A 144,179-nucleotide genomic window follows, 5' to 3' on the forward strand; every position below is an offset into this window, starting at 1 on the left:
AAAAGCAAATATATGAAAGATCCATTTGCAAGTTGTTTGAAATACACACAGTGATCGTATTGGCAACGAGTGTATTTCAAGTCAATCATGAAGTGGTCGAAGCGTTTGTACCACTGCCGAGGTGACTGCTTCAACCCATAGAGAGATTTCTTCAGTTTGCAAACCCATTTTTCTTTACCAGCTTCTTTAAAACCTTCTGGTTGGGACATATAAATCTCCTCCTCCAGATCACCATGTAAGAAAGCTGTCTTTACGTCAAGCTGGGCTAACTCAAGATCATGTTGTGCAACCAAAGCTAGCAATATCCGAATGGATGAGTGTTTTACAACAGGAGAGAATACTTCACTATAGTCAATTCCCTCTATCTGAGCGTAGCCCTTGGCTACCAATCTAGCTTTGAATCGCACACCACTTTTAGCAGCTTGATCATCTTTCTGATTAAAAACCCACTTGCAACCAATTGACTTCTTTCCATTTGGAAGCGGCACAAGCTCCCATGTCTGGTTCTTATGAAGAGACTGCATCTCCTCGCTCATTGCACTTTTCCATTCAGCCTGTTCACTAGACTGTATGGATTCTTTGTAAGTGGTTGGGATTTGATCTCCTTCAGCTGGCAGTGCATACGTCACAAAGTCTGCAAAACGTGCTGGTAAACGTGTCTCTCTTCTCGGCCTGTTTGTTGCAATCGATTCAGGTTGGCTTGGAGATATAGTGACTGGGCTATCAACTTCAAGTTGTCCATGCTCTCCATTAGCGACTCCTGATTCTTTTGGCGTAATAAACTTCACCTTCTGCGACTCACAAGATACTTCGCTATCATGGCTGCCTTCATGGGAGTCTTTATGCTCATGTGACTTGAGCATCTCAGACTCGTTGAATGTAACATCTCTACTGATTATTACCTTCTTTGACTCTATGCACCAGAGTCTATACCCTTTTACACCAATACTAAAGCCTAAGAATTTTGCTTTCTTAGCTCTAGGATCAAGCTTACTTTCTTTAGCATGATAGTAAGCTGGGCATCCAAAAATATGTAAAGAGTCATAATCAGTAGCATGTGTACCTTTCCACATTTCAATGGGTGTCTTCCCGCCATTGGCAGCTGTGGGTAATCGGTTGATGAGGTGGCATGCATACGTCACAGCTTCAGCCCAAAATTGTTTACTGAATCCAGCATCCAGTAACATGCACCGTACTTTCTCTAGTAAAGTACGATTCATTCGTTCTGCCACACCGTTTTGTTGCGGTGTTCCTCGTACAGTGAAGTGTCTTACAATTCCCTCTTTTCGGCATACTTCCATGAAGGGGTCTAGAGTGTATTCACCTCCATTATCAGATCTAAGCCTTTTTATCTTCCTCCCGGTTTGAGTCTCGATCATTTTCTTCCAATCAAGGAAGATCTTCAACACTTCATCTTTATGCTTCATCGTGTACACCCATACACGACGAGAATAATCATCAACAAATGTTACAAACCAATGTTTACCTCCCAAAGATGCATTTTTGGTAGGTCCCCAAACATCGGAGTGCACATAGTCAAGTATCCCCTGTGTACTATGAACTGCGGTTCCGAACTTGATCCGCGTCTGCTTCCCTAATACACAGTTTTCACAGAAAGACAATTTTCCAGTCTTGGCACCTTTGAGTAAACCTTGCTTTACAAGTGTTTGCAAAGCTTTTTCTCCGGCGTGTCCCATACGTATGTGCCAAAGTCTGGTGGTGTCATCATCAGTCTCATCTAGCTTCTCACAGACTGTGGAAGCTCTTCCACTAACAGTACTTCCTTGCAAGAAATACAGATTTCCTCGCTTTAAGCCCTTCATAGTCACCTGAATTCCCATTACCACCTTGAGAATTCCATCTTCTATGGTGATTCTGAATCCCTTTGAATCCAGAGTTCCAAGTGAGATAAGATTCTTCCGCAAGTCTGGAACGTATCGAACTTCTGTTAATGTCCTGACAGTTCCATCATGCAGCTTCAGGCGGATGCTACCTATTCCCTGAGTCTTACAAGCATTATTGTTGCCCATAAGTACTGCTCCATCACTCTTTGTGAAGTCAGTAAACCAGTCCCGATTGGGACACATGTGATAGGTACACCCAGAATCCATTATCCATTCATCAGAATGACAAATGAATGATAGACCTGTCAAGGCAAGATCTGCATCTTCATCTCTGTTGGCGACATTGGCTGTGGAGGGTTGGATCTTCTGTTGCCCCTTTAGCTTGGGACAATCCTTCTTCCAATGCCCCTTTTTGTGACAGAAGGCACATTCATCTTTGGCGAGTCCTTTTCCGACTGATGAATCACGTGATGTGGCCCGTGTTCTCGATTGAGAATCCTTCTTCTTTCCTGGATACTTCGACTTTGGTCTCCCTCTTGCTATAAAGGCTTCATTTGATGTATTTAGCTGTACCTCCTTATCTTTTCTACGGTACTCATTATTTATCAAAACACTAGATACATCGTTAAAACTAATCTTTTCCTTCCCATACAAAAGTGTTGTAATCAAATGCTCATATGTATCAGGCAAGGAATTTAATAAAAGTAAAGCCTTGTCTTCATCTTGGATTTCTACATCCAAGTTTTGCAAATCAGCAAGTATATGATTGAAACTATTGAAATGATCTGACATAGACATACCTTCTCGAAATTGGAACCTGAAGAGCTTCTTCTTCAAGTATAAGCGACTCTCAATACTTTTTGTCAAGTATTTTTCTTCCAATTTCCGCCAAAGTTCACTTGCTTTTGTCTCTCTCATGACAAAATACTTTTGATCTTTGGCAAGGCACAAACGGATTGTACCACAAGCTTGTCGGTTAAGCTTGTCCCAATCCCTTTCCGTCATGTCCTCCGATTTATCCTCTAGCGTAATATCCAACTCTTGTTGGATCAAAACGTCCATGACTTCACATTGCCACATACCAAAGTTATTAGTTCCATCGAACTTCTCAACTTCAAATTTGGCATTTGACACCATGGATCTACGTCCAGAGCTACTAGCATTTCCAGAGTTCCTATCACTTGTAATTTCTCCTTCTGATTCCATCTGAAAAATTACTTACTTCTGTAAAATGAATTTCAAAATTTCAACCGTACGGATGAGTCCGGAATGATCCAAATAGTTGGAAACCACTATTGGATCGTTGAAATCGGACTCCGAATGGCCTTAAAACAAGCCAAAAACAGATCTGAAATTTTGAACGGTCCAGATCGAACCGGAACAGCAGGTGGAGCGCGTGGAGCGCGTGGCGAGAGTGGGGGCGCGTGTGGAGCGTGTAACTCACGCGTCGTCTTCCTCTGGAGCGCGTGGGGGCGCGTGAGAGAGTGTAACTCACGCGTCTTCAACCTCTGGTGCGAGTGGAGGCGCGTGGGCGCGTGTGATTCACTCGTCTTCAACCTCTGGCGCGAGTGGGGGCGCGTGGGCGCGTGTGAAGCACTCGTCTTCAACCTCTGGACGAGCGTTGGCGCGTGAATCGCACCTTCCGACCTTCTAGGAGCGCGTGTAAGCTTCTCCGGCCTCCGTTTTTTATTCCGTTTGCGGCAGCGTGTTCGTCTTCTCAAGACAAACCTCCTGGTGTGATCAAAAGTTGATTTGGATCAACTTAAATTTTCTGGATAGCACAAAACCGAAGCTCTGATACCAATTGTTGTACCAAAACCATCCAGAAACACACTCAAACACAAGATAGAGACAATATGTAAGTGGTTCGGCAACTTGCCTACATCCACTGTAACGGAAACAATATATTTCGAAATTTCTTCAAAATATACAAACTCTAACAAAACTATCTCTACACTGCATTCTTTGGATTTCCACACTCTCATTTCGTTTACAACTGATCTCCTTTTATAGGAGAAAGCTCAGGGACAAACTAATCTACAGCCACCACTATTGACAATTTGAGACACTTGTTGGGAGATATTTCTGATATTTTGGAGACACCATAAATGCTTGAGGACAAGCTTAATTTATGGTGCAGCTTTACAAGACAATTTCACATTCATATTCACACATTGGGTTGATATTTAACATTAATAAATGGAGAACAGTAGAACAAACGGATGATAGATATTATGAGATAATTCATGTAGCTTCGAGGGATTACATAGATATTTGTCTTGTGGACATTGGCAAAGGTGTACCCTTCATTTCAGTATTGGAGCTACGGCATTTGGACTCTTCCATTTATCAATTCCAGGGCGGGGGGGCACTGTCACTCTTGGTTGACCGACATGATATTGGCAAAACTGACAGTACTGCTAACTCTGTAATAAGGTATTGATCAATCATTTCATACCATCCTGAGGGATCTTTACAACTAAAATAGAGCTCACCAAGCTTCTCTATATATTAATTCACTGTTTGTTTTTATTTTCTCGGTACCGGGGATTCATACAATTTATACCATTGCGTTTATTCATCTTTGGCTCACGTTCATCAGTTCATATAAAAGCTAGCGCTTGATTGTTCCAGTACCATTTTGTTCTAACACTATCTGGCCGGCGCACAAAAACAATTGATGCCATTTATAGGTATCCAGGTGATGCGTACGATCGGTTATGGTACCCTGTGCCTTCAAGAGTAGAAGCTGATTGGATTCAAATTAGCAACAACTCGACCATTAAAGTCTCCAGCAGTGAATCCAGTGATCAAGCTTATAGATTGCCAGCAAAAGTGATGAATACTGCTGCCAAAACACAGAACGCGAGCATTCCCTTAAAAATTTACCACAACGTGACCGGCCTGCAGCCAGGTTCCCTTTCTAAATATTATTGTTACTTTCACTTTGCTGAGGTTGAGAAACTTGAACCTGACCAGCAGAGGGAATTGACAATTTCTTTGAATGGTAAGCGCTCTCTGGCAGAAACTGTTAAACTTGATTATCTAAATTCACATACCATGGTCCAAGATAATCTAGCAATTAGCGGCGAAGCGTGGTTAAACTTCTCAATAAAGGCAGCTCCGGGAACTCAGCTTCCTCCAATCCTCAACGCCTATGAGTTTTTCGAGTTGAAAGAGCTACCAATAGAACCAACTGACACAGACGACCGTATGCCTTCTCTTTTCTTTATTTCTTGTACGGATTATGTGCAGCATTTCGGTGTTTGGAGATGGTCCTGATCTGGATAAATAAGTAGGAGTCTTTTCTAAACAAAACTAAATATGCTTTTTCTTCTCAAGTTTCGTTGTTAAAGGTCTAATTATTGATTCTAATATTTTAGAAATGTTGGATAATAATTCGGTCAACTTCTTTGATCATAATAACATTCATGACGGTCTATTATCAATATTAATCCTCATGGCGTGGTTTTCGTTCTGATACCAATTGTTAAAAGTCCCATTACTAATCTAAAAATGATTCTAATTTTGTTAAACCTTTAACCTTGAGATCTCGTGTGAGTGGTGATTCCCCAATGAAATTTTGGCAGGACTGAAGCCCCCAGCATGCCCTACCATTGCATCCTCTTTGCAGGGGTGTCCCATACTGGGTGCACTCGTCCAAGATGTGTACCTGTTTAATGGTTCCAACTCCTGAAAGAGTTGCATCAGTTTAGTGTGAGGCTATAGTCCCATGGGAAATCCATCACCATGTGAACCGATAGTCTCATTGGGGTGCGCACTATTATGATGTAATTAACCTCACACATCTTCAGAAGAACAATTTTGCTGTTGTCAATAGTTTTTTATATATCAATGAAATATGGTTTTCTTCCATATGGTCATACGATTAACCACCAAAGCAAACTTTGTTCTTAGAAATGGCATGGTATCATGAGTAACAATTTTACAGTCACCATAGAATCCCCAACCCCCCCCCCCAAACACACACACACACTTTACTTTTCAATGATTGTCTGTTGATTCTAGTTTTGCCATTAAAAATTTTAGTTGAAGCTATCATGGACATCAAGAAATGGTACAAGGTGAGAAGAAACTGGCGAGGCGATCCATGTGTCCCAAGTAATTACTCATGGCGTGGTTTAAACTGCAATAACGACAATCCTCCAAGGATCATCTCATTGTAAGTGCGCTTCCGAAACATAAAACTTCTGTGGAGGCATGCTATGAAATTTCAATCACGCTGGGAAACTTTCCTTTTGACGGAAACTACAAAGATAGTGTGGCTCCCTTGTTCACAGGGGCCAACTACAAGAGAATTTTATTTATTTATTATTAATCGCAGCTTAACATTAAACAATGGCAATAACTTCCTTGTTTCATAATTTCAAGCAGGAACTTGAGCTCAAGCAATCTGATAGGGGATATCGCTACTTCATTCTCCAAGCTCGAACTACTGCAGTCCTTGTGAGTCTTAATTTGAAATGTGATAAACATTTAAGTATTCAGTTTCTAAACACCAGTGTTAGCAAGACACAACAACACTGTCAACATAGCCTGCCAGCTTGAGATTACCAATTGGTAGATGGACCTCTGATTGCTGAGATGTTAATAATTAGAGTGCATTTGTGGGATTTAGTATATAAGTCCTGTTATTTAGTATTGGTTTTCAAGCACGGAAAACAATTTTTTAGCTTAATTTGCTAATATTTTTATGCAAGATTTTTCTTTCTTTTTCAGGGATTTGTCATTTAACAACTTAACAGGGCCACTGCCACAAGTTTTGGAACAGCTACCTAATTTAAACACTCTGTAAGACGTGGAACTCTGATCTAGGTGTTGCGAACAATACCTTCAGGGAAGGAAATTGAAGTGATCTACTAACACTATCTTTGCAGGGATTTACGAGGGAACAAGTTCACAGGTTCAATTCCTGAGGCTCTTCTGGAACAGTTTAGGAATGGAAAATTAGACCTAAGGTTAGATTATCTTCCTACCTCCAATATTTCTTTTTCTCGATTTACTTATTAATGTTATAACCACTCTATCCTTCTTTTTTTTTTGCATGACGGATGGCAACATCTAATATATAATAACTAACCCTTACATCTTTACTTGATGCCTCGATGCACTTTATAAAAGGGTTGATGCACATCCAGATCTTTGTCTGTACACTCCATGCAAGGGAAAGAAGAAAAATGAGTTTTTCATTCCAGTTCTTGCATCGTCTATAACAGCAGTCTTAATCCTTCTCTTCATCGTTAGTGCTCTTGCTATATATAGAAGGAAAAGAGGATCAGGTAGTTCGTTCTTTATTTTCTGCTCTTGCTTACAAAGATATAGCACTCAATGGAAATTAACCTTATTTTCTTATGATACACTGAAGTCCTTCATAATTAAGTCCGAACAAATTTATAGAAATATATAAAAAAGAACACGATCACGGAAGGAAACTGCAAATGATCGATAAATGAATTGCATTAGTGGAACACCATGGTAGGCCAAAGTGATGAATGCGCTCATTCTACTCACCTGGTGCTTGGGTTCAATTCTCACCACTCATGTTTACACCTAGTGAGAAAAATGTATTCTTCTTTAGATTGGCTTCTTGATGCCCTTTCTTGCTCAAACATTAAGATAATATTAAAAATAAAGAGTCTCGTCCTCCCATTCATTATCCATTCATGGTTGTACTGTCTATACCATACAACCATGGCATCTCAATCCCCTGCTATTTAGTAAAATCAAGTATCCCCAAAATCTTCAATAAGTGGGACACCACTTCGTACCATCTTGAGGCTGACCTTGAAAAAGGATCTAACACATCCTAACATAGACAAGCATGAAATCCAGGACTTCTTCTAGCATTACTCATTGTCAAACTATAATGCAGAAACCTAAGCTCAGAACACTACAACATCACTGCATATAGGATTTGGTTGTACAAGCCCGAGGGTTAATGTGCATTCCCCTTTAGGATAAGGGGACTCGGGATTTAATTATAGTAACAAGCATGAGAGATTTAAAACATAAACTAATCACATGACAATGCCAGCTGCAAACTTATTTTTAGCAGAGGTGAATGTTTCAATTTTGATAATCTTTCTTGCTGTAGACATGGTTACCAAATCTAGCATCAAATCAAAGAATCGACAGTATAGCTATTCTGAGGTTGTCAAGATAACCAATAACTTCAAAAACATAATTGGCAAAGGGGGATTTGGAAACGTGTACCTCGGCAAATTAAAAGATGAAATTCAAGTTGCTATTAAGCTTCTCTCTTCTTCATCAAACCAAGGGTACAAGGAATTTAGAGCAGAGGTTAGATGGAATAGGCGCCAGTGTTTGCAATTACTTGAAAGTTTCAAAGACTACAATTTCACGCAACTAAACAATGGAACTCCATTTCGAAATGCAGGCACAGCTGTTAATGGTAGTTCATCATAGAAACTTGGTTACTCTTGTTGGATACTGTGATGACGGTGAAAACAAGGCCCTCATATACGAGTACATGGCTAACGGAAATCTGCAGCAGCATTTGTCAGGTAGTTGCAATCTCGTTTTTAAAGGCTCCTGTCATCCTATGAGTCGATAGCTGTAGGTTACATTCATCAAATCAAAAGTACATCATAAGTTGGCCTCTAGTTAGAGCAAGCAACCTGACACAGTGCAGATCATCCCGAATCCTTGTCAAATCATTTCCTATAGGTAGTCCCATAAGTTTATACAATGAGGATAATGAATCTGCATGTTTCACAGAAATCCGACGGAGATTATTATTTTCTTGCATGATTGTAATAACCTGGTCTATTTGTTTATGACAACCAAACTAAAATGAGACAAAATTGGAATGTTTTTGCTGCAGTGACAAACCCAAATGTCTTAACATGGAATGAGCGACTTTGTATGGCGGTGGACACAGCACACGGTTTGCAAACAAATTAACCACATAATTATTCATCTTCAGCATCTTTGATTTTTTTTTTTTTTTGTTTGCTGGTGGAGTTACAGGGTTGGAGTATCTACATAATGGTTGCAAGCCACCTATCATCCACAGAGATTTAAAACCATCCAACATCCTACTAAACGAAAACATGCAAGCCAAGATAGCTGATTTTGGGCTTTCTAGAGCCTTTGCCACCGAAAGTGATTCCCATGTGTCAACTTGCCCAGCTGGCACTTTGGGATATGTCGATCCGGAGTAAGTGTTTAGACCTACTGACTTCTGCATAGCTCTTTTTTTAGTTATACTGTAATCAATTATCATGTCCAAAGTTCTAGTGAAATTTGAAACACACTAAACTTTTTGTCCTAAATTTTCTACTACCAAAATATGTTTTCCCTTGAGCATCCAAAATCTCCAAAATGTATGGCCTGCCCTGTTATGTAAATTGGACACCCTCACTTTATTCACCAGTGCGAGTTGTCTAGATCATTATTATAGGTAATAATTTGAAGCTTTAAATCAGTATTTGGGTTTCTTATACTGTTCTAATGACCCTCGTCTGTGTTTTAATTGCAGAATTCCAACATCTGGGAACTTCAATAAGAAAAGTGACGTCTATAGCTTTGGGATTATTTTGTTTGAGCTTATAACCGGTCGCCCTGCAATAATAAGAGGTCCTACGCGAAACAATCACATACTTGATTGGGTTTATCCTTTGATTGAAAGGGCAGATATTCAAAACATTGTTGATCCAAGACTAGAAGGAGAATTCAACACCACTTCTGCATGGAAAGTTGTGGAAATAGCCATGTCGTGCGCACTGCCGGTTGCAATCCAAAGACCAGACATGAGTCAGGTATTGGTAGAACTAAATGAATGTTTGGCTCTGGTATTGACTCGTGGAGGAAATCAAAGGATGACAACCGAGTGTAGAACTTCAAGCATGCCACACAACATGTTCCATTTGGTGCTAGAATCAGAAATTGCTCCCACCGCTAGATAGTTTCTGAAGAAAACTATGCTCAAAAGTTCCGTCAATACAATATGACAAGTGATCTGTTTGAAGACCTTATTATATCCTTGTGTCATGTGTGTATCTTTTTTCAATCGAGTATGAGACCGATTACTATTATGCATTTCAACAGCTTTCTAGGTTCTGTTGGACTTATAAAGTACAATGATTACTATTATGATAATCTACATGATGCAGAGGAAGCTGAATAGATTTTATGCAACAATATTAAGGGACCAATTAATCAATATCAATTCAAGTCACTTTCAGAAATAAGATCCTCTTCTTTTAGTTTATCATCATCGCATTGAGAATCGAGTAAGAAGAGGAGAATGTGCCAACAATGTATGTGGGATGTAAGCTATCTGCCTAGTTGGATGAAGCAGCAGAAGCAAGCAAGGCATTTCAGGCCTCCAATAGTCGGAAGAAGAAAACAATGCTGGTTGTAGATGGAAGAAAATGTGACTCTGTGAAATCCTTTAACAAAAAACCTTCCTAAAAGAAAACACTCTTAGAAATGTTTACTTAGAATAGATCATTTAACTATTTTTTTATTACAAAAATATTTTCAATCACCCTTTTCTGCAAAACCTTTGTTGAGGCTATAATCCCACTAATTATATGCAGGATACTAACTTGTTTGCACCCACTGTAATATTAGTCAAAAGACTCAAAACTTTGACAATCTTCAAACTTGATTTTATTTATTAGAATTCCAGTAGCTGAACTCTCTTTAGATCATACGAAAACTCAAATTGTTTTCTTGTGGTTTACATACTCCAAAATAGATCATTTTGATCTTTTGTGGAGGTATGGAAAAAAAATTCCCTCTTTTAATTTTTGGATTTTGTTTTTACTTTTATACATTAAGGGAGCATTAGGGATGCTGTGATGTGATGTCTCTAACAGTTTATTAATGGAGTTTTTACAAAGAGATCAACATAATCAATCTAATAATCATGGGGCCTAAAGTTAGATTGAAAAATACAGAGCAATTTCATTTTGAGACAAACCATATGGACTAATCAAATAAAAATGGTAAGAAAAATATAGTACAACACACATATATATATATATATATTGATAATAACCAGACATGAAATTTGTTGAAAATATTTTAAAAATAATTATATATTATATTTATTATTGATATTATTTTTAGATTTATTGAAAAGTTATGAGTTATTTTGAAAATAGAGAAATTATAAAAAAAATTGTTCTGGCCTAGTGGCATTGGTGGCCTTAATTGACCCAAAAAACCGATTTTAGTCCAACGAAAAGTTACAAATAAAAAAAAGAAAAGAAAAATTCTCTCCCCCCTAAAAAGTATTCAAATACGCTCGTAACTACTATATGCATATCATTGCTAGTGAAGATACTATTATCTTTAAAAAAAAAAAAAGGCTTTAAAATATATTCTTTTCTAACAGTATTAACTATTATCTGAAAATTTAATGTCTCAAACACATATTCTGTCAATAAGTTGAATTAGCTGATTCTTTTGATGAATCAGTTGTCCATCACAAGGTAATTCTTTTCGCGAATTTTACGCAATAAGAAACACATGATTGCAATGCATCTAGCTAGTGACCGAGTATTTTTTAAAAATAATGATGTTGGTCAATCAAATTTAATATTAAAATTCCGACCGCAGTATTTCAAGGAAAATCCAGACTACAGCAATCCTGCTTACAACACTAAATATGGAGTTTATGTTGAGGGCTGTGGACTCAACAACGTGATAATGTCATTGGGACACGATGACTACATGTATTTGGTACATCTTTTAAATCCTAAACAAATCATTTAAATTTCTTTAACTGCAACGAGAAAATCTACAACTTTGGAATGTCTTTTTCAGGTGGCAAAGGAGAATCAAACCACTCTACCTTCTGCAGCTCTTTTTATCATCAGATATCACTCCTTCTACGGTGAGTAAGAAAACAGAGAAATGCCATAACTTGTATCCAAGCATGCCCCTTTCGTTTTGATGGACATACTTGGTATTGCAGCATGTAAGAAAGGGGCACCCATAGTGGGCACCCCTTCACCTTCTCTTGACGGTTATGAAGTGGTTTAAGAACCACTTCATGAGACTTGATGACTGGCCATTAAGGGCTAGCCGGGGGTTACACTTAGAGGGGCTATTTACATAGCCCCTCTCCCCTTTGGAGAATACATGCATCACAGACAAGAAATCTCTCTCTCAAATGGTTCTTTCTAGTCCCGGCATTTAGGCTATGGAATATGTGGGTGTTGCTCTGGTGTTGCTCTGGTATTGCTACGTAGCACACTCCACCATCAATACGGGAGATTCCGGATGAACGACGATGACGACGAAGAATCTGTGGAACAACCGCACTAGATCCTAGATATTTCCTGTGTGGTAATATCGCTTCCGCTGTATATTTTGATCTATTATTTCTAACATTGGTATCAGAGCCTAATCGGTTGTTCCCGATTTGTGTTTTTTTACGTGCGTATTATAATTTCATTTACTGAAATATTTCTGCACGATGAGTTTTTTTACCAATGAGTTGGCTGCCGTTACGGTGGTAGCGCCATTGTGGAATGGCTGCAACCACCCTCTTGAATCAACAAGAACCCGTGCACGTGGAGTTCAGATGATCAAGACGTTGGGCTGTGTAATCCAGGTGCTGCTAGCACCGCAGGAGGCAGCGACGCGCATCGAATGGGTGCTGCGTCGTGTTCAATGCTTCGGTGGGCGCGCTTCGACGGAGGCGCTGTCCTCTGCTGTGCACAGAGCAACGTGCACCATGGTGGTGCTGCAATAGCCCGCGCACAGAGCACGGAACCTCCATTGTTTTTGGTGCTGCACGACTAGCACCGGTTGGGTGCTGCGTTTCCCATAATGCTGCGCGGACAGGCAGCGCAAGTGCAACGGTCAACCATGCACTGAGCTGAGCAGGAGCGCTCCGGGCCCTGCAGCAAGTAACACTGCTGCAGGCTGCAGTGCCTTGGGCACTTAAGGGCGGTGGCGGCGAGCACCAGGTGCTGTGCGCACCAGGAGCCTCGCGCACCAGGTGCGGCGAGCACCAGGTGCCGCGCGCACCACTCAGCAGCGGAGGAAGTCAAGAGCCCCGCGGAGTGTCTGCCATGGAGGGCAGAGCCCCGTGCGCTGGCTGATAGGGTGGCGACGAGCACTGCAGCTTCGGGACGTCGCCCATGGCGCAGCCTGCACAGCGCATCGCACGCAGTTGTGTGACGCTGCCATGGTGCAGCATTGTACACAATGCAACCCACTGAATGGGGGCGGCGCTGCCATGGCTCGGAGGACCTTCGGTGTCTCGGTTAGATGCCAGCCACACAGCAACCGGCGGCAGTTACAAGTGCAGTTTTATTTTTTCATTAGTTACAAGCATTGTAACCGTCGGCTGAAGGAGGAAGATGAACAGTGATGTTCATGAGTTTGTGATGAAGTTTGGGCTGGTTTTAAAAAGGAGTTGGGCCTATTTTTTTTTTTAAATCAAGTTCTGGGTCCGGCCCATGTTTTTGTTTTAGCAAAACCCATCTGTTTTAAGTAAAGGAAAACAGTTTTGGTTTAAATTATTTATGGGCTGTGGGCTGCAAAAACTATTTGTTTTATTTCGGTTGAAAAAGAAAAGCCCAACTAGTTTTTTAAAATGCAGTCTAGGTCATTCAAAATAAATGATTGAGTGGTGTTTTGAACCCAAGACCTCACACGCAAAGACTTAACTCAACCATTTGGGCTAGAGCCTATTATTGGTAAGTTTGCTGATTTTAGTTATTTATTCAGTATTTTATTGTGGCATAAATATTTTTTTTGAAATATTTTTTGCATGTGATTATGGTTATTAAATACATGCTTGCCATGATATTTTTTTTTTGTCACATTTGTTTGGCATTTTATTTTACGTTATAAATTGTCAAGATTATTATTTTTTCTGAATAATAATTATTTGGATCAAATGTGATGTGATCATTTTTGTACATGTATTGTGATTACATGTAAATGTATGAGCTTATTTTATCACTTGTATTAGACTATTTTTTTAGAACTGTCTTCAATTTTTTTTTGGATGTGATAAACTAGAGGATTAAGTAGCCCGAGTTTGATTTGTCCATGCTTATGATTGGCTTAAATTGATTTCTTCGATCTAAGAAGAAATTATTTTTTCATGAGACTAACTCGGTAGATTACTTATCCTAGTGGGAGTATGGTTGAGATTGATTTGGAATTAATCTCCTATACAATATAAATTTGCGCGAAAATTAAGTTAGAAATTAATAATTAGACATTGAGGCGCAAGAGATGATTAGGAAGCTTAGCGATTTTTCGATCTTGCGACGTGTATTAATTATTTTTCTTCTAACTTAGATTAACGTGGCAAATTTCATAGATGTGTGTGATGCGCATAGTTTAGTAACTTTGAGATAACTAAGAATAAAGCCAAGAGATTATTTATACGACTTAATCGTCGCATTAATCTCCTCCATGAGCAGTAGTTGGAAACAAATAAAGATTATTTTGAGAGTCAGATAGTCTTAGATCATCATTGAAAAACCTCTAAAATGTCTAGAATAAAATTGGAAGTGCGCGTGGGACGCATGCACTACAATTTTTATAGAAGTTGATGGGATCAACTATCATATAGAGCTAAATCACTATTTTGCCTTTAAGAATCTTGTGGGTAATAGAAGAAATTGCGCGTTGTTTTTGTAACGTAAAGATTAATTGCTCCTACATTTTGAGATTGAGTATTATAATCTTAAAGCAATTTAGATTACTCACAGATAAGAACATACTCTCTAAAACTTGCTAGTATGTCTGGCGAGTAAGGATATTAAAATCTGAGTGTGCAAGCGTGTTGAGGACATTCTTGATTGGCACATTCATTTTTTTAAAGATTTTATCAGTGCACCTTTATGTGGTATTAGCATTGGTAATCTTGCTCAAGTTTTATTTCTCTTAGCGAGAACAGATAGGTTCTTGCAGATATATAAACTTTGGAGCACCCCTTGAGAGTAATACCAAGCACCTTGGAGGTTTGCATGGCAACTGTGGCAAAAGTCTGAATAATTAGGTATGACTTATCTAAACCTAAACTAAAAATTTTGCTCGTGATGGCATTGATGCAAGATAGGTTTTAGGTTAAGATAATTTCTCGCAATTTTTTTTTTCTTTTTCTCTCCTATAGTGGATTGAAGAAAATGAAAAATATTAAGTATGCAAGAAATAAAGATATATCGCTAGTTAGCAGCTAAAACGTCGCATACTGCATTTGTTGCACAAAACGATATTTTTATTAGTGCTTTTAATGCGATATTTGTGAAGTCTATACCTAATTTGATTTAAGACTTATTGAAAGTAGTGGTGTTAGTGAGAATTCCTAGATGTTTGGAAGTTGGATGGTCACTCATTGACTCGGTGGTATTATTTCTCGGGTGGGAAAATGATATACTAAAATATGCCATAGAGGCATAGGATGATGGGTGTGAAGCTTGAGAAATTAAAAATTTTCTCGCTAATGAGATCCCTCTCCTTGGTTTAGTAGAGTCAAAGAGAAAATGCAATATGAATATTTTTCTATGTGAAAGTTCCTAAACATGCACACTAAGGACTTTGATAATAAATATGTTGTTTCATCATATAAATACGATCCAAATTTTTTTTTGAAAATATATATTTTTCAGTTAAAATTTTTTCGAAATCGCAATCGTATGAGTTATATGATGAAAACAATTATCTCGCAATTTATTGACTTGCTGAGAATGGTGTTATGAATGAATTATGGCGCAAAGCAGTTGTTACATCACACTTGGGTTGATGTAATATGGGTTGCAGCCTTAATTCTGATTTGTTGTCCTTAGATCGAGTTCATTCGCTTTTGAGAAAGGCTGAGTGACTATTTTGTGCAAACGTGAATTCTATTAAAAATCGAGAGGATCTAAACTTGATCATTTTTTTTGGTTGAGTTAAGAAAATTACTCGTATTTTCGGCGAGGGTGGGGAATTGTGGATTTTTGTAACACTTATTTTTGGAAAGAACGTTTTCATCACATTTCATTCCACATTACCTTAACCTTATTTTTTCAAAATTCTATATTTATAAGATCGCCGAAAATAGTGGGAGTAATTCAACAACTAGTGGGAGTATACCTTTGAGTTTGACTTAAGGTGTACCATTAGTGATAGTGACTCCCAAAAGTTATAGACTATAAGGATCCTCATAAATAGCGTGGTAACTTTATATCAATATTCTTTCGTCGTTTAGAGACTAGAAGAGAATATTTATAATATGGCTCCGCTAAAGATATTGAATTCACATAGTAGGAATCCCAACATAGAATCTTAGATTCGCTTCACTTATATGATCCAACCTGGGGTTGTTGATCTAATTGACAAAGGAAAAATGGAGTTAATAGATGTATAGATCCATCTCTTGGCACTAATTAAGTTGCATTTAGATAGCTATTGATCGCATATTTATTGAAACTTTTCTTGAAGGTGTTAAATAGCTGATTCTCATAGGAGAATTATATGGTTGGCCTTTGTGATGTTTAGGCATGAAGTACCTTGAGCGCATGATTGTTGCTAGTACTATTTTGGTACAGAAAGCGAATGAATGCTGCTGGTGTTTTTTACATGTGGCCTCGAAAAACCATCTATTCAAAGATATCCAATGTACCTAGTCGTTTTTTTGTTATTAAACGATTTTTTGAATAAAATGGGATTCTTTGAACGCTGTTGACAATATTAGAAAAGTGTCATCATAAGAGATATTGCGAACTGGTTGTCTTAGATAATTAATTGTCGCTTAATAAGAGTTTTTCCATACTATGAGGTGATGGACATGGGTTTGTGAAAAGAAGCTCAGATTTTATGTCTTGTGAGACTGTTTTTTAGGAAAACAGTTTCTAGGAGCTCTTGTTCAAAATCCATAGACAATTAATGAGATGGAAAATACTAAAGAATCTAGTTTTGCCTATATTGTTTGATGTTTCCATTATGGTTTGCTCATGGGAGTTAGAGGTTAAGTTTTTTGTTAGTGGGTAAATATGGCTTACTTGACTAAGTGAGTTTGTGATGCGATTGTCGTTAATAGTAACGACTAGACTATTATGATTGTCTTTGGGGGCAAAGGCCCTAATCGCTTTACCCTTAATGAAAAATAAATAATGGTTATCTCACATGCTTTTGTTGAGTACAAGAGATTTAAATGAAACATTGAAGTCGCAAATTAAGTTTGCTGAATAACATTTGTGGTCAATTTGTAGATTCTTAAAAATCGCAGTTAGACTCGCTAACTAGAACCTACGGCTTATATTGAGAGTTTGACCTAAATGAGATTCGCGATGAGTCATCGCTGACTTCATGATTGTGCAAAGGACTTTTATATTTAAAAATTGAGTCTCTTGGTAGGAGCATGTTTAGGAAAGTTACTACATATTAGAATGCGCATGGAGAGAAATGGTCATTAAACACCACTTGAGAGTTGTGGTTTAATAATTTGTTGTTGACCATGTGATTTCTCTGTACCTCACGGTATTGCTCGTCATGCACATGATATTGATGTGTTCTATGATCATGTGGCGTGATTGGAAGCATTCTTTGGTATGCACACACATTCACCATAAATTTAGGAGTTATGGTGAAAAATGTATATTGACAGGCTTAGATCGGCTCACTCACACGAGCGATCACCTTTGGCGCTACAAAGAGGTAGCAAGCAAAGCTGAGACAATGTGTCACTCAGTACTTGTCTAGAGAGAGATAAGTTGTAAGACACAAAAAGATATGTCGCCTTAGTGGGAGCTAAGATGAGGTCTAATGACCGTGCATGGTTACCCACAATCCATGTAGCCTGTGTTTTAGCCAGATGCGAGAGCCTCTTTGGCGCTTTGGATAGCGAGCAAATGGAGGAATTCGGGTTAGGCGCTGAGATAGCGACTAGACCAAGATTTGTACGGTGAATTGAGATTAGATATACACTCTTTTTTTGGAAAGAGAACTCCACCGTAACATGTATTTCATACTACATGTGCTTTTGCGACCAACAGTAGAGGTGAGTGAATGGTTCCCTGCTTCCTCACCGTGTGAGTCTTGTAGGTTATAATTGATGACCTTAATTTATTTATGCCCTTAGGAGACCTTTGACTATGTCACGAGGTTGATGTTTTAGTGTCTGCTACTTTGGCATGTTATCTATGGCCATGAATGATGCGGTCTAAAGAGGCATTGCTGGGAAAGCGACTGGACTGAAACTAAATGACATGAGCGCGAAGGGAAGACTATTTGGTAACACATCGATAATGGTGTATACTCATTGCCGGCAAGTTATGTTGCTTCTTGGGAGTTGCAATATAGCTGTGAGTACATAATGTTTTATGGAGATTGAGCATTGCTCTGAGTCATTTGGACTCGAGAGGGATTAGGGATGCTTAGTCTGATGTGACCAAATGAGTCGGGGCATAACGAGACACTTTTAGGGATATTACTATGCTGGTCTTCTTTAGGAGAGATTTGGTATAGTGCTCCCATTTTTCTTTTACAGCTGTGCTTGATGGTCGCACAGCCTATTTGCCAGTATGAACAAGATTGAGAACATATTGAGAGATGCAGACCTGGGGTCTTGCCCACTATGTGTGAGTGGGAGATGTAAGAAAGGGGCACCCATAGTGGGCACCCCTTCACCTTCTCTTGACGGTTATGAAGTGGTTTAAGAACCACTTCATGAGACTTGATGACTGGCCATTAAGGGCTAGCCGGGGGTTACACTTAGAGGGGCTATTTACATAGCCCCTCTCCCCTTTGGAGAATACATGCATCACAGACAAGAAATCTCTCTCTCAAATGGTTCTTTCTAGTCCCGGCATTTAGGCTGTGGAATATGTGGGTGTTGCTCTGGTGTTGCTCTGGTATTGCTACGTAGCACACTCCACCATCAATACGGGAGATTCCGGATGAACGATGATGACGACGAAGAATCTGTGGAACAACCGCACTAGATCCTAGATATTTCCTGTGTGGTAATATCGCTTCTGCTGTATATTTTGATCTATTATTTCTAACACAGCATTACATAGATCAGAGGCATACAAGCACTTAATGAATGAGGAGGATGTTGAGAATCTAAAATGGCTCCAGATATTCAAGTAAGAAAATATGGCTGATATGTTCATTTCAAATCGAGGGTGCACACTAAATGTCATTTTATGGGTGCGTTTTTCATGCAGCAAATATGACCTTTATAGCAAGAGCAAGGTTCGGATCGATGTTGAAAAGGTTAAGCCATACTATCTTTCCCTCATTGAAAAGGTGAGCACCGTGGCGGCATCATCAAGCTAATTGTTCTTCCCTTTATCACCTGCATTATTATTTATTGGTTGGAATTTACTCTTGACACAAACATTTTTATGCTGTTACAGTACTTCCCCTCGAAGCTAAAATGGTGAAAACTCAATAGATTTGAAGTTTGACGAATCATCGAGATATTCATGAAAGTGCTTGCCTGTTTTATAGCTAGTTGTGGAAAACAGTAAATCAGATGTCTTTCCTAGTTTTAGTTTAAGCATCGTCAAGCTTAAACTTATGTTTTGCGTGAAATTTCAATTCTCCCTCATTTAAATAAAAGGTTCTCTTGTATTTCAAAGCAATTCTAAAAGTTAATAAGCAATGAAAATTGTATTTTGGATATTCATCTCTTCCAAATCTAAAACAAGTCGGCAGGAATTACGGTGAATTTGTATGGCTTATGTTGGGATTGGTTTATCATTTTTTTTTTGGAAGTAAACCGACCCGAACTCCAATCACACCCGGGATGTATAAAATAAATATGAATGTAGAGAGAATGTTAAAGACTATTCTTCATCTTGAATTTTATCGTTTTCATTCGTATTGTTTGATGTATCCATTTTTAATGAAATAGCCTTTCTTGTTAACAGAATTGGGCATTGCCATGAATTGAAAAAAGATCATAGTTAGGTAGGTTCATTCCAGGTCATAAATCACATAAATGGAACTTCCTATTTGTTTTCTCTTCCCTTCAATTAGTAAGCCATTGATTTGTATCCTGTCCGCAATGAAAATGACAGTGCACGGCTCATTCTAATCCTTCATGTGGCGCCCCCGACCTCCATGTAAGGAAACACGGAAATCGAGACGCTGGGATGATGACAACACGGTCATTCATCACAACGAAAGTGCCAAGTGTGTGTATATGCAACAGTGTACAATAACAACGCAGCGGATAATTAAGTCTACTAAGTACCAGAATTTAAATACAAGTAAACATCAGTAAAGTTTAAAAAGTAGTTATACAGTCATCCAAAATAAAGTTTAACACATGTCCCAAAATACAAATAAGTAAAATAAAATAACAAAACCAGTGATCCCAGATCACTCCTCGGGCGAAGCCGTCTCCTCAAGCTCGCCCTCCTCCTTCTCATCTGCATCAAAGTCTGCGTTACCACAGAATGGTACCGCAGGTAAGTATAACCCAAATAATTCTCAGGAATTATTTGCATTTAATGCAACCAACATGCATGCATATGATGAAATATGCATTTTCCTCAAAACATCATTTTTCCCGAAAATGATAATTTTTCAACACACGCCAAAATCCCATTTGGCCCAAAAATAATCCGTAAAACATTTTTCCAGAAAATGATTTACACAAAATCCAACTCACACTATTTTCCCAGAAAATAGCCAATTAATCCGTTATTACCCTATGCACCATGGCCTCCCCTAAGGATCATCCGCATGTCCTGGCTTCGTAGCGATGCCCAGTTCCGCGCCCAGCGCGTTCATGGCCAAGCACCCACTACGCAACGAGCGATGCCCAGTTTCGCGCCCAGCGCGTACATGGCCAGACATCCTCTAGTCCCCGCCAGCAGAAGGACCACGGAGTCGGCACGAATCTCTCGTCCGATCCCATTGTCGCCCAGCGACAATCCAGGGGACATTACTCAGTATATTCCGCTCCCAAGTAACCAGAGGAGCTCCACCGAGATAATGCCCCATCTCGGCTTGGGGTCGTGATACACACGCACCCGAATTCCATTCTCACATGAAAACTCAGTTTTCATAAACACATGAATATAAATGCAATACACGAAAACTCAGTTTTCCTTTACAAACATGATCATGCATGATATCATGAAATGTACATGTACCGACACTAATCAACAACCATCAATAACCAACCTAATCAAATCCAACCAAACAACTCCAATCATCAATCCTTCCAACCCCCGTACTCCTCGGACTCAGTCCGGCAAAACCAATCAACAGTTCAAATACAGTAAAATGTGTTAGTGCAAAAATACATTAAATTCACAAGAATTCTTTGGAAAATACTTACAGTGCTATATAACAATTTCTGAAGGATCACGAAACTGCCAGAAGTGGAAAAACAGCTGCAGGACAGTGTAAAATACACTGTGGCCGTGGGTCACAGATACCCACTTTTCAACGAAGACAAACGAAGACCCAAAATGATAGGGTAGGGCTTAGGGAGGTCGGTGAAGCTAGTGGTGGTGGTGGTTAGCCGTGGGTGGCGGCGCAATGGGCGGTAGAAGACCAAAATACCCAAATCGGAAATGTGGATGGTGGAGCTTCACCGGTGACGGATCGGAGGTGGGGTTGGGTCCAATAGGTTGCCAAGAGGTCGAGGATGAAGTGGTGTGAAGATGGTGGCCAATGGTGGTGCGACGGCGGCGCTGGAGCGAAAGTGACGCCATGGCTTTGAAGGGCTACTGGTGGTTAATGGTGGCGCGAATGGAGGTGAGGTTGGTGGGGTAAGGTCGCTGGCGGCTGGGGAATCAAATGGGGTGGGCAGTGACGGTCACGGCGGCGTGACGGCGGCGGGTTGGGTATGGGCGACGGACGCACGAGAGAGAAAGAGGGAGGGGGGCTGGGCTTCGCGCGCGGGAGATGGCCGAAGGAGAAATAAGGGGGAAAAAGAAAAGAAAGAGAAAAGAAAAGGAGGAAAAGAAAAATAGAGGGAAAAGAAATGAGGTCCAATCCTTATAACTTGGGTCACAAAAATAATCCAACGGAAACGATTTCAAAATCTCAAGTTAAATAAAATAATTTAAACGTAATGGTAAAGTCAAATTAAAATAATTAAATCCCACAGTAATTAATTAAATATGAAAAACCATTAAAATGCACAAAAATAAATAAATATTAAGAAAGCACATAAAAATTAATTTTCACCAAATTAAAAATCCTAAAAATAATCCAATTAAAATCCAGTAATTTTAAAACAATAGAATAATTTTTGAATAAAATAAAAATAATTCTTTAATAAAAATATATTAAAATACGGGATGTTACACTACAGTTGATTTTGAATGACCGGCCGCCGGACGACATCAGGGAGCTGCGGGAACCTTTGGTTCAGATCTTAGACCAGTCAAGTCAAAACTCCTGGGGCTCAAATAGTTAGATTACGATCAAAACTAGACCATTGACTTTGCTTTGTTTAATCGCCATCAGCACAATCATGTCCATTTGTACAAGCTAGCATGTATCAAAGTCGAAGATTGTAACCTTATCTAATTGTTAGATAGTGGGAAATTAATATTTTCCTATTCAAACAAAGCTGCAGATATCTAACCAAATGCCGTGCCGAAACCTGATGCAAGTCCAGAGAAACTGTATAAATATATATACCTCCCCATATAATCCCATTTGTGTTCATCTTAGCAAATCTATTACATCATAAAAAAGAAAATGGCTGGAAACTCTTTGAGGTCTGCTTTCGTGACCCTCTTCGTATTTGCAATCATCTTATCTCCAATGGTAACATGCGATGCAGCTCGGTTCATTCAAGAAGGTAAAAACCCCATTATATCATAAATATTACTTATATCAATCATGACTACAAGATTTTTAAATTTAATTGAACAAATCTCTTTTTGCTTTGGGTTTCAATTACAGGACCCATATGTCCTGCTTGTGTATGCTGCACACCTGCACCACCGGGGTCTTGTTGCCAGTGTTGCGCTACTCCCATCGAGACATCGTCCGAGAATGGGTCTCCCTGAGCTTAGTACTGATATCCATCTTTCAGATACTGCCGAGACTTGTGCGGGCAGCAAAATATACATTATATCATGAATAAAAGGAATTTCTGCAAGAGAATGGCCAATTCTCCTCCGAACCCTCGATTTGCAGTCTTTACACCACTTTGATTTCTGAGAATAAATTAGTATGTTTGTTTGTTGTAATCAAATGAAATTATTCATGAATAAAAGAACTTCCTCATGGATCCATCTTCTCTCTAAAAGAATTTATGCAGTTTGTGATATTATATATATAATAATTAGAAATTATATTTGTTTCGTACATTCTATTTAAAAAAATAGATAAATATGAAATTCACATAAAATTTTTTTTTTAAGAAAAATATTTTAGCCACAACAGGATTACACAAAAGTAAATGACAAATTGATATAACTTGATTTGATGCGTTATAATGTAAAATCATTTTTTTATAAAATAAATCTAACAGATTTCAGGAAACTACATCAATTTATTTTATTTTTATATAATCTTTTATGTTTATAACAATTTTTCTTTTTTAATAGTGAATTCTAATTTTTCATTTGGAGTCCGATCTCATACAACCAAGACTGTATTTAACGTATTTCAAAATATTTTAAAAAGAGTGGTGGTACTCTCACCAAAAATAGTTGTGCTATGCATCAGCTGGAAGCCGCAGCATACCATGTATGTATATTTTTTTTTTCTCACTCAATGCATTGAATGTGCGGCGACTGCTGTGTACAATAGGCTGATATTTATATTTTCTGCACCAAAAAATGGGTACGATGAGTGCAAAACTTTTTTTTCTTTTTCTTTCTCTTTTCTTCAAACATTTTTTAAATCACTTTAAATATTTTTAAAAATAAAATAAAATTTAAAAACTTATTTAAAAATAATTACTTAACTATTAAATAATAATAAAAAAAAAAACACAATTCAGTAGAAAAATTCGGTATATATTTTTCGGTGGGCGTAGTGTTTCTCTTTTAAAAAACAGACCAAAAGAAAAAGGTCAGGACTCAGGAAGATAACGGACTTATGCATTTAGTCTGTGACGTACGTTGGGCTATAAATGGCCGGCCCATCCATGGAGATGAGAGTCAAGTGGTTGGGGTCCTACTCCTAGCATATATATATATATTATGATTGACCCAGCTCTTCTCTCACCTCCAGAAACTCAACATTTTTCTTACAATTTTTATCTTCTTTTCATTTTAACCCTTTATATCACTTTCGCACAAGTCCCGCTCTCTTGTCTCTCGTTCACTCTCCAACACTTCGTTTATATGTCTGTCTTTTATGCATCCAGAAGTTTGAAGAATGTTTGGAAATAATTTTTCTCATATCTTATGTCATCTCATTTCATTTCATTATATCTTATTTTCTTTCTAAACATAACTTAAAAATAAATATTTTTAAATTAATCATTATAACTTTTTTAAACTTTCAAATAAAAAACAAACCAGGTTTATTCGGTTCAAAAAACAAACTCTAGCCAAAGTTGTTAGAAAAGGTTATATATATATATATATATAACTTTACTCTCAATTTTTTTTGTCTATTTTTTAAGTAATTTAAAATATCGAGGAGATATTACAAATATAAAAAAATATGAGATGATCATTGGTAATTAGAGAAAATATTTAAAATGAATTAACAAATTTAAAAAAAGAATTAAATGATATAGAGAAAAAATAAATAAATAAACTTATGATGTATTGTTCAAGTTAATATGTAAAATAAAAGAATTGATTTTGATGATATATTAAAGAAAGAAATACTTTGTGTACTTAAAGGAAACGTAAGTAAAACGTACAACTTAAAATCACATGTGACGAGATCCAACTAAAAGTTAAAAGAGTACTATTAGATGTATTTATAATTTTATTTATAATATTCATTTTATTAGTTTTTTTTTTAAATTTAAATTTTATAATTTTCAATATATTAATAACTGACATATAAAAAAGTAATTTTTTTTTATAAAATTATTTTAAGTACATTTACATTTTCCAAAGTTAAAATAAAATAAAATAGTAAGATAAAAAAGCGAATGGAAAAGAGACCAATGGTCTTCAACCCAGCACGCCTCTTCAAATCCAAATTGATGTCGACTAATGATCTGAAATTTGGAATTTTTTTCATTTGGGATTTCAAATTTTCAATCTCTCTACTCAGAAACTGATGGTAATTTTTTTTTCTCTCATATTCTAGACATTTATTTAAATTAATTTGTTAAACCGGACAAGTTTTAAAGAGAGTTTTTGTTTGTAGGATTTATCTCAACTGCTTTAGACAATGTTATTGGTGTTCTTGTTGGTGTTGGTGTTCTTGTTGGTTGTTGTTAATTTTTAATAACAAATATGAAGCTTTCATTGTATTTCATTTTTTATAGACTAATATAATCTATTTGATTTATAACTTTGTGTGCCTATACAACCTAAACCGAAGCCCGTTGAGGAAGCAAATCTTTATGCACTTTCAATGCAACATGCAATGTGTTAAACACAATATCACCTAAGTCTTTTCAGAGTATGTTTTAAAATCACTATTTTTGATTTTAGGATCATTGTGATTTAGTTTTAGGATGACTAATAAGATGTCACTTGTTGTTTGTTTCTGAGATTACTATATTTAGAATCAATTGAGTATACATCTTGGTGCATCTTCCGCTATACAAGATGATGAGCGACACAAATGTGGTGAAGACTTTAATCTTAATATTGGTGAACACCTTAGCAAAATGTGAAGATGTAGATTTTTTTCGTTAATAACACAAGAGTGATATTAATATTTTTAAGTATCTTATTTTTAGGTGGACCACTCATTTTGATAACAATAGTGGTAATATTTAATTTATCTTATATGTTTTGTAATATTTGCATGTTAGCTTCATAAGCAATCGGAATGATGCCCCTATTATATTGTGGAAAATATTGTATATGATGCCCTTTACTTTTGGATGACTTTGTGTGTTGATGATTTAGGTTTTGTTATTATCAGGATGTCATGTACTCAACAATTGAATTTATTTTTGGGTGACTTTGTTTGTTGATGATTCATGTTATTGATATTATTAGTGTGTCATGTATTGATTTTAAAGGACTTTAATTATACCGTTGACTATTCTTTTTAGAGTATAAACTCAAATCTGGCTCAACTGTAATTTCCTTTTATCGTTATTGAATATAATAGATTCTTAAAATTTACTTAATTTCCTACATATAATTTTTTCTGATAAGGATATGACCAAACCTAATCATTATATTTAAGCATCATTTAGAAAATTAGGAAAATATGAAATTTCACTTTGTTGGAATTTTTTCTTCATTTTCATCATGTTTTCGGTGAAATATGAAATTTCACTTCGCTGATTTTTTTTTTTCATTTTCTTCATGAGGCGTTGCTAGGTTGGGGTAGGGTTGTAAAAATAAACTGGAGAATCGAAGAACCGGCCCGAACCGGTTCCTCCATTTTAAAAACCGGTCAAAATTGGTCTGGTTCAGTTTTGAGGTTTTTCGGCATAGGATTGGACTGGACCGGTTTGTATATAGACATCAATTAATTTTTAATATTATATATAATTTTATATAAGTATATATGAAATAATATTATATTATAATTTATAACATAAAATTTAAATCTTAAACATGAATATTTGTTTGATCATATGTTTTAAATATAAAGTATATATATTAATTACATTTTATGACCTAATAAATTATCATCGACATATTCTTTTTAATAAATGCATTAATAAAATTGAAAGTAGCTATTTAATAAAATAATTGATACGGTATCAGTTTTTAAAAATTCAAAACCAGTATATATTAATTCGTTCTTAAAATTTATCTAAAATTGTACCAGTTACACCCTAGGTTGGTAGCGTTTTCTGTTGGTTACTTTTATTTTTCTCAAAGAAATGGATTTCCGTTCGTAAATTCTTGTTTGTTTTGGCCTTTTCCGTTTCTCTTATTTTTCCGTTACTTTTTCTTTTCCGTTTACTTCGTTCACTTTGACTTTGTCAATTGTTGTCACATGTGATTTTAACTTGTATACGTTTTTCTTACGTTTTCTTTAAGTACGCGTAGCAAAGCCCGGCCGATGACGGATGCAGACAGCGGTTCAAAAGTCATAGTCAACATTGCGATACTATGCGTAAATTATTTTTAATTCAATTAAATCCAATTTTTAATTTGAACTTTTTGCTAGGTGATCTTCTCAGACTCTTCAAACCTTTTTTATATCATATATTTATTTATTTATTTTTATTTCTTTTTGCAATGCGAAATGTTTTAAATATAAATTTGTTTTATTAAAAAAAATTTATAAATTATCGTAATTTGATGTAATACGTTAATAATATTTGTCTCAAATTATCATAAGGAAAAAAAATAAAAAATAATAAAAGTAATTTTTCTTCCCCATCCATCTGGGTCTTTAATTATTAATTGTTATTGCGGTGTCGATTGAGCATGAGAGAATTATGAGTGTGTACGTACGTACGTACGTAGTTCGGTGCTCAGCGACACGAATAGTAACCTTCGTTTTCTGCAGCATGCAGTAGTAGTATTGGTTCTGATTTTGGAATTGAGAAATTATGTTAGCAATCATTTTCATACCATATATAATATATATGATTTATTATTTTTATTATTTTATTTAAATATATATGTTTACATATATTTAAATAAAGGAACAAAAATGATAAATTACATAATAATGGCTCTTTAAAATTATGGCTATTTTCTGTTTCAGCGAGTGCTGTTCTCAGCAACTCATGAAAACTCGCTAGCTGTAGGAAATGATGATAGTGGTGGAAGAAAACTTGCTCAGGAAATTCCAGGTAATATTTAACCTTAAATATTACCGGTTTCTATACATGATGTTCTTCGTAGAGCCTTTTATTCTATTTTTTTTGCTCGGTTAATTTGATAGAAAGTACGAACTCCTAGATCTTAAATATTTATGTATTTTTTTCATAAATACTTTTTAAAACTATTTAAACAATTTTTAAAAGTACCTCTAAAGCAAATTATCCTAACAACTCTTAGAATAGACACGTCAACAAGAATTCATCAACACGTTAATACTTGTTTATATATATATATATAATCAGTCAATAACTGAAAGAGATATAACAACGAAAATTCAAGATAGTCGAAGTCGAAGTTTATTCTTTCACATTGGTGAAAGGCAGAGAAAGAGAGAGAAAACTAGAAAAAGAAGATACAAAGAAATTATTGGGGCGACTCGAGTCGAGTCGAGTCGTAGGCCGGAGAGACGCGTAATACCAAACTAGTTCCCATTATTTATTGCATGCTGGAATACCCACGTCTTCCTCGGCAGGGCACTAAAATTTAATTTAGTGAGAAAGACAGAGATGGATACTGGTCCAATTACAGAAATGCTTTTGGTTTTGAAAGTGAGCCTGTTTTTTGTTATAGCGACTGCTGTTCTTGGAGTTGGCAACTCAGAACACCCTGCTTCAGGGAACATTATTCGTCATGGTGGAAGAAAACTTGCTGAAACTCCTAGTCCAGGTAATTAAGTACATATATACATTATTATTCTTGTGGAAACCTACTGTATATACATGATCTTTCTTTATATATGCATGTCTTAACTTGCTCCATCCTAAGACGTTATTTATATATAAACTGTATGTAAGTGACTATATATAATTCACGGAGACTGAGAAGCTTGCATGCTTGCAGTAATCCAGAGCACACTTCTGCTCTAGCACACAGCTTGTTTCCTCAAAGCACACTTCTGCTCTTGACAAAATTAGCTGATTACTTTCATACAAAGGACGCATATTGATACGTAGTACTGCATGCGTACGTATATTAATATAAATACAATTATTCGTCTTATATTAAAGAGTTTAATAATTATTAAGTTTATATTATGACATCTTCCCTGACGCGAACTCAACGAATAAGATTTGAATACTAATTCTTTAATTCACGAATACTAATTTCTTCAATTCGATTTGCTTAATTTGATAATTACTTAAAAACCAAAGAAAGTCCAACACTGTTGATAAACGATGTACGTACGTACTAACCCCTGCATGTTTTATTATAATCATGTGTATTAATTATTTAGACTAAATTATAATCCAGGAACTGATTTTTTTTTTCCTATTTTTTATGTTTTACTTCAAAACCAAAATGTTTGTCCTTCAAAGACAAGATCGAACTTTTGTGAAGCTTTTAACTATTTTTTATCTAAACAAATCTCCCAGCTTACGTGCAGAGTCTGAATTCAAACAAAGAAATCTCTAGTATGTAATCATATGAAATCATCAATTATCTCAAAAATTTAAAATGTTGAGAAGAGATTTAATCATTTATATTTATTTTAATAAATAAGTCAACGGTTTGGCTTTCACGGTTTTTGCCGGCATGCTAGTTCTTTGACAAAAAGGTGTGCTAAATGATAATTCAAAAACATGATTGGCTTAAGTCTTAACGTAGAAAGTGTTTGGACATTGAGCTGTTCGAAATGAATCTTGAACTTGTTACAAGGATTTCTTTTGTGTGCGAGCGCAATAGAAACAACAAATTAAGAAGTCGATCGATAATTATGATCTGGATGAACTTATTTGAATAGTAGACGTGCATATATATATATATATATATCGATTGCTAATTTGTTCTAACTCTCTTTTTGGTGTCAGGACTTCAAGGTTTCATCAGCATTGATTGTGGTAGCAATATTGAAGATTACATTCACCCGACAACGCATATTCCTTACACGTCAGATGAAGGATTTATAGATACTGGAATAGCTGCAACGGTGTCTCGAAATTATGGTGATCGGGTGAAACAGACATTGAGAAGTTTTCCTCAAGGAAAAAGGAATTGTTACACACTTCGACCTAATCAAGGCAAAAACAACAAGTACTTAATTAGAGCTAGATTCACGTATGGAAATTATGATGGCAAAGACAAGGGCCCAGTGTTTGACCTATATCTTGGGGTTAATAAATGGAGAACGGTAGACAATACGAATGAAACCTACCACGAGATAATTCACGTAGCTTCGACGGATTACATAGATGTTTGTCTTGTTGACATTGGTCAAGGTGTACCCTTCATTTCAGCGTTGGAGCTACGGCATTTGGACTCTTCCATGTATCGCATCGAGAGCGGGGCACTGTCAATCTTGTCTGGTCGACGTGATATTGGCAGAACTGGCAATTCTATAATCAGGTGAATCATTTCATACACAATGCTAATAGATTTGGGACTTGTCTATAACATTACTCTATCTCGATTACATGTCATGTCAGTTTATATGATTACTTTTTATGTGATTTCATGATTAAATCTTCTCTTGCATGCGTTTAATCATCTTTGGCTCACGTTCATCAATTCATATAAAAGCTAGCGCTTCTATTAATTCCAGTATCATTTTGTTCTGACACTATCTGGGGGGAAAAAAATATTGCTGCCATTTAGGTATCCAGACGATGCGTATGATCGGTACTGGCACCCTTCACAAGAAGATGATTGGATTAAAATTGCCTCCAATTCGACCATTTACGCCTCTAGCAGTGATGCAGCTTATGGATTGCCAGCTGAAGTGATGAAGACTGCTGCCAAAACACAGAACGCGAGCATTCCCTTAAAAGTTGACTTCACGCTAGATCCACTTTCAAAATATTGTTGCTACTTTCACTTTGCAGAGGTTGAGAAACTTGAATCTGGTCAGCAGCGGGAATTGACAATTTCTTTGGATGATCAACGCTATCTGACAGAATCTGTTATACTTGATTATCTAAATCCACGTACAATAGTCCAAGATAATCCGCCAATTACCGGAGCGCCGCGGTTATCCTTGTCAATAAATGCGGCTCAGGGAACTCATCTTCCTCCAATCCTTAACGCCTATGAGATTTTCATGTTGATAGAGCTACCAAATGAACCAACTGCCACAGAGGACGGTATGCCTTCTTCTCTTTTCTATTTTTCTTGTACAGATTAAGTGCAATATTTCGGTGTTCGGTGATGGTCCTCGGACCTCTATACATATAAGCAGAAGTGTTTTCTCAACAAAAACAAAACACAATTTATGTTCTCAATGTTCTTATTAAAGGTCGAACTACTGATTCAAAAGTCTTAGAACTATTATACTAATTTAATCAACTTTTTGACCCTCAGAGCATGACATTCCACTACACTTCTAAATCGAACTTCCAAGAAGGTTTTACTCTATTGACATTGACCTATGTAATGTGGACCTACTATGATACCAATTATATTTAAATATCCAACCAATGATCTAAAAACTCTTAAGACTGTGATATTAATTTGATTAAACCTGAACCTCAAGATCATACCACTCGTGTGAGTGTTGACAGTCCTATATATGAAGTCTTGGGAGGACTAAAGCCCCCAACATACCCTAACATTGCATCCTTTTGCAGAGGTGTCCCATACTGGGTGCAACTCGTCCAAGATGTGTACCAGTTTAATGGTTGCAACTCCTCAAAGAGTTGTATCAGTTTAGTGTGAACCCGATCCTCTCATGGGAAATCTATCACTATAGGAGAATTAAATGCTTGGGGTGCACAATATTATGATGTATTAATTAACACCACACATCTTCAGAAGAACAATTTTGTTGTTGTCAACACTCAACAGTTATTTATTTATATATCAGTGAAATCTGGGTATCTTCCCCATGGTCATACGATTAATAGCCAAAGCAAACTTTTGAGTTCTTAGAAATGGCATAGTATCATGGATATCAATTTTACCCGTCACCATAGAATCCACAAACGTACGGTTGGTAGTTCTAATTCGCTTTGAGTATCATACATGCTACTACATTCAGGCAAATTCAGCCTCATGGCAAAGGCACATGATCTGTACGTGCATCTTCTACAAATTTTGGATCAAAGTGTCACAATTCATATTTCTTTCTTATATTTGTATCTCAACTTCTCCCTCCCCCTCTCTCCCACATTACTTTTCAATGATTGTCTGTTGATTCTAGTTTTGCCATTAATAATTTTAGTTAAAGCTATCATGGAAATCAAGACACGATACAACGTGACTAGAAACTGGCAAGGCGATCCATGTGTACCAAGTGAATACTCATGGGATGGTTTAAACTGCACTAACGACAATCCTCCAAGGATCATCTCATTGTAAGTGCGCTTCCAAAACATAAAACTTCTGTGGAGGCTTGCATGCTGTGAAACTTTCATTTTGACGGAAAAGATAGTGGCTCCCTTGTTCACAGGGGCCAACTACGAGAGATATTTTTTTTTAAGTTTTTGTAATTAATTAATTATTATTAATTTTTTTTATTGCAACTTAACATTAAACAATGGCAATAACGTTTCAAGCAGGAACTTGAGCTCAGGTAATCTGACAGGGGATATCGCTACTTCATTCTCCAAGCTCGAACTACTGCAGTCCTTGTGAGTCTTAATTTGAAATGTGATAAATATTTAAGCATTCAGTTTCTAAACACCAGCATGTTTAACAACACTGTCAACACAGCCTGCCAACTTGAGATTACCAATTGGTAGATGGACCTCTAATTGCTGAGATGTTAATCATTAGAGTGTATTTGTGGGATTTAGTAATTAAGTCCTGTTATTTAGTATTGGTTTTCAAGCACGGAAAACTATTTTTTAGCTTAATTTGCTAATATTTTTATGCAAGATTTTTCTTTCTTTTTCAGGGATTTGTCATTTAACAACTTAACTGGGCCACTGCCACAAGTTTTGGAACAGCTACCTAATTTAAACACTCTGTAAGACGTGGAACTCTGATCTAGGTGTTGCGATCAATACCTTCAGGGAAGGAAATTGAAGTGATCTACTAACACTATCTTTGCAGGGATTTACGAGGGAACAAGTTCACAGGTTCAATTCCTGAGGCTCTTCTGGAACAGTTTAGGAATGGAAAATTAGACCTAAGGTTAGGTTATATTCCTACCTCCAATATTTCTTTTTCTCGATTTCCTTATTAATGTTATAACCACTCTATCCTTCTTTTTTTTTTTTTTTTTTTTTTTTGCATGACGGATGGCATCATCTAATATATAATAACTGACCCTTACATCTTTACTTGATGCACTTTATAAAAGGGTTGATGCACATCCAGATCTTTGTCTGTACACTCCATGCAAGGGAAAGAAGAAAAATAAGTTTTTCATTCCAGTTCTTGCATCGTCTATAACAGCAGTCTTAATCCTTCTCTTCATCGTTAGTGCTCTTGCTATATATAGAAGGAAAAGAGGATCAGGTAGTTCATTCTTTATTTTCTGCTCTTGCTTACAAAGATATAGCACTCAGTGGAAATTAACCTTATTTTCTTATGATACACTGAAGTCTTTCATAATTAAGTCCGAACAAATTTATAGAAATATATAAAAAAGAACACGATCACGGAAGGAAACTGCAAATGATCGATAAAGGAATTACATTAGTGGAACACCATGGTAGGTGATAGTGATGAATGCGCTCATTCTACTCACCTGGTGCTCGGGTGAATGTTTCAATTTTGATAATCTTTCTTGCTGTAGACATGGTTACCAAATCAAGCATCAAATCAAAGAATCAACAGTATAGCTACTCTGAGATTGTCAAGATAACCAATAACCTCAAAAATATCATTGGCAAAGGAGGATTTGGAAACGTGTACCTCGGCAAATTGAAAGATGAAATTCAAGTTGCTGTTAAGCTTCTGTCTCCTTCATCAAACCAAGGGTACAAGGAATTTAGAGCGGAGGTTAGATGGAACAGAAGCCAGTGTTTGCAATTACTTGAAAGTTTCAAAGACTACAATTTCACGCAACTAAACAATGGAACTCCTTTTCGAAACGCAGGCACAGCTCTTAATGGTAGTTCATCATAGAAACTTGGTTACTCTTGTTGGATACTGTGATGACGGTGAACACAAGGCGCTCTTATATGAGTACATGGCTAACGGAAATCTACAGCAGCATTTGTCAGGTATTTGCAATCTCGTTTTTAAAGGCTCCTCTCATCCTATGAGTCGCTAGCTATACGTTACCTTCATCAAATCAAAAGTACATCGTAGGTTGGCTTCTAGTTAGAGCAAGCAACCTGACACAGTGCAGATCATCCCGAATCCTTGTCAAGTCATTTCCTCAAGGCAATCCCATAAGTTTATACAATGAGGATAATGAATTTGCATGTTTCACAGAAATCCGACGGAGATTATTATTTTCTTGCATGATTGTAAAAACCTGGGCTATTTTTTTATGACAACCAAACTGAATGAGACAAAATTGGAATGTTTTTGCTGCAGTGACAAACCCAAATGTCTTAACATGGAATGAGCGACTTTGTATTGCAGTGGACGCAGCACACGGTTTGCAAACAAATTAACCACATAATTATTCATCTTCAGCATCTTTAAATTTCTTTTTTCGTTTGCTTGAATAAGTCCACGTTGTTTACTTGTGGAGTTACAGGTTTGGAGTATCTGCATAATGGTTGCAAGCCACCTATCATCCACAGAGATTTAAAGCCATCCAACATCCTACTAAACGAAAACATGCAAGCCAAGATAGCTGATTTTGGGCTTTCTAGAGCCTTTGCCACCGAAAATGATTCCCATGTGTCAACTTGCCCAGCTGGCACTTTGGGATACGTCGATCCGGAGTAAGTGTTTAGACCTACTGACTTCTGCATAGCTCTTTTTTTAGTTATATTGTAATTTGAAACATACTAAACTTTTTGTCCTAAATTTTCTACTACCAAATATATGTTTTAGAGCATCCAAAATCTCCAAAATGTATGGACACCCTCTCTTTATTCACCAGTGCGAGTTGTCTGTGTTGTAATTGCAGAATTCCAACATCTAGGAACTTCACTAAGAAAAGTGACGTCTATAGCTTTGGGATTATTTTGTTTGAGCTTATAACCGGTCGCCCAGCAATAATAAGAGGTCCTATGCGAAACAATCACATACTTGATTGGGTTTATCCTTTGATTGAAAGGGCAGATATTCAAAACATTGTTGATCCAAGACTGGAAGGAGAATTCAACACCACTTCTGCATGGAAAGTTGTGGAAATAGCCATGTCGTGCGCACTGCCGGTTGCAATCCAAAGGCCAGACATGAGTCAGGTATTGGCAGAACTAAATGAATGTTTGGCTCTGGTATTCATTCGTGGAAGAAATCCAAGGATGACAACTGAGTGCAGAACTTCAAGCATGCCACACAACACGTTCCATTTGGAGCTAGAATCAGAAATTGCTCCCAGCGCTAGATAGTTTCTGAAGAAAAATATGCTCAAAAGTTCCTTTAATACAATATGACAAGTGATCTGTTTGAAGACCTTATTATATCTTTGTTTCATGAGTGTATCTTTTTTTCAATCGTATTGAAGACTGATGCAGTTTTCTATACAAACTATATTTAATTTTCTGCTATTATCAAGGAGAAGTAATTCTATCTGATTTATTACTGTGCTTTGGAACAATATGTTATTAATTGTTGTTTTTCTCAATATGGCATATAAGATGTATTTTGGTTATTTGTATCGGCAGAACAATAGAATCAATCAAAATATAGTTGGTTGAAGTTCTCCCCTGTTTTTCTCCTCTGGTTTTACTATTTTTCTGCAATCTGATTTCTAAAATCAATAAGTATGAGACCGAATGCTATTATGCGTTTCAACAGCTTTCTAGGTTTTATAGGACATATAAAGTACAATGATTACTTGTTTGTATTCTGGATGTGCCTGAAACACTGTTTGAAAATCCATATATGCTAATCTACATGATGCAAAGGAAGCTGAATAGATTTTATGCAACAATATTAAGGGACCAATTAATCAATATCAATTCAAGTCACTTTCAGAAATAAGATCCTCTTCTTTTAGTTTATCATCATCCCATGGAGAATCGAGTAAGAAGAAGAGAACGTGCCATCACTGTATATGGGATGTAAGCTAGCTGCCTAGTAGAATGATGTAGCATAAGCAAGCAAAGCGTTCCAGGCCTCCAAAAGTCGGAAGAAGAAAACAATGCTTGTTGTGGATGGAAGAAAATGTGACTGTGAAATCCTTTAAAAAAAAAACATTCTTAAAAGAAAACACTCTTAGAAATGTTTACTCAGAATAGATCAATTAACTATGGGCTGTGCTGCGCATCAGCCGGAAGCCGCAGCACACCCTTCATAATTTTTTTTTTTTTTTCACCCCAGCACGTTAGGTGTGCTGGGGCTTCTTCACACAGTAGTGTGTAAAGAAGATTTATTCATTAACTATTTTTTTATTTCAAAAATATTTACAATCACCCTTTTCTACAAAACCTTTGTTGAGTCTATAATCCCACTTATATGGATAGTAACTTGTTTAGAAACAAGTTTAGAGAGAGAAGCTTCAACCTCTCTCTAACAACTTCTCACTTTCGAAAATAGCCTGAGGGCGTTAGGGGGAAGGAACCAACGCTCCCACCCCCCTCACCCCCTCCCTGTTTGCTTTTCTTTAATTTTGCTTTCAGTTTTGTGTTTTATTAGATCTAATCAAAGTGGAGCACGTTCCGGTTTCCCCAATCCAAACCCTTTCTTTTGGATCTCTGTTTCTTTTCGTTTTTAGATATGTTTTCTCTCTCAACACCATCTGTCTCTTTTTTTTGGGTATCCTCACTTGGTGCTGCCACTAGGGTTGAGGAGCCACACGGACCAGGAAACCCGCATGAGATGGTACCAAGATGGTGCTCGTGCAATGGTGTCGTGCGTTGCTATATGCTGGTCCAGGTGTGGTGCGAGGGTGAGATTTGTGCCGTGTGTGAGGATGCCGTGCGCTCAGGCTCGTGAGATGGGTGTTTTGTTCTGTCTGATGGGTGCTTGTGTGATGGTTGTTTTCGTGCGATGGGTGGTTGAAGCCTGGGCTGGGTGAGAGGGACGGTGGATGAAGCTATTTTTCGAAGTCCAGGTGGAGGCTGCCGAAGCTCGTGCTGAGGATGGGCGGTGGAAGAAGATCAGGCTAAGGAGGAAGCATTTCGGGCGATAGAGGAAGAAGAAAATAAAAGAGAAGGAAGAAAAAAGAAAAGAAGAAGAAAAGAAGAAAAAAGAAAAAGAGAGAAAAAAGAAATTTGAAGAAGGGTGGCGGCCATGAGTGTAGAGATGAAACCCTAGGGTTGTCCTTTTTCAGGTTGGGCTTTGTGTTTTGTTTATTCGTGCAGTCTATCTTCTCTTTGCAGGGTTTATATAGTGTTTGTATTTTGTTTATCTCTTTTTTTTATTAAAACAAATGGGCTATTGGACTTATGTCCATAGCTAGTTGGTTGGATACCCCTCCCCTTAGGGCTTTACAAGAAATTGAAGGATCGACCGGATTCGACTTAGACTGGCCGACCGATCTCAGAACTGGCAGGGAACCGGTCAACGGACGGTGGAATTTTATTAAAACCGACGTCGGCCGGTTCGGTCTCGATTTGAACCAGTAGAAAACTGCTGAACCGGCCGACGTCTTAAACCAATTTTTTTAAATATAAAATCCATTCTAAAACGACGTCGTTTTGCTTGTGCAGTTAAAAAAGAAAAAAAAAAGAAAAAAAAAAAGAACAGTGCCATTTGGCATAAAAACGACGCCGTTTCTGCCTAGGGTTTAAACAACCATTCTCTCAGTCTCCTCATTTCATCATTTCCAATCCTCAGCACTCAGTCCTCTCACTGCTCTCAGTCTCCAGCGCACATCAACTCATCCCTTCCAGCGTCCGCAGCTGCGCAGCCCTCCACGTCCGTCCATTTCAAGCCCTTGCCCTCCACTCCACTCTCCGGCGGCATCAGCAGCTTCCTCAACCGTCCCCCTCATTTCGTCCACTCTCCAGATAGAAAATTTTTTGTCTATTGTTATTTCTATTTTCTTGATTGATGATTCTGTGGTTTTGTATTTTCTTAAATTCTTAGATGATTCTATTGTTTACGATTTCTTGGATTGTTAGATGATTTTATTGTTTACGATTTCTATTTTCTGGATTTTTGAATTTTGTGGTTGTCTGGTTGCTACTTTGGGTAATTTTTTTTTTTTTTTGAAGAGACGCAACTGATTTCCAACAAACCACCAAACCAACCGTGAATCGGCCGACAACCGTACCAGCCGATTTTACCCCTTACACGGCTGATTTTCGACCAATTTTCTTCCCCAAAATATCAGTATCGGTCGGTTTCGGTTTGTGCACAAAACCAAACCGAGGGGTCGGTTTTTCACCCCTACCTCCCTTTATGGAGGATGTGTGGTTGGTTGAGATACCTCTCCTCTTTTGGAGGATGAGGGAGGTTGGAATACCCTTTCCTCCTTTAGAGGTAGGGCTGTGTTTTATCTCTGTTTTATACAGAGAGTGTTACTCTCTTATGAGAGTTTTTAGAAATTTAAACAATGTTCGTCGCAAAGTAATTTGTGTGTGGGGAGGCGTACAACAAATGTGTAGTTTGGCTTGTATTTATAAAAGAATTATATATTATATTTATTGTTGATATTATTTTTTAGATTTATTGGTAAGTTTTGGATTATTTTGAAAATAGAGAAATTATAAATAAATTGTTCTGGCCTAGTTAGGCCTGTGCATAAATGGGCTTAGCCGGACCAAACCGAAAGCCTGACATGGGCCCACCCGACTAAAGTCGGGTTCAACAGGTCAAAACCTATAACGGGTTCATTTCAACATCTCTCAGTCGAAACCGATCACCCGAAAGAACCTAGGGTGTTATCAGTTTCACCGATATCTCTGAGAATTTTCTTCGAAGGAATATTGAGAGAAATGGGTGGGTGTGTGGCTAAGCAGAAGGTCTTGAGGAGGCGCGGCTCCGAGGCCTGAGAAGGAGGATAAATCCGGTGCTGCCGACGTGCTTGCTAAGACTAAGAAGGATCAGCCGCCTCATGTCGTTGTTTTTAGCGTTACCAATCAAGACCGAGAATATTGATAAGAAGAAGGAATTAGATGGTCATGATAAGATCAGGGAGATTGTTGATGATGACAGGGTCGACGAGCACGAGAGAAAGCGTTGTTCCCTCAGCCACTTGTTTAAGGAGGTAATCATTGTTTTGCCTTTTCCTTTACTTATTCTCCTTTCACTCAAAGTTCAATAAATAAAGGAAGTTCTGATCCGGTTTACGTTTTTGGTAATGTTTTTGTTGCTTCCCAGTTAGTTTCATTTCTTTTGCTTCAATCCCGTATAGTATGAAGGCCAATTTGGTTTGGTATTTTCTTTTGGGGCTTCTTTCCTGGAATGTAGTGCTTTGGATCAGTTTTTACTTGTTTGGTTTCCAAGAAAATGTAAAAGGAGTAGGAAGCGATCTGTATGTTGGAAATTGTAGATAAGATTTGGAAGTTGAAGCTTTGATCAGAATGGGTAAAGAAAGATACCTCTGCCGATGATGAAGAAAGAGGGGATTTTTTTATTTTTTATTTTTATTTATTTTTTCCAGTCGGGTCATACGGGTTCGACTCGATTTTGTTTTGAAGGGCAACACTGGGTTGGGTTGCTGCCTTGGAGTTGTTCGGTTCGGGTCGGGCACATACCCTGTATTTTGAGCTCGGGTTGCAGGCCTAGGCCTAGTGGCAATGGTGGCCTTAATTGACCCAAAAAATCGATTTTAGTCCAACGAAAAGTTACAAATAAAAAAAAGAAAAAATTCTCTCTCCTAAAAAGTATTCAAACACGCTCGTAACTACTATATGCATATCATTGCTAGTGAAGATGCTATTATCTTGAAAAAAAAAACGCTTGAAAATATATTCTTTTGTATCAATATTAACCATTATTTGAAAATTTAATGTATCAAACACATATATGGGAATGTTGTGAACTTCTCAATGAAGTTGTTGATGAGAATGATTCGGACTTGGACGAGCCCCAAATCGAGCACTTGTTGCAAACGGCTGAAGCAATTAGAAAGGACTATCCCAATGAAGAAGGTTGCCCATTTCATGATTAGACACTTGCATTTGTGTTACTCATAAAGGCATCATGATTCTTAGCAAGTATTGTAAATTTGATATGACCATTTTTAGGAGTTTTAGCTGATATGGTTTCTATGATTTGTTTTAGACCTTGGGAAGGTGCTTCTTCTTCCTAGCTTTGGGGAACTTCCTCAATGGGTTGTTGTAGGTGAGTTTGAGAAAATAAACAGTAGCATCTCCTTTTGCCTTTCGCAGTAGTACAATTTCAAATTGCTGAATCATGAACCTTAATGCAGGTGACACATTCCCAGTTGGTTGTTCTTTTGATGAATCAGTCCATCACAAGGTAATTCTTTCCGCGAATTTTACGCAATAAGAAACACATGATTGCAATGCATCTAGCTTGTGACCGAGTATTTTTAAAAAATAATGATGTTGGTCAATCAAATCTAATCTAATATTAAAATTCCGACCACAGTATTTCAAGGAAAATCCAGACTGCAGCAATCCTGCTTACAACACTAAATATGGAGTTTATGTTGAGGGCTGTGGGCTCAACAACGTGATGATGTCATTGGGACACGATGACTACATGTATTTGGTACATCTTTTAAACCCAAAACAAATCATTTAAATTTCTTTAGCTGCAATGAGAAAATCTACAACTTTGGAATGTCTTTTTCAGGTGGCAAAGGAGAATCAAACCACTCTACCTTCTGCAGCTCTTTTTATCATCAGATATCACTCCTTCTACGGTGAGTAAGAAAACAGAGAAATGCCATAACTTGTATCCTAGCATGCCCCTTTCGTTTTGATGGACATATTTGGTATTGCAGCATTACATAGATCAGAGGCATACAAGCACTTAATGAATGAGGAGGATGTTGAGAATCTGAAATGGCTCCAGATATTCAAGTAAGAAAATATGCTTCTCTTTGGTTGGTGATATGTTGCATTTCAAGTTGTGTGCGCACGCTAAATGTCATTTTATGGGTGCGTTTTTCATGCAGCAAATATGACCTTTATAGCAAGAGCAAGGTTCGGATCAATGTTGAAAAGGTTAAGCCATACTATCTTTCCCTCATTGAAAAGGTGAGCACCATGGGGGCATCATCAAGCTAATTGTTCTTCCCTTTATCACCTGCATTATTGGTTGGAATTTAGTCTTGACACAAACATTTTTATGCTGTTACAGTACTTCCCCTCGAAGCTAAAATGGTGAAAACTCAGTAGATTTGAAGTTTGACGAATCATCGAGATATTCATGAGAGTGCTTGCCTGTTTTATAGCTAGTTGTGGAAAACAGTAAATCAGATGTCTTTCCTAGTTTTAATTTAAGCATCATCAAGCTTAAACTAGCTAGTTTCTACCAGCACAAACCACAAAAACAAATTCCAGTTTCTAGCAACACAGTTCTACCATATAATTGCAGTTTCTACCATCACTGCATCCAAAAAATAATCTCAGATTGATCCCAGCCACAACACAAACATTTGACCCCTTTAGTTGATACCCAGTCACAAAAATTTAAAAAAAAAAAAAATCTACCAAAACAGCAGTTCGACACCTTATGCGACACCTCCATAAGGTGTCAATAGAGATGTAGATGTACCTTCGAAATGGGACTTCGATGCCTCAAAAATTGCTTGCTGAATATTGAGCAAATATTCTTACTGCATGGCATTCATGCTAGCAAGATCTAGTCTCATCATCTTTGCCTCGAACTTCTTTTTCTTTAGTTCAAATTCTGCACATCTATCACAATCTGCCTTCAACACAGCTTTTCTCCGCTCTGCCATGCACGTGGCTTCATCCTTGGTCATTTTCTAAGGTAATGTTGATCTCAGTATCATGGCATTCGATTGATTTTCGCTCCCTCTCCCTTTCTTTATCAACTTTTTTGCCTCAAGATCTCTCACCAAGAACCTCCATGTTCTTGGGAGGGAGATCAGGGTGTGCGATTCGGCAGGGGTGCAAAGAGAAGACAAAAATGGGAGGGAGAAATGAGAGAGTGTGATTCGACATGAGAGAAAAGGAAAAGAAAAAGAAAGAAATGGAAATGGAGGAGATAAAAAAAAGTGAGAAGAAAGAGACATTGGGAGCCAATTTTACTCAATAAAATAATGTTTGGAAGAGTAACAGTGACTGTTCAAATTTGAAAAAATAGACTGAAATATTGTAGCTCAAAGCTCAAGCCATTGAACTTTGACTAGTTCAATGTAGACCAATTTTGACATAATTGGCTATAATTTGACGAGTCAGCATTTGATTAGGCTAATACCAATGCTCTAAGTGAGGCTTATAAGTGACATCGTATATGGGAGTTGAATTCTATGGTCTGTGATGGCCGATGGGTTACTATATACCAACGGATACAAACAAAGGTTCAAAATTAGTCATAGTCAACTCACTACTACTTTGTGTAGATTATTTATTGAAATTTTTTATTCTGTTGAATGTTTATTGATTTTGTTTCTTTCTGTTTGGGGCTTCTCTTAGGTGGCAGCTCATGCAGTTGCTACCTTTGAACCAGCCGGCCTTCTAATTATTTGATATTAAGCATAAAAAAATGTAGAAGACAATCGATTTTTCTTTACCATCCGAAGAGAGAGGCCGGAGAGAGAAAGGGAAGGGAGGGTACTACGTACTCATAGTTCTCTCCTGCTCAATCGATAGCGCTAAGCGCAATAGCATTTAGTAATTAGAAAGAGTGGGATGGATGGTGCAGCAGTAGCATTGGTTCTGGTTTTGAAAGTAGGGCTCTTTTTTGTTTTAGCGAGTGCTGTTCTGATCAGCAACTCAAAACTCACTGCAGCAAATGATCATGGTGGAAGAAAACTTGCTCAAGAAATTCCAGGTATTTAATCTTAAATTTGTGGGAAATCACATTTCTATACATGTACCGGTTGCTTTGTAGATCCTTTTGTTCTTTTTCCTTTTGTTTTGTTTTGTTTTTTGGTTTAGAAGCTGGATAGAAAAGTACGTATCACGAACGTTGTTTCTCTTAGATTTCTCTCCAAGACAAGCATGCCATAAAGGTGTACAGTACAGAACGCGACCTCACTGAACTAGATTTCATGAGTAGAATATCTTTGATGAAGCACAACAATTTCTTCAACCAGAAATCCAAAGCAAATCCATATATAGAAGTCAGACCCAGTGACTAGACTGTCATGATGACCGAGGGGTATAGCCCGAGTATCTTCCGAGAAGGCTTTTTTTTCCTTTCTTTTTTTTTTTGGTTTTCATTTTGGTATTCTTAAATATTTTTTTTTTAAATTCACAACATTATTAAAAAATAATTTTTTAATCACTAAATAAAAAAAAATACCATCATAAAAAATGCTCGGACCCATTATCAGGATCCCAAGCATTTCTCTATTATAACTTGAAATATGCTATTTGGCATCTCATGTCACATATTTTATACTTTTATATTTTTTATTGTTTTAATTTAAGTTAAATTTATTAAATTATTTTACTCATCATCTATACATTATATTTTTATTGCGAAAAAAAAATATATATATTAAAAGAGATGTGTGTGGTGTGTGACATCCTCAGTGGAATTATTGTTATAATTTTTAAGGGATCCCATACATTTACGAGTTTTGTTACTCACCATGCATTAAAACACACCACATATTATATTTATTTTTATTTTTCTTATTTTTAAACTAATTGAATTTTTTTACTTATCATATATATATATATATATCACATATTTGATAAGAGAAAAAAAAAATAAAAAAATTATGTTTAATATATAACGTGAAGATGATGAATATAACTTTTTTTTTTTTACATGTATTATAGCGTCCATATGACATGTTATTTGTCTTTTTTATCTTGTCACATGAACGCGTTGGAAGATGGGTAATGATAACCTTGCAGCGGGTTCACTATTCTTTTACTACTTATACTATATTTGAAATTTCTTATTTTTTTATAATTTTCTTTTAAGTATTTTTAAACATCCTTAATTATTAAAAAAAAATTAAAAAAATACATAATTTTATTAATAGTCATTTCCTTAACCATTAAGTAAAATAAAAAAATATAAAAAGAATAACAAATGAGTAGTAAAAGAGTTATAATTCTATCATTTTCTTTAGAGGATAAAAAAATAGTGTATTTGTTACCTGTGCACGTGTATTATTTGCTTCATTTTTCTAATGCTACAAAATTTATATTAGAGTAAATTTATAGATTGATAGATCAATTTTATATAATATATTATATCTATTTTATAATCTAATGTATTATAATCTTATGAAATTATATTTAATTTGTGACTAAAGTATTTTTAAAGAAAAAAGAAATCAAAATAAAGAACTTTTTCGTTGACTCTAAGATAGCTTATTTCCATGTTTGATCTTTTACTTTGAAACCTAGCTAATATATTTTTGAATGATTTTAATTACAAGTTGACATGAAGGATACATCACTAACACATTGAAATTTATATTAGCCACTTTAATCTGGCTGAATTTTCCATATATATAACAATTCTCGCTTAATTTGATTGCCAAAATTTCAAGGTTTCATCAGCATTGATTGTGGCAGCAACGAAGATTACATTGAAGAGGCAACGGGTATTTCGTATGTGACAGACAAAGGATTAATAGATACTCGAGTAACTGAGATTGCATCCCCTAATTTAGCTGCAGGCAACATACAGCCGCTAAGGAACTTGAGAAGTTTTCCTCAAGGAAAAAGGAATTGTTATAGCCTGAGACCGGATCAAGGCAAAAACAATAAGTTCCTCATCAGGGCTAGATTCCTGTATGGAAATTACGATGGCAAAAACCAAGATCCGGAGTTCGACCTATATCTTGGGGTCAATAAATGGACAACAGTGAAAAACACGGATGGAAAAAATTATGAGATTATTCACCTACTATCAACGGATTACATCGATGTGTGTCTTGTGAACACTGGCCAAGGTGTACCCTTCATTTCAGCGTTGGAACTACGACGTTTGAACAATTCCATATATCCGATCACTGCGGGCGGCAGTGCGTGTCCGAAGGGATTTTGGTAGCACTGAACCGGTCGTCTTGAGGTGAATCAGTACCAGCTCTCATGTGCTAGAAAATATATATAGAGTGATGCTAAATATAATTATTAAAATATAGATTTGGGCAACACAGCTTAATTATATAAATAAGATTTTAGGTATAATATTGTCCCATGCATCTTTTTACCCATTCTATAATTATATAAATAATTTTCCATAATTAATTTATATACAATATATATGTTTGAATTAAGTCATATTGTCAATTATCTTATTATATATATTATTATTGTTAAATAAAAACTAATGCCTTAAAGCAGACAAGAAGTCAAATTAATTACCATTATAAATCGTGAATACTCTTGATCAATAAATAGTTAATTAACTAATGCTAGTAGCTCTTCACTTTGTTACGTTGTAATACGTACTATATCTCTCTATATATATAAAGAGCCTATGAAACGAAATTTTCTTGTTTTAACAGATTTTCTTGTTTTAACGGAATATGCTAGTTTTCATTAACTTTCCATCCGTTTGTAATAATTACAGAACACAGGGATACAATTGTATTTTCATTTACATTCTATTTATGGCTACTTTTATGATTTCTGTTAGTTTCTATTCTACTATTAATATATTTAAATATGCTAATAAAACAGATTTATTATAATAATAATCATGGATTCAATTTCTAATTTGAAAATACGTTATAATAGGAAAACAAATTTATGTAGATTTATCTTTTCGTATTCATTATAATAGGAAAGCATTATAATAATTTATAAATAGCCTATCTTTCAATAATTTTTAAGGTATATATTAGTAATAAAATAATAAGATATATGTACTTTATTTTTATTTTAATAAATATATTAGTACTTTGAACTACGCATACGTGCCTCAGGCACGTAACATCTTACTAGTATATATATATATATGTATATCAATAAGTCAAATATTTCTAATTTTATTGAAATTATATACTATAATTTTGAAGATAGACTATTTATATGCTCCCATGAAGCCACCTACCTGATCATTGTTAATTATCCCATTATTAATAAAAAATTAATATATCTCAGTAGTTTTCTAATTTTATTTAAAAGTAAGTTGTTATCTTTAATTAAGTAACTAATTTTGTTTAAGTAACTAATTTCCGTTCATGAATTCCTACTGTAGCTGTAGTTGTTCAAGTTATCATTTTGTTCTGACAGTGTAAAACCATTTGTGCGAATTTAGGTATCCAAACGATGTATATGATCGCTACTGGTATGCTGATCAACAAATTTGGATCCCTGTTTCCTCCAACTCCACCGTAAACACCCACAGCAATGATAACGCTTATGAATTACCAGCTCTAGTGTTAAAGACGGCTTCCAAAACACTGAACGCGAGCATTCCATTGCAACTTGCCTGGACCGCTCTAGACACAATTTCCAAGTATTATGTTTACCTTCACTTTGTTGAGATAGAGAAACTTAAACCTGGCCAGCAGAGGGAATTGACAATTTACTGGAACGGTGAGCGCAATTTCTCAGATTCTTTTAAACTTGATTATCTAAAACCACTCACAATAGCCCAAGATGATCCGCCAATTAGCGGCGGTGGGAGACTTTACGTCTCAATAAATGCGGCTCAAGGAACTACTATTCCTCCAATCCTCAATGCCTATGAGATTTATCGGTTAGTAGAGCTACCAAATAAACCGACTGCCCCAGAAGATGGTATGCTTTCTTTCTTCACTTTTTATTTTCCTTGTCTGGATTATATATGTGCTGTGCGTACCAGCGTATGTGAGGGAGTTGATCACATGGGCCGGAGAATTGGTTTAAAAAGTACACGAAATGCACCGCCGCTGCATCCATTTGGTGTCCCTTCATGATGGGTGCGGTGCAACTCTTCTAAGATCATGGCCTTTAATTTAGGGTTTGCAACTAAAATAGTTGCAACTCCTCCCATGGAAAACTTATAGCCATGGGAGAATCACATGCATGATTTGTACACTATTACGCTTTTTTGGTACTCCTTTATGGTTTTTTTTTCATCTCAAGTTTCCTCTGTCTTTCCCACTTTATGTTTCAGTCATTTTCTATTAATTCTTGTTTTTCCATTAAAAACTTTTAAGTTACTGCAATGCTGGAGATCAAGACCCAGTACAGCGTGACTAGAAACTGGCAAGGCGATCCGTGTGTCCCAAGTGATTACTCATGGGAAGGTTTAAACTGCAATAATGACAATCCACCAAGGATCATCTCGTTGTGAGTGTACTTCTGTCAATGCATGCTGTGAAATTTTAATCACGCTGTGAAACTTTCATTTCGACCGAAACTTCAGACAGATGATGACTTCCGGTTTCTTGCATGAGAGTATTTTTTTTTCCTGGATTGCAACTTATCTTTAAACATTGGCAATAACTTTTCCTTGTTTCATAATTACAAGCAGGAACTTGAGCTCAAGCAACTTGACAGGGGAAATTGCAACTTCATTCTCTAAGCTCGAACTAATCCAGTCCTTGTGAGTCTTATTTGAACTGCGATAGACATTTAATTAGCATTCAGTTTCTTAACACCAGTGCTTGCCAGACACCAGCAGGTTGAGCAACAGAGTCTGCCAGCTTGAGATTGCCAATTGGCAGATGGACCCCTGATTGTTGTAGATATTAATAATTGGAGAGTGTATTTTCTGAGATTTGATACCAGGAACTTTTACTTGGAAGGAAATATACTCATATGCAAGTCCTGTTATTTAATATTGATTTTCAAGGACAGAAAACAATTGTTTAGCTTAACTCACTAATATTCTTATACAAAATTATTCTTTCCTTTTCAGGGATTTGTCATTTAATGACTTAACTGGGCCACTGCCAGAAGTTTTGGAACAACTACCTAATTCGAAAACCCTGTAGGTTGTGGAGCTCTGATCTTGATGTTGCAAACATGATATTCAGGGAAGGAAATTGAAATGATATACTTAGAACTATCTTTGCAGGGATTTAAGGGGAAACAAGCTCACAGGTTCAGTTCCTGAGGCTCTTCTGGAACAGTCTAGGAAGGGAAAATTGGACCTGAGGTTAGTCTATCTTCCTACCTCCAATACTCTCTCTCTCTATCTGCTAATTAATGCTAATTTCACTTTTGTTTTTGTTTTTGTAAATAGTAAATGCTAGAAAAAGTACATCTTCATTTCTTCACTGTAAGGAAAAATTATATTTCCAACTGTAATTGTTTTTTTCTTTTCTTTTTTGCATGACGGACGGCATCATCTAATCATGTATATAACTAACTGACCCTGTCATTTTACCTTGATGCACTTTATACAAGGGTTGATGCAAATCCGGATCTTTGTCCGTACACTCCATGTAAGGGAAAGAAGAAAAAGGAGTTTTTCATTCCAGTTCTTGCAGTGTCTATAACAGCAGTCTTGATCCTTCTCTTCATCGTTAGTGCTCTTGCTATATATAGAAGGAAAAGAGGATCAGGTAGTTCGTTCTTTATTTTCTTCTTTTGTAGTTGTTATCACAGTTTATTAGGTGAGGTTACTTACAAAGATATAGCACTCAATGGAAAATAACCTTATTTTCTTGTGATACACCGAGGTCTGTGATAATTAAGTCGTGAAAAAAAATTATATAAAGAAATAAAAAAGAACACGATTATGGAAGGAAACTGCAAATGATCGATGAATGAATTACATTAGTGGAACACCATGGTAGGTGAAAGTGATGAACGAGCTCATTCTACTCACCTAGTGCTTGGGTTCAATTCTCTCCACACTCATGTTTACACCAAGTCAAAAAAATGTATCCTTCTTTCAATTGGCTTCCTGATGCCCTTTCTTGCTCAAACATTAAGATAATATTAAATATACGAAGTTTAATCCTCCCATTAATTATCCATTCACCCTGGAGTTCGACATAGTTGAGAATCTCATTACTGTTTATACTGCACAACCATGGCATCTCAATCCCCTGCTATTTTGAAAAATCAAGTAGCCCCAAACTCTTCAAGTGGGACACCACTTTGTAACCTCTTGAGGCTGACCTTGAAAAAGGAGATAACACATCCTAACATGGACAAGTATGCATGAAATCCAAGACTTCTTCTAGTATTACTCACTGTCAAACTATAATGCAGAAACCTAAGCTCAGCACGGCTATAACATCACTGCATATGGGATTTGGTTGTACAAGCCTGAGGGTTAATCTGCATTCCCCTGTAGGATAAGTGGACTCTGGATTTTTAATTATAGTAACAAGCATGAGAGATTTAAAACATATACTATGCACATTACAATGCAAGCCGCAAAAATATTTTTAGCAGACATGTGAATGTTTCAATTTTGATAATCTTTCTTGCTGTAGACATGGTTGCCAAATCCAAATCCAGCATCAAATCAAAGAATCGACAGTACAGCTACTCCGAGGTTGTTAAGATAACTAATAACTTCAGAACCATCATTGGCAAATGAGGATTTGGAAACGTTTACCTCGGCAAATTGAAAGATGGCATTCAAGTTGCTGTTAAGCTTCTATCTCCTTCATCAAACCAAGGGTACAAGGAATTTAGAGCAGAGGTTAGATAGAACAGAAGACAGAGTTTGCTATTACTTGAAAGTTTCAAAGACTACAATTTCACTCAACTAAACAATGGAACTCCATTTCAAAACGCAGGCACAGCTCTTAACGGTACTTCATCATGGAAACTTGGTTACTCTCGTTGGATACTGTGATGATGGCGGAAAAAAGGCGCTCATATATGAGTACATGGCTAATGGGAATTTGCAGCAGCATTTATCAGGTATTTGCAGACTCGTTTTCAAAGGCTTCTCTCATCCTATGAGTCACTAGCTATATGTTACCTTCATCAATTCAGAAGTACATCATAGCTTAGATACAGTCCCATCACTGCACCCATTGGCTTCTAGTTTGAGCAACCATCTGACACGGTGCATATCATCCCGAATCCTTGTCAAGTCATTTTCCATAGGCAGTCCCATAAGTTTATACAATGAGGATATTGAATCTGTGTGTTTCACAGAAATCCGACGGAAATTATTATTTTCTTGTGAAAACCTGAGCCATTTTTTTATGACAACTAAACTGATTGAGACAAAATTGAATGTTTTTGGCAACAGTGACAAACCCAAATGTCATAACATGGAAGGAGCGACTTTGTATTGCAGTGGACGCAGCAAACGGTTTGCAAACAAATTAACCACATAATTATTCATCTTCAATATCTTAGAATTTCTTTTTTCGTTCGCCAGAATAAGTCAACATTATTTACTTGTGGAGTTACAGGGTTGGGGTATCTACATAATGGTTGCAAGCCACCTATCATCCACAGAGATTTAAAACCATCCAACATCCTACTAAACGAACAAATGCAAGCCAAGATAGCTGATTTTGGGCTTTCTAGAGCCTTTGCCACCGAAAATGATGCCCACGTGTCAACTTGCCCAGCTGGCACATTTGGATACGTCGATCCGGAGTAGGTGTTTAGACCTACTGACTTCTGCGTAGCTCTTTTATTAGTATACTGTAGTCAATTATCATGTCCAAAGTTCCTATAACACTAAACTTTTTCTCCTAAAGTTTTCTACTACCTAAATATGTTTTGCCCTTGAGGATCTCCACACGGAATCCCATGGTCCCAATGCATCCCAAATCTCCAAAACTTATTACCCGCTCTTAATTCAATGTGCAAAGAATGCTAAAGTATGTGGTTTTTACAAGTACACCCACATGCCTCGCTTTATTCACCCCTGGGAGTTGTATCTTGTTGTTCTAATGACTCTCATCTGTGTTCTCCTTGCAGATTTGCAACATCTGGGAACTTCAAAAAGAAAAGTGATGTCTATAGCTTTGGGATTATTTTGTTTGAGCTTATAACTGGTCGCCCTGCAATAATAAGAGGTCCTATGCAAAACAATCACATACTTGATTGGGTTTATCCTTTGATTGAAAGGGCAGATATTCAAAATATTGTTGATCCAAGACTAGAAGGAGAGTTCAACAACACTTCTGCCTGGAAAGTTGTGGAAATAGCCATGTCGTGCGCACTACCAGTTGCAATCCAAAGGCCAGACATGAGTCAGGTATTGGCAGAACTAAAGGAATGTTTGGCTCTGGTAACGACTCGTGGGAGAAGTCAAAGAATAGCAACTGAATGCAGAACTTCAAGCATGCACACAGCACATTCCAGTTCGAGCTGGAGTCAGAAATTTCTCCCACCGCTAGATAGTTACTGAACAAATTATGCTAAAAAATTCCTTCTGTGCAATATGTCAAGTCTGTTTGAAGAGCTTATTATATCCTTGTTTCTGTGCAATATGTGCAATATGAGAGAATACTATTATGGGTTTCTACAGCTTTCTAGGTTCTATTGGACATTTAAATTACAATGATCACTAGTTTGTATTCTGGATGTGCTGACAGTTTTTTAGCCCTCTTTTTGTGTTTGTAACATTGTTTGAAAATCCATAGATGCTAATCCACATAATGTGGCTAGAAGCTGGCAAGGCGATCCATGTGCCCCAAGTGAATACTCATAGGATGGCTTAAATTGCACTAACGTCAATCCTCCAAGGATAATCTCATTGTTATTGGGCTTCCGAAACATAAAACTTCTGTGGAGGCTTGCTATGGAATTTCAATCACGCTGTGAAACTTTCATTTTGACGGAAACTAAAAAGATATATAGTAGCTCCCGTGTTCACAGGGGCCAACTACAAGAGAATTTTATTTATTTATTACTTATCGCAGCTTAACATTAAAACAATGGCAATAACTTCCTTGTTTCATAATTTCAAGCAGGAACTTGAGCTCAAGCAATCTAACAGGGGATATCGCGATCGCTACTTCATTCTCCAAGCTCGAACTACTGCAGTCCTTGTGAGTCTTAATTTAAAATGTGATAAACATTTAAGCATTCAGTTTCTAAACATCAATGTTAGCCAGACACCAGCAGGTTGAACAGCATCCAGGAACTTTTACTTGTAAAGAATTCCAGAAACACCTTATCACAAAAGTGAGGCTTTGTTAATAAAGAGGTTACCTCTGTTTAAAAAAAAAAAAAAAAAAGTCCTGTTATTTAATATTGGTTTTCAAGCACTGAAAACAATTGTTTAGCTTAAGTTGCTAATATTTTTATGCAAGATTTTTTTTTTTTTTTTTTTTTTTTTCAGGGATTTGTCATTTAACAACATAAATGGGCCACTGCCACCAGTTTTGGAACTGCTACCTATTATTTAAACACTCTGTAAGTCTTGGAACTGCTACCTAATATTCTGTACATAGCAAACGCTTGAAGAAGTATATGTTCATTTCTTCATTGTTAAGGAAAAATCCAATAGTAAATCTTGCATGACGACAGCATCATTTATCATATAATAACTTGCTGACTATGTCATCTTACCTTGATGCAATTTATGCAAGGGTTGACGCAAATCCAGATGTTTGTCTGTACACTACATGCAAGAGAGAGAAGAAAAAGAAGTTTGTCACTCCAGTTGTTGCATCATCCATGGTGGCAGTCTTGTTCCTTCTATTCATCTTTAGTGCTTATTAGAAATACATTTTTATACATTTACGTTTATGCCCTTATACATTTACATTTTGTTGTAGGAAGTACGTATAAATAACTCTATACTTGAACTTTTACATAATAATAAAAATACAACATAAAAGGATTTTATCTTCAATCCCTAGCTCTCTGTTTCTCGAAGCTTCTCATCCACATATGGACTTCCACCTCCATGGCAGAGTTAAACTTTTTTCATGGTATCAGAGAATTATTGCTGCTCTAGAACTTCGTCATGGATAGCGGTAATGTTCCTCTTCCTTCTTTATCTAACACCACACTTGAAAATCCTTCAAGCCCTTATTTCTTACATCATGGTGAAAATCCTGGCATAATGCTTGTTACCGATCGATTAATATGTGACAATTATCACTCCTGGTCAAGACCAATATCCAAAGCCATCAGTGCTAAAAACAAAAGTGGATTCATCAATGGAATCCTCAAGAAGCCGATTACTGAAGCTGATCCTCTTTATCTGCCGTGGATTCGATGTAATGATATAGTTGTTTCGTGAATCCTCAATTCAGTTGCGAAGAACATAGGATCAAGTATTCTATACATTGATAATGCTGCAGACATGTGGAAGGACTTACAAGATCATTTCTCACAAGGTAATCGTCCACGAATTTTTCAATTGAGAAAAGTAATTAGTTCATTAAAGCAAGATCAAAAATCTGTGAGTGATTATTACACATACTTGAAGTCCTATTGGGATGAATTGGCAAATTATAGACGTAATTTTCTATAGTGTTTTATGGAAACACTAAAATTTCTTAAAGTAATTCAGCAAGAAGAATATGTAATGCAATTTTTAATGGGGCTGAGTGACTCTTTCAATAGTATATGGAGTCAAATTTTACTAATTGATCATTTTCCCTCCATAAACAAAGTTATTTATTTGGTGTTACAAGAAGAGAAACAAAGAGAAGTTACTTACTTTGGATGTATCTGTACCTAGCCTTGAATCAATTGCTGCCTTGACAGCAAAGCCTACGAAAACTATAAATTTTACTTCAAAGCAAACTAACTTTCGCAAGGATAAACCTGTGTGTAGTCATTGTGGATACACAAGTCATACTTCTGAAAAATGTTATCGGATTCATGGTTTTCCTCTCGGCTTTAAGTCCAAAGGAGGAAGTACTCATTCAGCCAATCAAACTTCTTCTTCTGTGGGTAAATCAAGTGATAATGCTCCACAGTTTCCTTTGTCTCAAGATCAATACCAGTAGCTACTTGCCATGCTCAAACCACAATCCAATCCACACTCAGTAAATCAAGCCATTTCTGATATTCTACCAACTCCATAATTGATCTCTACTCATAACTTTGTAGGTAATCTTGTTTTTTGGATTATTGATACTGGAGCTACAGACCATATGGTCAACTCTATTGCTTATTTTTCCTCCATAAATTCTAAAGTTGCTTCTATTGTTAAGCTACCAAATGGCCATTCAGTTCCAGTAACACATACTGGTACTGTTCATTTACCAGATAATCTTGTTTTATACAATGTCCTTTGTGTTCCTTCTTTTTCCTTTAACCTAATTTCTGTTAGCAAATTGACACGTGATCATTAGATGAGATGAAATGAGATATTAGATGAACTCAAAGGAAAAGAGGAAATGAGATATCTCATCTCACTTCTTCTCATATCTAATGATCACGTGTCAATTTGCTAACAGAAAGTTAGTTAGTCACTTCACCTCACTTCATCTCATCTATTAGTAATTTACACAATCTGTTAGCAAATTGGCAAGTGAAAGTGAGACGAGATATAATATATGAGATGAAAAATGAGATATTAGATGAGATGAAATGATATATTAGATGAGACAAGGCAAGACAAGAGAGATATGAGGTGAATTATGAGATGAGATGAGAGAGATTATATATGAGATGACATGAAAGATTTGGGACACAAGACAAAACACAAAATTCTCATCTCATCTCATCTCATCATTACATATTTTTCAAATTCCCATACAAAATATAATAAACAATTCAATTTTTTCAAATCCCAATACACATTTTTCAAATCCCAAAACAATAATAATATTAAAACATAATATTTTAAACTTCAAAACAAAATACAAAATTCTCATCTCACCCCACAAACCTGCCCTAAATATGGGATGGGATGAGATGAGATGAGAGAGATAAGTGATGAAATATGAGATGAGATATGAGATGACACATTGGGATATATCAATCCGGAGGAGTAGGATATTTGGATAAGGAGATGAGATAAAAAAAATTTATAAATAATAGTGAAATAATTTAAATTAAAATATTTTATTGAGTTTTGAAAAATGAGAGATAAAAAAATGAAGGAAAAATGTAATAAAATTTAAAATATTTTTAGTATATAATTTTTATTTTGAAATTCGAAAAAAGTAATTTTATTTTGTATGTTTTGTTTAGAAGTTTGAAAAACTTGTAATGATTAGATTAAAAAGTTAAAAATTTAAAATTAAAAGATATTTGTGCTTAAGTACTGATGTTTGAGATTGAGAGAAAATTATAAAAAATTTTAAAATTAAATGAGATAGATGAATTATGTTTTCCAAATAACGCGCGAGTGTTTAGATCTACTGATTCTGTATAGTTTTTTTTTTAGTAGTTTAATCAAGTATCACGTCCCAATGTTCTAATCAAATCTGCAACACACAACTCTTTGTCTTGTGTTATCAATTAATTAAACATGTTTTGCCCCCTTATTTTATTTTTTATATAATTTTACCTGTCACGCATGCATCGTCAAGTGTTGGTCCAGGGGCCGAACCGGGAAGATAAGTTTGGGACAGGCAAAATTATATGAAAACTAAAATAAGGGGGCAAAAATCTAATTTTCTTTTATAAAAATAATTTTCCACTTTTTGAAAATTTACGATCATGGAGCACCGCATCTGTAGAGTGCGTAGGTCAGACGGTAAAAAGTCGAAGCCTAGAACCATCCAGCCCTTAATACACAATGGGATCGATGTGACATCAAGTAGACAAGAAACTGTCGGAACTTTCTGGGCCGGAATCGTTCGGAACCGTTGGAAGTTGGCTTATATTTAAATTATTTTATCTCATTTTATCTTATTATTTTTATTTTTTTAAATTTTTATATAAAATATAATAAAAATTTAATTTTTTTAAATTATAATTAATTTTTTTTAACTTTTTAAAAAATAATAATATTAAATAATAATATTTTATTTAATTTTTAATTTTTATTTAAAATCATATAATCTCACCTCTAAATTCAGACAATTACTTAATATTCAATCATCGGCGCAATAGAAGACAGTCCGAGATAAATATCCAACATAATAATACACGATCGAATGGTCGGGGACTCGGGAGAGATTGTTCAATCCACTCCTTGTGTTACTTTATTTCAACCATTTTGCTCATTCATCGAGCTATGTAAAAAGTCATATATTTGCTTAACACTGGTCATCCACAAATGCACACAAAATTAATGTTCCCAACGTGTCGACCATTATTGTTTTAAGTTTTTTTGTTTTTTTATTTTTTATTTTTCAGCTCTTTTTTATTTTTTGGATTTTTGTTTTTAATTTTATACATTTAGGAAGCATTAGTGATACCGTGATATGATGTCTCTAGCAATTTATTAACGGAGTTTTACAAAGACATCAACGTAATCGATCTTACAATCATGGGGACTAGAGTTAGATTAAAAAATACAGAGCAATTTCTTATGAAGTAATCAAATAAAAACGGTAGGAAAATAATGACATGAAATTATCTCAGTCAAGAACTAAAATGCAAGTCTTTACTCTTTACTTCCAATATAACACGTTAATATATTTGGACTTTATGTCTCGTTTAGTTATGTAGTTTAGATGATATGAGATATTTTGTTAAAAGTTAAATAAAATATTGTTGAAATGTAATTTTTTTAATATTATTTTTATTTTAAAATTTAAAAAAATTAAATTGTTTATTATATTAATTTATGTAAAAATTTAAAAAAATTATAATAACAAAATATGATGAAATGAATTGAAATGAGATAATTTTATATATTCAAACCGAACTTGATAGCAGAACGTAGTTAGCATAAACGCGTCTATATAAGAATTAATGATCAACACGTTAATACTTGTTTGTATAATTAGTCAAAGTCATTATCACGATTCACGACGATCGAATATTTCTTTCGGTTCTTAATCTATCATTAAAATATAACAAAAAAAATTCAAGATAATCAAAGTCGAAATTTTTCTTCTAAGAGCACTTTTATTGGATTAGTCAAAATTAAAAGATAGTCTTAATAAATGTTAGAAAAATTTAACTTTTGACTATTTCATTCACATAAATCTCCATATTAGAATATCTATTTTTTCATTATATAATAATAAAATAATATAAGATGAATTTGATTTTAATTATTCACATCAAAACTCTACATTAGATTATACATTTATTTATTATATGATAATGAATAACTAATAATTTTAAAAATATTTAATTTTTTTAATTATTAATTTATTTAATTATTAATTTATTTAATTTTATCATATTTTATTATTCTACTTATTATATGTTAATTAATAATCATGTTCTTATTAAATTAATATATCACTAAGTCAAATTAATATATTAATTGTGATAAAATATGTGATAGAAATTAAAGTTATACAATCACTTACAATCAGTGCATGCTTAGCAACCACATACCAAAATTAAAGTTATACAAGAACTAAATATATAGCAAATGAAAATATATCCTGGTCATGTCTTCGCTTCAAATTTTGTCAAAATCCTCCATCCAAAAGAAGTGCCACAAAGCCATTCAAAATACTTGGTGGAATGTTTACCAAAGTTCAAACCCAGATCTAAAAAATAGCAGAAACTAACATATCAAATAGTGAATTAACATCGTGCACATATTTAACATCCTTATAGTCATCCAAGCATACAACGAGAAAAATAAATGTCGCCTTAAATAGAAGTCCATGTTCTACCAAGAAATAAGCATGGCAATTTAACGATCTATATTGTAATAGATAAGATTAACAAAGCAATTAGTGTATAGACTATAAGCCATATACATATTACTTCTAATTCATCTCGGAATTTAGTCCCTTTTCCAATAAATTGTTACAAACTTATGGAGAAAATAGGACTTCTCATCAATGTTTTGAATATCGTACTGGATGTCGTACCGGTCAAGGCACTAGAACGAAATATTTCGATACTGATATCGTTTCGGGATAACGTTTTGGGATAGTCGATATATAAATAAATTATATATATAAATATATATAAAAATTATATTCCAAAATAATAGTCTATATATAAATAAATTATATATAAATACATATATATAAAAATTATAAATAGTCTAATCTGAATTAGGGGTTAAAAAATAAGTTTGTAGTTTGAAAAAATGAAAAAAAAAAAAAACACACACACACACACACTCACAGGCTGAAATATTGGCCGGTATGGAACAGATATAGTACCTGTACCGGCCGAACGGTCGAAACGAAAAATTTCGGCCATACCGGCCGGTACGGTATGAAATTTAAAACACTGCCTCTCATCATTAACTGGTAGAGCTACGGAAAACAGCTTCTTCCCTAACTAGCTGACAACATTTTTCAGCTATAAGAAGTAAAAGCAAGGTAAACTTTTTATACCTCTACTGGAACGAGATGCATAGAACAGGACAAAAAAGTGAAGATATCTAAACATACACAATTAAAAATCACAGAAGCAATTAATTATCAAAAAGATAATCACATAAGCAATTCAAAGATAAAATCAAACACCATTTCTATATTTTGATATTCATAAATAGTGTTTAAACACCATTGGGTTGATAGCTCAGTTCTCTTTTCAAGAAAAAAAAAATAGGGAGACTCAAAAACTTCAAATCTTTCTCAAAACACCCCAAAGGACTTTACCTTGACAAAAGTGTCACCAAAACAAAATGTAAGAGCTTATTTTAAAATTTGATCTTACCAAAATCAGAAACTAAATATTATTCTCACTAATTCTTATTAATGGGTTAACAGTATGTGCAGAATAAAAACAAAACGCATATGATTTTGGCAAGAACTATGCTACTTAATTCAGAAATATATGCAAACCAAAACTAGTCAGACCCAAAAGTTGGTAGAATTGCAATAGCTAATCAAAATTTAAAGTCCATAAAAGTTATAGTTAAAGATGCATGCACTATCATTTTCTTAAAAACTAGTTGAATACTTTTAGAGACATATCTAATGGATTTTTGCATTTGAAGCTGTCATTAGTGTTATTCATCACTGAATGTAAGAGATCAATAATTTGGGACATGTAAGCATGGTTTTCAATTTTGTACCATACTGGCTGCTGGGCCTGTACAGGTACTCCATACATTTCGTACCGACCGTACCGGCCTCAATTTCGGCCTGTTCCGACCTATATTTAGGCCTTCAGTGTTTTTTTTTTTTTATTTTTTCAAACTACAAGCTTATTTTTTGACCCCCAATTCAGATTAGGCTATTTATAATTTATATATATGTATTTATATATAATTTATTAATATATAGACTATTATTTTGGAATATAATTTATATATATTTATATATATAATTTATTTATATATCGACTATCCCGAAACGGTACATGAAACAGAACCGATATCGAAATATTTCGTTCCAGTGCCTTGACCGGTACGGCTTTCGAAACGGTATTCAAAACATTGCATGTAAGTCAGAAATGAAATTCTAAAGATTATGCGACCAGATAAGACTCCATTCATTATTTTGTGTTGCAAGTATATGGTCAAAAGGACGTCAAACAAACTTTTTAAAACAATATAAGCCATCAACCTACATGGTACAAATTTGGATTTCCATATGTATTCTAAGGCCTCATAAATGGCCAGTAGTATGGATTTATAGGACCATAATATCCCTGAGTCTGTGAAATGAAGTCCAAGCCACGGGTGGCATTCCATATTTGTCTTCCCCCATCACGCTATTGAAACTGAGAATGTTAATGAGATGACTAGTCAAGCTTAGAATTTCAGCTTAATGAAATCATTAAAAACTTGATGAAACTTGCAAAAACATGAGCATGAAGAGCACTAAAATTTACTTCTTCCATGCATCTAAGCAAAAGTGAAACATTGGAATGACTAGTCTTTTGGATTATTGATTGGGAATGTCATGCATCTTGCTGGAATTTGAAAGGGCATATGGACCCAGGTGGCAATGCATTGTCGGGACATAACAAAATAACACAATGCTCCTTCGCTAAGAGTAGGAATCTACATTTCTCTAAAAGAAAATAAAGAAAAAATCTACAAATTAAATATACTACTTTTTAATTTTTTATGATGACATAGCTCATCAATTTTTGCAAATTTCTTTTAAAAATATAAAGATGATATAATGAGATTTCCCTTCCTTCCTCACCCTTTAAGCCCCTTAAACTCCCATCCTATTGGCCATGTGGGAAGGTATATCCTTGAACATTCCTCTTGGTTTGTTTGTGTATTTGAATTTAAGGAGGATATGTTTGTTGATAGTGATAGGTGAAGATTGGTCCAATGCATGTATCTCCAATGGGGTTTGGAACGTGGGCATGGGGCAACCAAAAGCTAGACATAACTACAACCTTTGTCATTCAAAGTAAAAGTGTTCTATAAAATCACTTGAAAGCCTCCACAAGGAAAATTTTCAGGTTTCTAACAAATTAAAGCTAACAATAACCAATGAAATTTTTTCTTTTTTCAAAGCAAGGGAAGTGCTCTACGATCAATTTAAGAGCCTGTAACATTTTTCTACTTTGAGAAGGTCATTAAACCATACAAATCCACCTAACCTAATAACCATAAGAAGTTTTTTTAAAAAAGATGAGAAGAAAATAGAGTCCAAAATCCTTGATACCACTTTCCAACACCAAAATGGCAAAATCTGTATAAAACAGCATGAAACCAGGCCATGAAATGCAAGCTCCAACGCCTTATTTTCAACAACTAAACCACCAATCCCCAATCACAGCCTTCAACCCAAAAGTACTAAAAATTACACAACCAGCTCCACAAGTTCTACATGCAACAACCACAAAATCCAACACTTGATAATTCCAGCATTTCTTAGAAAGCTAGAAATGAGACAGAGGTAGCTATGAGACAAAGGTAGGAGTTACCTCTTGTTGCTAAGCAGATGGGTGGCGAAACAGAGGTTGGAGTCGCGGGTACTGGGCGGTGATGGGCAGAGGGAGGCCGACGAGTCGTGAGTGCTGGGCGATGAGAAGGACAACGAAAAGTCGAGGGTGCGTCACACGGTGGCACTGGTGGAGGGAAGGCGATGCTGGTGCTAAGCAACAAGTGGTTCTTGTGAAATGAGGGTACTGGAGACGAGAGGTACGGGAGGGGGGCGCGGGAGCGGGATGGGTGGAGATGGCTAGAGGCAGGCTGAAGAGTCGCCGGTGTTGGGTGACAACAGAGACGGCGAGGGTGCTCAGCAACGGAAGGGAGGGAGGGGGTCGCGGGAGCGGGAGCGAGAGCGAGATCGGTTCAAAACTTGAAATGGGGTTGCTGTGTTCAAATCCATTAAAGGAAAAAAAAATACAAACAGTGCATCCACGTAGGGTGTGCAAAGTGTGCACTCCTATATGGGCTGACCCGTAGTACTACTTGGAGGAAGAAAACTAGCTCAAGAAATTCCAAGTACTTTGAATACTTATTAACTCATTATTATTTATTATTTTATTATTATTTAATACCTGAAAATAAAATACAATCTTAATACATTTCTATACAAGTACCGGTTGCTTTGTAGAGCCTTTTGTTTTGTTTTTCTTTTCTGGATTACTTTTATAGAAAGTACGTACGAATGTTGTTTCTCCTAGATCTTTCATGAGTAGATCTTTGAAAAGAAAGAAGGTGTAGTTAGAGATAAAATAAAATTACATAAAAATTAAATAAAATAATATTATAATATTATTTTTTAATATTAATATTATTTAAAATTTTAAAAAATTGAATTAACTTGTTATCTTATTCAACATCAATCAAAATCAGTACAGTATTTACTATTCTCCGAGAGAAAGGACATGGTGGGTCGACACAAACCTTGTTCCCTACGGGCGTGTCTTATTTGCTTCATTTTCCTACGTACCTATCTTAATTATTTATGCCTTTTATTTAAAAAATTAAATCAAAATAAGGAAATTTTTAGATGATTGAGATTAGGTGCATGAGATGAGAAATAAAAAAAAAAATTATATTTAAATAAAATTTTAATTTTATAGTATATATTTTTTAATTTTATCTTTCTTATTTTTCAAAATCTAATAAAATATTTTAACGAACAATTTCATCACTATTCGCATAATCATTAGATACTCCAAGTGTCCAAATGAGTCTTAAGAGAAAAAGTTGGATATCTCAAAATCCTATGAATAATAATAAAATGATTTGAATTAATATGTTTTATTTGGTTTAAAAAATAAGAGACAAAAAAATTAAATAAAAGTATTATAAAGATAAAAAATTGTTTGCATATCATTTTTTAGTATTATTTTTGTCTTGAAATTTAAAATAGTTGTATTTAATTTTGTGTATGGGATAATAATTAGGTAATGATTAAAAAATTAGTAAAATTCTTAATGATGAATGTGAAAGTTGAGTATTCGATGATCGGATTTCTTTCTTATGTTTCCCTCTCCCACACTATACTTTTCAATGATTTTTTTTCTTTTTTTCAGTTGATTCTAGTTTTTCCATTAAAAATTTTAGCTAAAGCTATCATGGAAATCAAGACACGTACGGTATAAGGTGATCACTAGAATTAAGTGGCAAGGCGATCCATCATCCATGTGGCACAAGTGAATACTCATGGGTTGGTTTAAATTGCAACAACGACAATCCTTGTTCACGGGGGCCAACTACAAACTTTCATTATTTGAAGCAGTGACAGTCAAATGTCTTAACGTGGAATGAGCGACTTGGTATCGCAGTGGACGCAGCTAGCACACGGTTTGCATAATTACATCAAGTTTTGTAAACAAATTAACTACATGATTATCCATCTCAACATCTTTGGATTTCTTGTTTTCGTTTTCTTAAATATGTTAACAATTGTTTACTGGTGGAGTTGCAAGGTTGGAGTATCTACATATAATGGTTGCAAGCCGTCAATATTGCACAGAGATTTGAAACCTTCCAACATTCTACTAGACGAACGCATGCAAGCCATGATAGCTGATTTTGGGCTTTCTAGATCGAGCTTTTGCCACTGAAAGTGATTCCCACGTGTCAACTTGCCCAGCTGGCACATTGGGATATTACTTCGATCCAGAGTAAGTGTTTGAGTTTTACTGCTCATCATTTCTACACACAATACATCACATTTTTTTTAATTTTTATTTTATTTTATTATTCTTAAACTTATTGAATTCTTCTACTCATCATCTATATACCACACATTTAGTAAGAAAAAAAATAAAAATAAAAATAAAAAAATGTGATTTACCAAGATGATAATAAAATTTTTCATGCTCTAATGAAATCTGCAACACAACTTTTTGTCTTGTGTTATCAACTAATTAAATAAGTTTTGTCCTTCGCAATGATCACGTGAGATTCTGTGTTCCCAATTGCTTCCAAAATCTACAAAATTTATTGAGAATTGCTAGCTACAATCTGTAAAGGCAGTCCCCGTGTACACTACTGTTTGTCTTTTGTCCATATCAGCTTGGTCAAATGACCAAAAGGACCTTCTCCCAAAATCAATTGCTTTCAGCCTTTCAATACTTTCACGAAGAGAATTTGCAATTCAAAATAGGAATCGTTTTGCCGCTACCCCAGCCCAGTGCCTTCCAGATTTTTTTGTCAGATTCGACTTCCGACGTCGTCCTCATCTCCTCCACCATCAGTCCACCGGTGTTGTGCTCAACTCCTCCACAACAGAAGCTCAAGGCCCTTGAAGGCCGCGTGCCCTCGCCCTCGCCCTCGAAGAGTTGGAACAAAAGAAAGCCGCACCCAAAGAAAGGGTACTCCCAATTTCCTGTCCTCATTTTATTGCGTGTTATTTTGCTTGCTCTATGACTGAATCGGTTAGTTTTTATCCTTGCTATATTTCACGTGTATCTTGTTATTTTTATTTCTCGATGTGGATTGGACGTTTCTATATAAAATTATACCTACACACGAGAGATATTAGTGTCATTCAATGTTTGTTTAGATGGATTTTGTGTGCTTGCTGCTTCTCATTCTCTGTGCCCAGACTGCATATGGGTCTTATATAATAGTTTTGAAAAGGTAAGCATAGATAGGAAAGAGAGGGAGGTTAGTCTGATGTTTAGTTAAAGTGCATACGTCTCCTGAGGCTAATGTGTGCACTGTTCTGGACCCTCTCATCTTACTTAATACCAGCGATGTTTAGATCGCTGCAACTGAGTTCACAAAACCAATAACTCAATTGTAGTGATTTTTAAATCGCTGGTATTGATCTATACCAACGTACTTTTATCGCCGCAATTGTTATTTCAAAGCTATTTAGTCAATTACGGCGATTTTATAAAATTGCTGGGAAATTATATTTCCGGCGATTTTTTCTCTTTTAGCGACAGTACTAAATCGCTGGAATTAATCTTTCCCAACGATTAACAACTTAATCGTATTGTGCAATTGCGGCGATAAAATGTACTATTTGCGGCGAATAAAACTCGCTGGGAAAAAAAAATATTTGCCAGCAATTTTTTGCTTCTGTTGGAGTAGATCAAAAGTGGGGCTTTAATACCGACAAACTACCAGCGATTTATAAATCGCTGGGATAGGTGAGAGGCGGCGATTTTGTTGGTTTTGCCAGCGAAAATGAATCGTCGGTAAATGTGATTCCCCTTGTAGTGCGATTGTAATCCAAAGGCCAGACATGGGTCAAGTATTGGCAGAACTAAAGGGATGTTTGGCTGGGAAAAGTCAAAGGATGGCAACTTAGTGCAGCACTTCAAGCATGCCATACAACACATTCCATCTGTAGCTAGGATCAGAAAATATTGCTCCCATCGCTAGATAGCTCAAAAGTTCCTTCAATGCAATATGACAAGTGATCTGTTTGAAGACCTTATTATGGGCTAATCAAATATGGTAAGAAAATAGATAATAATCTGACTTGAAATTTGTTGGAAATATTTTAAAATAATTATATATTATATTTATTATTGATATTATTTTTTAGATTTATTAAAAAAGTTATGAATTATTTTAAGAATAGAAAAATTATAAAAAAATTGTTGTGGCCTAGTGGCATTGGTGCCCTTAATTGACCCAAAGCGCACGCCTGTTGGGATTTGAATAGTGCCAAGCGTTTTGCAAAGGTGCATGTAATTGTCAGATGAAGTCCGTCAATTGGAAAGAGATAGATACATGTATTTGTTCATAACCCATTTTATAAGAGTCATTTATAAATAGACTATTTAGCATAAAAATAAAAAAAGAATAATTCTCTCTCTCCGAACAACTATTCAAATACACTGTAACCGTCTGCATATTATTATCAATAAAAATTAATTATTATTTAAGAAAACAACATTATAACGCGCTTTTGAAACTTTCTTTTCTATCAATATTTTCTTTGTGTTTCTTTCCTGAAACAACCTCCTTTCCAACAACAAAATATCTCGGTCAAGAACCAAAATGCAAGTCTTTTGCGTGAGGTTATGGTCCCCGGCAGCCCAACGCTGACCAACACAACAGGAAGAAAACTCCATATTTGGAATTTTTAAATCGTTTTGGATACTTATACTGTTTTATAATATTTATAAATAATAATAAAATAATTTATAAATAATAGTAAAATTATTCAATTTAAGATGTTTTTATTAAAATTTAAAAAATAAAAATAAAAAGTTGAATAAAAATTTTAAAACGTTAAAGCTGTTTTGTATAATTTTTATTTTAAAATTTAAAAAATTGTATTATTTTTTGTATTTTATTTAGAAGTTGAAAAAAGTTGATTGGTTTTTTTTTTTGTGTGGATAATGATTAAATGATAATTAGATAAAAATTTAAAAATAAAAATTATTTTATATTTAAATAATATTTAATAACAAAGTTATAAAAAAAAATTTAAAAATTTTATATCTCATCTCAACGTATCGAAGATTTAGGTCAGATGGTAAACAATTGAAGCCTAAAGAACTATCTGAGCCTTAATACACGATGTAGGTTAGATGGATTTTTTCTTGGCCCGATCGGTTACGGGTTCTGACCCGGATCAAATCTAGGCCGGAACCTGTATGATAAAAACCAGATATATCCGGTTCGGACGCGAGTATGAAACTCGGGTTCCGTATTCATAACTCGGTATAACCGGATTTGTATAAAAGGCAAAAAAAAAAATAAAAAAATAAAAAAAATCTTAATCCTTCGGCTCGTGACCCCGGAAGCCCCCCCTTCTCTGTCTCTCTCTCTCAACCCTAGTTACGAAACCCTAGCCGCCATCGTGATGATCTCGATGGTTACTTGATGGAAAGGAGTAGCTAATTCGAGTACACTCTCTCATCGATGGCTTGCGGAAGCTCAGCTTTGAGAATCATCTCTTCCTCAGCCAAACTAGCCAACCCAAGGTCACAATACACCTCTTCGCCCACCAACACACTCATACCCATCAAGCTCTCAAACCCATCTCTCACCGACATCCATCCGAGCCTTCTAGACTTGGTAAAATGGTATCGCTATCATCCATAGAGATGGTTTTATTTTTGTTTGTCAGAGAGAGCACGAGCAAAATGGTACCGTTGAATATAATATCGTAAGGAAGGTGAAGGAGCACGACAAGAAGAGGGCCATGGAAGCCAAGAAGCTCTTCCTTAAGTAGGGGTGTAACCGGTCCGGTTTTGGATAAAATCTAGGACCGAACCGGTATGTATCGGTTTTGTATTTTTCAAAACCGATTACGCACCGGTTACCCTTCTAAACCGGTACTTTTGGTTTTACCGGTTTTCGGTCCGATCCGGTCCGGTTTTCTGGTTTTTCTAAAATGTAAATTTCACAATTTGTTATTAAAAATTTGTTTATAAAAAAAAAATTGATTTAAAAAAAACTGTTTTATACTTTTATTAATATATTAGACTATATAATAGTATTAATATTAGACTATTGGTATAGTTATAAGTTATATATTAGTATTAGTTATAAACTTTTAGTGATTTAGTATTAACATTTTATGTAATAACTTATAAATTATAATAAGAAATTATTTCATATATGAATATATATATTATATATAAAATTTCACATAAAATTTATAATTATACATTATATATAAAACTTATATATATTACTATTTAATATATATATATAAAATATTTTGTATAAAACTTATATATAAAAATATTATTTGTTATTTTTTTTAATCAACCGGTCCGGTCAGGGCCAAAAAATTCCGGAATCGGAACTAGACCGGAACCGGCCGGTTTTTATATTTTAAAAACCAGTTCCGGACTGGACCGGTTTTCCGATTTTCCAGTTTGAGTTTACACCCCTACCCTTAAGCACAACAGAAGCTCAAGGCCCTTGAAGGCCGCGTGCCCTCGCCCTCGCCCTCGAAGAGTTGGAACAAAAGAAAGTCGCACCCAAAGAAAGGGTACTCCCAATTTCCTGCCCTCATTTTATTGTGTGTTATTTTGCTTGCTCTATGACTGAATCGGTTAGTTTTTATCCTTGCTATATTGCACATGTATCTTGTTATTTTTATTTCTCGATGTGGATTGGGCGTTTCTGTATAAAATTATGCCTACACACGAGATATTGGTGTCATTCAATATTTGTTTAGATGGATTTTGTGTGCTTGCTGCTTCTTATTCTCTGTGCCCAGACTGCATATGGGTCTTATATAATAGTTTTGAAAAGGTAAGCATAGATAGGAAAGAGAGGGAGGTTAGTCTGATGTTTAGTTAAAGTGCATACGTCTCCTGAGGCTAATGTGTGCACTGTTCTGGACCCTCTCATTTTACTTGATTATAAATTACTTTTAAGCTTAAAGTCTAGATTTTTGGAGATGGCGTAGATCGTATTAATAAGGTAGTGAAGAGAGTATTTAGTTTTGGAGTTTTTAGAACTGTGCCTCTCTACTTGGCTTGGTGATTTGGAGGAAAAAGAATGATAGAAGTTTTGAGAACAATGGAAGAAAAACTTATTTCTTCAATACTTTGTTTCCTTGGACTGCTGTTATAGACTTTTTTTTTTTATAAGTAAAAGTAAAGTTTTATTGATATTAAAGGCATCGCCTAAGTACACCACTGTTATAGATCTTTTTTTTATTCACGCTGTTATAGACTTAATTGGCTGAATTTCAAGATTTTCTTGTATCTTTTTCTATTTTCAACTAGGCGTTTCTCTTGTATCATATTTTTATGCTTTGAAATGGTTGCTAGATCTGGTCTCTTTGTTTTTAAACTTGGGGTTTTTTTTTTTTTTTTTTGTATTTGGGTCTATTTTGTTCTGTGTTGCCACATTTTGTTTACGATACTTATGAGTTATGTGTAGATTCAAGGGTTCAACGATTTTTGTCTAAGAATTCTGTTTTTTTCATTTTTTTTCTTTATCATTTATGTTTTGGTTATGTTTAATTTTTATACTTATTGGTATGCTGCTGATTCGAGTCCATGCCTGCATTTTCTACAAAATATTGCTTTTATTGTGAAACTTCCCTTTATGTTTTGTTCCCAATGCAGTTACCTGCTACTTTTGCCTTCTGCTTTTTCAAATCTATTCCAATTTGTGTACAAAATTCTTGAAACTTGCGTATGCCATTTTCTGTCCTTCAAGAAGGAAAATCATAATTAACCCAATTGAAGCTTTTAAAACAGTGTCAAATGTCATGGCCATAGAACCATCAATTTTTTTACTCATTTTCTGTACTCTTAATATTCTACTTGAATATGGTGTGAGATTAAATCACTGATGGAAAGATTGTGCTGCTGATTTTGTTACTCATTTCTTGTAATTTTGTGTTTGGTAATGTAATTTATAAATACCAATAGTGTAATATGTAGTGGATTGTATTGTGATACAAGCATAGATGAATATTGGATTTATTTTTTTGTTTTACATGCATGTAGTATTTTTAGAACGTTTCATGAACTTGACTTAGAAAAAAAAAATACAATAAAGGCTTTAACTAAAAACAAAAAGAAATTCGGGTACAACCCAGAACTTTCCGAGTTTTAAAAACCCTCATCCACCAGGATTTCAGCCTAGGTCTGACTTGGACCAACCTGGTCTGGGTTTCGGCCTGAATTTGAAATCAGGATTCCAGTTCGGGTATACCCGAGTTCCCGGGTTGGAAACCCGGGTGAACACCCCTAGATGTGACATCAAACTTGGATTTGCGTATAAACAACACAAACAGAAAATAAACTGTTAGAATTTTCTGGCCGATCATTCTCCACGATATTTTTGTTCTCTCTTTCTAATTTTCAAATTGAAAAAAATACTTTTAATGATAAAAAAAATTATAAATTAACATAATTAAATCTAGTAATAATTTAAATTATAAAATTATGTTTACTATAAATTATATTTAACATATTTAAATTCACGTTAATTCATAAATTTATTTTTTTGTAGATGTAATACTTTTCTTTCTAATTAGTTTTTCATTTTCTTTTTAATCTTCAATCATCAGCGCAGTGGAAGACAAGAGATTAATATTCAACATAATAGTCCAAGCCCCAGGATTGAATGGTCGGGAGAGATTGTTCAATCCACTCCTTGTGTGCAACTTATTTATTTCAACCACTGCTCATTCATCGAGCTTGCTACACTGATCATCCACAAATGCAGGCAAAATAAATATGAAAAATGATAAACATACAACACTTTACACAATTGTTTTAAAGGATGGTAAAATAATATTCCAGATGCCATGCCCGCGTAGACATTATTGTTTTAAGTTTTTGGTTTTTTATTTTCCAGTTCAAATGGAGACAAATTAATGTTCCTGATGCCATTCACGCGCGTTTCGACAATTTATTGTTTTAAGTTTATTATTTTTTTAAAAATTTTATGTACAATCATTTTTATATACTCTTCGATCACTTTACAAAAATGATTGATTGCATCATTTTTTTAATATAAAATAATTATTTTGACCAATTATATTAGTGAAATACTGGCAAAGTTAGATTAATAAGTGATGTTTGAAGAATGAGACTTAATAAAAAAATGACATAGTTTGTGAATAGTAATAAAATGATTTGAATTAAGATGTTTTATTGACTTTTGAAAAATGAGAAAGAGGAAATTAAATAAAAATATTATAAAATTAAAATATTATTATAATATAATTTTATTTTAAAATTTGAAAAAAATGTATTTTTTTTAAAGTTTACGAAAGCTATAATGATTAGGTAATGATTAAATGAAAAAATTGAATATTTGAAATTAAAAAGTGTTTGAAATGTTGAAGATGGAAAAGCTTATTACTTATATTGTAGAGTTTAAATAATAAACTCATCTATTAAAAAGTTATTTATTGTTTGATCATATGTTTAAAGTACTTTAAAACGTATTATATTTGTTTGGGAACAATATAAAAAAGTGTTTTTTGACATAAAAATAACAAAAAAAAAATGTTATTTGAAAGTTATAGTGCCGAAAATGTGATAAGATCAAAAGTCAAAATTGTGATTATCTAAAAATTATATTTTTTTAAAATTGAAATTATATTTTATATTATTCAAAAAATCACGTTTGCTTTTTAGTTTATTTGAAATTAAAAAATATTGTTAACAGTTAAACAACCTAATCTTATCGTTAAATAACTTTTAAGACTATTTAAACATTTTTAAGATCTCTAATATAACTCCAAACAGCCCTTAGAATATACACTTCAATCTGCATTCATCAGCACGTTGATACTTGTTTACATGATTAGTCAAGTGATAGGACATGGATCGAAATTCAACGAAATATAACAACGAAAATTCAACATAATGAAGTCGAAGTTTTTCTTCCACATTGGTGAGAGGCAGAGCAATAGAGAGAGAAATTGACAAGGGATGAATGCAACTCAGAACACGCTGCTGCAGGGAACAATATTCGTCATGGTGGAAGAAAACTTACTGAAATTCCAGGTATTTAAGCACATATATTAATATTCCTGTGGAAAACTGATAATGATCGCTTATTGAACGTCTTTTTAAAATTAAAACTACGTTTTGTATCATTCTGTTGAAGTCAAACGAACTTTTTAACTTTATCTTTTTAAAACTATTTAAACAATTGTTAAAACCTCTAGGTACAATTGGGTAGTGAGAAGTGTTAATAAATGTTGAGAATGTTTGTGAATAGTAATGAAAAAGTAATAATAAAATATTAAATAGTAGTAAAAAATAAGTAAAAAGTAATAAATAGTAAAAAAGTAAGTAAAAAGTAATAATAAAATAAAGAATAGTAGTAAGAGCACTTCAAGTACTCTCACTTGCCAAAATTCAACAAGAATTCATCAACACGTTAATACTTGTTTATATATATAATCAGTCAAGAACTGAAAGAGATATAACAACGAAAATTCAAGATATATAGTCGAAGTCGAAGTTTATTCTTTCACATTGGTGAAAGGCAGAGAAAGAGAGAGAAAACTAGAAAAAGAAGATAAAAAGAAATTATTGGGGCGACTCGAGTCGAGTCGAGTCGAGTCGTAGGCCGGAGAGACGCGTAATACCAAACTAGTTCCATTATTTATTGCATGCTGGAATACCCACGTCTTCCTCGTCAGGGCACTAAAATTTAATTTAGTGAGAAAGACAGAGATGGATATTGGTCCAATTACAGAAATGCTTTTGGTTTTGAAAGTGAGCCTGTTTTTTGTTATAGCGACTGCTGTTATTGGAGTACTTGGCAACTCAGAACACGCTGCTGCAGGGAACATCATTAATATTCGTCATGGTGGAAGAAAACTTACTGAAGTTCCATCAGGTAATGTTCCTATTCATTGAGGAGAAAATGCAATATTGTTCCTACCTAGCTTATTTATGCCTTTCATTTCAAAAAATGAAATCTAAAGAAGGAAATTTTTAGATGACCCTGAGATTTGTACTCATTTTTAGATATTTGGAGATATTCTAACAGGAAAACCGTCCTAATTCTCTCTTTCTTTGCCAAGGTTTCATCAGCATTGATTGTGGCAGCAATCAAGATTACATTAACGAGACAACGGGTATTTCGTACGTGACAGATAAAAGATTTACAGATACTGGAGTAGCTAAGACTATTTATATATCTGAAGAAGACAGACAGTTGAAGAACTTGAGAAGTTTTCCTGTTGGAAAAAGGAATTGTTATAGCTTGAGACCGGATCAAGGTAAAAACAATAAGTTCCTGATTAGAGTTAGATTCCTGTATGGAAATTACGATGGCCAAAACCAAGCTCCAGAGTTCGACCTATATCTTGGGGTCAATATATGGAGGACAGTGATAAATACGGATGTGATAAAGAAGGGTGGACAAAATTATGAGATTATTCACCTATCCTCCACGGATTACATCGATGTGTGTCTTGTGAACACTGGCCAAGGTGTACCCTTCATTTCAGCATTGGAACTACGACGTTTGGACAATTCCATATATCCGATCACTCCGGGTGGGGCACTTGAACTGCATGACCGAAGGGATATTGGTACCACTCCTGGACCAGTCCTCAGGTGAATCAGTACCGGCCCTCATGCGCTAGAAAATATATATAGAGTGATGCTAAGTATAATATTATAGATTGGCAAGACTTCTATAATATTTTTTTTAAAAAAAATATGATTTTAGGTATGTACGTCTCATCTTTCATAAAGTTTTAAAAAACAAAATATGATTTTAGGTGTGTCTCATCTTTTCATAAAGAGACTGCGTAGAATGTACCCATTCTATAATTATATAAATAATTTTTCATAACTTATTTATGTACAATAGAGTTTTGAAAGCATATATGTTTAAATTAAGTCATATTTTCAATTATCTTATTATATTATTGTTAAATAAAAATTAATGCCATAAAGCAGCCAATAAGTCAAATTAACATTATATAATGAATGCTCTTCAATAAATACATAGTCAATTAACTAATGCCCTGAACTTGTGTTATGTGGTATTATATATGATATGATACTTGGTCCCGAGTTTGCCTCCTCAAAGTTACTATTCGGATATTTTATTTTATTTTTTTAGTATATAATTTTGAAGATAGACTATTTATATTCTCCCATGAAGCTACCTACCTGATAATTTTTAATTATCCCATTATAAATATTAAATTAAATTTACCAAATAAAAAATTAATATATCTAAGTAGGTCTCTAATTTTATTTAAAAGTAAGTTGTTAAATGAAAATATTGTCTTTAATTAAGTAGCTAATTTTGTTTAAGTAACTAATTTTGTGTAAAAACATTTGTGCGAATGTAGTTATCCAAACGATGTATATGATCGCTACTGGACAGGGTATGCTCATGATCTACAAGATTGGATCCCAGTTTCCTCCGACTCCACCATATACACCCACAGAACTGATAATGCTTATGAATTACCAGCTCAAGTGTTAAAGACGGCTTCCAAAACACGGAACGCGAGCATTCCAATGCAAATTTCCGGGATCGCGCTAGACACTCTTTCTAAATATTATGTTTACCTTCACTTTACTGAGATAGATAAACTTGAACCTGGCCAGCAGAGGGAATTGACAATTGACTTGAACGGTGAGCGCAATCTCTCAGAATCTGTTAAACTTGATTATCTAAAACCACTCACAATAGTCCAAGATGATCCGCCAATTAGCGGTACTGGCGGGACACTATACTTCTCAATAAAAGCGGCTCAAGGGACTACGATTCCTCCAATCCTCAACGCCTTTGAGATTTATCGGTTCGTAGAGCTACCAAATACACCAACTGCCCCAGACGATGGTATGCTTTCTTTCTTCACTTTTTTATTTTCCTTGTCTGGATTATATATGTGCTGTGCGTATGTGAGGCCGGAGTTGATCACATGGGCCGGAGAGTTAGTTCAAAAAGTACACGAAATGCACCAGTACCACTAGCATCCATTTGGTGTCCCTTCATGATGGGTGCGGTGCAACTCTTCCAAGATCACGGCCTTTAATTTAGTGGTTGCAACTCAAATAGTTGCATCCCTTTGCTGTGAACTGATACTCCTCCCATAGGAAACTTATAGCCATGGGAGAATTACATGCACAGGTTGCACACTATTATGCTTTTTCGGTACTTTTTTATGGTTTCTTTTTTCATCTCAAGTTCTCCCCCCTCCGTCTCTACCACTTTATATTTTTCAATCATTTTCTATTGATTCTTGTTTTTCCATCAAAAACTTAAGTTGCGGCTATGCTGGAGATCAAGACCCAGTACAACGTGACTAAAAACTGGCAAGGCGATCCGTGTGTCCCAAGTGATTATTCATGGGAAGGTTTAAACTGCAGTAATGACAATCCTCCAAGGGTCATCTCATTGTGAGTGTACTTCCGAAACATTAACTTCTGTCGATGCATGCTGAGACGCTGTTCAACTTTCATTTTGACCGAAACTTCAAACAGATAGTGACTCCCTGCTTATTGCATGAGTAATTTTTTTTTTTCCTGGATTGCAACTTATCTTTGAACATTTGCAATAACTTTTCCATGTTCCATAATTGCAAGCAGGAACTTGAGCTCAAGCAACTTGACAGGGGAAATTGCAAATTCATTCTCCAAGCTCGAACTAATCCGGTCCTTGTGAGTCTTATTTGAACTGTGATAGATATTTAATGGGTATTCAGTTTCTTAACACCAGTGCTTGCCAGACACCAGCAGGTTGAGCAACAGAGTCTGCCAGCTTGAGATTGCCAATTGGCAGATGGACCCCTGATTGCTGTAGATGTTAATAATAGGAGAGAGAACATTGAATTTCAAGTAGTCCATTTATTCAATATTGATTTTCAAGGACAGAAAACAATTGATTAGCTTAACACACTAATATTCTTATCCAAAAACAATTGATTAGCTTGAAGTTTTGGAACAACTACCTAATTTGAAAACCCTGTAAGTTGTAGAGCTCTGATCTTGGTGTTGCGAATATGACATTCAGGGAAGAAATTGAAATAATATACTTAGAACTATCTTTGCAGGGATTTAAGAGGAAACAAGCTCACAGGTTCAGTTCCTGAGGCTCTTCTGGAACGGTCGAGGATTGGACAATTGGACCTGAGGTTAGGCTATCTTCCTATATACCTCCAATATTCTTTTTCTCAATCTGATTATAAATGCTAACTTCACTTAGTTCTTTTTTTGTACATAATAAATGTTAGAAAAAGTATATGTTCATTTCTTCACTGTAAGGAAAAATTATATTTCCAACTGTAAATTTTTTTGCAAGACAGACGGCATCATCTAATATATAATATAACTAACTGACCCTGTCATCTTACCTTGATGACTTGATGCACTTTACACAAGGGTTGATGCAAATCCGGATCTTTGTCTGTACACTCCTTGTAAGGGAAAGAAGAAAAAGGAGTTTGTCATTCCAGTTCTTGCAGCGTCTCTAACAGCAGTCTTGATCCTTCTCTTCATCGTTAGTGCTCTTGCTGTATATAGAAGGAAAAGAGGATCAGGTAGTTCGTTCTTATTTTCTGCTTCTGCAGTTGTTATCACAGTTTATATACGTGAGCTTGCTTACGAAGATATAGCACTCAACGGAAATTAACCTTATTTTCTTGTGATACACCGAGGTCTTTGACAATTAAGTCATGAAAAAAAACTATAGATAGAAATAAAAAAGGAAACGATCATGGAAGGAAACTGCAAATGATCGATAAAGGAATTACTTTAGTGGAACACCATGGTAGGTGAAAGTGATGAACGAGCTCATTCTACTCACCTAGTGCTTGGGTTCAATTCTCTCCACACTCATGTTTACACCAAGTCAGAAAAATGTATCCTTCTTTAGATTGGCTTCCTGATGCCCTTTCTTGCTCAAACATTAAGATAATATTAAAAATAAAGATTTTAATCCTCCCATTCATTATCCATTCACCCTGGAGTTCGACATAGTTGAGAATCTCATTACTGTTTATACTGAACAACCATGGCCTCTCAATCCCCTGCTATCTTGTAAAATCAAGTTGCCCCAAACTCTTCAATAAGTGGGACACCACTTCTTACCATCTTGAGGCTGACCTCGAAAAAGGAGATAACACATCCTAACATAGACAAGCATGAAATCAAGTACTTCTTCTAGCATTACTCACTGTCAAACTATAACACAGAAACCTAAGCTCAGCACAGCTATAACATCACTGCATATGGGATTTGGTTGTACAAGCCTAAGGGTTAATCTGCATTCCCCTTTAGGATAAGTGAACTCTGGATTTTTAATTATAGTAACAAGCATGAGAGATTTAAAACATGAACTATGCACATTACAATGCAAGCCGCAAACATATTTTTAGCAGACGTGAATGTTTCGATTTTGATAATCTTTCTTGCTGTAGACATGGTTGCCAAATCCAAATCCAGCATCAAATCAAAGAATCGACAGTATAGCTACTCTGAGGTTGTTAAGATAACTAATAACTTCAGAACCATCATTGGCAAAGGAGGATTTGGAAACGTGTACCTCGGCAAATTGAAAGATGAAATTCAAGTTGCTGTTAAGCTTCTCTCTCCTTCATCAAACCAAGGGTACAAAGAATTTAGAGCGGAGGTTAGATAGAATAGAAGACAGAGTTTGCAATTACTTGAAAGTTTCAAAGACTACAATTTCACTCAACTAAACAATGGAACTCCATTTCGAAACGCAGGCACAGCTCTTAATGGTACTTCATCATGGAAACTTGGTTAGTCTTGTTGGATACTGTGATGATGGCAAAAAAAAGGCGCTCATATATGAGTACATGGCTAAGGGGAATCTGCAGCAGCATTTATCAGGTATTTGCAATCTCGTTTTCAAAGGCTCCTCTCATCCTATGAGTCGCTAGCTATATGTTACCTTCATCAAATCAAAAGCACATCATAGCTTAGATACAGTCCCATCTCTGCACCCGGTTGGCTTCTCGTTAGAGCAACCACCTGACACAATGCATATCATCTCGAATCCTTATCAAGTCATTTCCCATAAGTTTATACAATAAGGATATTGAATCTGCATGTTTCACAAAAATCCAACAGAAATTCTAAATTTCTTGCATGATTGTCAAAAACCTGGGCTATTTTTTTATGACAACCAAACTGAATGAGACAAAATTGGAATGTTTTTGTTGCAGTGACAAACCCAAATGTCTTAACATGGAATGAGCGACTTTGTATTGCAGTGGACGCAGCACACGGTTTGCAAACAAATTAACCACATAATTATTCATTCGGATTTCTTTTTTCATTCGCTTAATAAGTCAACATTGTTTACTGGTGGAGTTACAGGGTTGGAGTATCTACATAATGGTTGCAAGCCACCTATCATCCACAGAGATTTAAAACCACCCAACATCCTACTAAACGAACAAATGCAAGCCATGATAGCTGATTTTGGGCTTTCTAGAGCCTTTGCCAGAGAAAATGATACCCACGTGTCAACTTGCCCAGCTGGCACATTTGGATACGTCGATCCGGAGTAGGTGTCCAAAGTTCTAGTGAAATCTATAACACCAAACTTTTTCTCCTAGAGTTTTGAACTACCTAAATATGTTTTGCCCTTGTGGATCGCCACACGGAATCCCATTTTCCAATGCATCCAAAATCTCCAAAACCAGTAGAAATTGGACACGCCTCGCTTTATTCATCACTGCGAGTTGTATTATCGTTGTGCTAATGACTCTCATCTGTGTTCTCCTTGCAGATTTGCAACATCTGGGAACTTCAAAAGGGAAAGTGACGTCTATAGCTTTGGGATTGTTTTGTTTGAGCTTATAACTGGTCGCCCTGCAATAATAAGAGGTCCTATGCAAAACAATCACATACTTGACTGGGTTTATCCTTTGATTGAAAGGGCAGATATTCAAAATATTGTTGATCCAAGACTAGAAGGAGAGTTCAACACCACTTCTGCCTGGAAAGTTGTTGAAATAGCCATGTCGTGCGCACTACCGGTTGCAATCCAAAGGCCAGGCATGAGTCAGGTATTGGCAGAACTAAAGGAATGCTTGGCTCTGGTATTGACTCGTGGAAGAAATCAAAGGATGACAACTGAGTGCAGAACTTCAAGCATGCAAGACAACACGTTCCATTTGGAGCTAGAATCAGGATTAATTGCTCCCATCGCTAGATAGTTTCTGAAGAAAACTATGCTCAAAAGTTCATTCAATACAATATTTCAAGTGATCTGTTTGAAGACCTTATTATATACTTGTTTCATGTGTGTATCTTTTCTCAATCGGGTTTGAGACCGAATACTATTATGCATTTCAACAGTTTTCTAGGTTCTATAGGACATATAAAGTACAATGATTACTAGTTTGTATTCTGGATGTGTCTGAAACACTGTTTGAAAATCCATATATGCTAATCTGCATGATGCAGAGGAAGCTGAATAGATTTTATGCAACAATATTAAGGGACCAATTAATCAATATCAATTCAAGTCACTTTCAGAAATAAGATCCTCTTCTTTTAGTTTATCATCATCCCATTGAGAATCGAGTAAGAAGAAGAGAACGTGCCAGCAATGTATATGGGATCATGTAAGCTATCAGCCTAGTAGGATGAAGCAGCAGAAGCAAGCAAAGCGTTTCAGGCCTCCAAAAGTCAGAAGAAGAAAACAATGCTGGTTGTAGATGGAAGAAAATGTGACTGTGTGAAATCCCTTAAAAAAAAACTTCTTAAAACTCCTTAGAATAGATAATTTATCTATTTTTTTATTAGAAAAATTTTTACAGTCACCCTTTTCTACAAAACTTTTGTTGAGGCTATAATCCCACTTATATGGATGCTAACTTGTTTGCACCCACTGTAATATCAGTCAAAACTTTGACAATCTTCAAACCTGGTTTTATTTATTAGAATTCCAGTAGCTGAACTCTCTTTAGAATTCCACTGTAATAGATAATTTTGATCTTTGTGAACGTATGGAAAAAAAATTTCCTCTTTTAATTTTTGGATTTTTTTTTTTTTGGATTTTGTTTTTAATTTTATACATTAAGGGAGCATTAGGGATGCTGTGATGTGATGTCTCTAACAATTTATTAATGGAGTTTTTACAAAGAGATCAACATAATCAATCTAATAATCATGGGGACTAAAGTTGGATTAAAAAATTCAGAGCAATTTCATTTTGAGACAAACCATATGGACTAATCAAATAAAAATGGTAAGAAAAATATAGTACAACATATATATATATATATATATATAATCAACTTCTCAGTATTTAAATATGGACTAATCAACTGTTTTGCAAAGGTGCATGCAAAGGTGCATCTACTTATTTAAATAAAAAACTCGTTGATGTCCTTTAGTCGTAAATAGACTATTTCGCTTACAAATAATAATAATAAAAAATTCACTCTCTCCTAAAAAGTATTTAAATACGCTCGGAACTATGTGCATATCATTGGTAATGAAGATACCATTATCTTAAAAAAAAGGACATTATAACTCGTTTTAAAATATATTATTTTATATCAGTATTAACTATTATCTGAAAATTTAATGTATCAAACACATATATTCTGTCAATAAGTTGAATTAAATGCACAGGTGAAAAAGATGAGGGAAAAGTATGGCAAATTAGACAGAGTGGAGATGAGCATATGGGAATGTTGTGAACTTCTCAATGAAGTTGTTGATGAGAGTGATCCGGGCTTGGACGAGCCCCAAATTGAGCACTTGTTGGAAACGGCTGAAGCAATTAGAAAGGACTATCCCAATGAAGATTGGCTGCACCTAACTTGCCTTATTCATGGTAAACTCCTTTTTTTCCCCCTGCTTTTGGCCAGGAAATTGATTAGAAGGTTGCCCATTTCATGATTAGACACTTGTATTTGTGTTACTCATAAATGCATTATGCTAATGGACAGACTCTCAAGCAAGTATTGTAAAATTGATATGATCTTATTTTTAGGAGTTCTTACGTAATATCCCGTATTTTTTTACTGTATTGTTCTTTTTTTAGTGAATAATTATTTTAATTAATTTAAATATTGTTTGTCTTGTTTTAAAATTTATCGAATTTTCTCGTTGGATTTATTTTATAATTTTTAAGTTGTGAAATTTAATTTGATGTGCTTTCTTGATATTAATCAGTGTTTGTATTTAAATTTACTTTTTGCTTTAATGAATAATTTTATTGTTGGACTTTAATTATTATTGTTTTATTTATTTATTTTTTTCCCACGCACGGCACTACCTCATGCACGTCTATCTCTTTTCTTTCTCTAGGGTTTCTTTCTTAGCACCCATATAAATATACACTTTCATCCTAGACCTTCGAAAACTGCCCTATTTCATCGCTGCAACCAGCCTCCAGAACCACCCAGGCCCTCCTAGTTCGACGCCAACCTCCACGCACGTAAAACCGACGCCCTTACCCTCCACCGTTAACGTCCTTCACCAAGGCTCAACGCCTCACTGTGCGCCATCACCTCCGTCTCGACCTCAGCTGCAGCAACCCGTGCAGAGCTGCACTCCTCCCTGCCATCAACAACTACACTGACCTTCACCCACACCGTGCACTTCTGTAGTGCACAACCCACGGCCAGCACAGGTCAAACTCAACCACGAGCACTAAGATCACGGCAAGAGATCCTTCCACCGAGAGCCACTCCATGAAAGCCAATCACGCGTAGGTCCACCGCACGGAGCCACCCTGCCAAACCTCACAACCACCACCGAAGTTCTTCCATGCCGCAACCCACACGGCAAGCCCACTGCACGACGGTAGACGCTGTTTCACTACCACCGAACGACCTATGTTTTTAATACCCGAAACAAAGCATTTGACATACCGCAACTCCTCCACGCCGGTTGCCTCAGCCTCAAGCATCATCACTGCCCAGCCTTCGAGCTCACCACTGTCGACCTCCACCTAGCCTTTTTTTTGTCTGCCACGCGCCAGCTCAAGCTCATGATGAGCTTCTCTCTCTCTCTCTCTCTCTCTCTCTCTCTCTCCCTCTCTCTCTCTTTTCTACGTAAGGTTCCTCTCTCTCTCTCTCTAACCAGTGTGCTACCGATGCCCCCACCTCCATAAGCAATTGCCCAGCTCGCTGCCTTCGTGCCCTCCGTCGCGTACGTAGATGCTGTGTTATTCAAAGAAGTTAGTTTTTACATAAGTGTATTTCATGCTTCTAAGCTAATTTTATTTAATTACTCTTTTACCCTTTGAACTGCAACTTATGCCAAGTGTTTTAAAATTTGTATCATGTGTTAATAAAATTTTTTTATTATAATTACAGAAAATCATTTAAGTATTTTAACATGTTATTAAGTAAATATTTATTTTAAGAGTAAATAATATTAGTGTAATGTTATTTTTACACTTTAGATATGATTTAGTCTATAAATATATGGATGAATTGTGAGTTTTAAGTTATAGGGAGTAACTCTTCGATCCCTGTGGGACTTGGGCGTTACATCTTAGCTGATATGGTTTCTATGATTTGTTTTAGACCTTGGGAAGGTGCTTCTTCTTCCCAGCTTAGGGGAACTTCCTCAATGGGTTGTTGTAGGTGAGTTTGAGAAAATAAACGGTAGCATCTCCTTTTGCCTTTCTCAATTTCAAATTGTTGAATCATGAACCTTAATGCAGGTGATACATTTCCCAGTTTACTGTTCTTTTGATGAATCAGTTGTCCATCAGCAGGTTCTTTCCGCGAATCTTACGCAATAAGAAACACATGATTGCAGTGCATGTAGCTAGTGACCGGGTATTTTGTAAAAATAATGATGTTGGTCAATCAAATCTAATCTAATATAAAATTCCGACCACAGTATTTCAAGGAAAATCCAGACTACAGCAATCCTGCTTACAACACTAAATATGGAGTTTATGCTGTTGGAATAAAGGGGCTGCAAAACAGACAATAGTGAGAGAAAGTTTGCTTCAAGGCGCGTTACAATGTCGCTTTCCTTAAGACAATATTCGCCCCCACCAATAACGGTATGCACACGGGTTACAAGCAAATTTGCCTCCAAGATACAATGAAGTCCAGAACAAGTCTGTTTGTCTAACTGCGTTATGTACACACGAAATTAGACCCCGAATACCCTCAGATTTTGCTATTCAACCAAGAAATTAGAAATCTGTTCTCTCGAGAACAAACAGATTCTAACAAGTTCTAATAATATGAAGAAGTGAAGAACTTGGGAGAGAGAGAATTCGAAATTATATTCTATTATTCTCAAATGGCAGGCCAATGGGTCTATTTATAGATGACCAAAGGTTGTGAACGAAAAGTTATAACTCTTCGTATTTCTGAAAACTGTTCAGAACCAGTACATATATTATGTCTGTTGCCAAATGACACAACAGTTGGACTTAGTCCAATGGTTGCCTTGCTTCCACTTGAACTGGATGGCACCAGTTCGAATCATGAGACGCACACTTTCGGAGTTTTATTTTCATTTTCCCAAGCATTGCAGCACCTCGCTGCATGTGCCTCGCGCGCGCCCCTTGAACCCCAAACATTGCAGTGCTTTGCAGCAATGCTTCACGCATGCACCCCTTGGTGCTGACAGCACGCCTCTTGGAGAGGCTTCTAAATAAATCCACAAAAACCCTTCCTTTGGAAGAGGCGTGGATCGAACCCAGTCCATGGGTTTACATGGGAAGCATCAATACCACTAAACCAGTTAAAGGCTTATGGTTGCAAACAAAAACACAATAATATAGCCATTATAAGTTTCCATAACTTCTCTCTTTCCAAACTAATTCACAACTTCCAAAAATAAATCCCCAAAATATTATTAATAATAAATATTATATATATACTATTTTGAAAATATTTCCAACAATCCCCCACCATTTTCAAAATACATCTTGATTAGAATAGGAAAACTTATACATAAATGAAGGTGTCTTTTGGACTTGAACCTTCACATAGTGAAAATACATCAAAGCTAACCAGAATGGCATAGTAGACAATGCTTTGAACTAGCGATTCTATACGATTAGCCGGATATATCTCACATATAAATTTTCTTCTCTTTGGGTAGTTCATAAAAGCCGACACGTGGATTGGTCTTGTGTCTATATCCTGGTTTCATGAGCGCTCTAGTGACAAAGCCTTAATTCGCATAGGAGGCGGCACCACCCCCGACACTCATATAGGTAGACTTATCAAAAGTGTCCTGTAACTAAACACTTTAACATAACCATGTTATAAGTCTATTAAGAGCTTAGTGCTCAACCTCTCCTTTTCATTACAGTACCAAGCACTTCAAACTTTGGGATGATTAAATTAGTTTTAAAACTAATTTAAATATTACAGTGCTTGCAAATCACGAACATATAATGTACTTTGCTCATTGAACTCAAGTCTTGATATGTTCAAGAGTTGAGTCGAGTTTCCATTATTGGTGATTTTATTGTATTGGCTTTAAACCCATCCCCTTTGATGTCTTCCACATCAAATCCCTTGCAAGTCCTTTAGTTAATGGATCTGCCAAATTTTGACAAGATCTCACAAAATCAATTGTAATTACTCCATCTGTGAGTAATTGCCTTACATAGCTATGTCTTAATCCAATATGCCTAGACTTGCCATTATATATATGGCTATAGGCCCGCGACAGTGTAGCCTGACTGTCACAATGCAAAGATATTGGTGGCATTGGTTTTGGCCAAATAGAAATCTCTATTAATAAGTTTCTCAGCCACTCTGCCTCTTTGCTACAAGAAGCCAATGCTATAAACTCTGCTGCCATGGTAGAGTCAGTTATGCATGTTTGCTTCTTTGATCCCCAGGAGATTGCTCCTCCACCAAGGGTGAATATCCACCCACTGGTTGACTTGTGATCATCATGCTCAGTTATCCAACTGGCATCTGTGTATCCTTCTACTACTGAAGGAAATCCGCTGTACTCAATACCATAATTTATGGTATTTCTCAAATATTTGAAAATTCTTTGTACAGCTATCCAATGAATATGACTAGGGTTACTAGTGTACCTACTAAGTTTGCCTACTGCAAATGCAATATCAGGTCTAGTACATGTCATAGCATACATTAGACAACCAATAACTCTAGCATATTCAAGTTGATCCACTGCTCTGCTCTCCCAGTATTAGGATACAATTTAAAATTTGAATCAAAAGGTGTAGCCATGGGTTTGCAATCAAAGTAATTAAACTTTTTTAATATTTTCTCAATATAATGTGATTGGGTTAGAGTTATACCATTATCATTTCTTATAATTCTAATACCCAAAATCACATTTGCAATACCCAAATCCTTCATATCGAAATTTGATGACAAAAATTTCTTAGTACTTTCAATGCTCATATTATCAGTGCCAAAAATCAACATGTCATCCACATATAAGCATATTATAACACCTTTATTCCCATTGAACTTGCTGTAGACACATTTATCAGATTCATGTATCCTAAAACCATTTTTCACTACAGCTTTATCAAACTTTTCGTGCCATTGTTTTGGTGCTTGTTTAAGTCCATAAAGTGACTTAACCAATTTACAAACTTTATGTTCTTGGCCAAGCATGACAAACCCCTCGGGTTGTTCCATGTAAATTTCTTCTTCTAACTCACCATTCAAGAAGGCAGTCTTAACATCCATTTGATGGATTTCAAACTTGTAGATGGCTGCTAAGGCAATCAAAGTTCTGATAGTAGCAATCCTAGCAACTGGTGCGTAGGTATCAAAATAATCTAACCCTGCCTTCTGGGTAAAACCCTTTGCTACTAGTCTTGCCTTAAACTTTTCAATTGTTCCATCTACTTTCAGTTTCCTTTTAAAAATCCATTTGCAACCAATAGGTGTCGAACCAGGGGGTAAATCTACTAATTTCCAAGTATTATTACCCATGATTGAATCCATTTCATCATTAATAGCTTCTTTCCAAAAAGCTACATCCTGAGACTTCATAGCCTCTTCATACGTCATAGGATCATTCTCAACATTGTGTGTAATCATGATTTGGTTACAAGATGAATCTCTTGTACCATCTACCAAGTACACAACAAAATCTGGTCCAAATGACTTTTCAGTTCTTACTCGTTTACTCCTTCTTGGTTCAAATGGTTCACCAGATTCACCATTATTTTCAAGTGATCTGTCTAATTCCACTATTTTATCATTAAAAAGTGGAATTTCACTGAATCTATTTTCAAAAAATTCAGCATCCCTGGATTCAATCACTGTATTGACATCAACAGAACCGTTAGGTTCCACAACTAGGAATCTATAGCCAACACTGTGATGTGCATAACCTAAGAAAATGCACTCAATGGCTTTTTGTCCTAACTTCTTTATCTTAGGTTCAGGTAATCTAACTATGGCTCGACAACCCCAAAATTTAAAATGATTTAAGTTTGGTTTTCTTTTCTTCCATAATTCATATGGAGAAACTTTAGTTTTCTTGTGGGGTATTCTATTCAAAATATAGCATGCTGTCAGCATAGCTTCTCCCCAAAAACTTTTGTTTAAACCAGAATTAGTAAGCATGGCATTAACCATTTCTACTAAAGTTCTGTTTTTCCTTTCTGCTACTCCATTTTGTTGTGGAGTGTAAGCCATAGTAGTTTCATGAATAATGCCTACAGATTCACAATAAGCAGGAAAGTGATATTCACCTCCTCTATCGGATCTAAGACATTTTATCTTGACATCACATTGATTTTCTGCTTCATTTTTATATGCCTTAAAATTATCCAAAACTTGGTCCTTTGAATGCATCAAATAAACATAGCAATATCTAGAGAAATCATCTATAAAAGTCACAAAATATTTTTTACCTCCTCTAGTAGGCGTGCTATGCATGTCACATACATCACTGTGTATTAATTGCAATAAAGATGAAGTTCTTTCTACTTTAGAAAAAGATTTTCTTGTAATTTTTGTTTGCATGCATATTCTACATTTATCTATCATATCTTTAGCATATTTAGGAATTAAACTTAAATTAACCATGTCATCAAGCTTTCTAGCATGAACATGTCCTAAACGACAATGCCATAAAGAATATGAATCAATCATATAAGCAGAAACATTCACTTTATTATTAATATTGAGTTTGAACATGCCTTCACTCAGATATCCCTTCCCCACAAAATTACCCCCTTTGGTCAGAACAAATTTATCTGACTCAAAGACTAATTTAAACCCATACTTATTCAGAAGACTACCAGATACAAGATTTTTCCTAACTTCTGGTACATGATATACATCCTTGAGAGTAAGCACTTTTCCAGATGTGAACTCCAAATCTATTGTGCCTTTGCCTTTAACTGTAGCAGTGGATGAATTTCCCATGTAGATAACGCATCCATCTTCTTCCGACTCATACTTTTTAAACAAACTCTTGTCTTTGCAAACATGTCTTGTTGCTCCTGAGTCAATCCACCAAGAGTTGTCTCCTTCGAGAATATTGACCTCAGAAATCATGGCCATAAAATTCTCTTTGGAGTCAGAGTTTTGTTGTTTCTTTTTAAGGAAACGACAATCTCTTTTGTAATGGCCTGGCTTTCCACAATGAAAGCAATTTACACTCAGTTTCTTCTGATTCTTGCCTTGGAAGTAACTTTGTTTTCTTCCAAAGTCATTCTTTCTCTTCCGGTTTTCATATCCAGATTTCTTGGGTTGTCCAATTTTGTGAGTCTTCCCTTCCTCTACCATATGCATATTGGAGGTCAAAGAGTCACGCTCTTCTTTACCATCTCTGAGCCTTATTTCCTCTTCTATACGAAGATGTTGGCTTAGATCTTCCAGAGACATTTCCTCCTTTCTATGCTTTAGACTTCTTTTGTAGTCTTTCCATGATGGAGGAAGTTTATCGATAATGGATGAAACCGATATAGAATCATCCATCTTCATATTGTGTTGAGTGAATTGATCAAGAATATGCATAATTTCATTGAATTGTTCAACAATAGGCCTAGAGTCTACCATTTTATAACTGAAAAATTTGGTAGCCAGAAATTTCTTACTTGTAGCATCTTCTAAGAGATACTTAGCCTCAAGTGCGTCCCACAGATCCTTGGCGGTTGCTTTGTTCTGGTACGCGTCGAACAATGTGTCAGACATTGCATTGCAGATGTGACCCTTGCAGATGTAGTCGTCTTGTTCCCACTTGATTCTTGCCCGACTTTGAGCAATTGTCTCGTCCTCATTTGCAAACGGCCTAGGAGTGGTTAGAACATACACCACTTTAAGACTGGCCAGGAGAAAGTGCATCTTCTTTTGCCAGCGTCGAAAATTGGCTCCATCAAAACGTTCGAGTTTAACAAAATCCGCAGCAAACTCTCTCAAACTATGTGCCATTAATAATGTAATATTGTCTTAAGATTGTTGGAATAAAGGGGCTGCAAAACAGACAATAGTGAGAGAAAGTTTGCTTCAAGGCGCGTTACAATGTCGCTTTCCTTAAGACAATATTCGCCCCCACCAATAACGGTATGCACACGGGTTACAAGCAAATTTGCCTCCAAGATACAATGAAGCCCAGAACAAGTCTGTTTGTCTAACTGCGTTATGCACACACGAAATTAGACCCCGAATACCCTCAGATTTTGCTATTCAACCAAGAAATTAGAAATCTGTTCTCTCGAGAACAAACAGATTCTAACAAGTTCTAATAATATGAAGAAGTGAAGAACTTGGGAGAGAGAGAATTCGAAATTATATTCTATTATTCTCAAATGGCAGGCCAATGGGTCTATTTATAGATGACCAAAGGTTGTGAACGAAAAGTTATAACTCTTCGTATTTCTGAAAACTGTTCAAAACAAGTACATATATTATGTCTGTTGCCAAATGACACAACAGTTGGACTTAGTCCAATGGTTGCCTTGCTTCCACTTGAACTGGATGGCACCAGTTCGAATCATGAGACGCACACTTTCGGAGTTTTATTTTCATTTTCCCAAGCATTGCAGCACCTCGCTGCATGTGCCTCGCGCGCGCCCCTTGAACCCCAAACACATTGCAGTGCTTCACGCATGCACCCCTTGGTGCTGACAGCACGCCTCTTGGAGAGGCTTCTAAATAAATCCACAAAAACCCTTCCTTTGGAAGAGGCGTGGATCGAACCCAGTCCATGGGTTTACATGGGAAGCATCAATACCACTAAACCAGTTAAAGGCTTATGGTTGCAAACAAAAACACAATAATATAGCCATTATAAGTTTCCATAACTTCTCTCTTTCCAAACTAATTCACAACTTCCAAAAATAAATCCCCAAAATATTATTAATAATAAATATTATATATATACTATTTTGAAAATATTTCCAACAGGTTGCGGGCTCAACAACGTTATGATGTCATGGGGACACGATGACTACATGTATTTGGTACATCTTTTAAACACTAAACAAATCATTTAAATTTCTTTAACTGCAACCAGAAAATCTACAACTTTGGAATGTCTTTTTTCAAGTGGCAAAGGAGAATAAAACCACTCTACCTTCTGCAGCTCTTTTTATCATCAAATATCACTCCTTCTACGGTGAGTAAGAAAACAGAAAAATGCCATAACTTGTATCCAAGCATGCCCATTTCGTTTTGACGGACATATTTGGCATGCATCATTACATAGATCAGAGGCATACAAGCACTTAATGAAGGAGGAGGATGTTGAGAATCTGAAATGGCTCCAGATATTCAAGTGAGAAAATATGGCTGATATGTTGCATTTCAAATTGAGTGTGCACAGTAAATGTCATTTTATGGGTGCGTTTTTCTTGCAGCAAATATGACCTTTACAACAAGAGCAAGGTTCGGATCGTTGTTGAAAAGGTTAAGCCATGCTATCTTTCCCTCGTTGAAAAGGTGAGCACCATGGGGGCATCATCAAGCTAATTGTTCTTCCCTTTATCACCTACATTATTCTTTGGAATTTACTCTTGACACAATTTTTTATGGTGTTACAGTACTTCCCCTCGAAACTAAAATGGTGAAAACTCAGTGGATTTGAAGTTTTACGAATCATCGAGGTATAAATCAGAGTGCTTGCCTAGTTTATAGCTAGTTGTGGAAAACAGTAAATCAGATGTCTTTCCTAGTTGTAGTTGACTATTTCCTTTCTTTGATGGTAGTGATCACGTACGTAATAAGCTTAAAGTTATGTTTTGCTTGAAATTTCAATTCTCCGTCATTTAAATAAGGTTCCCTTGTATTTCAAAGCTATTATGAAAGTTCATAAGCAATAAAAAGTATATTTTGGATATTGATCTCTTCGATATCTAAAACAAGTCGGCAGGAGTCACGGTGAATTTGTATGGCTTGTGTTGGGATTGGTTTATCGTATTTTTTTTTGGAAGTAAACCGACCCGAACTCCAATCACACTCCAGATGTATAAAATAAGAAAAAAAACTTCATCAGTTACTATTTACCACCCTACAACCCACACCTTATAAAAAATACCCCCACTGAAGAAATTTATGGGCCTAAGTCATCTAATAAAACCGGTTCAACAATCCTAATTGTTCATTCTTTATAAACATGTCCAAGACCTTTTCCACAAGCAATGTGAGATAATTGTTCAACACCTTCCCTTATGTGCAGGCTAGTATTTTTCTTAGTCCTTGTCATGAGATAAATAGTGTGGGTCTATATTCGTCCTGTGGCAGATTTTGATATAATAAAGAAATTTATGAACCTAACTGATCTCATCCTATGAGTCGCTAGCTATATGTTACCTTCATCAAATCAGAAGTACATCATAGGTTTGCTTCTAGTTAGAGCAAGCAACCTGACACAGTGCAGATAATCCCGAATCCTTGTCAAGTCATTTCCTAAAGGCAATCCCATAAGTTTATACAATGAGGATAATGAATCTGCATGTTTCACATAACCTTGGCTATTTTTTTATGACAACCAAACTGAATGAGACAAAATTGAATGTTTTTGGCAAACCCAAATGTCATAACATGGAAGAAGCAACTTTGTATTGCAGTGGACGCAGCACACGGTTTGCAAACAAATTAACCACATAATTATTCATCTTCAGCATCTTTGAATTTCTTTTTACGTTTGCTTGAATAAGTCAACATTGTTTACTTGTGGATTTGCAGGGTTGGAGTATCTACATACATAATGGTTGCAAGCCAAGATAGCTGATTTTGGGCTTTCTAGAGCCTTTGCCACCGAAAGTGATTCCCATGTGTCAACTTGTCTAGCTGGCACTTTGGGATACGTCGATCCGGAGTAAGTGTTTAGAGCTACTGTCTTCTGCATAGCTCTTTTTTTAGTTATACTGTAATCATTTATCATGTCCACAGTTTTAGTGAAATCTGAAACACACTAAATTTTTTTCCTAAATTTTCTACTACCAAAAATATGTTTTTCCCTTGAGCATCCAAAATGTCCAAAATGGAGTTTTTACTAATGGAGTTTTTACAAAGAAATCAACATAATCAATCTAATAATCATGGGGACTAAAGTTAGATTAAAAAATACTGAGCAATTTCTTTTTGAGACAAACCATATGGACTAATCAAATAAAAATGGTAAGAAAATAGTACAACATATATATATATATATTGATAATAACCTGGCATTGATTAGAAAAAAAAATAACCTGGCATGAAATTTGTTGGAAATATTTTTAAAATAATTATATATTATATTTATTACTGATATTATTTTTTAGATTTATGGAAAGTTATGAGTTATTTAGAAATTATAAAGAAATTGTTCTAGCCTAGTGGCATTGGTGGCCTTAATTGAAATAGGAGGTTCTCCCCAACTCTCTCTCCAAGATGAGTTTATTCTGAGGGTCCATCTACTTACTCAAACCGATTTTTGTCCAACGAAAAGTTATAACTCGTTGATATCCTTTAGTTATAAATAGACCATTTAGCTTACAAATAAAAAAATAATAATTCTCTCTCTCTCTCTCTCTCTCTAAAAAGTATTTAAATACACACGTAATTAACTATGTGCATATCATTGCTAGTGACGATACTATTATCTTAAAAAAACGACATTATAACTCGCTTCAAAATATATTATAATTTTCTTATCAATATTAACTATTATCTGAAAATTTAATGTATCAAACACAGATATTCTGTCAATAAGTTGAATTAAATGGAGGTGAAAAAGATGATCGAGGGAAGAATATGGAAAATTGGACAGGGTGGAGATGAGCATATGGGAATGTTGTGAACTTCTCAATGAAGTTAATTGTTGATGAGCTAGAGAGTGATCCGGACTTGCACGAGCCCCAAATCGAGCACAGTGTCTTTCCTGGCGCTTAAATTCGCGGCAAATAACCCCAAAAATCGCCACAAATAAGTATTTGCAGCGATTTATGTTGCGCCGGACTTTCGTCGCAATTGTAGAGCCTTTTAAAAGATTAGCCAGCGAAATACAAAATTCGTCGTCAAAAATTTTTATTTACAACGATTTTTGTCGCTGCTAATATTATCAATTTCGTCGCAAATAACATTGAGATTTTAGTCTCGTTTCGCTGTGAAAAAGTATTTGCAGCGTTTTCTATCGTCGTGAATACACAAAATATCGCCGTAAATATCTTGATATTTATTTGCAGCGTGTTCAAAACTCGCCGTGAATAATAATTTTTGCAGCGGTTAAAATCGCCGCAAATAATATTGTCTCTTTTTCAGTGAGTAGGTGTCGCTGCAAAATACTATTTGCGGCGAAATAAATTCGCTGCAAATAGTTTTCATGACGAAAAATTATTTCTGGCGAGTATAGTTCGCCGGAAATGATTTCAGGTAATTAAAAAAAAATGCACAAAACAGAATGAATAAAAAATATAATGCACTATATTGCATTATCCTGATAAAAATCACATGTATTTAAGTTCATTTCAGCCAATATATGGATATTTTTACTAAAAAAATAAATAATGAAATGTGAAAATCTCACTCAATTAGATGTGGGAAACAACAAGAACTACTCCTATGAAACACTACCATAAGTTCGTGCTTGGTCCTGAACTTTAGTCACTATTGTGGAAGTGGGAGTGGAATCAGCAAAAGGAAAAAGAGGCAATCGAAAAATGAAAAATGAACAAAAATGGTAAAAAGATGTTTTAAATAGAGGCACATGACAAGAATTTCTCAGACTAAACAAGGATTGGTAAAACTATTGTCATCATTCACAAAACTCAAGCACAGCTATTACCTAATAGGCTTTGTTTTGAACTAAACCCATATGACCTAAATATAAAAGAACCGCATCATGAAAGACGAACATAAAAAGGATAACAAGTATTCTTTAGTGTATGTGTTGTGTGCTCCATGTTTGAACATACGGATGCAGGTGACTCTCCAATCAGATAGAAATTCATCTAACTGGCACCAATTGATAGGTTATAGACAGAGACACAGGGTTTTATGACTTTTGTTTCCTACCAATTATATCTTCAAATAGGCTTACATCCCCAGCTTTTGATCAAGTCTTTATTTACATTTAAGCGAACTAAAACTGAAATCCATGTCAATTTTTTGTCAGTTGCCAAACCAAACCTCCATAACAAATACTGAATGCTCCAAGAGATTTGTAAGGGAGGAACATACCAGATGGACATAAAAATCGTCAACTATAGTTCCATTATTTTGCAAAAGCATCAATTGGAGATGAGATTTAGATCTATGCAATACTTGAGCAACAAGAGATAAACTGTCAGCACCTGCACATCTTTCCTGTAACACAAAGATGATATTATTTGTAGGCACACTTATACAACAAGATACGAAGGGCTTCAGTTAACCAAATCGATAGTGCCAAGCATATGGATGACAAAGCTAACCAGTTTAACCACTGACAAAGCTAATCATGTTCCTATCAAAAAAACAAAAAATAAAGTGTCGTGTAGAAAAAAGAAACTGGATATACTAGAATAAAGGGAAGCCCTTTGGGTACTGCAACTACTACTATGGTGACCTACAAGATTTCAACAAAGGTAATAGGAAAATAAAATTCTCCACACAATAATAAATATATATCTACATACAAAAGAAACACATACAGCTTATCTTAAAACTACTGCAAGCATTATAAAAAATCATCACGAGTAAGTCCTGAATAAATGGTATGTCATCACCAGACACTTTATTCCTATGCCCAACCAATTGAACAACAAATTGATAAAGTCAAAAGTTGTAAGAAACAATAAAACTTCCCAGTTAAACTAGAATAAAATCATAAGATATATTAGAAGTGACAGGAAATTGAAATGCATACCCATTCTCATTTTCAGCACTCAGATTGGCACCCCTGGCAATTAAAATCTGAACAGAAAGAAAGGAAATTAGAAACTTCAGCATAAATACCAATAGTGTATTCAAATTCAGAGTAATTCAAAACTTACTTGACAACATTGTGCATTTCCCTCGCATGCAGCATAATGCAGAGCTGTGCTTCCAGCACCTGCAAAGCCATGAAAAATGTACACTGTTTTAGCACATATTTAGACTATTTTTATAGTTTAATCCATGTATAGCCTGGAAAATAGAAAAGGTTAAATGTTGACTGAGGCAATTAAGGATTAGAATGTGTCAAACTAAACCGATTGTGAGATTGTGTCTGCACCATAGCGGCTTGGCAAAATACAAGCGTTTATCCAAGAAGAATCTAGCTTCAAATTTTTTCATCATATGAATTGGTTCAAAAATCAGTTATATGACACATGGATCTAACATCTCCAGAAAATTGCAATTAAAGCAATAGAGGAAAAAATGGTCATGAAATGCACTAAGAAATTCCCATAATCTATTTCAATTAAATGAAACAAAAATGCCATGGTCCTAATTCAATTCTGAGTTCAAATTATTGTTTCAATTTGGTGATAAACCATTAGAGATGAAAAAGAAAATTAGAGAAAACCGCGCGTGTGCGCGGGGGGGACCCACTGCCAACACCACTGCTAGTGTAAAAATATTTGTTTGCATATTTTAATGACAAAACTAAGTCCATTAGAGTTGTAATTAGTTTGGGCTGAGTTTAGTTCAAAATTGGATAAAAAATTAAGAACCAGAGACTTTGCTAGACTCCTGTGAGATGTGCAATACAGCATTCACTAGACACCCATGAGATGGTGGGAGACCCTTCCTACTTGGTTGCCATCATTATTGAGTTCCTTCACACGTATGCTGTATTACTGAACTTGGAAGTTGATTCACGGCTGTTGAGGTAAAAGCAAAGCATGATGGTTCTAGTTTTTCAGTCTAAGCTCTTTATTTTTACATAAAAACTATAGATTATTCTCCAATCATCAATCTGGTCAATATGTGCTTGAGGAGCTCATCTTTTACATGGAATTAGTTGATCGTTACTAAAGGGCTAATGCTACTCTGTGATAGCTAGTTGTGAGAGCCACTCCCTGCGTTATGATGGCCTCATCCATGCCCAAATTGTACAAATGTGTGTAGTAACCATGATTAGAACTCCCATCAATGGTCTAGTTTGTGACTCAGATGGTACAAAAGTGCAGAATTTATTGCAAAAAGGCTCGTGATTCTTTTCTGGACCAAGCTGAAAATAAAATCAAGCCTAAAGTGCATCCAAATCAATTCTTTTCTATTATTTTCTCATGTCCATGAATTCTTATCTGTATCTACTTTTGCAGAGCTAATTCAGAAAAGGTTAAAGTGCATCCAAATCTTTATGTTTTAACCATACAACTGCTAGCCTGCAACGAGCGATATGCAGAACTCTCCCTATGTGTATGGTAACATGGAGTTAATTACATAAAACTCTCCCTATTTGCATGAAAGTTCGTAGAATGTATCCAAATATGAAGGCAGAAAATCGAATTTAAAAAATTTGACAAAATCACCTACAAATCAAATCGAAGAGGCTTAAACCCTATAAGTAGATACGGTAGAAGAACAAGGAGACGATATAGAAATCGCATCGCAGAGACTACCTTGCTTGCTCGTGAATCAAATTGAGTGGAGAAGGAAGGGGTGGCCGTCGAGATGAGAAGGTGGTGGGGCCATTGGCGACAGGCTGTGCGCAGCAGAGGCTTGAGGGAGGAGACGGATTGGGGAGAGAGAGGGGGGAGGAGGGGAAAGAAATGAGGGCTGGAGGGAAAGAAATAACAAGAAAACTTAGGGCGGGCGTTTTAATTTTATTACGGCGATAATGTTCGCCATAAAAATTGTTTCTAGCGACGATTTTTCCTAATCGATGGTAGATTAATGCCTCAACAGTTAAAAACTTTATTGCGACGAATAAAATCGCCGTTAAAAGTCAAAAATCGCCGCAAAAGTGAATTATACATTAATCTGCCATGTGATTTCCACTTTGCATTGAGATTAAGCAGCGACTTGTAATTCGCCAAAATAAAAATTCTTTTTTTGCAACACTTTTAAAATCGTTGCAAAATCTAAATTATTATTTGCAACGATTTTAAAGTTAAAAAATCACTGGAAAAGGCCACTTTTGCAATTGCTGCGATTTTAAAATCGTCGTAACAAATTTTTTAAATATACCAGCGATTTGTTTCGCCACAAAAAGGAAAAAATCGCTGCAAATGACCATATTAGTTTTTGCGTCGGATATGTGCGTCGCAAAAGGCTAAAAAATCGCCGTAAAAGACCATGTTCAAAATTTTATATAAAAAGATCGTGACGATTTTAAAATCGTTGCAATTAAAGACTTTATGCAGCGATTTTATTTCCAACAGTCATAAAATCACCGCAAAAAGCCTTACTCATAAAGGCATCATGCTAATGGATAGATTCTCCGCAACTATTGTAAATTTGATATGATTAGACACTTGTAAAGGTAAGTCGCAACCCAGTGGTGCACGCTGCCTTTGACCAATGGTCCTGGGTTCGAGTCTCATGGGTGCCATTTTCATACCCTTCTTGTGCTAGCAAAGTCAACTTTCCTTAGCCGATTTTTCCTTGCTCTGCTAGGGTTTTCGTTTCCTACTGGGTTTTGTTTCATGCCTGCATGCATGGAGGCCGCCCGGGCCTTGAATGTCTCGGCTAGTCAACAATGGTCCTTCGCTGATTTGGTTTCTGCGGTGCCGCAGCCCTTGCCTGAGGCTGAAGTGGTGTTCCGGCCACCGAAAATTATAGATGGAGAGCTATGCTTCTTGTTCTCGGCGGAAGAATTAGATAGAATTGCACAGCCTTTTCAGTATTCTCTTGTTCTAAAGTTTCTGAAATAGAGGCCCTCTCTTGACTTTATACGAGTGTTTATCAAAACACGTTGGGGGCTTAGCAATGTTCTAGTTGTATCTTCCATGTTACGTCTGAGAAACGTTTTCATAAGGATGTCTAATGAGTCAGACTTTTACAAGGCCCTTTCAATGGAATCTTGGGAGGTAAATGGCATTCATTACAGACCTTTCGCTTGGTCACCAGATTTTAGTGAGGATTATGAACCCCCTTGCGTGCCGGTGTGGGTTTTTTTGCCTGGTCTACCTCCAAATTTTTATCATGAGTCGGTTTTGAAGATGATTACTGCATCGATTGGCAAATTCATTCGTTGCAATAATTCCACAGTTTGAGCAACGAGAACGGATGGTGCTAGAGTTTGTCTAGAGGTTGATGCAACAAAGGTTCCGATCACTCATTTCTGGCTTGACCCACTGGGACTGCCTTGCAGCAGGAAGTAGGAGGTGGTCTTTGAGACTCTCCCTGCTTATTGCCAAACATGTAGACTTCAAGGCCATAATTTGTACACCTGCAAATTTGGTGTGGAGAACTCTAAAAATATTTCTAAGGGTGGGAAGATATGGGTTAAGAAAGGGGAGAAGACTGTGCTGTCCGGCGGGGCAACTATTGATGGGTCTTAGTCCATGGAGATTATTGAATTACCAGAGTTGGCTCAGGGGGATAACGGTGCATCATCTTCTTTTGGTGGGGTGTTAGAGGGACCCAAGGATATTATGGCGGCTGTTGCTATAGGGGATGATAATAATATTTGCATAAACTCTAAAAATGATTTGGCTATGCAGGTTTTTAATCCATTGCAGGAATCACTAGGTGCAGGTGCTGTTAATGAACCCGTGGGGTTTGATGGGGCCCAGGGGCACTCTCCTATGCATGCAAATGTGTGGCAAAATGAAAATGCAGGTGCAACATCCCCATTGCATGAAGCCATGTCCTTGAATGAAGCAGTGTCGAGACCCTCGCATGAAGTAGTAGCTGAACAGCAAAGCGTGGAGGTAGGTAATGGTTTTGCAATATATGTTAAGGAAGTGGGAAAGGGTGGGGCGAGTTCAAGTGGACAAAAGGCGCAGGCCGAAATTGTGGGTCAACTTGTTGATGTTGTAGAGTTTGAGAATTTGGAGGTAGATGGAGTAGTTTGCGATACGGTTTTGAATGTGGAAGAAACTCAATTTGAATATAAGGGTGATCCAGTGGTGCAATTTATTTCTAACGAATGTGATGCTATGGTCGAGAAAGAGCGGGTTGATGATCCACAGTCTGAAGGTGAAACTGAAAAAGATAGACTGAGAGAAGACATGCGAAAAGAATATTGCTCAGACTCTAAAAGACCATGGAAAATGGCAAGTAAGTTTCAAAAAAGGAATTCTACTTGGGCTATCAATCGCCCCACAAAGCTTAATTTATGATTAGTCCAATTCTTTTTTGGAATATCCGAGGTCTTGGTTCCTCCAAGTTACATTTGAGGAAACTCATAAACAAATATAGGCCTAACATTGTAGCTTTGGCTGAGCCTTTTTTAATAGAAGATAAAATTCCAACTTGTTTAAGGAACTTTAATTGTGATTTTTTTGTCATGAATGAAGCGCATAATGGGAAAGTTTTTTTGTTGTAGAATGCAACAATTTCTATATAATGGTTGGCGGGGTCTAACCAATTTATCTCAGTGAAAGTTGAGGAGAATGGGTTTATCTTTATTCTTATCATTGTGTATGCTAAGTGTAACCCGTTAGAGAGGAAGACTCTCTAGGAGGACCTGGTTGCGACTAGTAATAGTTATTACTCATGGCTTCTTTGTGGTGATTTTAATATTATCAAAAAGGACTCTAAACAAAGAGGGGGGGTCATCCACATCCATTTGCAGCGATGGAAGACTTTAATTTGTGCATTCAAAATTGTGTTTTGATAGACATGTGTTTGAAGGGCTTGAGGATGACTTGGTGCAATGGTCAAATAGGTTTGGCTCGTAGTTGGGCAAGGTTAGATAGATGTTTTATCGATGCTAATTTTCTTAATTGTTATCCTAATGTGTTTTCTTAGGTTTTGTCTCGTACTACTTCGGATCATTCTCCTTTAGTGATCCAAATGGGTGAGGATCCTTTCAGGTATGGGCCTAGTCCTTTTCGCTTTCAATTTATGTGAACTGATCATGTTGATTTTCTTAGTTTTGTTGAGGGGGTGTGGAACCAAGAGGGAACTAGTTTTGTATTTTGTAAGTTATCTCTTAAGTTGAAAAGGATGAAGGTGGCGTTAAAAGATTTGAATCAACGTGTTTTTGGGATAACTAATGTTATTATTAGTGATCTTGAGAATCGTATTGATAGCTTGGAAACTCACCTTCAAAATTCCTTTTCAGTTGAGGATGATAATAATCTCCTAGATACTAATTTGGAGCTTTTAACTTGGAAGGGTCGAAAGACATTCGACTTTCTCATATCGCCAAGAAAAGTTGGCTTAAAGATGGGGATCAAAATTCTAAGTTTTTTCATGCGTACTTGAATGCCAAACACCATAAAAGGGTTACTGATATGTGTTTGAAAGATGGTACTCTTTTAAAAACCCCGCTTGAAATTCATCAAGCGGCTGTTGATTATTTCCATAATTTTTTGGGTGAGAGCTGCAGTTGTGAGTTACCTAACTTAGGGGATTTGATTCTTCCTGTGATTACTAAATATGAGAATTTGATGCTCTGTAGTTCCCCCTTCCATTAGGGATATTAAGGATGCACTTTTTAGTATTCCTATTGAGAGTAGCCCGGGCCCTGATGACTTTGGTTCTGGTTTCTTCAGGGTTTGTTAGGATATTGTTAAAGATGATTTATTGGCAGCCATATCTGATTTTTTTTCTTCATAATTCTCTTCCTAGATTTTATACTGCTTCTTTTATTGTACTGATTCCCAAGGTTGATACACCTAATGGTTTTGATAAATTTAGGCCTATTACCCTTTGTTCGTGATTTATAAGATTTGTGCTAAGATCATTGTGGGTTGTCTGACGACTCTCCTTTCTAAGATGATTTCTCAAGAGCAATGGGCTTTTATACCTGGTCGCAGCATTTTTGAAAACATTAGTCTCACTCAGGAAATGATCCATTCTATTAATAAAAAGTCTCATGGGAGTAATGTTCTAGTTAAACTTGATATGTCCAAGGCTTATGATCGTGTGAATTGGAGTTTTCTTTTACATGTTTTGGACTCTTTTGGTTTCTCTTCTCAGTTTTGCAATCTGATTAAATTGTGTATCTCCACCCCTTGGTACTCGATTATGATGAATGACACATCTTTGAATTTCTTTAAAGGTGATTGGGGTCTTAGGCAAGGAGATCCTCTTTCACCTTATTTATTCATTATTATGCAAGAGGTTTTATCTCGTCTTCTAAAGGAAGCGTTTAAGCTTGGTAAAATTGGTCAATTTACTCAGGCTAGAGGTACTCCTCTTATTTCCCACCTTATGTATGCTGATGACATTGTTATATTTGCTATTGGTGGTAAGCAATCTATGAAAGGTTTGATCAAGGTTTTAAATGTTTATGAGATTTGGACAGGTCAAGTTCTTAATAAAGATAAAAGTGCTATTTTATGCTCTAACAAGATTCATGATTCTAGAAAAACCTCTATTCTCCGTATAACTAGTTTTTCCAATGGTTCCTTTCCTTTTTAAGTATTTGGGTGTTCCTATTATGGTTGGTAGGCTTAAGGTTTGTGATTTTGGTGAGTTGCTTGGAAAAATTAATAAGAAAATTGTAGGGTGGAAAATGAAATTGCTCTCTGCTGGTGGTCGAGTTATTCTTTTGCGTCATGTTTTGTCAAGCATGACCACTCATCTTCTTACTGTTTTACAGGTTCCTAATGGGGTGTTTACAACTTTGAATAGGATTCTTAGTTCCTTCTTTTGGAGTGATTCTGATGGCAAAGGTAAGCGAAAGTGGGTGGCCTAGAAACATATTTGTACTCCTACAGAGAAAGGTGGCTTAGGTATTCGTGATTTTGGGAATATTATAAGGCTTTACATATGAAATTTGTCTGGCATCTCATTCAGGGTCAGTCTTTATGGACTGAGTTTTTTAGAGGTAAGTATGTTCAGGGTAATCATTTATCCCTTCTATATCCTAATAAGGGTACTCGGTTTTGGAAATCAATTGTTCGTCGTATTCCAAAGGTTCTGAATAATTCTAAATGGATGGTTAGGGAGGGGAATATTTCTTTTTGGTATGATAATTGGGAGGATGGTTTTCCTATTAGTGATCATTACCAGGTTCTTGAGAAACCTTTGTTGAAAATTAAAGAGTGTCGGATTGATGATAGATGAGATATTCCCCTTTTGGAGAGATTAGTGGGTCAAAGTAAAGCTCTTGAGTTATATCAGTTTATGGCTAGGAGAAAGGATGGCCACGATGTTCTTGTTAGGCTTAAGGATAATAATGGTAAATTTGCTACCAAAAATGCCTGGGATTATATTCGCATTAGAGTACATCCTTTACCTTAGGCTCATTGGATTTGGCATACCAATCTTCCTAAGAAAACCTCTATTATGATGTGGAAAGCATCCCATAATTGTTTGAGTGTGGATGATAAGATCAGGAATATTGGCATTCCTATGGTTTCTAAATGCAATTGTTGTGTCAGGGGCCATATGGAGGATTTCAACCACGTGCTGTATATTGGTGATTTTGCTAGACAAATTAGGCGTCTGGCTGCGATCCAGTTAGGTATTCATATGGGCGTTTTTCAGACGTGGAAGGAGCAAACTAATTTTTGGTTCTGCCGTGCTGGAAAGTCTTCTCAGGTTCGGATTTTTTTGGCCTTCTTCCGTCTATTGTCTCGTGGAAGCTTTGGGATAGGCAATGTAAGGCTCGGTTTGAGGATAAGGTAGAGTCAGTTCAGTCGGTTTGGCATGTGATTAAGCTGTGGATTCGCAGGATTATTTCTTTAGTCATGAAAATTTCTAGGATCTCTTCCCATGATGCTGCTATTTTACAGAAATTGGATATTCCAGTTTTATTTCCCAAACCAAGGCAAGTTAGTGTGGTTAGGTGGATCTGGCCTCCACAAGGTTGGATGAAGCTGAACTCGGACGGTAGTAGCTTAGGGAATCCTTGGCTAGCAGGTGCTGGGGGGGTGATTCGCGATAGTTGTGGTAGATTGCATGTAGCTTATTCTATGTTCTTGGGTGAGCGGTCTAATAATTTTGTTGAATTGAGAAGCTTATTGGAAGGGGTTCGAAGGTGCTGTCAGTTAGGTTTTGACAGGGTCGAGATTGAGACAGATTCTAAATTACTTGTTAACATGATTACAAAAGGAGCTTGTAATATTTGGTACTTAGAGGATTTCTGAGAAGAGTTGCAGGGTCTCTTGGGCTGCATGGAGTATCGCTTAACCCATGTTTTTAGTGAGGGTAATGTCATGGCGGATTTTTTAGCCAAGTAAGGAGATGAGGGTTTAAATATGGATTAGTCCATTAATAGTGAGAATTTGGCCGGTCACCTCTAAGGTCTTCTTCGTATGAACAAAATTGGTCTTCCTTACCTGCGGCTCAAGTAGGTTTCCACTGGTAAGTTTTATTTGTTTTATCTGAGTTGACATTATGTGTTGATGTTTTCCTCTTGCAGGTGCATTTCATTTCACCCTTTATAATTTATCTTGGTATTGTATTTTTCTTTTTGATGAACATTATTGACTGTCTTGTATTATGGTTGGTTTGTTTAATTTTTTTATGCCTGGGTTTTCGTTTTTTTGTTGAAAATCTGTAACCCCCATGCATTTGGATGTAACCACGGTTTTCCTCCGCCATAAGTAAGGGCTATTAATAAAATTGGGGTACCGTCATCTTCTTAAAAAAAAAAAAAAATAGACACTTGTATTTGTGTTATAGTCACTTCATTTATTTTTACAGATAAGATGAGTTGAGACAAGTTAAAATTAAAGTTAAAAGTTGAATAAAATATTATTAGAATATATATTTTTAATATTAATTTTATTTTGAGATTTGAAAATGTTGAATTATTTATTTTATTTTGTGTGGAGATGTGAGAAAATTGTAATGATTAGATAATATGAGATAACATAAATGTCCTCTTTACATAAGTTTCTACCAATACATTTTCTACCAACACAGAAAATGAGAAAATTGAAAATCTACCAACACAATGACTACCAACACAATTGGTACCATATAATTGCAAATCCAGCACAAACCACAAAAACAAATTCCAGTTTCTAGCAACACAGTTCTACCATATAATTGCAGTTTCTACCATCACTGCATCCAAAAACTAATCGCAGTTTGACCCTAGCCACAACACAAACATTTGACCCCTTTAGTTGCTACTCAGCCACAAAAATTTAAAAAAAAAAAAAAAAAATCTACCAAAACAGCCAGTTCGACACCTTATGCGACACCTCCATAAGGTGTCAATGGAGATGTAGATGTACCTTCGAAATGGGACGTCAATGCCTCAAAAATTGCTTGCTGACTATTGAGCAAATATTCTTACTGCATGGCATTCATGCTAGCAAGATCTAATCTCATCATCTTTGCCTCGAACTTCTTCTTCTTTAGTTCAAATTCTGCACATCTATCACGATCTGCCTTCAACACAGCATTTCTCCGCTCTGCCATGCACGTGGCTTTATCCTTGGTCATTTTCTAAGGCAATGTTGATCTCAGTATCATGGCATTCGATTGACTTTGGCTTCCTCTCCCTTTCTTTATTAGTTTTTTTGCCTCGAGATCTCTCACCAAGAACCTCCATGTTCTTGGGAGGGAGATCAGGGTGTGCGATTCGGCAAGGGTGCAACGAGAAGACAAAAATGGAAGGGAGAAAGGAGAGAGTGTGATTCGGCATGAGAGAAAAGGAAAAGAAAAAGAAAGAAATGGAAATGGGGGAGATAAAAAAATGAGAGAAGAAAGAGACGTTGGGAGCCAATTTTACTCAATAAAATAATGTTTGGAAGAGTAACAGTGACTGTTCAAATTTGAAAAAATAGACTGAAATATTGTAGCTCAAAGCTCAAGCCATTGAACTTTGACTAGTTCAATGTAGACCAATTTTGACATAATTGGCTATAATTTGACGAGTCAGCATTTGATTAGGCTAATACCAATGCTCTAAGTGAGGCTTATAAGTGACATCGTATATGGGAGTTGAATTCTATGGTCTGTGATGGCCGATGGGTTACTATATACCAACGGATACAAACAAAGGTTCAAAATTAGTCATAGTCAACTCACTACTACTTTGTGTAGATTATTTATTGAAATTTTTTATTCTGTTGAATGTTTATTGATTTTGTTTCTTTCTGTTTGGGGCTTCTCTTAGGTGGCAGCTCATGCAGTTGCTACCTTTGAACCAGCCGGCCTTCTAATTATTTGATATTAAGCATAAAAAAATGTAGAAGACAATCGATTTTTCTTTACCATCCGAAGAGAGAGGCCGGAGAGAGAAAGGGAAGGGAGGGTACTACGTACTCATAGTTCTCTCCTGCTCAATCGATAGCGCTAAGCGCAATAGCATTTAGTAATTAGAAAGAGTGGGATGGATGGTGCAGCAGTAGCATTGGTTCTGGTTTTGAAAGTAGGGCTCTTTTTTGTTTTAGCGAGTGCTGTTCTGATCAGCAACTCAAAACTCGCTGCAGCAAATGATCATGGTGGAAGAAAACTTGCTCAGGAAATCCCAGGTATTTAATCTTAAATTTGTGGGGAAATCACATTTCTATACATGTACCGGTTGCTTTGTAGAGCCTTTTGTTCTTTTTCCTTTTGTTTTATATTGTTTTTTGGTTTAGAAAAGTACGTACTACGAACGTTGTTTCTCCTAGATTTCTCTCCAAGACAAGCATGCCATAAAGGTGTACGGTACAGAACGCGACCTCACTGAACTAGATTTCATGAGTAGAATATCTTTGATGAAGCACAAGAATTTCTTCGACCAGAAATCCAAAGCAAATCCATATATAGAAGCCAGACCCAGTGACTAGACTGACATGATGACCGAGGGATGTAGCCCGAGAATCTCCTGAGAAGGCTAAAAAAAAAAAAAAATCTTTATTTGTTTTCATTAATTTTTTTTTTTTGGTATTCTTGATTTTTTTTTAAATTCACAACATCATTAAAAAAATAATTTTTTAATCACTAAATAAATAAAAAACACCGTCAAAAGAAATGCTCGGACCCATTATTGGGATCCCAAGCATATATCTATTATAATTTGAAATATGTTATTCAGCATCTCACGTCACATATTTTTTATTTTTTATTTTTTTAATCTAGGTTAAACTTATTAAATTGTTTTACTCATAATTCATACACTATATATTTATTGTGAAAAAAAATAAAAATAAAAATAAATGTGTGTGGTGTGTGACATCCTCAGTCGAATTATTGTTATAATTTTTAAGGAGTCACAAATATTTACAAGTTTTGTTACTTATCATCCACACATACCACATATTATATTTATTTTTATATTTTAAATTTTTTTTTAGTTTTATTCTTTTTAAATTAATTGAGTTTTTCTACTTATAATCCATACATCACATATTTGATAAGAGAAAAAAATAAATAAATAAAAAATTATGTTTAATGTATAACATGAGGATGATGAGTAGAACTTTTCTATTTTTACACGTAATATCAGAGCGTCCATATGACATGTTCTCTATCTTTTTCTTCTTTTGTCACACGTAAGCGTTAGAAGATGGGTAATGATATTCTAGCAACCGGTTCACTACCCTTTACTACTTATACTATATTTGAAATATTTTTATTTTTTTATAATTTTCTTTTAAGTATTTTTTTAACATCTTTAATCATTAAGAAAAAATTAAAAAATATATAATTTTACTAATAGTCACTTCCTTAACCATTAAGTAAAATAAAAAATTAAAAAAAATTAAATATAAAAAGAGTAGTAAAAGAATAGTAATCCTATCATTTTCTTTAGAAGATTAAAAAAAAAAAAAAAAAAAACCTAGTGTATTTGTTACCTGTGCACGTGTATCATTTGCTTCATCATTCTAATGCTACAAAATTTATATTAGAGTAAATTTATAGATTGACAGATCAATTTTATATAATATATTATATCTATTTTATAATCTAACGTACTACATTATAATACGTCAATTTATGAAATTATATTTTGTGACTAAAGTATTTTTTAAAGAAAAAAGAAATCAAAATAAAGAACTTTTTCGTTGGCTTTGAGATAGCTTACTTCCATTTTTGATCTTTTACTTCGAAACCTAGCTAATATATTTTTGAATGATTTTATTTACAAGTTGACATGAATGATACATCGCTAACACATTGAAATTTAATCTGGCTGAATTTTTCTGAGGAGACCATATATATAACAATTCCTCTTGTATAATTCTCGCTTAATTTCATTGCCAATATTTCAAGGTTTCATCAGCATTGATTGTGGCAGCAACGAAGATTATATTGACAAGACAAAGGGTATTCCGTACGTCACAGACAAAGAATTTATAGATACTGGAATAGCTGAGACTGTATCCCCTCACTTATCTGCAAAATACACACAGACATTGAAGAACTTGAGAAGTTTTCCTCAAGGAAAAAGGAATTGTTATAGCCTGAGACCGGATCAAGGCAAAAACAATAAGTTCCTGATCAGAACTACATTTCTGTATGGAAATTATGATGGGAAAAACCAAGCCCCAGAATTCGACCTATATCTTGGGGTCAATAAATGGACAACAGTGAAAAACACGGATGGAATCAATTATGAGATTATTCACCTACTATCAACGGATTACATCGATGTGTGTCTTGTGAACACTGGCCAAGGCGTACCCTTCATTTCATCATTGGAACTACGACGTTTGGACAATTCTATATATCCGATCACTCCGGGTGGGGCACTTGAAATGCATGACCGAGGCTACGTTGGTAGCACTGAACCGGTCTTCATGAGGTGAATCAGTACCATCCCTCACGCGTTAGAAAATATATATAGAGTGATGCTAAATATAATTATTAAAATATAGATTTGGGCAACACAGCTTAATTATATAAATAAGATTTAAGGTATAATATTGTCCCATGCAGCTTTTTACCCATTCTATAATTATATAAATAATTATCCATAATTCATTTATATACAATATATATGTTTAAATTAAGTCATATTGTCAATTATCTTCTTATATATATTATTATTGTTAAATAAAAACAAATGCCATAAAGTTATCATTTTGTAGCTATAGTTGTTCAAGTTATCATTTTGTTCTGACAGTGTAAAAACATTTGTGCGAATTTAGGTATCCAAACGATGTATATGATCGCTACTGGCATGCTGATCAAGAAATTTGGATCCCTGTTTCCTCCGACTCCACCGTATACACCAACAGCACTGATAACGCTTAAGAATTACCAGCTCTAGTGTTAAAGACGGCTTTCAAAACACTGAACGCGAGCATTCCATTGCAAGTTGCCTGGACCGCTCTAGACACAATTTCCAAGTATTATGTTTACCTTCACTTTGTTGAGATAGAGAAACTTAAACCTGGCCAGCAGAGGGAATTGAAAATTTACTGGAACGGTGAGCGCAATTTCTCAGACTCTTTTAAACTTGATTATCTAAAACCACTCACAATAGCCCAAGATGATCCGCCAATTAGCGGCCGTGGGATACTTTACTTCTCAATAATTGCGGCTGAAGGAACTACTATTCCTCCAATTCTCAATGCCTATGAGATTTATCGGTTACTAGAGCTACCAAATAAACCGACTGCCCCAGAAGATGGTACGCTTTCTTTCTTCACTTTTTCTTTTCCTTGTCTGGATTATATATGTGCTGTGCGTACCAGCGTATGTGAGGGAGTTGATCACATGGGCCGGAGAATTGGTTTAAAAAGTACACGAAATGCACCACCGCTGCATCCATTTGGTGTCCCTTCATGATGGGTGCGGTGCAACTCTTCTAAGATCATGGCCTTTAATTTAGTGCTTGCAACTAAAATAGTTGCAACTCCTCCCATGGAAAACTTATAGCCATGGGAGAATCACATGCATGATTTGTACACTATTATGCTTTTTTGGTACTCCTTTATGGTTTTTTTTCATCTCAAGTTCTCCCCCCTCTGTCTTTCCCACTTTATGTTTCAGTCATTTTCTATTAATTCTTGTTTTGCCATTAAAAACTTTAAGTTACTGCAATGCTGGAGATAAAGACCCAGTACAGCGTGACTAGAAACTGGCAAGGCGATCCGTGTGTCCCAAGTGATTACTCATGGGAAGGTTTAAACTGCAATAATGACAATCCTCCAAGGATCATCTCATTGTGAGTGTACTTCTGTCAATGCATGCTGTGAAATTTTAATCACGCTGTGAAACTTTCATTTTGACCGAAACTTCAAACAGATGATGACTTCCTGTTTATTGCGTGAGAGTATTTTTTTTTTCCTGGATTGCAACTTATCTTTAAACATTGGCAATAACTTTTCCTTGTTTCATAATTACAAGCAGGAACTTGAGCTCAAGCAACTTGACAGGGGAAATTGCAACTTCATTCTCTAAGCTCGAACGAATCCAGTCCTTGTGAGTCTTATTTGAACTGCGATAGATATTTAATTCGCATTCAGTTTCTTAACACCAGTGCTTGCCAGACACCAGCAGGTTGAGCAACAGAGTCTGCCAGCTTGAGATTGCCAATTGGCAGATGGACCCCTGATTGTTGTAGATATTAATAACTGGAGAGTGTATTTTCTGAGATTTGATACCAGGAACTTTTACTTGGAAGGAAATATACTTATATGCAACTCCTGTTATTTAATATTGATTTTCAACGACAAAAAAATATTGTTTAGCTTAACTCACTAATATTCTTATACAAAATTATTCTTTCATTTTCAGGGATTTGTCATTTAATGACTTAACTGGGCCACTGCCAGAAGTTTTGGAACAACTACCTAATTTGAAAACCCTGTAGGTTGTGGATCTCTGATCTTGATGTTGCAAACATGATATTCAGGGAAGGAAATTGAAATGATATACTTAGAACTATCTTTGCAGGGATTTAAGAGGAAACAAGCTCACAGGTTCAGTTCCTGCGGCTCTTCTGGAACAGTCTAGGAATGGAAAATTGGACCTCAGGTTAGTCTATCTTCCTACCTCCAATATTCTTTTTCTCCATCTGCTAATTAATGCTAATTTCACTTTGTTCCTTTTTTTGTACATAGTAAATGCAAGAAAAAGTACATGTTCATTTCTTCACCCTAAGGAAAAATTATATTTCCGACTGTAATTATTATCATCTAATCATGTATGATAACTAACTGACCATGTCATCTTACCTTGATGCACTTTATATAAAGGGTTGATGCACATCCGGATCTTTGTCCGTACACTCCATGTAAGGGAAAGAAGAAAAAGGAGTTTTTGATTCCAGTTCTTGCGGTGTCTTTAACTGCAGTCTTGATCCTTCTCTTCATCGTTAGTGCTCTTGCTATATATAAAAGGAAAAGAGAATCAGGTAGTTCGTTCTTTATTTTCTGCTTTTGTAGTTGTTATCAGTTTATTAGGTGAGGTTGCTTACAAAGATATGGCACTCAATTGAAAATAACCATATATTCTTGTGATACACCGAGGTCTTTGATAATTAAGTAGTGAAAAAAATTATAGAAAGAAATAAAATTATGGAAGGAAACTGCAAATGATCGGCAAATGAATTATATTAAGGGAACACCATGGTAGGTGCAAGTGATGAACGAGCTCATTCTACTCACCTAGTGCTTGGGTTCAATTCTCTCCACACTCATGTTTACACAAAGTCAGAAAAATGTATCCTTCTTTCGATTGGCTTCCTGATGCCCGTTCTTGCTCAAACATTAAGATAATATTAAAAATAAAGAGTTTAATCCTCCCATTCATTATCCATTCAGCATGGAGTTCGACATAGTTGAGAATCTCATTACTGTTTATACTGTACAAACATGGCATCTCAATCCCCTGCTATTTTGAAAAATCAAGTTGCCCCAAACTCTTCAAGTGAGACACCACTTCGTAACCTCTTGAGGCTGACCTTGAAAAAGGAGATAACACATCCTAACATGGACAAGTATGCATGAAATCCAAGACTTCTTCTAGCATTACTCACTGTCAAACTATAATGCAGAAACCTAAGCTCGGCACGGCTATAACATCACTGCATATGGGATTTGGTTGTACAAGCTTTGAGTAATCTGCGATTCTGCATTCCCCTGTAGGATAAGTGGACTCTGGATTTTTAATTATAGTAACAAGCATGAGAGATTTAAAACATAAACCACGCACATTACAATGCAAGCCGCAAAAATTATTTTTAGCAGACATGTGAATGTTTCAATTTTGATAATCTTTCTTGCTGTAGACATGGTTGCCAAATCCAAATCCAGCATTAAATCAAAGAATCGACAGTACAGCTACTCTGAGGTCGTTAAGATAACTAATAACTTCAGAACCATCATTGGCAAATTGAAAGATGACATTCAAGTTGCAGTTAAGCTTCTCTCTACTTCATCAAACCAAGGGTACAAGGAATTTAGAGCGGAGGTTAGATAGAACAGAAGACAGAGTTTGCAATTACTTGAAAGTTTCAAAGACTACAATTTCACTCAACTAAACAATGGAACTCCATTTCGAAACGCAGGCACAGCTCTTAACAGTACTTCATCATGGAAACTTGGTTACTCTTGTTGGATACTGTGATGATGGCAAAAAAAAGGCGCTCATATATGAGTACATGGCTAATGGGAATCTGCAGCAGCATTTATCAGGTATTTGCCGACTCGTTTTCATTTTTTTATGACAACTAAACTGACTGAGACAAAATTGGAATGTTTTTGCTGCAGTGACAAACCCAAACGTCATAACGGTTTGCAAACAAATTAACCACATAATTATTCATCTTCAATATCTTAGGATTTCTTTTTTCGTTCGCTTGAATAAGTAGTCAACATTGTTTACTTGTGGAGTTACAGGGTTGGGGTATCTACATAATGGTTGCAAGCCACCAATCATCCACAGAGATTTAAAACCATCCAACATCCTACTAAACGAACAAATGCAAGCCAAGATAGCTGATTTTGGGCTTTCTAGAGCCTTTGCCACCGAAAATGATACCCACGTGTCAACTTGCCCAGCTGGCACATTTGGATACGTCGATCCGGAGTATGTGTTTAGACCTATTGACTTCTCCGTAGCTCTTTTATTAGTATACTGTAGTCAATTATCATGTCCAAAGTTCCTATAACACTAAACTTTTTCTCCTAAAGTTTTCTACTACCTAAATATGTTTTGCCCTTGAGGATCTCCACACGGAATCCCATGTTCCCAATGCATCCCAAATCTCCAAAACTTATTACCCGCTCTTAATTCAATGTGCAAAGAATGCTAAAGTATGTGGTTTTTACAAGTACACCCACACGCCTCGCTTTATTCACCACTGGGAGTTGTATCTTGTTGTTCTAATGACTCTCATCTGTGTTCTCGTTGCAGATTTGCAACATCTGGGAACTTCAAAAAGAAAAGTGATGTCTATAGCTTTGGGATTATTTTGTTTGAGCTTATAACTGGTCGCCCTGCAATAATAAGAGGTCCTATGCAAAACAATCACATACTTGATTGGGTTTATCCTTTGATTGAAAGGGCAGATATTCAAAATATTGTTGATCCAAGACTAGAAGGAGAGTTCAACAACACTTCTGCCTGGAAAGTTGTGGAAATAGCCATGTCGTGCGCACTACCAGTTGCAATCCAAAGGCCAGGCATGAGTCAGGTATTGGCAGAACTAAAGGAATGTTTGGCTCTGGTAACGACTCGTGGGAGAAGTCAAAGAATAGCAACTGAATGCAGAACTTCAAGCATGCACACAGCACGTTCCAGTTCGAGCTGGAGTCAGAAATTTCTCCCATCGCTAGATAGTTATTGAACAAATTATGCTAAAAAATTCCTTCTGTGCAATATGTCAAGTCTGTTTGAAGAGCTTATTATATCCTTGTTTCTGTGCAATATGTGCAATATGAGAGAATACTATTATGGGTTTCTACAGCTTTCTAGGTTCTATTGGACATTTAAATTACAATGATCACTAGTTTGTATTCTGGATGTGCTGACAGTTTTTTAGCCCTCTTTTTGTGTTTGAAACATTGTTTGAAAATCCATAGATGCTAATCCACATAATGCAGAGGTAACTAAATAGATTTTTTGCTACAATATTAAGGGACTAATTAGCCAATATCAATTCAAGTCACTTTCAGAAATAAGATCCTCTTCTTTTATTTATCACCATCCCATGAAGAATCGAGTAAGAAGAAGAGAACGTGCCAGCAATGTGTATATGGTAGGGATGTAAGCTAGCAGCCTAGCAGGATGAAGGAGCAGAAGCAAGCAAAGCGTTTCAGGCCTCCAAAAGTGGGAAGAAGAAAACAATGTTAGTTGTAGAAGGAAGAAAATGTGACTGAGTGAAATCCTTTTTTTTTTTTTTTTTTTTAAAAAGAGCCTTCTTAAAAGAAACACTCTCAAAAGTGTTTACTTAGAATAGATCAATTAACTATTTGAAAAGTTTCTTATCCATTTTTTTTTATCACAAAATTTTTACAATCACCCTTTTCTACAAAACCTTTGTTGAGGCTATAATCCCACTAATTATGGAAAACTTTTTGTGGAGGTTTGGAAAACTTTTTTCCTCTTTTAAGTTTTGGATTTTGTTTTTAATTTTATACATTAAGGGAGCATTAGGGATGTTGTGATGTGATGTCTCTAACAATTGATTAATGGAGTTGATCAACATAATCAATCTTATAATCTTGGGGACTAAAGTTAGATTAAACAATACAGAGCAATTTCATTTTGAGACTGATCAGTTTTTAATTTCGACATCCAAGCGTAGAAGCTGTCAAAGTAATACAAGGGTAAATCCCAATATCGAATTCACAGGGACAATGAGAATTTAGCAAACATTTCATTTTCGCAAGACCACATATTACCGTTTGGAGTGACACGAAAATTTAAAATAATAAGCAAAGAGAAATAAATTCCTAAACTTAACCACTAACAATATTTACACCTAAATGTGGATATTTACTAAGGGAGTGTAGAATGAATTATGAGTGAAATTGTCGGGACGTTCAAGCATAAGTAAAGCTGAAAATAAAAGAGAATCTATTTTTCTAAAATTGCTAAGATTAAAGGGATTTAAAAAAATCGTATGGAAGTTGACTTAAACTTGTAAGAAACAATTAAACAAACACTTGGGATGCAATTTTCACCCACTAATTTGGTGATGGATTTACTTATCTTTTCATTTTTTCTCAACCATTCTCTCATTCCTAGAAATCATAGTCGGATAATATAGCAATGAACCACAATTTTATTTTAATAAAACTACTTGACAAATTATGTAACAATCATAGAAAGTGAAAGAAAAACATTAAAGTCATGTTACTTGTTCAAGCATCAATTGTGCCTTTACGTCTACAAATGATCTAAACCAAGAACAAAGAACTCTAATATTTTCTAGATGCACATTGAGATATAATCCATCAAGTTAATCATCAAAAGCACTAAATATTGAAGTAAATCCAATCCCAAATAGTCACTGGTTACTCATTGAATCCCAAGCTAAAAATCTAGCCTATCATCTCTAGATTAACAAAATGCTCAAGAAAATTAAAATCTAACATCATCATATACTGTTTCAAATGAAAGTTACTGAATAAAAATATACTGTATCAATCAGATATGCTGAAATTCGAAACTGAAAAGAATAAAAACTGACGGAAAATAAAATGAAATAGCAGTGTTTGCTGAAACCCAAATGCTGAAGATGAAGAATCAGCCACAGGAAAAATAAATACCGAAAGAAAAATATACTCCCAGTAACATGCGGAAGAAGAAAAAAATGAGAACTGAATAAACTAAACTAAAAAAAAAAGCCCCCGGCGCATGAAAACAAATTTCCTTTTTATATCCCTCCATTTCTCTGCGTTTTACATGTGCCATTAGTGCGTTTCGGCTCCCGCATTTCGCCCACGTTCGTGCGTTTCGTCTCTCCACAGTGCGCACGTCTCTGCCCACCAGGCCTTGCTGCTGTGCGTTTCGTCTCTTCCTGCTGCATCTTTCGCGTTTCATGCGTCCCTGCGTGCGTGCGTCCGCGTTTCGCATCTCACCTAAGTCCCGTTCCACTTCGTCCGCATCTCCTGCTGCTGTGCGTTTTAATCTGCCCATGCGTTTCACGTCCACAGCTGTGCGTTTTGATCTGCCCCTGCTTGCGTTTTGAGCCAGCCCAGCGTGAGTGCGTGAAGTCTTCGTGCGAGCTGCTTGCAGTGAGGCAGTTGCTGCTCGTCCTGCAGTGAGGCCCTGCATTACAACTCTTTTTAAGTGTAAAATATAATAACTTTACATAGAGTCAAGTAATAAAAATCAATACATAATTAAGTGCTTAATTCATTTTTTTGTTAAATAATTCATTCACTTAAGCAGTTTTATCATGTAATTTTTATCACTTTATCAGAGAAAAATGACTAATCAAATAAAAATGGAAAGAAAATAGTACAACATATATATATATATATTGATAATAACCTGACATGAAATTTGTTGGAAATATTTATAAGATAATTATATATTATATTTATTATTGATATTACTGTCTAGATTTATTAAAAAGTTATGAGTTATTTTGAAAATAGAGAAATTATAAACAAATTGTTCTGACCGATGTCTATGGATGTTCGGTCCGCTTCGACTCTTGAGTATCATACATGCTACATTCACGCAAATTTATTCTCATGATAAAGGCACATTTGAGCATCTGCTGCAAATGTGTTGATTCTAGTTTTGCCAATTGCCATTATTAATTTTAGTTAAAGCTATCATGGAAATCAAGACATCGTACAAGGTGACTAGAAACTGGCAAGACGATCCATGAATACTCATGGGATGGTTTAAACTGCGCTAACGACAATCCTCCAAGGATCATCTCATTGTAAGTGTGCTTCCGAAACATAAAACTTCTGTGGAGGCTTGCTATGGAATTTCAATCACGCTGTGAAACCTTCATTTTGATGGAAACTACAAAGATAAATAGTAGCTCCCTTGTTCACAGGGCCAACTACAAGAGAATTATTTATTTATTTATTTATTATTTATTTCAGCTTAACATTAAACAATGACAATAACTTCCTTGTTTTATAATTTCGAGCACGAATTTGAGCTCAAGCAATCTGACAGGGGATATCACTACTTCATTTGTAACGTCTCATTTCCAGAGGTCCGGACAGTTAGCTTATGTTACCTAACATATTTATATATCCCAAATTCCTCATAAAATATAAACTCATTTATTAAAAATAAAAAATATATGTTCCTCCACCAAAACACCAAAGAACTACATCAATAAAATAAATTAAAATCTCCACAAAAAACTCGAAAATATCCATGACTTAAAATGTCGAAATAACATAAAATAATAAATTAACTAAATAAGATTCTGTAATAAATACTTGTACCTTTTGACACTTATTAATTTACGACCATCAAACATTGTTAATATTTCCTACTCTTGACTTCCAGCTGAGACATCAAAATTATCTAAAAAATTATTGTGGGAATAAGGGATGAGTTATTTACAATTCAGTAAGTAGATGACATATACTAATGTGTAAACATGAGCATTTACAGAGTTAGAATACATAACAAAATATAATTATTTTTAGAATGCAGAATCAGAACATATTATCAAGAAAATCAGAGAGAAACTTTAAAAATATTCTTATTCAAAATTCCTTTGGCACAGCATAACTGAAACATCACATTATAACAAAAGTTCATGTTTAACCCCGTGGTACGGTTGTGCAAACCCTGCAGCCAACCGAGCAGAAATAGAATCTGAATTTTTTCCTTTTTATTCTCGTAATCCCGAGTGTGCACACAAGAAAGACCACGTAGAAAACCACTTTGTTTCGAAAATACCTGCACCAGAAACAGAAAAGTCGGTCCCAACCCAAACAAAGGCTCAGTTTTACACTCGTGGTAAGGTCAGAACAAAACAAAAATAGATACGGAATGTTATGCCGGAGGTTTTTAAAAATCATATCATATCATATCAGAGTACAGAACATTTTCAGAACAGAACAAAATCAAATCACAAAAATATAATTTATGCACAAAATTCATATTCGCTCTCTTTTGCATAGTTTAGAAACAAAATGCCAAAATAGCTCATGTCTATATCAGTCATGCCAGAAAATACTTTATTCTTATATAGAATTTTGAGTAATGCAGAACAAATAACTGAAGTTGTTTTAAATTTCTTTTCATAACAAAACATGCATATTTTTCAAAATCGACATAAGTTCATTTTATTTTATACAAAGTCTAGTATAAGAACTCCACTTACCTATAAAATAGTTATGTAACTTCCGTAAGTTTCCTATTGAACACATACTTCGTAATTAAAACTTGAGATATAAAATTCTATATTTTTCCTCAATGTCTACCAATCCTTGGACCCTAAAGTATCGTCACTCTATAAAATTATAAATAATTGATTCTCGCCTAATTTCTCCAATCAACTATAAGATTAAACCTAGAAATGATCTCAACACTCAAACATCTATTCTCTCTTAGTACTATAATATAAAATCATCGTAAATAAAAATAATCCTATTAATAACACTAGAAGGTCTATGTTATAACGGAGGGGAAGAGAGACAACGTGGAGAGAGAAGGAGAGAGAAACTAACGTGAGGGAGGAACCGAGAGGGGTGGAGGCTGGGCATGGTGGTTCATCTGTGTCTCCATGAAACATTCGGCAACGTGGGGACCTTCCGATGGTGGTGCTGCAGCCGTGCATGGTGGTGGGCTGAGCAAGAAACTTGCTCTGTTTGCGTAGTATAAAAACAGGGGCTGGTTTTTGGTTGTTCAGGCAGGAAATATTGGCTCGGCTGGACAGAGGGTGGCTAAAACAAAGGCTCTTGGTGGTTGGCTTTTGGAGGTGCTAGCGGAGGAGGGAGGTGCATGGAGAGTGGACGGTGACATTGCTTTGTTGCCTTGGGGCTAAAGCAGAGGAGAGGCGTTGGGGTGCACTAGTCATGCGTGAAGGTTTGCGGGTTGGTACTGGGCGACAATAGGGCATCGTCTGGGTGGTTCCTACGGCAGCGTCGCTCTCAGCCTTCTTGTGGCACTGTTGTGCATGGCTCAAGGAGTTTCCATGGAGGAGAAACTGCCACAGTGAACATGGAGGTTGCTTCCATTGGTGGTTTATTCCAAAACATTTACTTGTAATCTCAAATGGGCTTTTCGTAACTATAAACTGTTGACCGTTTCTCCCTCACGGAGACGTTCTTGAGTAGAGTCTATTACTTAAGAGTTTTTTAAGTGGTCCATCGCGTTCATAATTGATCCCATGAAAATAGGATCACGTGGGACACGTAAACACCGGTTTGATGGAAACTTCGGCTATAAATATAGTGTTTGGTCTCCAGAGTCACTCACTCAATTTCCTTCGGTATTACACCATCTAAATAGAGTGGAGAAGAGTTTGAAAGTGTCAAACACATAGAGGAACGCAGCAGTGAATATCATCAATGGCTGGAAGTATTTTTCTTGATATTAAAACCTTTCAATTCTTGTTTTTAAAGTGTTATTCCGTATTAGAGAATTGTTTTTAGTCTAACATAAACTCCAAAAAAAAAAAAAAGGCTTAGTGCTGGATCCGGGTGTTATATCATTCTCCAAGCTCGAACTCCTGCAGTCCTTGTGAGTCTTAATTTGAAATGTGATAAACATTTAAGCATTCAGTTTCTAAACATCAGTGTTAGCCAGACACCAGCAGGTTGAATGACACTGTCAACACAGCCTGCTAGCTTAAGATTACCAATTGGTAGATGGACCCCCGATTGCTGAGATGTTAATGATTAGAGTGTATTTGTGGGATTTGATTCCAGGAACTTTTACTTGGAAAGAATTGTATACAAGTCCTGTTATTTAATATTGGTTTTCAAAAACAATTGTTACTTAACTGGGCCACTGTCACCAGTTTTGGAACTGCTACCTAATTTAAACACTCTGGAAGTCTTGGAGCTGATGCAGGTGTTGCAAACAATACCTTCAGGAAGGAAATTGAAGTGATCTACTTAACACTATCTTTGAAGGTATTTGAAAGGGAACAAGTTCACAGGTTCAATTCCTGAGGCTCTTTTGGAACAATCTAGGAATGGAAAATTAGACCTAAGGTTAGGTTATCTTCATACCTCCAATATTTTTTTTTCTCTATTTCCTTATTAATGTTCACTTTATCCTTTTTATCCTTATTTAAAAAAACGACATTATAACGCGCTTTTGAAACTTTCTTTTCTATCAATATTTTCTTTTCTTTTTTTCTCTTACAGCCTCCTTTCCAACAACAAAATATCTCAAATTGCAAGTCTTTCCCATGGGATATGGTCCCAGGACGCCCAACGCTGACCAACTTGACAGGAAGAAAACTCCATATTTGGACTTCTTAAGTCTTATTTGGATATTTATAATATTTATAAATAATAATAAAATTATTCAATTTAATATGTTTTTATTAAAATTTAGAAAATGAGAATAAAAAAGTTGAATAAAAATTTTATAACGTAGAAAAATTATTTTTTTGTGTAATTTTTATTTTAAAATTTAAAAAAATTATATTACTTTTTGTGTGGATAATAATTAGATAAAAATTTGAAATTTTAAAATTAAAAATTATTTTATATTTAAATAATATTTAATAAAAAAATTATAAAAAAATTTAAAAATTTTATAACTCATTTCAACGTAACGAAAATGTAGGTCAGACGGTAAACAATCGAAGCCTAAAGAACTATCCAACCCTTTATACACGATGGGGTCGATGTGACACCAAACTTGGATTTGCATATTAATAACACAATAAGAAAATAAACTGTTCGAATTTTCTGGCCGACCGTTCTCCACGATATTTTTGTTTTCTCTTTCTGATTTTCTAATTGAAAAATGCTTTAACGATAAAAAAAATAATTATATTTAATCTAGTAATAAATTTAATTATAAAATTATTTTTATTATAAAATATATTTAACATATTAGATTCACGTTAATTCATAAATTTTTATTTTTATTTTTTATAGAAGTAATACTTTTCTTTATAATTAGTTTTTCATTTTGTTTTTAATCTTCAATCAACAAGAGATTAATATCCAATACAATAATTCAAGCCCCAGGATTGAATGGTCGGGAGAGATTGTTCAATCCACTCCTTGTGCAAGTTTATTTCAACCACTGCTCATTCATCGAGCTATGTAAAAAGTCATACTAGTTGCTAACACTGATCATCCACAAATCCCACGATGTTCCTGATGCCATTCATCACGTTTCGACCATTTATTATTTTAAATTTTTTTTTTACAAATATTATGTACAGTCATTTTTACATATTTTTTATTCATTTTATTGATATGATTGATTACGTCATTTTTTTAATATAAAATAACTGTTTTGATCAATTACATTAATTGAGTGCTACAGTTAGATTAATAAGAAATGTTTGGAGAATGAGATTAGATAAAAAAAAAATGTTAATATATAATAGTGAAATAGTTTGTTAATTGTAGTGAAATGATTTGAGTTAAAATGTTCTATTGAATTTTAGAAAATGAGAAAGAGGAAGTTAAATAAAAATATTATTATAAAATAATTTTATTTTAAAATTTTAAAAAATTATGTTTTTTTTGTGTTTTGTTTAAAAGTTTAGAAAATATATAATGATTATGTAATAGTTAAATGAAAAAATTGAATATTTGAAATGTTGAAAATGGAAAAGCTTATTACTTATTCTTATAGAGTTTAAGTAATAATATAAGAATAAGTAATAAGCGAAACTATTGAAAAATTATTTATTGTTTGATCATATGTTTAAAATACTTTAAAATATGTTATATTTGTTTGGAAACAATATAAAAAATTATTTAGACTAAATTATAATTCAGGACCGGATTTTTTTTTTATTTTGATCTACTTTTATATTTTACTTCAAAACCAAAATGTTTGTCCTTCAAAAACAAGATTTTTTGTGAAGTTTTTAACTATTTTTTTCCCAAACAAATCTCCCTTACGCGTGTTAAACTCCTCTCAATGAGAAGGTTCAAAAGTAAAATATTTAATTAAGTGAATAAAGTGCAGAGTCTAAATTCAAACACAAAATTATCTCTGGTATGTAATTATAAGAAATTATCAATTATCTCAAAAATGTAAAGTGATGAGAATAAATTTTATTCATTTAGATTTATAATTTTAATAAATAAGCCAACGGTTTGCTTTTCACGGTTTTTGCTGGCATGTTAGTTCTTTGACAAAAAGGTGTGCCAAATGATAATTCAAAAACATGATTGGCTTTATTTATTAATTTTAATTTAGTCATTTAAATATTTTTTTTTATTAATTTATTTAAAAAAATTAAATTAAATAAAAAATAATTGAGTCAGACCTAACGGACCGACCAGACTAATATGGATTTTTTCCACGAATTCTTTTTCCAAGATATATGATCGTGAAAAATAGTAGGCTGATGACATGAAAATTGTTCGTGGGAAAAAAGACAAGCCTTTTGTCACGAGATAACTTTGGCAAGTAAAACTTTGTGAGAAAACAATTTTTTTCCACGACATAAACACATTTTGCGGCGATTAAAATCGTAACAAATAAACTTACCAAAAATATCTACCTTTCGTGGGTTATTAGTTCTTGCCATAAGGTTACCAATTTTTTGCGGCAAGATTACATCACCGCAAATACTCTTAACAAGATTTAAATTGCTTTCGTGGGTAATGAGTTAGATCGACAAGATTATTATTTTTTTTGGTGACTTTTTGTGCCCCAAATAGACCAACTTTTTTAATTCTGCATTCTTAGTATTTGCGGCGATAAAAAGCCGCCGCAAATACTAATAAAATTAAATCCCCCACTCCCCACAAAAACACACACACACACACACACAAGCTCGACTGCGCCACCACAACTCTCATTGCACCCTCTTCCTTCGCCTCTTCTCTCTCCCTTCTTCCTCAGCATTCAGCTAGACTTCCATGCTACCATATTAGCTCTTGGCTTCCATTTTGCCCATCTCTCTCTCCTCTCTCTGATGGCCCCCCCTGCGTGAGTGGCCATCTCAACAACCACCGAGCAACCCATGGATGCAGGAGCACCTCCCGCACACCTCCTTCACTATCCATTGCAAATATGCATGGTAAAAATCCTACATTTGTATCTCAAATGCATTATTTTAGTGTATATAGACGTGTATGGTGTGGTGTTGAGGGCTTAGATAGACCCAACAAATTCATACACCCACTGGTATTTTACTTGTATCATATATAGTTTTCGAATGCAAAAGGATGAAAAATGGTTCAGATGTTGCCACCTAAATAATTATTGTCTACAATGAATTAAAGAAAATAGCTCTAATTAATTTCAAACCTCATTTAAGACTTCCTTAGATACATGCATGAATAATTAATTTTGTTAGATGAAAACATTTAAATTGAACCAAGTCAACATACCAAGATCTACATAATTTGGTAACTTTAACTTTAATTACATATTTATTAATTTTTAGTTAAGTACATATATAATGGGGTATATACGAGATCATGTTGCTATATTAGGAACAAAGCATAATATATATATATATATATATATATATACACAGAGTGCATATTAAAAAAAAAATGATTTAAATGTCAAGGCTATGACTATGAAGTTGAGTATTGCCTTGTTAAAGTGGTGATGACATACAGGTTTAAATCATGCTTGGTGTTGCCTTGTTAAAGCCGCAAATATGGCAATGCTTCTTTTGGGTCAAATCATGCTTGGTGTTGGCATTGGATTTGGTCCTTTGGAAACTAGGTATCCTGTTTAGCCTACATTTTTCAAGTGTTAAGATTGATCAGAAAATAAATGAATTTATGGTTTCTATATCTGAGAACACACGACTTAGACTTCCTCATGTTTGTCATGAAGGCAGTTCCACTATATTTATCAGAGATGGCGCCGACACATCTTCTAGGTGGCCTGAACATGTTGTTTCAGTTGGCAACTACACTTGGGATTTTTACAGCAAACATGATCAATTATGGAACACTTGGGTCGAAGGCCTTTGCTTATAAGTGGAGGAATCCAAATGGTTACATGCCAGGTAAAAGATGTTTAACACTCTTAGATCCAGGAGAAGTCAATTAAAGACTAGCACTAGATATTCCAAGTGCAATCATTTTTATGTTGCTTCCCAGAACAAGGATTTGGCATTATTCCCCTTCAATATAAAATATGCTTTAACCTAGCACAGCTATTTTAAGAGAACCATGAGCATTTTACTGTGCCCTTGACAGATTAGAACCAGAACTATGACTTTACAACAGTATATTTGCTCCAGCGAGGATATTTTGAAATATGCTTCAAATCTGATAAAGGCTAAACTTGATAGTGATGAATTGTTTTGAAATGTTTTGGAGTTGTAGGGAGTTTGTAAAGTATGATGATGATGTTGGTTTAATAGACAAATTTGTGTACATTAAATGTATAGGGTATGGATGAAACTTGTAAAAACAAATGAATAGTTTGAATGGATTGTATGTTGATCTTATAAAACTTGAATGGATTGTATGATTGTGGTTTTCTAGAGCCATGAATTGTAACTTATTAAGTTTTGTGGTTGTATGGTGTATGTGCAAAATTGTATGGACAATTTCCTCTCTTAGGTTCTAATTAGAAGTTTCTATGTTAGCACAATTTTACATGTTTTTTTTTTAAATTATTATAAACGTGAATTTGGATCTCTAAGATTTGGATATATTTATTTTAGCCTATATTAGACTATCTGTTTTGATTATTTTTGGCTCAATCTCATTTTTGTATTTTACAATTTTTTTTTTCTAAAATCTCTTAGCATTTGCCATGAATGCAACTCGTGACACATAATATTTTTTTTGTCAGAAGTGATTATTTCCCGCGATAACATTTGTCCGTAAATAAGTATTTCTAATGAAATACTGTGTAGAAAATATATATTTCCCAGGAAAGTATTTTATGGGCAAATAATTTTTTCTCACGAAAACATGTCATGGGTAAATGTTTTTTGCCTCAACCTCTTTCCATGGAAAATGATGTTATTTCTCACCACATCATACTAAATGAAACCTTATTTGCTAGGAAGAAAAAAAATTTCAACTAGCACGGTAGTTCATGGGTAAAAGAAAGATTTTTCCATCCAATTGTAGTTTGGTGGAAAAAGAATTTTTTTCCCACTAGTTTTATGCCACGGGTCTCCCACCACACGGATTGGTGGGAAACAAATCATTTCCCACAAAATCTACACTTTTTTCGACCACAATCAATCCCCGGAAAAAACGGGATTTGTTGTAGTGACATCACATTTTTTAAATTTTATTATTATTAAACTTATTGAATTATTCTACTCATCATCCATATACCACACATTTAGTAAGAGAAAAAAAATAAAAAAATGTGGCTTGCCTGGATGACGAATAAAATTTTTCATGTTCTAATGAAATCTGCAACACAACTTTTTGTCTTGTGTTATCTACTAATTAAATATGTTTTGTCCTTCGCGATGACCACGTGAGATTCTGTGTTCCCAATTGCATCCAAAATCTACAAAATTTATGGAGAACTGCTAGCTACAATCTGTAAAGGCAGTCCCCGCGTACACTATTGTTTGTCTTTTGTCCATATCAGCTTGGTCAAATGACCAAAAGGACCTTCTCCCAAAATCAATTGCTTTCAGCCTTTCGGTACTTTCACGAAGAGAATTCGCAATTGAAAATAGAATCGTTTTGCCACTGCCCCAGCCCCGTGCATTCCAGAATTTTTTGTCACATTCGACTTCCGACGTCGTCCTCATCTCCTCCACCATCAGTCCACTGGTGTCATGCTCAACTCTTCCACCACCATCAACTGGTAATGTTGACCCATCTCCTCCACCACGATGCCACCTACCTGCCACGCCCCATTTCTCTCTCTTATTTGGTAATATTTGATTGAACGAAATGAACATGAAATGGTGGTTGATGGCTTGAAGGCTGGACCTTTAATTGCAAACTGTCAAATACATTTAATTATGGCGAAGCAAAAACTTGCACTCAAATCAAGGGAGGAAATTTTATTCATAATTGGGTGAATAAAAGAGCCAATGTCCCAATACATTGGTGTGAAAATTACTCTCCTGAAAGAAAGGACATATATATATATATATATATATGTGTGTGTGTGCGTGTGAGGATAATAGTACACGTTGACTTCCCTTGGGGGCAAGTCCCACAAATTTCAGGATCCTGACTTGCAAAAATGAAAAACTCAAGATTGATCTAGTGATCAATCGCCCTTTCCAGAGTTGAATGAGAGAAAATTCTTGAGGAGAAGATAGTTTGTTTGGAAGAACAACTTCAGTTCGGGTTCTCTGAAGATGTGGAACTTGATTTGTTGGTATCAAGGCTGAGTTACACACTTGGGTTAGTAGAGAAGAGACCCGCCTTGCACAACAAGCAAAACAAAAATGGCTTAAAAAGGGGGAAGGAAACTCTCAATTCTTCCGTGCTTTGGCTTCAAAAAACCACAGGGTGGTAAGGGCGATGTAAAAAGGGGAGGATAAATGCTTGAAGACCCTGGAAGAAATCCATTTGGGGTTTGTTGATTATTGTCAGAATTTCCTGGCAACTTTTACATCTCGAGCCTTACCTGATATATCTTGTATTGTTACATTTGTGGTGAGCTCCTTGGATAATCGTCGGATTCTTGAGAGTCCTTCAGTCCAAGAGATAAAGGAAGTTGTTTTCTCCACTCCAGTTGATAGTAACCCTGGTCCGGACGAGTTTGGCTCGGGTTTCTATAAATCTTGTTAGGAGATTGTAGCAGATGATATAGTAGCTGCTATCCATGACTTCTTCAAAGGTGCCCCTTTGCCTAGAGTGTTCTCTTCTTCTTTTTTGGTCTTGATTCCAAAGATTGAGAACCCAAAAGGGTTTGTGGCGTAGCGGAAACGTTTAGAAGATTAACAAATGCCCAAACAAAGTAAAGAAAATAAAAGGAAGAGCTTTGTCTTCCAAGTCGATGCAAATTGCAGCAGAAAATTGTTACACTTCACATGTTTATTCAAAAAATTCATCATCGTCTATCATACAATTCCATCGAATATATAGATGAAACTTATTAAGGAAATCAAACGACTGAAAGGAAAAAACATTCGAAAAGGAAACAACTGAATTATAAACTTGGAAATATAATTTGGTTGCGTCTACAGCTTGATAGTCGATTTGTGCGTGTCTGAAGTTTCTTTATTGGTGCCAAGAATAATGGAATCAAGGATCGTGTCCTGTTGTTACCAAACTGATATCGCCCACGTCCTGCATCAGTTTGACAAATTTCTATCCATAAGTCTTTGCTCGGTATTTTATAAAATTTACAGGAAGATATTAGTGGGTTGACTATCCTCTTTGCTGCCCCGAATAGTTTCCCAAGAGCAAGGAGCCTTTATTAAAGGGAGAAGCATCTTTGAGAACATCAGTTTGACACAGGAGATGGTCCAGTCTATAAATAAACCTGTCAGAGGTGGGAATGTTGTTCTGAAAATTGATATGGCTAAAGCATATGATAGTATGGATTGGAAGTTCCTAATTCATGTCTTGTCAACATTTGGGTTTTCAGAGCAGGTTTTTAGTTTGATTTGGCTATTTATCTCCTCCCCTTGGTTTTCTGTGGTAATTAATGGTACTCCAAAAGGTTATTTTCAAGGGGGTCATGGTCTGAGACAAGGGAATCCTATGTCTCTTTATTTGTTTATTGTTGTGGAAGAGATTCTTTCAAGGTTGTTGAAGAAAAAATTTCAAGAAGGAAAAATAAGGCCATTTTATCACCCTAGAGAGACTCCCATTATCTCTCATCTATTGTACGCGGATGACATCGTGATTTTTGCAAATGGTAGTAAAGAATCTCTCCGCACTATTTTTGAGACGCTTGCGGTATATAAAGGTTGGTCCGAACAAGTGGTGAGTAAAGAAAAATCTTGTGTGTTTTTTTCTAAATATATATCTCCAAAAGACAAAGGGAGCTATTGGGACTCATGGGTTTTTCAGAGGGATCCCTACCTTTCAAGTATCTGGGGATACTTATCATAAATGGAAAATTAAAGGCTTCTCATTTTCAGGAGTTAATGGGGAAGATTCAGGAGAAAATTGGAGGTTGGTCGGCCCATTTATTGTCTAATGGAGCTAGACTACTACTTATCAGGCATGTGCTTAGTAGTATCCCTATTCATCTCCTATTCATCCTGCAAATACCAAATTCTGTCATAGCAAATATCAATAAGTGTCTTAGTGATTTTTTCTGGGACTATTAGGATGAGAAACCTAAAAAGCATTGGAGAGTTTGGAATAAAATATGTAAGCTAGTAGAGGAGGAGGCATTGGGGTACGGGTTCTACAAGATACTCGAAAAGCTCTACATATGAAATTCTCATGGAGGCTTCTAACTGAAAACTTTCTATGGTCAAGGTTTTTTAAGGCAAAATATGTTTAAAAAGATCATGTTTCCTTAATAAATCCGAATAAATGAGGTCGGTTTTGGAAGATGGTATTAAGAAGTGTTACATCCATCCTAGAGAAATCAAAGTGGAGACCGAGAGAGGGTTCGGTATCCTTTTGGTTTGATAAGTGGTTGGGAGAGGAGACTCTTAGGGAGATTTTGCCAATTAATGGTAGTCCGGGCCTAAAGCTGAAAGAATGCAGGTTGAATGATGGATGGGACATAGATCTTTTAACTAGTCTTGTTGGCATCCAAAAAGCAGGTGAAATTGTTCAATTATTGAGTCGCCAAAAAAAAAGAGTGGATATGCTTGTCTGGATGGCTAAGGAGAATGAGATTTTTACTATAAAAAGTGCTTGGGAGGTTGTGAGGGTCAAAGCTCCCAAACTTACTTGGGCTCCATGGATCTGGCATCCGAGTCTCCCCAAAAATACTGCTATTACCATGTGAAAAAGTATCAATAATGTGCTAAGTGTGGACGACCGTATTAGACGTACAAGTATTCCTACTGTTTCAAAGTGTAACTGTTGTGAAAGAGGAGGATATGAGGATCTTAACCATGTATTGGCTATCGGTGAGGTGGCTAAGGCAATATGGGAGAGATGTGCTAAACAGGTAGGGTTGCCTCAGAGCCAGTTCCAAAGGTGGCACGAGGTGGTGCAAGTTTGGTTTAACAAAGCTTCCAAATCTACTACAAAAGGTCAACTAATCGGTATAATCTCATCTATAGTCACTTGGCAGTTATGGCTAAGAAGATGTAGTGTGAGAATGGAAGGAAGACGCATTAACACAGAGAAAATTTGGAGACAAATAAAATACTGGATTGGAAAATTATGTGAAAAGCTTAAGGCTGCAAAACTATTGAGTGCAAGGGATGAAAAAATCCTTACGGATCTTAACATTCCATATAAAGCCCCAAAGATGAAACTTGTTTTGTTTGTTGCCTGGCAAAGACCATGTTCGTGTTAGTATAAACTAAATATTGATGAGAGTAGTTGAGATAATCCTGGTATGGCAAGTATTGGAGGGGTAGTTAGAGATGAATCTAGGAGGCTGATTTCAGCGTTTGCAACTTCCATTGGGCACAACACAAACATAAGTGCTGAATTTTTATCACTTCTACATGGACTCAGTTATTCGGCAAAAACATATTACTAGAGTGAGATAGAGATGGACTCTCGAGTGATTATTAATTGGATCAAATACTAACACTGATCATCCACAAATGCAGATAAAATAATATTCCCAATGCCAAGCACGCGTAGACCATTATTGTTTTGATAATGACAGGTTACTACTATCTTTTTATTTATTTATTATTATTATTTTAGTTTTTAATTTTATTTAATAATTAAAAAAGTAACTATTAATAAAATTATATATATTTTTAATTTTTTCGTTTTAAGTTTTTCGTTTTTTATTTCCCAGTTCAAATGAAGACAAAATGTTCCTGATGCCATTCACGTTTCGACCATTTATTGTTTTGAGTTTATTATTTTTTTAAAAAATTTATGTATAGTCATTTTTATATATTTTTTACTCTACTAATATGATTAGTTACATCATTTTTTTAATATAAAATAATTATTTTAGCTAATTACATCAGTGGAGTGCTAAAGTTAGATTAAGAAGGGATGTTTGAAGAATGAGAGTAGATAAAATAATATGTTAATAGTAATCAAATAGTTTGTGAAGTGAAATGATTTGAGTTAAGATATTTTATTGAGTTTTGAGAAATGAGAAATATGAACTAAAATAAAAATATTATAAAGTTAAAATATTATTAGAATATAATTTTATTTTAAAATTTGAAAAAATTGAATTGTTTTTTTTTTAAGTTTAAGAAAGCTGTAACGATTAGATAATGGTTAAATGAAAAAGTTAAATATTTGAAATTAAAAAATGTTTGAAATGTTGAAGATGGAAAAGCTTATTACTTATAGTTGTAGAGTTTAATAAGCTCAATTGTTAAAAAGTTATTTATTATTTGGTCATATGTTTAAGTACTTTAAAATATGTTATATTTGTTAGAAAATAATATAAAAAATATTTATTGAGATAAAAATGACAAAAAATGTTAATACAAAAAATGATAAAAATGACAAAAAATGACAAAAAATATTTAATTTTATCTTCTTAAAGCTATTTAAACAATTTTTAAAACCTGTAAAGCAACTCCTAACAACCCTTAGAATAGACACGTCAACAAGAATTCATCAACACGTTAATACTTGTTTACATAATCAGTCAAGTCGTCAAACGACAATCAGTCAAGAACCGAAAGAGATAACTTTATAACAACGGAAATTCAAGATAGTCGAAGTCGAAGTTTTTCTTTCACATTGGTGAAAGGCAGAGAGAGAGAGAGAAAAGTATAAAAGAAGATACAAAGAAGTTATTGGGGCGAGTCGAGTCGTAGAAGACGCGCGTACCAAACTAGTTCAATTATTTATTGCTGGAATACCCACGTCTTCCTCGGCAGTCGGCAGGGCACTAAAATTATATTTAGTGAGAAATTAGACAGAGATGGATATTGGTGCAATTACAGAGATGCTTTCGGTTTTGAAAGTGAGCCTGTTTTTTGTTATAGCTATTGCTGTTCTTGGAGTTGGCAACTCAGAACACGCTGCTGCAGGTGACATTATTAATATTGATCATGGTGGAAGAAAACTTGCTGAAACTCCTGCAGGTATTGTTCCTATTCATTGAGGAGAAAATGCAATATTGTTCCTACCTAGCTTATTTATGCCTTTTATTTTAAAAAATGAAATCAAAATAAGGAAATTTTTAGACGACCCTGAGATTTATACTCATTTTTTGATATTCGGAGATATTCTTAACGTGAAAACTGCCCTAATTCTCTCTTTCTTTGCCAAGGTTTCATCAGCATTGATTGTGGCAGCAACGAAGATTACGTTGACGAGAGAACGGGTATTCTGTACGTGACAGATAAAGGATTTACAGATACTGGAGTAGCTGAGATTGTGTCCCCTTATTTTTCTGCAAAATACATAAAGAATTTGAGGAACTTGAGAAGTTTTCCTCAAGGAAAAATGAATTGTTACAACCTGAAACCGGATCAAGGCAAAAACAATAAGTTCCTGATCAGAGCTACATTCCTGTATGGAAATTACGATGGCAAAAACCAAGCTCCAGAATTCGACCTATATCTTGGGGTCAATAAATGGATGACGGTGAAAAATACGAATGCAAAAGATTATGAGATTATTCACCTACTCACAACGGATTACATCGATGTGTGTCTTGTGAACACTGGCCAAGGTGTACCCTTCATTTCAACGTTGGAACTACGACCTTTGGACAATTCCATATATCCGATCACTGCGGGCGGGGCACTTGTTTTGCAAGACCGAAGGGATTTTGGTAGCACTGGACCATTAATCAGGTGAATCAGTACCTTCATGCGCTAGAAAATATATATAGAGTGATGTTAAATATAAATAATATTATAGATTGGCAAGACTTCTATAATATTATAAAAAACAAAATATGATTTAAGGTATGTCTCATCTTTTCATAAAGTTCTAAAAAATAAAATATGATTTTAGGTATGTCTCATCTTTTCATAAAGAGACTACGTAGAATGTATCCGTTCTATAATTATTTATATAATTTTTCATAACTTATTTATATACAATATCTATAGTTTTGAAAGCATATATGTTTAAATTAAGTCATATTTTCAATTATCTTATTATATTATTGTTAAATAAAAATTAATGCCATAAAGCAGCCAATAAGTCAAATTACCATTATATAATGAATGCTCTTTAATAAATATCTAGTCAATTAACTAATGCCCTTAAGTTCTTAACTTGTGTTATGTGGGATTATATATATATATATATATATATATATATATGATATGACACTTGGTCCCGAGTTTGCCTCCTCAAAGTTACCATTCGGATATTTTCTTTTATTTTTTTACTATATAATTTTGAAGATAGACTATTTATATTCTCCCATAAAGCTACCTACCTCATAATTATTAATTATCCCATTATAAATATTAAATTAAACTTACCAAATAAAAAATTAATATATCTCAGTAGTTTTCTAATTTTATTTAAAAGTAAGTTGTTAAATGAAAATATTGTCTTTAATTAAGTAACTAATTTTGTTTAAGTAACTAATTTTGTGTAAAAACATTTGTGCGAATTTAGTTATCCAAACGATGTATATGATCGCTACTGGTGGTCTGAACAATCTGAAAGTTTGATTCCAGTTTCCTCCGACTCCACCATCTACACCCACAGCACTGATAATGCTTATGAACTACCAGCTCAAGTGTTAAAGACGGCTTCCAAAACACGGAACGCGAGCATTCCATTGCAAGTTTTCTGGACCCCGCTAGACACACTTCCTAAATTTTATGTTTACCTTCACTTTGCCGAGATAGAGAAACTTGAACCTGGCCAGCAGAGGCAATTGACAATTGACTTGAACGGTGAGCGCAATCTCTCAGACTCTTTTAAACTTGATTATCTAAAACCACTCACAATAGTCCAAGATGATCCGCCAATTAGCGGTACTGGCGGGACACTATACTTCTCAATAAAAGCGGCTCAAGGGACTACGATTCCTCCAATCCTCAACGCCTATGAGATTTATCGGTTCGTAGAGCTACCAAATAAACCAACTGCCCCAGACGACGGTATGCTTTCTTTCTTCACTTTTTTATTTTCCTTGTCTGGATTATATATGTGCTGTGCGTATGGGAGGCCGGAGTTGATCACATGGGCCAGAGAGTTGGTTCGAAAAGTACACGAAATGCACCAGTACTACTAGCATCCATTTGGTGTCCCTTCATGATGGGTGCGGTGCAACTCTTCCAAGATCACGGCCTTTAATTTAGTGGTTGCAACTCAAATAGTTGCATCCCTTTGCTGTGAGCTGATACTCCTCCCATAGGAAACTTATAGCCATGGGAGAATTACATGCACGGGTTGCACACTATTATGCTTTTTTGGTACTTTTTTATGGTTTCTTTTTTCATCTCAAGTTCTCCCCCCTCTGTCTCTCCCGCTTTATATTTTTCAATCATTTTCTATTGATTCTTGTTTTTCCATCAAAAACTTAAGTTGCTGCCATGCTGGAGATCAAGACCCAGTACAACGTGACTAAAAACTGGCAAGGCGATCCGTGTGTCCCAAGTGATTATTCATGGGAAGGTTTAAACTGCAGTAATGACAATCCTCCAAGGGTCATCTCATTGTGAGTGCACTTCCGAAACATTAACTTCTGTCGATGCATGCTGAAACGCTATTAAACTTTCATTTTGACCGAAACTTCAAACATATTGTGACTCCCTGCTTATTGCATGAGTAATTTTTTTTTTCCTGGATTGCAACTTATCTTTGAACATTTGCAATAACTTTTCCATGTTTCATAATTGCAAGCAGGAACTTGAGCTCAAGCAACTTGACAGGGGAAATTGCAACTTCATTCTCCAAGCTCGAACTAACCCGGTCCTTGTGAGTCTTATTTGAACTGTGATAGATATTTAATGGGCATTCAGTTTCTTAACACCAGTCCTTGCCAGACACCAGCAGGTTGAGCAACACAGTCTGCGAGCTTGAGATTGCCAATTGGCAGATGGACCCCTGCAGATTGCTGTAGATGTTAATAATAGGAGAGAGAACATTGATTTTCAAGTAGTCCATTTATTCAATATTGATTTTCAAGGACAGAAAACAATTGATTAGCTTAACACGCTAATATTCTTATCCAAAATTTTCTTTCCATTTCAGGGATTTGTCATTTAATGAATTAACTGGGCCACTGCTTGAAGTTTTGGAACAACTACCTAATTTGAAAACCCTGTAAGTTGTAGAGCTCTGATCTTGGTGTTGCGAACATGACATTCGGGGAAGAAATTGAAATGATATACTTAGAACTATCTTTGCAGGGATTTAAGAGGAAACAAGCTCACAGGTTCAGTTCCTGAGGCTCTTCTGGAACAGTCGAGGAATGGAAAATTGGTCCTGAGGTTAGGCTATCTTCCTATATACCTCCAATATTCTTTTTTGTCAATCTGCTTATTAATGCGAACTTCACTTAGTTCACTGTAAGGAAAAATTATATTTCCAACAGTAAATTTTTTTGCAAGACAGAAGGCATAATCTAATATATAATATAACTAACTGACCCTGTCATCTTACCTTGATGCCTTGATGCACTTTAAACAAGGGTTGATGCAAATCCGGATCTTTGTCTGTACACTCCTTGTAAGGGAAAGAAGAAAAAGGAGTTTGTCATTCCAGTTCTTGCAGCGTCTATAACAGCAGTCTTGATCCTTTTCTTCATCGTTAGCGCTCTTGCTATATATAGAAGGAAAAGACGATCAGGTAGTTCGTTCTTTATTTTCTGCTCCTGCAGTTGTTATCACAGTTTATATACGTGAGCTTGCTTACAAAGATATAGCACTCAACGGAAATTAACCTTATTTTCTTGTGATACACCGAGGTCTTTGACAATTAAGTCATGAAAAAAAACTATAGATAGAAATAAAAAAGAAAACGATCATGGAAGGAAACTGCAAATGATCGATAAAGGAATTACTTTAGTGGAACACCATGGTAGGTGAAAGTGATGAACGAGCTCATTCTACTCACCTAGTGCTTGGGTTCAATTCTCTCCAGTCATGTTTACACCAAGTCAGAAAATGTAACCTTCTTTAGATTGGCTTCCTGATGCCCTTTCTTGCTCAAACATTAAGATAATATTAAAAATAAAGAGTTTAATCCTCCCATTCGTTATCCATTCACCCTGGAGTTCGACATAGTTGAGAATCTCATTACTGTTTATACTGTACAACCATGGCTTCTCAATCCCCTGTTATCTTGTAGAGTCAAGTAGCCCCAAACTCTTCAATAAGTGGGACACCACTTCTTACCATCTTGAGGCTGACCTTGAAAGAGGAAATAACACATCCTAACATAGACAAGCATGAAATCAAGTACTTCTTCTAGCATTACTCACTGTCAAACTATAACACAGAAACCTAAGCTCAGCACAGCTCTAACATCACTGCATATGTTAATCTGCATTGCCCTTTAGGATAAGTGGACTCTGGATTTTTAATTATAGTAACAAGCATGAGAGATTTAAAACATAAACTATGCACATTACAAAGCAAGCCGCAAACATATTTTTAGCAGACGTGAATGTTTCAATTTTGATAATCTTTCTTGCTGTAGACACGGTTGCCAAATCCAAATCCAGCATCAAATCAAAGAATCGACAGTTCAGCTACTCTGAGGTTGTTAACATAACTAATAACTTCAGAACCATCATTGGCGAAGGAGGATTTGGAAACGTCTACCTCGGCAAATTAGAAGATGACATTCAAGTTGCTGTTAAGCTTCTCTCTCCTTCATCAAACCAAGGGTACAAGGAATTTAGAGCGGAGGTTAGATAAAACAGAAGACACAGTTTTCAATTACTTGAAAGTTTCAAAGACTACAATTTCACGCAACTAAACAATGGAACTCCATTTCGAAACGCAGGCACAACTCTTAATGGTAGTTCATCATAGAAACTTGGTTACTCTTGTTGGATACTGTGATGACGGCGAACACAAGGCGCTCATATACGAGTACATGGCTAACGGAAATCTGCAGCAGCATTTGTCAGGTATTTGCAATCTCGTTTTTAAAGGCTCCTCTCATCCTATGAGTCGCTAGCTATATGTTACCTTCATCAAATCAAAAGTACATCATAGGTTGGCTTCTAGTTAGAGCAAGCAACCTGACACAGTGCAGAATCCTTGGCAAGTCATTTTCTATAGGCAGTCCCATAAGTTTATACAATGAGGATAATGAATCTGCATGTTTCACAGAAATCCGACGGAGATTATTATTTTCTTGTAAAAACCTGGGCTATTTTTTTATGACAACCAAACTGAATGAAACAAAATTGGAATGTTTTTGCTGCAGTGACAAACCCAAATGTCTTAACATGGAATAAGCGACTTTGTATTGCAGTGGACGCAGCACACGGTTTGCAAACAAATTAACGACATAATTATTCATCTTCAGCATCTTTGAATTTCTTTTTTCGTTCGCTTGAATAAGTCCACGTTGTTTACTGGTGGAGTTACAGGGTTGGAGTATCTACATAATGGTTGCAGGCCACCTATCATCCACAGAGATTTAAAACCGTCCAACATCCTACTAAACGAACAAATGCAAGCCAAGATAGCTGATTTTGGGCTTTCTAGAGCCTTTGCCACCGAAAATGATACCCACGTGTCAACTTGCCCGGTTGGCACATTTGGATACGTCGATCCGGAGTAGGTGTTTAGAACTACTGACTTCTGCGTAGCTCTTTTATTAGTATACTGTAGTCAATTATCATGTCCAAAGTTCTAGTGAAATCTATAACACTAAACTTTTTCTCCTAAGTTTTCTACTACCTAAATATGTTTTTGCCCTTGAGGATCGCCACACGGAATCCCATTTTCCAATGCATCCAAAATCTCCAAAACCAATAGAAACTGGACACGCCTCGCTTTATTCACCACTGCGAGTTGTATTATCGTTGTGCTAATGACTCTCATTTGTGTTCTCCTTGCAGATTTGCAACATATGGGAACTTCAAAAAGGAAAGTGACGTCTATAGCTTTGGGATTATTTTGTTTGAGCTTATAACTGGTCGCCCTGCAATAATAAGAGGTCCTATGCAAAACAATCACATACTTGACTGGGTTTCTCCTTTGATTGGAAGGGCAGATATTCAAAATATCGTTGATCCAAGACTAGAAGGAGAGTTCAACACCACTTCTGCCTGGAAAGTTGTGGAAATAGCCATGTCGTGCGCACTACCGGCTGCAATCCAAAGGCCAGGCATGAGTCAGGTATTGGCAGAACTAAAGGAATGTTTGGCTCTGGTAATGACTCATGGGAGAAGTCAAAGGATAGCAACTGAGTGCAGAACTTCGAGCATGCACACAGCACGTTCCATTTCGAGCTAGAATCAGAAATTTCTCCCGTCACTACATAGTTATTGAACAAACTATGCTAAAAAATTCCTTTTATGCAATACGACAAGTCTGTTTGAAGAGCTTATTATATCCTTGTTTCATGTGGGTAACCTTTTTTTTTAATCGAGTATGAGAGAGAATACTATTATGGATTTCTACAGCTTTCTAGGTTCTATTGGACATTTAAATTACAATGATTACTAGTTTGTATTCTGGATGTGCTGACAGTTTTTTAGCCCTTTTTTGTGTTTGAAACATTGTTTGAAAATCCATAGAATCCACATAATGCAGAGGAAACTAAATAGATTTTTTGCGACAATATTAAGGGACCAATTAACCAATATCAATTCAAGTAACTTTCAGAAATAAGATCCTCTTCTTTTATTTATCACCATCCCATGAAGAATCGAGTAAGAAGAAGAGAACGTGACAGCAATGTGTATATGGTAGGGATGTAAGCTAGCAGCCTAGCAGGATAAAGGAGCATAAGCAAGCAAAGCGTTTCAGGCCTCCAAAAGTCGGAAGAAGAAAACAATGTTGGTTGTAGATGGAAGAAAATGTGACTGAGTGAAATCCTTTTAAAAAAAAAAAATACCTTCTTAAAAGTGTTTACTTAGAATAGATAAATTAACTATTTGAAAACCATTCTTTTTAATACAAAATTTTTACAATCACCCTTTTCTACAATACCTTTGTTGAGGCTATAATCTCACTTATATGGATAGTAAGTACTTGTTTGCCCCCACTGTAATATCAGTCAAAACTTTGACAATCTTCAAACTTGATTTTATTTATTAGAATTTCAGTAGCTGAACTCTCTTTAGATCTTACGAATATTCAAATTGTTTTCGTTTGGTTTACATACTCCAAAATAGATCATTTTGATCTTTGTGGAGGTACGGAAAACTTTTTTTCTCTTTTAATTTTTGGATTTTGTTTTTAATTTTATACATTAAGGGAGCATTAGGCATTAGGGATGCTGAGATCGATGTGATGTCTCTAACAATTTATTAATGGAGTTTTTACAAAGAGATCAACATAATCAATCTTATAATCATGGGATCTAAAGTTAGATTAAAAAATACAAAGCAATTTCATTTTGAGACAAATCATAAATAAAAATGGTAAGAAAATAATACGACATATATATATTGATAATAACCTGACATGAAATTTGTTGGAAATATTTTAAAGATAATTATATATTATATTTATTATTAATATTATTTTTTAGATTTATTGAATAGTTATGAGTTATTTTGAAAACAGAGAAATTATAAGGAAATTGTACTGGCCGATCCCTATGGATGTTCGGTCCGCTTCGACTCTTGAGTATCGTACATGCTACATTCTGGCAAATTCATCCTCGTGATAAAGGCACATTTGTGCATCTGCTGCAAATTTTGGATCAAAGTGTCACAATTCCTGTTTCTTTCTTGTGTTTGAATATCAAATCTCCCCAAAAAAAAAAAAAGTACAAGAGAATTATTAAAAAAAAAAATACCAGAGAATTATTTATTTCAGCTTAACATTAAACAATGGCAATAACTTCCTTGTTTTATAATTTCAAGCAGGAACTTGAGCTCAAGCAATCTGACAGGGGATAAGGGGATATCGCTACTTCATTATCCAAGCTCGAACTACTGCAGTCCTTAATTTGAAATGTGATAAACATTTCAGCATTTAGTTTCTAAACATTAGTGTTAGCCAGACACCAGCAGGTTGAACAACACTGCCAACACAGTCTACCAGCTTGAGATTACCAATTGGTAGATGGACCCCTGATTGCTGAGATGTTAATAATTAGTGTATTTGTGGGATTTGATTCCAAGAATTGTATGTAAGTCTTGTTATTTAATATTGGTTTTCAAAACCAATTGTTACTTAACTGGGCCACTGCCACCAGTTTTGGAACTGCTACCTAATTTAAACACTCTTGGAGCTGATCCAGGTGTTGCAAACAATACCTTCAAGGAAGGAAATTGAAGCGATCTACTTGACACTATCTTTGCAGGGATTTGAGAGGGAACAAGTTCACAGGTTCAAATCCTGAGGCTCTTTTGGAACAGTCTAGAAATGGAAAATTAGACCTAAGGTTAGGTTTATTTTTTTTTTCTCTATTTCCTTATTAATGTTAATTCCAGTACTTTATCCTTTTTTTCCTGTACATAGCAAATGCTTGAAGAAGTATATGTTCATTTCTTCATTGTTAAGGAAAAATCCAATTGTAAATCTTGCATGACGACAGCATCATTTATCATATAATTATAACTTGCTGACCATGTCATCTTACCTTGATGCAATTTATGCAAGGGTTGACGCAAATCCGGATGTTTGTCTGTACACTACATGCAAGAGAGAAGAAAAAGAAGTTTGTCACTTGAGTTGTTGCATCATCCATAGTGGCAGTCTTGTTCCTTCTCTTCATCTTTAGTGCTCTTGCCATATATAGTCGAAGGAAAAGAGGAGGTAGTTCTTTCTTTTTCTTGTGATTATGTAGTTGCTATTACAATTCATAGTGTTCGATTGAAAAAAAAAATCATATTCCTTGATATACAAGCCTTCAATAATGTAGTGAAAAAAAAAAAAAAAAGTTAGGGAAATCAAAAGAATGATCATGAAAGAAAACTGTGCAATTGATGATAATTGAATTGCACTCGTGAAACTCCACAGTAGGTGAAAGCGATAAAGTGAATGTGAGATAAGATATAAGATATAAGATATGAGATATGAGATATTAGATAGGATGAGATGAGATATAAGATATGAGATATTAGATGGGATGAGATGAGATATAAGATATGACGAGAGAGATATGAGATGAATTATGAAATTATATGAGATAAAAGATATTAGATGTGAGATGAGATGAGAGATAAGACAAGACGAGATAGGAGATGAGATGAAAGGTGACGAGATATGAGATATAAGATGAAATGTGAAATATGAGATGAGATGAGATATAAGATAAGACAAATGAGATGAGACAAGACGAGATGAGAGATGAGAGATAGGATGAGATAATAAGATGAAATGAGATATGAGATATATCATGCAAGATGACATATGAGATGAGATGAGATGAGATATGAGAAATGAGATATAAAAAATGATATGAGAATATGAGATGAGATGATAAGATGAGATGAAATGAGAAATGAGAAATAAGATAAGATATTATATATGAGATAAGAAATGAAATATAATATATGAGATAAGATATGAGATGATATAAGAGATGAGATATGTTATGATATATTAGATGAGATGATAAGATGAGATATGAGATATGAGATATAAGATATGAGAGATTATATGAGATATGATATGAAATATGAGATATGAGATGAGATAAAATATAACATGAGATGAAAGATGACACAAGATGAAAAATGAGATATGAGATATGAGGTGAGAGATGATATTTGAGAAATGATATGAAAGGAGATGTTAGATATGAGATTTTGATCTTTGTGGAGGTATGGAAAACTTTTTTCCTTTGTTAATTTTTGGATTTTGCTTTTCGTATTTTGTTTTTAATTTCATACATTAAGGGAGCATTAGGATGCTGTGATTTGATGTCTCTAACAATTTATTAATGGAGTTTTTACAAAGAGATCAACATAATCAATCTTACAATCATGGGAACTAAAGTTAGGATAAAATATATCGAGTAATTTCATTTTGAGACAAATCATATGGACCAATCAAATAAAAATGGTAAGAAAATCGTACAACATATATAAATATATATATTGATAATAACCTGAAATTAGGCATGTTCATCTGAGCCTTATTTTTTTTCCAACCTAGTCTGAAATCCAGATAATTGGATTTATCCGAGTTTCAAGTACGGGTTTCAGCCCGGAACAACTTCGGGTATGTACCCGCATAGAAAAATCCGAGTATACCTAGTTCGAGTACTAGGTTTTAAACTCAAAACCTTTTTTTTTTCTCTCGGTTTAAATGTTTTGATATTTCTAGCAACTAAATAGATAGAAACTCAAAAAGAAAATATATATTATGTTCAATGAATCATCTATTTTATGATTATTATTTTTTTTACTTTCTTCTCCATGTGTTTTTTATTAATGGTCAAGATACATCTAGGCTTTGATTAAAAAAAAAAAAATTGGGTGCAACCCAGAAGCCGATTCCAGATTTTTAAAAACTGATTTCAATCCATGTGCATTTATTATTTGATCATTTATAAATAGATTTTTTGACTTATAAGTTAAAAAATTGTAGAAGTCAAAGTTCAAGATTCTCTCATAAAAATATTCAAATATGCTTTTAATCCATGTGCATCCTGTTACTTTTCTCTCAATATTTTCTTCCTTTTCTATTGCAACTACTTTCCACCGACAAAATTTCTACGGCTATGTTTGGAAAGTGAGAATATTTAAAAAATATTAAGAATATTTATGAATAGTTATGAATAGAGATTGAAGTAGTTTATGAGTCCTATTAAGAATATTTTGGATGTATAAAGTATATTGAGTTGTTGACTTTTAGATAGATAATTGAAAAATATGTGAGTCTCAGAGCACTAGCATTCGATTCATCAATGCCAGTGAACTTCAAAATTTGCCTTATTTTACGTTAAAATTGCTGCATTGGATTCATCAAAGAGTAAAAGTTTAAACTTTGAGCTACAATGAATCACTCTCCCTTGTCATATTTGGCGAGCCACTGTTCACAAGCCAAACGTATATTTTATTCATTAATTTCCATCCAATTCCCCGCAGTTTCTTTCCCACGTATTTCTCTCTATTTCTTTGTCTCCCGCGTTCTCACTCTTTCTCTCCCTTTCTCCAATTTTTTCTCTTCCCTCAACATTGTCTCTCTGTTTCCTCAAGCGATTTTCTCTTATTTTCTCTCTTCCCTCAAGAACTGTCTTTCTATTTCCCTGAGCGATTTTCTTCCATTTCCTTCTAATTCTCTCTCTTCCCACTACAAAGATTTTTCCAGTTTTCCTGAGCAATTTTCTCTCAAAAATACAATCAAGCTAACAAGCCCTAATCGACCAAGCTTCCACCCAGCACCACGTTCCACAGTCCAACCCAAGAAGATTTGGTCACTTGTAGCTCCTCTAGGTTCGATACTCACGGAAACAAAGGTAATTTTCTTTGGATTAACTCCTTTCTTTTAGATACTCGTGGTTCTGGAATGGGAGTAAAAGGAAATATGAGTTTCGAGCATTTTTTTTGTTAAATTCCGGAATGTACGTAGGCTATTTTGGTCTTCACCGCATACATCGTGCAAACTAATTCTAATTTCTTTGATTGGATGTTGCTATTTTTAATCATATGCGAGACTTTAGGAAACTCAATGTTTTTCACGACTAGTCAGTCAACTTGAAATTGTTTAATGGTTGGGATTTGATGGTGTTGGAATCATATGGGATGAGATTAATTTTTGTGGGAAGGTATTGGCTGTACAGGTATGATTGAAAAGGGGATGAATCAAAACTTCTAAAAATTGATGAGCTTATGATATTCTTTTGTGTGTTCGTCTGTATCTCTTCCTTGAATGCAAGTGAAGATAAGAGCTGACTTCAGTTATGATATTCTGGAGTGATCTTCAAATATCTTGGTCTCTAGCTTTGCTTGGCTTGGATTATAGTGCTTATTTGTGAATATACCTATGTGTGGTGTTTAGGATGTGGTATCAGCTCCAAGACCCAGTTCACCACCTGTTAGGAGAATAACTGCCACGAAAGACGAGGAAGATAACACAATGGAATATGGATTGCCCTCTTCTCACACTCTTAATGCGGTTTGCTTATCTGGGAACTAGATTTATGTCCCTCATCTGGTCTTTTTCCCCCCTGTTATGTGTAGGTGGTGTGGTGGTCTAGGCAAATTTAGCAGGGCATTCAGTAGGTTATTTTTTAAGGGAATTTGGGGTATAAGTGTGCATAATATATTGAAGGCCTTGCCCGCTCATGGGGCATCTTAATGTATCTAATGCATATTCAGAGGCTTACAAATCATGCCTCATGATCAATGGTGCAAGCTTCTTTAACCAGGCCATGTTCAGTTCGTAGTTTTCTATGCTAATCAACATACTAGTTGTATTCACGTCAACCAATAAGAGCATTGCTTGAAAGATTCATGCATATGTTTAGTTTAGGAAAGCTGGCTTTATGATTTATATTTTGTTCAAATGGAGGGCTTTTCCTCACCTTTGAATATTAGAAAAACTCTCTTCTGGTATAACTGTGGTCCTCTTGCACTGGGTTTCCAGATACATTTTGCACTATCTCTTGTCTTATCCTTATGAAGATGCCTCCATCAAATGTTTTGGGCTTGCCCTAGTTTGCTTGGATGTGGGTCTTATTGGTTTGGGTAAGTTCATATCTATTTAGTAAGTAGTTGGAAGCTTTTTTAGTTTCTTGATGCGCACACCGAAATTTGGTTTACTTGCTAGGAAGAATTTACCTCAGCTGATCTTCAATATCTTTATCCTCATGCAGCAATTGATTCCAGTATTGGACTAAACCCAACTCCTCTTTTAGAGCTTTCAGTTGCAATTGGCAACAAAGATCTCAGTTAGCTTGGGTCAAAGTTGGATTTGATACAGCTTCTAGTTCTTTCCCTCATTAGTTTTAGATGAAATCAATTATTTGGTCTTTCCCGTACTCATTATTTTTTGTATTTAGTCATGTAAATCATCAAGTCAATGGCCTGGAATTTGCAACAATGCATTCTTGATAGGTAAGAGAGTATTTTCCATACTCATAGTTTTAATTCTTGGTTGGTAATCAAAACACTTGCTTCACTGGGGCAAAGGTCATTCGTATGAAAAAAATCACAAACAGAACAAAAGGCTTTCTTAAAATCATTTAAACAAATATGTTTGTTGGTTTTAAAAATTATATATGTGATTATTGGGTAGAAGAAGGGTTGGTAAAATGTGTTTGTTGGATTATTAGATTGAGGAAAAAAATTAATTGAGAAACAATAACTTAAGTACAAATTAAATTATTAATTAACATATGGTTAGTGTAATTGTAAAATATGAAAAAAAAATTAAAAATATTATTATTAAAAAAATAATATTATATTATTATTTTGATAAATCTGATGGCTAATCCAATGTAGGGTTATGGATAGGAAGGTTTTGAATTTATGAAAAATATGTACTTTTCATCAAATTTTGAAGATAACTTTGATGAAGTCAATGCCAATGCTCTCATCAATGATTGATTTTTTTTAATAATGATTTTATTTTATTTTTTATTTATATATAATAGTGATAAATATTATAGTAATTTTATTTTTTATTTATATATAATAGTAATAAATATTATAAAATGTTTGTGAATAGTTATGAGTAGAGATTGAAGTTGGTTTGTGGGTCCTATTAAGAGTATTTTAAGTTATTTGGATGTATGAAGTATATTGAGTTGTTTGTTTTTAGATAGATAATTAAAAAATGTATGGGTCCAATCAATGATTATTTTTTTTAATAATGATTTTATTTATATATAATAGTGATAAATATTATAGTAATTTTATTTAGAGAAATTTTGATACAAAAATGGTTTACTGTATTTAACATGTAAATTATTTTTATCAATACAAAAATATTTAAAAAGTATTGAAATCTGCCCGAAGGTAGCCTTGGCAATAACTAATGCAAGTCTTTCCTGTGGGGTTATGTCCCGAGCCGGCCAACGCTGGTACATAGCAGTACGTAGTTAGTCAATATTTGATTTTACAGTGGCTAAAATAATTTTTAGTTTAAGGTTATTTTTGGATTTTGAGATGAATTATGTTAAATTATTAATAATAGTATTTTATGAATTTTATTAAAATGAGTTTAATTTTTTAAGTTAAAATGTATGAAATATATTAAAATGAGTTTAAATTTTTTATAAAAAATTAAAAAAGTAATAAACTTCATCAATGATTGATAATCACAACTTAAGACTTAGTAGAGCTTAAATAATAAGCTCTACGATTAAAAATTTATTTATTATTTAATAATTATATATATATAATATTTTTAAATATGTTACATTTGTTTAAAAATAATATAAAAAAATATTTTTTGAGTTAAAAATACACAAAATGTCACTTGAAAGTTATAGTGTCGAAAATGTGATAAGATCAAAAGGCGAAATTGTGATTATCTAAAACTTCTATAAATATTTTTGTTTGTTGACAGCGTTTTTAAAATTAAAATTATATTTTTTTACTATCCAAAAATTACTTTAAAGTCAATTAACTTTTTAACTTATTTGGAATTAAAAAATATTTTAATATATAACATTTAAAAAAATCTAATTTTATTCTTTTAAAATTATTTAAACAATTTTTAAAACCTTAAAGCAACTCCTAACAACCTTTAGAATAAACACGTCAACAAGAATTCATCAACACGTTAGTGCTTGTTTATATAATCAGTCAAGTCGTCATACGACAATCAGTCGCAAGAACCGAAAGAGATATAACAAGGAAAATTCAAGATAGTCGAAGTCGAAGTTTTTCTTTCACATTGGTGAAAGGCAGAGAAAGAGAGAGAGAAGTAGAAAAAGAAGAAACCAAGAAATTATTGGGGCGATTCGAGTCGTAGGAGACACGCGTATACCAAACTAGTTCCACTATTTATGGCTGGAGTACCCACGTCTTGCTCGGCAGGGAATTTAGTGAGAAAGACAGATGGATATTGATGCAATTACAAAAATGCTTTTGGTTTTGAAAGCGTGCCTTATTTTTGTTATAGCGACTGCTGTTCTTGGCAACTCAGAACACGCTGCTGCAGGGAACATTAATATTCCTCATGGTGGAAGAAAACTTGCTGAAATTCCAGCAGGTATTTGACTAGAACATGATGTACTGATCTTGAAATTTTTGTTAATCTTAAATTTGTTTCTATTCATTAAGGATAAAATGTCATTGTTCCCTATATATGGGCGTGTATTATTTGCTTCATTTTCCTCCCTACCTAACTTATTTAAAAAATGAAATCAAAATAAGGAAATTTTTAGATGACGTCCCTGAGATTTTTACTTTGAAACCTTATATTTTTTTTTTTAATGATTTTATTTACAAGTTGACATGAAGGATACATCGCTAAAACATTGAAATTTATATTAGCCACTTCAATCTGGCTCAATTTATCTGAGGAGACCGTATATATAACAATTCCTTTTGTATAATTCTCGCTTAATTTGATTGCCAAAATTTCAAGGTTTCATCAGCATTGATTGTGGCAGCAACGAAGATTACATTGAAGAGGCAACGGGTATTTCGTATGTGACAGACAAAGGATTAATAGATACTGGAGTAGCTGAGACTGCATCTCCTAATTTATCTGCACACTACGTACAGCCACTAAAGAACTTGAGAAGTTTTCCTCAAGGAAAAAGGAATTGTTATAGCCTGAAACCGGATCAAGGCAAAAACAATAAGTTCCTTATCAGGGCTAGATTCTTGTATGGAAATTACGATGGCAAAAACCAACATCCGGAGTTCGACCTATATCTTGGGGTCAATAAATGGAGCACAGTGAATAGCACGGTTGCAACCAATTATGAGATTATTCACCTACTCTCAACGGATTACATCGATGTGTGTCTTGTGAACACTGGCCAAGGTGTACCCTTCATTTCAGCGTTGGAACTACGACCTTTGGACAATTCCATATATCCGATCACTGCAGGCGGGGCACTTGTTTTGCATGACCGAAGGGATTTTGGTAGCACTGGACCAGTAATCAGGTGAATCAGTACCCTCATGAGCTAGAAATAGAGTGTTGCTAAAAAGAAAAAAAGAAGAAGTTGGGATAGTTGGGATTTTAGGTGTGTTATTAGGTAATGAATACTTAAACGTACGTACGTCATGTAGTTGTTCAAGTATCATTTTGTTCTTAGTATTTACAGTGTAAAAACATTTCTGCAAATCAGGTATAGAGACGATGTATATGATCGCTTCTGGTGGCCTGAACAA

At 35.3% G+C, this 144,179-nt stretch overlaps 6 protein-coding genes and 1 long non-coding RNA gene across 9 annotated transcripts in view; all 7 read left to right on the forward strand.

Annotated features, from left to right (window-relative positions):
* Window positions 1-4,576: 4,576 nt before the first annotated feature.
* On the forward strand, window positions 4,577-77,895 carry LOC109018025 (putative leucine-rich repeat receptor-like serine/threonine-protein kinase At2g19230). Of its 3 annotated transcripts, none has more exons than XM_035691940.1 (11): window positions 4,577-5,055; window positions 5,895-6,027; window positions 6,240-6,311; window positions 6,585-6,656; window positions 6,743-6,823; window positions 6,987-7,144; window positions 7,960-8,165; window positions 8,263-8,389; window positions 76,614-76,676; window positions 76,768-76,957; window positions 77,183-77,895. In XM_035691940.1, exons 1-11 carry the CDS (start codon window positions 4,683-4,685, stop codon window positions 77,610-77,612), a joined length of 1,905 nt encoding a protein of 634 aa, XP_035547833.1. In that variant the 5' UTR covers window positions 4,577-4,682; the 3' UTR covers window positions 77,613-77,895. The 3 variants fall into 3 exon arrangements, with proteins under 3 accessions (XP_035547833.1, XP_035547834.1, XP_035547835.1); XM_035691941.1 differs by lacking the exons at window positions 4,577-5,055; window positions 76,614-76,676; window positions 76,768-76,957; window positions 77,183-77,895 and adding exons at window positions 5,563-5,635; window positions 49,904-49,966; window positions 50,070-50,259; window positions 50,587-51,373; XM_035691942.1 differs by lacking the exons at window positions 4,577-5,055; window positions 5,895-6,027; window positions 6,240-6,311; ... (3 more) ...; window positions 7,960-8,165; window positions 8,263-8,389 and adding exons at window positions 73,014-73,264; window positions 73,692-73,824; window positions 74,014-74,085; ... (2 more) ...; window positions 75,843-76,054; window positions 76,152-76,278.
* Window positions 22,412-23,068, forward strand: LOC118349001. Its single transcript, XR_004801948.1, has 2 exons — window positions 22,412-22,629; window positions 22,734-23,068. It is a non-coding gene; the product is annotated as an uncharacterized LOC118349001 (long non-coding RNA).
* LOC109002465 (inositol oxygenase 1-like) lies at window positions 38,727-44,376 on the forward strand. The gene is made up of 12 exons (XM_035691835.1): window positions 38,727-38,879; window positions 38,993-39,020; window positions 39,670-39,765; window positions 39,899-39,958; window positions 40,047-40,096; window positions 40,229-40,351; window positions 40,436-40,505; window positions 40,587-40,665; window positions 40,761-40,842; window positions 42,566-42,607; window positions 42,759-42,937; window positions 44,292-44,376. Exons 1-11 carry the CDS (start codon window positions 38,727-38,729, stop codon window positions 42,915-42,917), a joined length of 942 nt encoding a protein of 313 aa, XP_035547728.1. The 3' UTR covers window positions 42,918-42,937; window positions 44,292-44,376.
* Window positions 77,896-79,044: 1,149 nt separating the features above from the next.
* On the forward strand, window positions 79,045-88,414 carry LOC109018024 (inositol oxygenase 1-like). Its single transcript, XM_035691944.1, has 10 exons — window positions 79,045-79,243; window positions 80,946-81,009; window positions 81,091-81,139; window positions 81,268-81,330; window positions 85,076-85,079; window positions 87,753-87,807; window positions 87,893-87,963; window positions 88,044-88,122; window positions 88,205-88,286; window positions 88,388-88,414. The coding sequence occupies exons 1-10, from the start codon at window positions 79,048-79,050 to the stop codon at window positions 88,412-88,414; spliced, it is 690 nt and encodes a 229-aa protein (XP_035547837.1). The 5' UTR covers window positions 79,045-79,047.
* Window positions 88,415-102,535: 14,121 nt separating this feature from the next.
* On the forward strand, window positions 102,536-110,740 carry LOC108983783 (senescence-induced receptor-like serine/threonine-protein kinase). Its single transcript, XM_035691565.1, has 13 exons — window positions 102,536-103,291; window positions 105,018-105,549; window positions 105,896-105,971; window positions 106,026-106,380; window positions 106,785-106,917; window positions 107,103-107,174; window positions 107,490-107,561; window positions 107,649-107,729; window positions 107,951-108,111; window positions 108,985-109,166; window positions 109,264-109,390; window positions 109,595-109,784; window positions 110,157-110,740. Exons 1-13 carry the CDS (start codon window positions 103,150-103,152, stop codon window positions 110,542-110,544), a joined length of 2,511 nt encoding a protein of 836 aa, XP_035547458.1. The 5' UTR covers window positions 102,536-103,149; the 3' UTR covers window positions 110,545-110,740.
* A 19,135-nt stretch (window positions 110,741-129,875) lies between these two features.
* LOC108983786 (putative leucine-rich repeat receptor-like serine/threonine-protein kinase At2g19230) lies at window positions 129,876-134,321 on the forward strand. The gene is made up of 12 exons (XM_035691943.1): window positions 129,876-129,891; window positions 130,319-130,451; window positions 130,640-130,711; window positions 130,988-131,059; window positions 131,146-131,226; window positions 131,427-131,544; window positions 132,027-132,081; window positions 132,437-132,648; window positions 132,746-132,872; window positions 133,175-133,237; window positions 133,341-133,530; window positions 133,815-134,321. The coding sequence occupies exons 2-12, from the start codon at window positions 130,327-130,329 to the stop codon at window positions 134,209-134,211; spliced, it is 1,512 nt and encodes a 503-aa protein (XP_035547836.1). The 5' UTR covers window positions 129,876-129,891; window positions 130,319-130,326; the 3' UTR covers window positions 134,212-134,321.
* A 2,180-nt stretch (window positions 134,322-136,501) lies between these two features.
* Window positions 136,502-144,179, forward strand: part of LOC108983785 (putative leucine-rich repeat receptor-like serine/threonine-protein kinase At2g19230) — a 13,288-nt gene continuing 5,610 nt past the window's right edge. Inside the window, exons 1-4 of the mRNA XM_035691566.1 lie at window positions 136,502-136,552; window positions 139,252-139,339; window positions 143,422-143,950; window positions 144,137-144,179. The exon at window positions 144,137-144,179 is cut by the window's right edge and continues 445 nt beyond it. Of these exons, the coding sequence (XP_035547459.1) occupies window positions 136,502-136,552; window positions 139,252-139,339; window positions 143,422-143,950; window positions 144,137-144,179 (711 nt within the window). The remainder of the gene's footprint in view (window positions 136,553-139,251; window positions 139,340-143,421; window positions 143,951-144,136) is intronic.

Source organism: Juglans regia, chromosome 7 (assembly GCF_001411555.2).
Source record: "Juglans regia cultivar Chandler chromosome 7, Walnut 2.0, whole genome shotgun sequence".
Lineage (NCBI taxonomy): Eukaryota > Viridiplantae > Streptophyta > Magnoliopsida > Fagales > Juglandaceae > Juglans > Juglans regia.

What these genes read in the sequence shown, in the direction of transcription:
- LOC109018025 (XM_035691940.1), top strand. Translation starts at nt 4,683, where the DNA reads ATGAATACTGCTGCCAAAACACAGAACGCGAGCATTCCCTTAAAAATT. An exon ending in ACCAACTGACACAGACGACC is followed by an intron (nt 5,056 to 5,894) that starts GTATGCCTTCTC and finishes TAAAAATTTTAG; the next exon opens with TTGAAGCTATCATGGACATC. An exon ending in TAGAAGGAAAAGAGGATCAG is followed by an intron (nt 7,145 to 7,959) that starts GTAGTTCGTTCT and finishes TTCTTGCTGTAG; the next exon opens with ACATGGTTACCAAATCTAGC.
- LOC109002465 (XM_035691835.1), top strand. Translation starts at nt 38,727, where the DNA reads ATGTCGTTGTTTTTAGCGTTACCAATCAAGACCGAGAATATTGATAAG. An exon ending in ATTTCTTTTGCTTCAATCCC is followed by an intron (nt 39,021 to 39,669) that starts GTATAGTATGAA and finishes TTCTCAATGAAG; the next exon opens with TTGTTGATGAGAATGATTCG. An exon ending in AAATGGCTCCAGATATTCAA is followed by an intron (nt 40,666 to 40,760) that starts GTAAGAAAATAT and finishes TTTTTCATGCAG; the next exon opens with CAAATATGACCTTTATAGCA.
- LOC109018024 (XM_035691944.1), top strand. Translation starts at nt 79,048, where the DNA reads ATGAGGGAAAAGTATGGCAAATTAGACAGAGTGGAGATGAGCATATGG. An exon ending in CAAATATCACTCCTTCTACG is followed by an intron (nt 87,964 to 88,043) that starts GTGAGTAAGAAA and finishes TTTGGCATGCAT; the next exon opens with CATTACATAGATCAGAGGCA. An exon ending in ATCTTTCCCTCGTTGAAAAG is followed by an intron (nt 88,287 to 88,387) that starts GTGAGCACCATG and finishes ATGGTGTTACAG; the next exon opens with TACTTCCCCTCGAAACTAAA.
- LOC108983783 (XM_035691565.1), top strand. Translation starts at nt 103,150, where the DNA reads ATGGATGGTGCAGCAGTAGCATTGGTTCTGGTTTTGAAAGTAGGGCTC. An exon ending in ACTTGCTCAGGAAATCCCAG is followed by an intron (nt 103,292 to 105,017) that starts GTATTTAATCTT and finishes CAATATTTCAAG; the next exon opens with GTTTCATCAGCATTGATTGT. An exon ending in TTTGGATACGTCGATCCGGA is followed by an intron (nt 109,785 to 110,156) that starts GTATGTGTTTAG and finishes TGATGTCTATAG; the next exon opens with CTTTGGGATTATTTTGTTTG.
- LOC108983786 (XM_035691943.1), top strand. Translation starts at nt 130,327, where the DNA reads ATGCTGGAGATCAAGACCCAGTACAACGTGACTAAAAACTGGCAAGGC. An exon ending in CTACCTAATTTGAAAACCCT is followed by an intron (nt 131,060 to 131,145) that starts GTAAGTTGTAGA and finishes CTATCTTTGCAG; the next exon opens with GGATTTAAGAGGAAACAAGC. An exon ending in TCTTGATCCTTTTCTTCATC is followed by an intron (nt 131,545 to 132,026) that starts GTTAGCGCTCTT and finishes GACATAGTTGAG; the next exon opens with AATCTCATTACTGTTTATAC.